General features: G+C 35.5%; 9 protein-coding genes across 12 annotated transcripts; 7 read left to right on the forward strand and 2 right to left on the reverse strand.

The window, feature by feature from the left end:
• The first annotated feature begins 3,811 nt into the window (after positions 1-3,811).
• LOC110710845 (calcium/calmodulin-regulated receptor-like kinase 1) lies at positions 3,812-8,481 on the forward strand. The gene is made up of 4 exons (XM_021889188.1): positions 3,812-4,274; positions 6,385-6,538; positions 6,711-6,837; positions 8,036-8,481. Exons 2-4 carry the CDS (start codon positions 6,461-6,463, stop codon positions 8,059-8,061), a joined length of 231 nt encoding a protein of 76 aa, XP_021744880.1. The 5' UTR covers positions 3,812-4,274; positions 6,385-6,460; the 3' UTR covers positions 8,062-8,481.
• Positions 8,482-17,439: 8,958 nt separating this feature from the next.
• Positions 17,440-33,724, reverse strand: LOC110710856 (endoplasmic reticulum metallopeptidase 1-like). 2 transcript variants are annotated; one of them, XM_021889197.1, is made up of 21 exons: positions 33,028-33,724; positions 32,853-32,938; positions 29,753-29,854; positions 29,562-29,668; positions 29,362-29,462; positions 28,939-29,026; positions 26,639-26,727; positions 26,198-26,337; positions 25,923-26,091; positions 25,657-25,792; positions 25,461-25,557; positions 23,782-23,911; positions 22,782-22,841; positions 22,558-22,670; positions 22,331-22,455; positions 21,274-21,498; positions 20,938-21,086; positions 19,729-19,892; positions 18,953-19,035; positions 18,778-18,863; positions 17,440-18,049 (listed from the first exon to the last, which is right to left on the reverse strand). In XM_021889197.1, the coding sequence occupies exons 1-21, from the start codon at positions 33,241-33,243 to the stop codon at positions 17,906-17,908; spliced, it is 2,610 nt and encodes an 869-aa protein (XP_021744889.1). In that variant the 5' UTR covers positions 33,244-33,724; the 3' UTR covers positions 17,440-17,905. The 2 variants fall into 2 exon arrangements, with proteins under 2 accessions (XP_021744889.1, XP_021744896.1); XM_021889204.1 differs by lacking the exons at positions 29,562-29,668; positions 32,853-32,938; positions 33,028-33,724 and having other exon boundaries at positions 29,753-29,849.
• Positions 33,725-35,760: 2,036 nt separating this feature from the next.
• Positions 35,761-39,994, forward strand: LOC110710871 (probable arabinosyltransferase ARAD1). Its single transcript, XM_021889216.1, has 4 exons — positions 35,761-36,937; positions 38,159-38,455; positions 38,551-38,646; positions 39,298-39,994. The coding sequence occupies exons 1-4, from the start codon at positions 36,380-36,382 to the stop codon at positions 39,721-39,723; spliced, it is 1,377 nt and encodes a 458-aa protein (XP_021744908.1). The 5' UTR covers positions 35,761-36,379; the 3' UTR covers positions 39,724-39,994.
• An 8,327-nt stretch (positions 39,995-48,321) lies between these two features.
• LOC110710877 (flavonoid 3',5'-methyltransferase-like) lies at positions 48,322-50,826 on the forward strand. The gene is made up of 5 exons (XM_021889229.1): positions 48,322-48,497; positions 48,631-48,716; positions 49,349-49,493; positions 49,766-49,897; positions 50,360-50,826. Exons 1-5 carry the CDS (start codon positions 48,441-48,443, stop codon positions 50,669-50,671), a joined length of 732 nt encoding a protein of 243 aa, XP_021744921.1. The 5' UTR covers positions 48,322-48,440; the 3' UTR covers positions 50,672-50,826.
• Positions 50,827-52,088: 1,262 nt separating this feature from the next.
• LOC110710887 (caffeoyl-CoA O-methyltransferase-like) lies at positions 52,089-55,515 on the forward strand. Its single transcript, XM_021889235.1, has 4 exons — positions 52,089-52,486; positions 52,577-52,662; positions 54,155-54,397; positions 54,630-55,515. The coding sequence occupies exons 3-4, from the start codon at positions 54,260-54,262 to the stop codon at positions 54,876-54,878; spliced, it is 387 nt and encodes a 128-aa protein (XP_021744927.1). The 5' UTR covers positions 52,089-52,486; positions 52,577-52,662; positions 54,155-54,259; the 3' UTR covers positions 54,879-55,515.
• Positions 55,516-58,034: 2,519 nt separating this feature from the next.
• On the forward strand, positions 58,035-62,662 carry LOC110710894 (ELMO domain-containing protein B-like). Its single transcript, XM_021889239.1, has 9 exons — positions 58,035-58,304; positions 59,851-59,957; positions 60,386-60,454; positions 60,623-60,738; positions 60,831-60,885; positions 61,247-61,367; positions 61,515-61,562; positions 61,911-62,005; positions 62,102-62,662. The coding sequence occupies exons 1-9, from the start codon at positions 58,256-58,258 to the stop codon at positions 62,198-62,200; spliced, it is 759 nt and encodes a 252-aa protein (XP_021744931.1). The 5' UTR covers positions 58,035-58,255; the 3' UTR covers positions 62,201-62,662.
• Positions 62,663-96,448: 33,786 nt separating this feature from the next.
• On the forward strand, positions 96,449-108,219 carry LOC110710902. 3 transcript variants are annotated; one of them, XM_021889256.1, is made up of 5 exons: positions 96,449-96,650; positions 97,125-97,190; positions 97,518-97,671; positions 106,019-106,254; positions 107,672-108,219. In XM_021889256.1, the coding sequence occupies exons 3-5, from the start codon at positions 97,521-97,523 to the stop codon at positions 108,041-108,043; spliced, it is 759 nt and encodes a 252-aa protein (XP_021744948.1). In that variant the 5' UTR covers positions 96,449-96,650; positions 97,125-97,190; positions 97,518-97,520; the 3' UTR covers positions 108,044-108,219. The 3 variants fall into 3 exon arrangements, with proteins under 3 accessions (XP_021744948.1, XP_021744940.1, XP_021744945.1); XM_021889248.1 differs by lacking the exon at positions 97,125-97,190; XM_021889253.1 differs by lacking the exon at positions 97,125-97,190 and having other exon boundaries at positions 96,449-96,645.
• Positions 108,220-111,830: 3,611 nt separating this feature from the next.
• LOC110710922 (65-kDa microtubule-associated protein 8-like) lies at positions 111,831-116,699 on the forward strand. The gene is made up of 11 exons (XM_021889261.1): positions 111,831-112,651; positions 112,759-112,962; positions 113,539-113,796; positions 114,053-114,265; positions 114,372-114,527; positions 114,629-114,788; positions 114,901-115,052; positions 115,151-115,238; positions 115,533-115,606; positions 115,763-115,837; positions 116,127-116,699. The coding sequence occupies exons 1-11, from the start codon at positions 112,568-112,570 to the stop codon at positions 116,475-116,477; spliced, it is 1,815 nt and encodes a 604-aa protein (XP_021744953.1). The 5' UTR covers positions 111,831-112,567; the 3' UTR covers positions 116,478-116,699.
• Positions 116,700-117,700: 1,001 nt separating this feature from the next.
• Positions 117,701-118,598, reverse strand: LOC110710932 (nuclear transcription factor Y subunit C-5-like). Its single transcript, XM_021889271.1, has one exon. The coding sequence runs from the start codon at positions 118,256-118,258 to the stop codon at positions 117,797-117,799; it is 462 nt and encodes a 153-aa protein (XP_021744963.1). The 5' UTR covers positions 118,259-118,598; the 3' UTR covers positions 117,701-117,796.
• Between the last annotated feature and the right edge of the window lie 25,581 nt (positions 118,599-144,179).

Below are 144,179 nucleotides of genomic sequence, written 5' to 3' on the forward strand. Positions count from 1 at the left end.
TTTAACCAAAGGGGGCAGCCCAATCATCAACTAAGCAAGTAGAGACCAAAGTCATTAAAGTCATCTTATTCCTTGACCAATCATGGGCAAGGAAGGATCTAGGGTCGGTACCCTAAAAGAACTCACTACTAGAAGACTATATTACTCCTTGTTTAATTTCAAGAGCATATGGGAAATTACAAGACATCCCATCAAGAGCAAAAAAATTCTCTATAGAGTTTTTCTCTCTAAATATCGTTTTATCCACACAAAAAGTGCCAACTTAAGCATTGTAGAGAATTTAGAGGTATAAAAAGCTCCAATAGTGTCCACCATTTGTGAGTGGTGATGAAACCTTGTGAACCCTAACAAACTTTAGACAAATTAAATATAAGGAAACTTTTATACTAATTAGATGGAGTCAATATAAAAAAGAAAACAAAGAACTATTGAAGAAATAGTGCTTTTCGTGAGAAAGTAAAAAACCAAATGTCAAATTTTGCTTCATTAGTAACACTAATTTTTTTATGATAAATGAAATAAATTGCATCAATATGATGTTTTACACTTAAAAACTTAATAGAAAATGGCAAATATGATACTTCTTAGTAACTAATTCAAACTCATAAAATATACAATCACATACACACTAGGGATGAGCAGAAAGCCCAGGTACCCGATTTTGGAATCGGAACCGATTTGGACCCAAAACCAGTTCCACGCGATCCGGTTCTGGTTCCAAAAATCAAGACCGGCTCTAACTGAGTAACCGGTTCCAACTGGGTACCTGGTTCACCTTTTTTTTTTCTACAACTCCTCTCCCATGTAATACTAGTAGGCCCAACGACCCATTTACATATAAACTCTCATACCTTTTCTAAACTAACCCTAAAAAGGGATTCATTCTCTCATCCTTCCTCATTCACCTCATGCCTCTTTCAATCTCAACTTTTGCTGTTTCATCTTTCCTTTATCTTCCATCTTCATCACTCTAAAATGCTCTCAAATTTTGTGTATTTTTTAATCTTTTAGATTGATTTGAATTTAAAGGGAAAGGAGTTTTAATTTGGAGTATCAATTTATAAAATAAAATGTTGTATTTTCTTTGTACTGGGAATTAGTAATTATTTTCTAAATTTTGATAGGTTGATGTAATTTAATTGATGTAGTATTTGAATTTGTTATATTCAGTTACTTTGTTCTTTTGTTACTAAAATGAAAAATTAGCCCAATTATATTAAGAAAAATCTTGTTTGTTTGTTTTTTTTTTTTTAAAGAAAATCGGATCCGGCTTTGGAACCTGTTCCAATTTTCAGGACCCGGTTACAATCGGGGTCGGTTCCGGTTCCTTTATTTTTGACTGGATACCTGGTTCCGCTCACCCCTAATACACACCATGATAAATGAATATTCATTTGAAATTCAAAACATATTTACAAACAAGAAATATTTTTGAGCTCCGTTGAAAAGATATATGTTAATCAACTATAAGTCTTGATAATTCTAACATGGCTGAATATGACAATAATTAAAATGCATGCGCAGCACAATATATACGGTAAGTGCGGAAACAGCCGTAGGTGGTGTCGAAACCTACGATGGGGCAGGGGTGGGGTCCGGTAGATATAATTATTTATGGTGGGATAATACAGTTTTGTCGTGTAACATTGACATACATTAGTGTTATTTCCATGATATTAAGTTTGAATGTGTTGATCTATAATTTACTTTTTCTTTATAAATTATAACCTAATAACAACATTAGAAAAACTAATTAAATGTTTGGTTAACAAAGTTTTAGCTAGATGAAAGTATTAAATATTTTTTTTTATCAACCCACACTTTCCGATAATGAGAGATGTTTTCATTTAACTAGCATTTTGACAAAAGCATTGAGAATAAGATTGCAGTTCCCTAGCATTTTGTTTTTTCAATGTAGTGTTCTCTTCACCTAATTTCACTTATTTTATTAATCCTTATCTTGTTCAAGCTTATTAGCTCGTAATTATCTTTATTTATTTGAAGGTATTGGTGGATTAGATGAAAAAATTTTAGGTGCTTAGATTGAAATAAAACTCAAAGCATCATCTGCTCTTTATTTTTATTTACTTTAGGCCTAACAAGCTTAAATAAAATAAGGGCTAATGAATTATGAAAAGTTAGTAACTTCACATAATTAAGATAAGTTTAAGGCTAATACGCCCCTATCCCTTAATTTTTGCCCCATTTGACTTTTCACGCTCTCCAAGACGCGTCTTCAAATGCATATATCTCAATTTTTATACGCGTAAAAATTATAAAAATTTGATATTAATAAACTATACAATGAGATGATTCTAATAAGATTCCACATGAATAAATTATCACTTATAGATCAACGAGAATTCATGGTCAAAGTTTTTAAAATTTGGCCCATATTTTTGCAATGGGGCAAAAATTAACGGACGGAGGAAGTAATATACAAATTATACTCCGTATAAGATACCTGAAATTTAGGTAAAAAGTATGTCACGGAGTATTTAATGTTTGGGTACTAAAGTGAACATATCCATTTTAACGTAGAGTAATTCGGCTCACACAAACCCAATGGGCGTAAAAGGCCTCATTAGGCCTAAATAAGCGCAATACACTACTAGAGCCCAATATTGCTTACGCATATATCACTCGCAAATTTTAATATGTACTTCGGCTCATCCATTATAGCTTAATGTGTGGTTGATGCACCCGGAAAGAACATTAGGCATATTTTCAAGAATATAGACGAAAAAAGAATATTATAGACATTTATAAAGAACGCGAGCATAATATGTTTTTTGAGTTTGATCATTATGTTCTTTATATTACATAATATGTTCTTTATATCACCCGAGTAACCATGAAAAAGAACATGTTATTTAATGTATTATCATATTCTTTTAGTAAAGACTTAATGTTCTTTGTCAAATACAAACATATTCTTTGTCAAACACAAACATGTTCTTTTGTCAAACATAAGGTTCTTTTTCAAATACATTCAACCACTTGAGTAACCATGAAAAAGAACATGTTCTTTAATATATTATCATGTTCTTTTTGTAAAGATTTTATGTTCTTTGTAATGTAATGTTCTTTGTCAAACACAAACATGTTCTTTTGTCAAACATAGGTGTGTTCTTTTTCAAACACTAGTATGTTCTTTTTGCCTTTTTTAGTTTTACCGGGCGCATGGTGCACCCGGGTGCACTATACTATTTTCATTCTAGGGAGGGGTGTTCATAACCGAGTACTCGGATTTTCGAGTATCCGAAAAGGCGGGTACCCGATTTGTCGGGTAGTGAATCAGTCGGCCCATGTCCCGACCCATAGGGTACCCGGTCTATGTATTTAAAAAAAAAAACTTAGTTTATTTTAAATATCTTACTAACAACATTAAACATTATTTGAACCTGCCTGTTAAGTTTTAACCATTTCTCTTGCTAATATTAAAATGTTATATGCTAAGTTGTTAATTTATAAGTTAAAACTAGGATTTTAAGTTTTTAAGCACAAATTAAAACAAAAACAATACAGTAGTTGTTATCCCACTTTTATTATTAAAAAAAAGGAAATAATTGAAAAATATATTAATATACATAAAAAAAAAAAAAAAAAAAACAGTAGTTGATATCCCTCCTCAAGCATTCATCTTTTTTTGCCCTCCAGTACCTAATTCTTTCTCTTCAAAATACTTAGCTCTGCTACATTGATGTGGGAAGATTAGCTAATTGGTTTTATCAATTGTTTTTGGCAGAATTTTTTAGTTGTAATTACACTAGTAGAAAAATTGAAAAAGGCACCCCCCTTTTGCCACCGGTTCTTAAAAACCGGTGGGAAAAGTTTTGTTTTATAAAAAAAAAAAAAAGGGAAAATAGATTTGCCACCGGTTCTAACCAAACCAATGGGAAAAGTATGTTTCTCGCACCGGTTCTAACAAAACCGATGGGAAAAGTGTTATGAAATAAAAAAAAACCGCTTATATTCTTCTTTCCTTCTCCTTCAATTCCTTGATCTTTCCTCCTCTCTCGTCTGCGCTACCTCTCTCTCCTCTCCCTCTCCTCCATTAAAATGAACCTCTCTGTACTCCTTCCTCCTCTGTACTCCTTCATATCTTTCTCGCCGTACTCCTTCCTCTCTCCCTCGTCCAGTTAAGCGTTTCTCGCTGTACTCTTTCCTCTCTCTCTCCTCCATTTAAGCGTACTCCTCCCTTTCACCGCTCTAATTTGTGGTCAATTTTTCCGCTCGCCACAGCCCTCTCTTTCACTCACTCACTACTAAAGGTAATGTTTGAAATTATCACCTTAATTGAGAATGAATTTTGATTTGGGTAGTGTTTTGGGTGTTTGTACTTTCCCTAATTTATGGGTAATTAAACGACATGCAAATTGGAGTTTTTTACTTTTTAAAATTTTCTTGCTTTAATTGATTAGTTCTTGCTTTAATTCATTAGTTCAGATGTAGTTTATAGGTATTCATTTTGGTCAATGCAATTGCATGTGCTATGTAGTTCTTTCGCCCATTTTTGTTTGAGAGTTGCTGTATTTTTCTGGGTTCTGGTTGAATATTGTGAAATTTGCAAGATCTGTGTGTACAGATTTGATGAATGTAGCATGTGATAAATTTCTGTTAATCGATGTTGGTGTTAATCAGGCATGACTTGAAAATGCATTTCACAATGTCAGAATCATTATCAATAAATTCATCATCATTATTTGATATGAAGTTGTGTTTTATTATTATTTATTTAGCTTTATTTGTGGTGATCTTAATCTTAGTGTTGTTACTATTGTTAGTTGTCTTGAATTTGAGCTAAATTTTGTAAAAATAATAATTTGATATTTAATTTTGTTGTGGTGTTGTATTCCATTTTTCGCACAAAACTGAATTGAAAGTTCATATAGCATAATAGCACTTGTTACCTCTGTTGTTGTGGTGCCTTGTTCAAGTAAGCTCTGGGTGTTTATCTTTACAAATTGAGGGATCCAGAGTACTTGTGAATATCTTATGAAGGTAGTGATTAATTAATTCTCAATGTCGTCTGAATTATGTTGCTACTTTTGGTCAACTCAAGCTAAGTTTCTATATACGAGTCTCTAGATACTAGATTAGGATTGCATATTTGGGAGGGTTGAAGGTGAAGGATGTTGTTAGTGGGGAGGTTAAGGATGTGCAGGTTTCTTATTTTTCGGTGTTTAGAGAGACATAAAGAGCAATGATATAAATCGAAATGATGACCGGATTACGGAATGCACATTGTGGATTTGTGGTACAATCGTATAAGTGTTGTGATATGTTTTGTTGATGATGTTATCAGGGAGATGATTTGTGTGTTAGCTACTACTACATTGACAGTGAGCTCAATGCTTATGCCATATCTTCTGCTCAGGTCAACTGCTTAGCTTGCTTATCTATTTTTATACAACTATTGTACGAATACACAAAGGAAGTACGGAATTATGTTGAGTACATTTGATAATTCGGTTCCATGGAAAGTCGAAAAACCTTTAAACTGTTGCCATGCTTCGGTGATTGTAAGTTGTAATTGCTCTGTGTAAATGGATCATTTGGTAAAAAAAAAAAAAAAGAAAAAAAGTTGTTTGGATGAACTATTTTAATGTTAATTTGTTTTATGGAATGAGCGTTACCCTTGGCCCTGAATCTCCAAGACGATACAGAAAAAGTGTCAGTGGGATATCTTTGTGGCTTGACGGCTTTAAGAGAAGTAATGTTGTTTCTGCATCTGGTATACTTGAGTTTGCTTACAGGTTTGCTTTCCGAAATTTACTTAAGTTTTTAGTGACAATGTTAAAATTATTCCGTTGAGACATTAAAAATAAGGAATTGGCAATCCTCTTTATGTGATCATAGGGACAAAACCGAATTGGGTAGTGAAGATGAGAAATCTTATCAGTCCGATTAGTGCCATTTTTATAGATTGATCAATGGATTTTGTAAATGTTGCTAACAAATCAATTATGTTTCATAACTTGATGCTTGAATCTTGGTGTTAGATTTTATTACATATATGCTGCTGTTTTGATTCTTTGTAATTTACGTGAGAATCGTAAAAGGAGGTATTAATTGCTTTCTTATGGTAATAAATAATTGTCGTAGCAGACCTCATTACAGCTTATGATGTCATATTACTGTGTTTGGCTGGTGTCATTGCTTTGCTAAGAATGTATAATTCAAGTATAATTTACATCTTAATATGATTTTTGGTCTCAGTATCTCAAGTGCTCTCTTTCTCCACCCTCTTTGTCAATCTATCCTTGTTGGAGAGTAATTTCTTGTAGATTCAAATCATGGTGAAACTACTGATATGAACATAACTCTGATTGCACTTTACTTGATGACTATAAGAGTATAAGCTGGCTACTTATTTTGCAGGGATTTGCATAAGGCGACTCAGAATTTCACAACATTGGTTGGCCAGGGTGCATATGGTCCTGTGTACAAAGCTCAGATGTCAACTGGTGAAATAGTTGCTGTGAAGGTGCTGGCAACTGATTCAAAGCAAGGGGAGCGAGAATTTGAAACAGAGGTAATGTCATATTTTAATCAGTGCAGCTTCTTAGCGGCAATATAATCTATACCAAGGTTCATCCTTAGATGTCCTGTGTGGTAGACAAGTTGTTGTCTCTTTTTATGCTGTAGTTATTGTGCTGATTGATTCTTGATCTCACCTTCTTTTATTGCATGCTCTTGTTTCTCAGGTTAAGCTGTTAGGAAGGTTGCATCACAGGAACCTCTTGAATTTGCTTGGATATTGTACAGAGAAGGGAAAAAACATGCTTATATATGCGTATATGAGCAATGGCAGCCTAGCTTCCCATTTATACAGTAAGTGAACAAATTATATCTTCAGCATTTATGCGAGCCTAGGTTAATGTAGAAATAAGAGTGTTCTAGCCCTTCTAGGTGTCATTGCAATGATATGAAATAATCAGATTTAACCAACTTTTTTTCCAGGAAAATTAATTACTGTGCATGTAAATGGATACATTGAGATATGTTGAAAAGTTACGATATTTGATTTTCATCTGTGGATTGACTGACGAACATCAATGATTAAGCTACCTTGCAAACCTAGTTTTGTGAACCTTTCTTACGTTGGAGCCTGCAAATTGACAGGTTTCCTCATTTTTCAGCTTAAGTGATCCCATTGCAAGGATAATTGCAATTGGGGCTTCCATGCATGCAACTATGCAAGCTTAATTAGGAAGAGGTTCTTCTGTGAAAAGTGGCTCTATAGGAAGTTCTTGTCGCTTGAACTTCTTGTTCAGCATCCCTAATTGGTATCCTCCTGTTCAGACCAGTGACACCAGTCTCATTAACAAAATCTATAGTTGTCTGAATAAGATTTTGTTTCCCTTATCATCTATTAATCAAACTTTGATTTTTCCTTTTCTTATGATCTTCTAGAGCGTAATTTTTATTGCTATTCGCAAGAAGTGATGGAGGGTAGTATCCGAATTGGGTTGAAATTTGTTGTGAAATAGAACTACAGGACTAGAATTACAATCTTGGGTTGATTATTCCAGTTTTAGGTGAGCTGTATCTTAGAATTTTACTACAATTAAATAGATTCTACGAATGCTCATTTGGACCCTTTTCTTTTGATTTTAGCATGGTGGCATTTTGAGGTATTTGGGGAACTAAATTCTCTGCTTTGCAACTTATATACTGTTATAGCTGGACAATAAACTGAATGAATTGTAGTAGCGTAATAATAAGTTTGGGGAATGCTTTGGGTCTGATATTCCTGTTTGTCTGTCATATGGTTGGTTCCTTTTGGCAATAGGACATTAATAAAAAACCTCTATTTTGGCATTAAATCATCAAAAATACATATAAGTAGGCATTCATGTTGATTTATAATAGGCTGATGAATAATATATGTTTCCAGGTTCTCCTTCAGGAATTTGAGTGCATTAAATTTTAACCTGCCTGACCTGACTCGTGCTTCTACTGTATATATATGTAGTATGAAATTTGGTTTTTTGCTGTTTTCAATCTGATTTCTTCCTTCTGCTTTCAGGCAGTTCCTCCTGTGATACATCGTGACATTAAATCTTCCAACATTTTGTTGGATCAGTCAATGAAAGCTAGGGTATGTGCATTGTTATCACTTAAATCTCCTGTGATACTCTAGAGTTAGCTTAAATCCTTCCCCTACAATGGACATCAATGCTGCCATCGGCAATGAGGACACCAGCTTGGGTAGGGAAATGGCATTTGATACTACAAAGACAAACACCATTGCCACCAATGTCACTGTGCTCTGCTCTGCATCAGTTTTGCATTCTTGCCACCTTGAAGTCCTGAGTTCTATTAGTTTTTGTATACTGTCAGACAACATATGTTAGTGTTTATATGTCCAAAAATATATATGTTAGTGTTTATATGTCCATTTTTTTTTAGTTTTTTAAAGTGTAATTTTACAAGTTATTGAGGCAAATATATGTGTTTTATGTATATTATGATTATATATAAGTATTTGGTACAATTTAAGTGAAAAAAATGCAAAAAAAAAAAAAAAAAAAAAAAAAAATTAATTTTTTGGGGCACTTTTGCCACCGGGTCAGTGTGAAAACCGGTGGGAAATGTTATAGTTTTGCCACCGGTTCACTTGAAAACCGGTGGGAAAAGTGCTCATCTAAAACATAAATCAGAAGTTTTTGCCACCGGTTCACTCCAAAACTGGTGGGAAAAGTTGTTTTTGCCACCGGTTTTAAACCGGTGGCATATCTTTGAGGATTTACCACCCCCCAAATCAAGAACGGTTCAAAATCGGTGGGGAATGTGTGGTTTGAACCGGTGGGGATTGGGGTTTTTCGTCTAGTGTTAGATGATTTAGCTAATTTGAGTTAGTTAACTAGTGGATTGCTGACGTGTAATCCCACTAACCACCTTTATAAGGTCATGTAATAATTGTGAGTTAGTTGCGCAATTAATAACAAACTCTTCCTCCTCTTAATTTCTCTGTTTCTCTCTCTCTCTCTCCCCTTTCTCTCTTTAAAGCCCAGTTTCCGCCATTAAAGGAGCTTCGAGCTTCCTCCTTTATCATTAGTATTAGAGCCTTCACTAACTGTTCGTCTTCAGTAAGAGATTCTGGCGCCTCCACCTGTGACCAAACGAGTAGTTGTAATGGAAACACAACTCAAGAATTTGGATAAGCGAATTGATCATCAGAATTCCAAATTTGATAAAAAATTTGATGAAATATTGAAGATGATGCAAGCGATTCAAGCTGAGAAGGTTACGACTGCTTCGTCCTCACCTTCTAAACCTTCTTCTCCTACTTCATCGTTCAACAGTTTGAATAGGTCCAATTCCACCAGGACCTTACTACCTTAATTAGGTATGAACCCTAATTGGAGTTTCCTAAATTTAGTGGTAGTAATCCAAGAATTTGGGTCAAAAAATGCTGCAAATACTTCAATTTATGCAAAATTGCTGATGATCAGAAAGTTGATTTAGCTTCTTTGAACATGACTGATAAAGCTGAAAGTTAGGTGATGAACTATTTGTCTGTTAGGAGGATTGTGATTGTTTATTGGAATGATTTTGTTTCTGATTTGTATGCTAGATTTAAAGATAATTCAGGAACTGATGTTGTTGAACAATTCAATCAGCAACATAGTTCAATTTAGGAGTATATTGATGACTTAGAGAACTTGAGATCTGTCATGTTAATGAATAATCTTGTCTTGCCTGATGCATACATATTAGAGAGCTTTATCGTGGGATTAAGACCAGCTATTAAGCCTTTTGTTAAATCTTTTAAACCTTTTACAATTGCTCAGGCAGTAAAATATGCTAGATTACAAGAAGAATCATTGAATTCTGCTAATCTGAGTTATAAACCTACCAAGTTTACTGCTAAATCTTTACCCTCTAGTACCTTACCTCCTTTGTTACCTACACCTCAAATTAAACCAGATTCTTCTTTAACACAGACCCCACAAAACTTTAAAAATTACAAACACATACCAGCTGATGTTAGGCAAGAAAAGATTGCCAAAGGCCTTTGCTATTATTGTGATCAACCCTACTCTAGGGAACATAAGTATCAATTCAAGAAACCCCAGCTTTTCACAGTTAAGATTCCTAGTGAGAGTGATACAGAAAAAGAAGAAGAATTGGAGTCAGAACTTGAAGTAGAGTCAAAACCCCAAATTTCTGTCAATGCCTTAGCTGAGAATCAATCATTCCAAACTATGAGAGTGAAAGGGGTGGTGAATGGAAAGGATTTTCACATCCTTATTGATTCTTCAAAACTCATAATTTTGTTGATGTCAATATGGCAAACAAACTAGAGTGTAAGTTGGATCAGATTCCTTTTCAAGCAGTTTTCAGTTGCTGATGGGAATCATATTCCTTGCCAATCTATGTGTAAAGGGTTCACTTGGGAAATGCAGGGTCATAAGTTTGATGTTGATGTTTTGTTGATTCCATTGGGAAGCTGTAACACGGTGTTGGGTATCCAGTGGCTAAGGGTGTTGGGTCCTATATACTGGGATCTTCAGCAATTGAGAATGGAGTTTTACTTGAAGAATGAGAAGTTAGTGCTGAAGGGGATTCCTTCTAAGAACCTGTCAGTTGTGGAGGGTAATCGTGCTGAATTTTTTTTTGATGCAGCAGTGCAGTTATGCCTTATGCAAGTGATGGAGGTTAGTTTTATTTTGGAACAGGACAAGTCTAATATGTCTCAGTTTTGAGAATTTTCTGACCTCAAACAGCAATTTAGCATGGTGTTTGAAGAACTTATTGAATTACCACCAGAGAGGGGAGTGTTTGATCACTCTATACCCTTAGTTCCTGGTAGCACTCCCGTGAATATTAGACCCTATAGATATCCATTGAAGCAAAGGGATATTATTGAGCAATTGGTGCAAGAGAAGTTGGATAGAGGAATTATACAAAACACTTCTAGCCCTTTTGCTTCACCTGTAGTTCTAGTAGGAAAGAAAGATGGCACTTGGAGGTTGTGTGTAGATTACAGGGAGTTGAATAATAGGACTGTCAAGAATAAATTTCCAATCCGAGTGATAGATGAGTTAATTGATGAATTGGCTAGAGCTAAGATCTTTAGCAAATTGGATTTGAGAGCTGGATATCATCCAGACGAGGGTAAATGCTAGTGATGTGTTCAAAACAGCATTCAAGACCCATACAAGCCACTATGAGTTCTTAGTCATGCCCTTTGGGTTGACTAAAGCCCCTGCATTATTTCAAGGCTGGATGAATCATGTGTTCAGGCCACTTTTGAGGAAGTGTGTGTTAGTTTTCTTTGATGACATCCTTGTTTACAACAAAAACTTGCAAGATCACCGGCAACATTTAGCTGAGGTGTTTGCTTTGATGAAAGACAACTGCATGTTTGTGAAGGAAAGAAAATGTATGACCCCAAGAAAGTTGCTGCAGTTAGTAGTAGGTCTATTAAGCTAATGTCAAAGAGCTAAGAAGCTTCCTAGGGTTAACAAATTACTATAGGAAGTTTATGAAGGGATATGCTGTGATAAGTAAGCCTATGATAGACCAGCTCAAGAAGAATGGTTATAATTGGAATGAGGAAACACAACAAGCTTTTGAGTATCTCAAGTCTGCTTTGGTTTCAGCATCAGTATTAGCAATACCAAATTTTAACAAGCAGTTTATCTTAGAAATTGATGCTTCTAAGACTGGTATAGGGGCAGTTTTAATGCAGGATAGGCACCCTTTGGCTTATATCAGCAGGGCATTGGGTCCTAAGTGGCAAAAGCTTTCTGTTTATGACAAGAAATTGCTAGCCATAGTTTTTGCTGTCCAGAAATGGGAACAAAATTTGGTAGGTGGTCATTTCATCAAGACAGATCAGAAAAGTCTTAAATGGTTGCTACGGTAGAAAATTTCAACTCCTTTTCAACAGTTCTGGTTATCAAAGTTGATGGGCTTTGATTATGAAATACTGTATAAATGTAGAAAGGAGAATGTGGTTGCAGATGCCTTATCTAGAATGCAAGGGCATGAGATTCTTTGTATGGAAGTGACAGTGCTGGATTCCAATCTAGGTTCTTTGATTGCTTCTAGTTACCAATTGGATGAAAATTATGCTGCTATCATACAGGCCTTGCAGACTGGAAATTTAGTCTCAGGTTTTCAGTAGGATGTCACTCTTTAATTTAAGAAGGAAAAGCAAGATAGTAGTGGGACCTGATGAACAACTAAGGCATAAAATTTTGTCTTGGCACCATGAATCTCCTGAGAGTGGTCATGGTGGGAGAGAACTGACTGTGAGAAGGGTCAAAAGATTGTTCTATTAGAGAGGTATTACCAGGGATGTAAGCTCATTTGTGAGGAAATGCACTGTGTGTCAAGCTGCTAAATATGACACTTCTGCATATCCTGGTCACTTATCGCCATTACCAATCCCTGAACAAGTTTGGCTTGATATCTCCATGGATTTCATCACAGGACTTCCCAAGTCAGCTGGGAAAGAGGTTATATTTGTGGTTGTTGACAGACTGAGCAAATATGCTCATTTCATGGCATTATCTCATCCGTATACAACATTACAAGTAGCTCAATGTTACTTGGACAATGTTTTCAAGTTACATAGGTGGCCTAGGTCTATAGTCAGTGACAGGGACTCTGTGCTCTTGAGTCAATTTTGGAATAGCCTGTTCTCTTTACATGGCACTGAGTTACTATTGTCTTTTGCCTATCACCCTCATACAGATGGTCAAATAGAGGTGGTCAACAGGTGTCTTGAAGCTTACTTAAGGTGCATGATAGGAGATTAACCACAAGAATGGCACAAATTGTTGTCTCTAGCTAAAAGGTGGTACAACACCCATTTTCATACTGCTATACAGTTAACTCCTTATGAAGTGGTGTACAATCAACCCCCACCTTTACACTTACCATATTTGGTTGGTGAAGTAAGAAATGATGAGCTTGACAGAAGCTTACAAAGAAGAGAAAGAATGATTACAGATTTGAAGTTTCATTTGGAGAGAGCTCAGAACAGGATGAAATCTCAGAGGTCTTTTCAAGTTGGTGATTGGGTCTGGTTGAAATTACAGTCATACATGCAACAATCAGTGCAAAGAAGGAGTAACCAGAAGTTGTCTTACCAGTTCTATGGACTATTTCAGGTAACTACTATGATTGGTAAGGTGGCATACAAGCTTATGTTGTCTGCAGAAGCCAAGATACATGATGTATTCCATGTTTCTCAGCTGAAAATTTTCCGAGGGAAATGCCTTTAGTTTCTCAATTTCCTCCTGTGTTTCAAGGATTTGAGATTGGCTCTGACAGAATTAAGCCAGCTGCTATTTTGGACAGAAAGATGGTGAAGTTTCATAATGGAGCTCAAGTACAATATTTGGTTCAATGGGAGGGCTTCCCAGCTTTTGAAGCTACTTGGGAGCCTGCTAAACAGTTCGAGAAGAATTTTCCAGATTTTGTTATCCCTTAGACTTGAGGACAAGTCTTTTAAAGGGGGAAAGCTATGATGTGGGAAGATTAGCTAATTGGTTTGATTAATTGTTTTTGGCGGAATTTTTTAGTTGTAATTAGCTGATTTAGCTAATTTGAGTTAGTTAACTAGTGGATTGCTGACGTGTAATCCCACTAACCACCTTTATAAGGTCATGTAATAATTGTGAGTTAGTTACGCAATCAATAACAAACTCTTCCTCCTCTTAATTTCCTTGTTTCTCTCTCTCTCTTCTTTCTCTCTCTAAAAGCCCAGTTTTCGCCATTAAAGGAGCTTCGAGCTTCCTCCCTTATCATACATTAATTATTTTAGATCCTTATAGTAGATCTATTGTAGTGCACAAGATTTTTAAAGAGTTGATCTTTGAATGATCAATTGTAATAGGTAAAGAAATTCGAAAAGCAAATTTGACTTGGGGAGAGAAGAAAGGAGAGAGACGAGTTTTGTGTGAGCAATTGAATAAGGGAGAGGAGAGAGAAAAACAAAGAACCCTGAATTGTGCGGCTACTGTATGTGGGAAAGAGAAAAAGTAACAACCCTAATTAATTGTTTATTGAAAATGAAAGCCCACATTATTTCACAAATATTTTTTTTTAAAAAAAAAAGGTTTCGGGTACTTGCGGGTACCTTATTGTGTCAGCATGCGGCCCATGACCTGATCATTTTAGCGGGTCGGGTACCCGGCCCAGAAAATTGTAAAAAATCACTAATTACACGTCGGGTATTTGCGGGTCGGCAGATCATCGGGTCGGGTCAAGCGGGTCGATTTTTTTTTTAACACCCCTAATTCTAGCTAGTTCATTTTTGCCTATTTATTCTTCTTCTTTTATTTCCAGCTTCTCCTTCCTTCATTTTTAGCTTCTGCAACTTTCATTTTAGGCATTTCAGCTTTTTTTTTATTTTTTGTTTTCTTTCTCCTCTTTTGTTAATTTTGCTTTGTATTTTTACTCTCCTATATTTTTCTATATTCTCTATTATTAATCCGCCAAATTTGTTGATCAATTCAATAGCTTATATTCTGAAATTAGCACTCATAAATCATCGATTAATTCTACTTCTTCCAGTGAAATCATTCGTATTTATTTTGGTGAAATCATCAATGAATGTTAATTTTATTTCATCAATAATTAATTTTAATATTTTTTGTTTTTGTTATTTTTTTAGAGGATCCAATTAAAATTATTAATCTCAGTGTACTCTTATCTAAAATTTAGGTGATGAATTTGATTTGTGAATTCAAATGTGCAAAAATTATTTTTTGCTTTTGAAATTCTCGTTTAGTACATTACAAAAAAAAAAATACAATTATTTATAATAACATATTTTTAATGATCTATTTTATATTCATTTTTAGGTTAATAATTAGAGAAATTTTTAATGGTAGTCCTCTACTATGGTTTTTTTTTTCTAATGGTAGTCATTTTTTTTTCCGATTATCATTGGTAGCCTTAAACTTTCACAATTTTACACCGTGACCCTATGATGATTTTATCGTTAAATTTCCTTTAATTCTAACTTACTACTCAACCAAAATTAATTATTTTAATTATTTAAAAAAAAAGAAAAATAAAATAGAAAAATACCCACGAATCCCCCTATTATCTCTCCTCTTCCTTCACGGCCTTTTTGGTTGAAGGGATTTGGATGGAAAAGAAAGGAAAGGGTTTAAATCATGTTTTCATATTTGGTTGAATTAATAATATAAGAATTCAAAGGAAAGGAAAGGAAAGGAAAGGAAGTGGGGAAAAAGTTCCATTACAAATTTTTAGCTTTCCTTTCCTCCCAAAATTGGAGGAATTCGATTGGAAAGAGAAAAATAAACGGATTTTTCATGAAATACCACTGAGTTTTTCCAAGATTCACCATATACCACACAAAATTTTTTAATTCACCATATAGCATTGAGTTTTTGGTAAATGTCACAACATACCATTATGACTAACGGACGTTAACACCGTTTAAGGCTAATAATGCCACGTGGCAGCTTGTGATTGGTTCCCTTCTAAATTATTTAATTTAAAAATAATTATTTAATTAATTATCAAATAAAAAAATAAAAATCAAAAAATAACAAAAAAAAATAAGTTAAAATATTTTTTTGTAAAATAAAAAACCCAACCCTTCTTCCACCCAGCCAGCCACCAGCCCCCCTGCCAGCGCCAAGCAACCCCACCCCCGGCCGGCAACGCCCAGCCTCTCTCCTCCCCTCATTCCTCCCAACACCAGCGCCTGACCCCTTTCTCTTCCTTTCCCTGAACGCCGGCCAACCTCCATTTTACTCTCCTCCACCTACCCCCTTTTTGTTCCCCCCTCCTACAACATCAGCCTTCGTCGGCCAAAACCAACCCAAGCCCGCAGACCCACACCGACACCCACCTCAAAACAACCGTACCCACCTCGAATCCCCACCCTAACCACCAAAATATCACCATACCCACCCCAAACCCGACCTTAATCTTCGAAATCCACACGAAAAATCCGCCCTAAAAACCCAACACTCACCCGTAAAAAGCCCTTACCCATAATTTCCTAAAAAAAAAATAGAGAGAGAGAGAGAGAGGGAGAGGAGGAGCAGAGGCGACAATGAGAGGGGAGAGAGAAAAAGGGATCGTCGGTGGGTGTTTAGGTTTCGTGGGATGGTGGGTTGGCCTGAAATAGTCGAAAAGGGATGGGGAAGGGGGTTTTGGGTGAAGTGGCTGGAATCGAAAAGGGGAGGGCAAGGGGGTTTTGGGTGGGTGGCCGGAATCGAAAAGGGGAGGGGAAGGGGGTTTTGGGTGGGGTGGCCAGAATCGAAAAGGGGAGGGAAGGGGTGGAAGGCCGCCGGCCTCCGGCGCGCCTGTCGTTTCTGGCCTCGGCGGCAAGGGGTTTGGCGGTGAGGTGGCCGGAATGGGCTGGTGGCAAGCTGGCAGCAGGTTTTTTTTTTTATAATAATTTTTGTTACTTTTTATTATTTTTTGTTATTTTTTGGTTTTTATTTGATAATTAATTAAATAATTTAGAAGGGGGCCAATCACAAGCTGCCAGCCTGCCACGTGGCATTATTAGCCTTAATGACTAACGGTGTTAATGTCCGTTAGTCATTAATGGTATATTGTGACATTTACCAAAAACTCAGTGGTATTTGGTGTATTAAAAATTTTTGTGTGGTATATGGTGACTTTTCGAAAAACTCAGTGGTATTTCATGAAAAATCCGAAAAATAAAAGTTATCTTTTATAAACTTTCTTTCTTTTCCCTTTATTTCCTTTCATTAACCAAATATTGAAAAATAACACCACCTTCCTTTCCCCTTTTTTTTCCCTTTCTTTCTTTTCTCTTCTTTTCCTTTACTAATATTGAACCAAACAAACCCTCAACCTCCAAACTCCATAGATTTATCTCTCCTCCTTCACCTCCATTCTTAGATAAATGTGTTATCGTCCTTCAACCTCCAAACTCCTAATGAATGTAATTGTGTTAAGTGCTCTTCATTTCCCCTCTTTCTTCTTCTTTTACAGTTTGTTTGGGTAATGTTAAGGGAAGGAAAAGAAAGGGAGGGAGGTGAAGGAGAGGGAAGGAAAAGGAAGGGGGAAAGAAGAAGGATGAGTTTTCCTTCTAAATCTCTCCATTTATTAGATGGATCATTTTCTTAAAATTTAGTCCCTCCATTTCTCTTCCCTCCAATTCCCTTCATCCCTAATTTTTTATCCAAATGAAAGAAACTCCCTCCCTCCATTTCCCTTCTCTTCCTTTGCCTCCATTTCCTTCAATCCAAACACATTGTAAATTCTAAGAAAATAATCCCTCCAACAATGGAGAGATTTAAAAGGAAAACTCTCCATTCTTCCTTCCCCTTCCTTTCCCTTCCCTCCCCTTTACCTCCCTCCCCTTCTTTTCCTTCCCTTAACTTTACCCAAACAAATAGAAAATGAAAATACCATTCGATAAGCTTCTACAAATGTTGGATGGTTTGAGACCTATTACGCTCAATAGGAACATGCCTTTATTATATCTTGATAAAAAGTACATGTATTGTACATTTGTATACACGGAGTATCAGATACCATACAGTGAAATTTATGAGGAAAAAGAGGTAGTATATAAAAGCATTGGCAACTTTGAAGATGTAGCATAAGTTTAGTTTTATTTTTGTGCCATCGATAAATTAAATTTAGTCACTACTAAAAGAAACGAAACTATTTCTACAATGTGGGGCAAAGCTGACTGGCCTTGACAAATAGAACACCATGAGATGCAGGATGCCGTTGCAACTGTTTCTTGGTGGAGACATTTTTAAGCCAACGCCGTCCCCTGCAGTCTTGACAAGAATTGCAAAATAAGTAAAACGTCTCTGAGAACAGCCAAAGCTTCGACATGGCTATTGTTACACATGACAGGCTGCAAAAAAATGTGAGCCTCCATTCATGTGCTGCCCCAAGTTATGATCTATATTGTATAACTGGACATAAAACTCGTATAAGCGACTATGTCTATCCATTCTGGGAAACGGTGTTTCATATCCTTGGCTGACTCCAACAAATGTTGGTCCAGGGCAGCAACTTCTACTCTTAGAGGTTCTGAACTATTAGCCTGCAACATAACACTTCAGTGATCAGGAAGAAGAACCCTTACTTTCACAGTATACAAGTTTCTAATGAAAATATGGGCATGTACAAAGATAATAGTGTGATTAGAGGCTGGTTCCACACATATATAATAGGAAACACGATGTCAATGTTCATACTGCCAAACACAGTAAGAGATGGGAAGTGAAAATAAAGATTTGGCATAATATATGGTAGCTTATACAGAGCTCCCCAATAGGTGGAAAAGTGAAAGCAACCAGCACGTAAACAAAAAAATTTCAATCAAAAATGGACTGAATGATTTCTAGCACAATATTGTAAAAACTAAATTACAGTTGCAAGTGAGAAATATCAAAATCAATAATGGCTTGTTCTAGTTCAGAAACAGGAAATAAATAACAACTAAAGATGGCATGATTCATTGCTGTATAATTGTGTAACGGACACAATCTCAAATATTTACCGTACATCAACACATCTACACGACTACACTCAATAAAAAATGAGAGATTATATACAGGATTTGGATTAAGATAGATGTAGAATTTCAAGTTAAAATCAGAGGCTTGGCACTGAAGAGCATCACATCTATATTACAAAGATTCTTTCTATTCAAACAGTATAGACAAGAACTTAGGAAAAGTGTTCTAGATTTCACCAGTCCTCACTATTGAATACGGTAGTCCAATGGAGAAAGTGATACTAACATATACGCAAGATCTAGGACTTTACCTCCAACCAGAAGGCCCACTTCTCATAGCTAGCACCACTAAGTCTGCATATGTATGAAGGAGGACCACCATCAATTGTTTCCGGAGCTGCAGATCAATAATAGTGGAACACACAAGTGTTACAACAAACTTCTTAAAAAGAATTACAAGAGACAAAATGCATCAGCAACAAGTACCTGGTAATGTCCTGTCAGCAAATGACCAACCAGATAATGGACCAGTAACATTGAGGACAGTAACCCATACCTCTTTCAGAGATCTGGAAAAGAGAGGAAGTCATTAGCTTTTACATCAGCACAGGAATGAGAAATATATCAGAACTCTTAGTATGTCAGAATCAATAACTCTAAACTTGCCCCACAAGCCACCCCTCAGCCCATTGAAAGAGCTAATATCACATTAAATTAAAGAATGAACTCAACGTCTTTGCTACCATACTATCTCGACGAACATGTTTCATACTTAAATGGCTAAATTTTCCATGCCATGCATTTAATAAGTGCGACCAAATTGCAGACTCTTTAATTTGGAGAAAAGGAATTTTAAAAAATCAATAATAAATGCTATCTTTTTTTATTTTTTATTTTATTTTTTATCAGTGAACATTAATGTATGATGCTACATCAGAAAATGATGACAGAGCCATGTATACCCAGCTTTGAAATGATGGATGACTTGTTGGTTGTTTTCGGTCAGCTTAAGTAAACCATTTTTATTACTACCTTTTGCAAAGACCGCTTATATGCTTCTCAATATACAAACAGTTGGGTACAAAGCAATTGTTTTAATATGCTTCAAGATAGTTGAAACCTCAGTATTGCACACCAATAATACAAAAAGGGTTTATATATTTTTGTTTTTATATGAAAAATTATGCAGGCATCAGCAAAACTTAATTCTAGTAGATGATTCAAAGTTGAGCAGCCTAGCATAGTAGCACTCAGTCACTCACCCTAAATATAGTTCAAGGTGAACTTTGCGAATACCAGCATCAGAAATCTCTTCCCTCTCAATAGTTGACAGATAAGGAAAAGAACTATACTTCTCCAAGATTTCTTCATGTCTGACTGGGAACTTCAAGCTTCTTGAGAGCAAATTTGATACTGGAAAAAGTGCCTGTGAATAAACAGCAAGATTCATGACATGAAGATAATAGGATGTATAGTATAGGAAGAGTAAGACATAAGGCCATTCATAAATGGTGTTCAAACTTAAAAAGCTCAACTAAGCTAACAGAGAGATTTCACCAGAGTACCATAGAATACTGAATGAAAGACACTTGAGTTTCACTCCTGAAATGAGAAGGCCCAGCAGGAAAGAGGACGAGGGGGGGGGGGATTGGTGGAGGTTGATGCTTTATTAATTAAATCTATAAATATTCCCAAAAGCTTGCACATTTAGTACCACATCAGCAAGAAATAAAAGTGCTTACTACATACTACTAAAGCAGAAACCACTAAGTCAGGTTTTCGTTCCTAAAATTCTCTCCTTAACACATTAAGCTAGACTAAATAAATGATTGCCTTGAAAATTGTAAGCACGGGTCTTATTGAACAATAATTAATCATCAAAAAAGTAATTTCTGATGGAAGCATTTATTGAATAATGTCTTGGAATTTACTTTAGTACTCCCTCCGTCCCTAAATAAAGTTCCCATTTGACTTATTTGGGTCAAACTTTGAGAACTTTGACCATAAAATCCCGTTAATTTATAAGAGATTATATGTTCATGTGGGATTTTGTTGGATTCGTCACATTGTATACTTTATTAATATCAAGTTTTTATAATTTTTACGCATAAGAAAGCAGTACGTTTTAAGACACGTCTTGGAGACCGTAAAAAGTCAAACAGGAACTATATTGGGGATTATTGAATAATGTCTTGGAATTTACATATAGTACATTATTATAACACGCATATAGTTAACCAATGTCTTTTTCATACATATAGTACATTATTATAATAAATTAAAAGCCTGAGTGGTTTGGGGATTACCTAGTTACTTGTGTATTGACAAATATGCAATTGGTATTATTGGTGAATACAGCAGCAAATACATCCAAAACAATGGAGACAAGCATCTGAGGAATTATCCAAACTAGGGCCCAAAACACGAATGCTCAAATAACAAAACAGTACAATATATCTATAAACACTTACAAGCCATCTATCTCTCATGGTTTGGAAAGAATATTCTGAACCAATTTGAGGATGTTCTGACGCCTCCTGAGCATACTTGAAAAGAAAAGACAGAGAATTTGAATCTACAACACTAAATACATAGCTCGAGTCCAAAACCTGCATTGAATCTGTTGGAAGCAAACAAACTTCAGAACTGAATTACCTAGCTTTAGCCAACCATCATTCTGTGATTCAATGGCTTTTTAAGTTTACAGTGCCTTTTTTTTTCCCCAACTGACACTTTCATAAAAAGGACAGAAACACTAAAATACAATAGAGCATATATTTTGTCACAATTCCAGTCTGTTAAAATACCTGCGGTTAAAATCGTATGCTGCATTACAACTCTTTTAGGCGCATCCACACTGTAAGGAAAGAACCCTGATGAAATAGCCAGGGCAAGCACAGTAAGCTGCAGCAAGGCCTTCATTATTGAGGATCGGCCTAACCAGTCACCGATAATAGGGAGCAATGGACCCACACACCAACCAATTACAACACCAATCATTGCTGCCACTAAAATGTCCGGCACATAGTATCCTGCCACCAAAGTAACAATAATTTGGATTTTTTAGGACATATATAAGGTTTAATTAAAAAAAAAACTACTGTACTTATTTTATAAATAATTAGCATATTTATCCCTCCTCCCCATTCCAAACATGGCAAGCCTAACCTTTCTGATAGAAGCAAATTCTGTCTGGCACTAAATTACAAAATTATGGAAACCTCTCTCTCTCTCTGATGTATGCATATTCTACTTTTAAGGCAATTGTAGATTCTACAACATACTTATAGAGTTACAGCTATTGGTCCTACATAGTAAGCAAATCATCATATCTACCTTTGGACATCATCCAACTGCTTCTACCCTGGCATCCTTCCCAAATTTCAGCAAGGAGATGCAGGAATCAATTCTCATGATTCACAATATTGGGGCTTCTCTCTTATCCCCCCTCTAAGCTACCAACTTAAGTCCTTACCTCTTAGAATAATTCAATATCTTCAGATTGCAGCTACCCACCCCAAGTCGAGGTAGGACTTAAAAGTTAGAATGCAATCTTGAGTATTCTACTGCTATTAACCAAAACCTTCCAGTACAGAGGTTGGGAATTTTCTAGGTGTTAATTTTGTAACTATCTCTCAAAGTCCAATCAGATACTAATATGAGACCACCAACCACTTGGATATAAAATCATACTTACCCCAAGTGTAATTAAAACTTAGATCCCACTCTTAAGTATTCTACTTCTATGAACCAAAACTTTCTAGTACAAAGGCTGGCTAGCTGTTAATTTCTGAATGTTCTCTCAAAATCCAATCAGACACCAATATGGGACCAACTGACCAATTAATATCAAATCATACTCACCATATGGTGGTGGAATAGAGCCCATCATTCCCATCTTCTCGATCAGAAATTGTGTAATAAACCCACCAAAGTAGACCGAATATGTTAAACATGGCAACAAAGGAAGCATATAGACCACCACTGACCTAAAACAAATTCATCAAAATATCACGGCAATTATCATGAAATGGTTGAAAAGGTGAAAGCTGTGTTTATATGTATTAAAACTTCAAAGAAAGCACATCAACCTCAATGAATGCTCACGATAGGAGAAAAATTGAGTAGATATCCAAGCTAACAACATGGACATTGACGTGAAAAAGGTTAAGGAGCCCCCACTAAGACCAGCAAGAGTATAAACCTGCAAGACTGTAAGGTGAGCAAATTCATAATTTTCAAGTAAAATAAAATCATTGGAATGGTATTTCCTTATTTAAATCAAGGATCAGAAATCGTGATTGCTGGAGCATACCATAGTTAACAGAGCATAAAAACCAAACGCTCCATAAAAACCTGCTTCCTTAGTTCGTGCCTGCAGCAATTAATGCTCAATTTAAGAGAACTGAACTCATATTTTGGTAGCATAACAATAAACACAGGTTGAGTCCATTCTCAAAATGTGCATAGCAAAATACAGCAAACTGCTTTAAAAATATTGTCTGCCAGGAAATTTCCTGGTTAAAAGTTACTGAATACCAGAAGAAATTGAGCAGATAGTCAACAATAAATGGGACATGACCTTACTAAAGTGTCTTGAAGCAGCACTTGCAATTTTATGACAATAAATAAATAAATAAAATAAAATAAAGATACACATGTTCCCCAATTTAAGATAGACAATTTGGAATTGTTTCAGAAACTTTTCTTTTAGTACATAATGTCTGGGGCCAGGTCATGTTCAGACTGCATCTCGTATACGGTGGGCAATTGGCATGATTTGTACTGCCATGCACAAATATTTTTGTAATAAAACTCCATCAGATTCAGGGACAATGCATCTTATCAATAATGCAAAGTGTGCTGTCCTTCACAACATCATAGTTCACACTTCAAATCATGCAACAGACATTCATTTATAAAACAAAGTAAACAAATACAGGAGCAAGATTAGGTATTCAACCTTGCACAACAACAAAAATCACAAAATATATTGGATTTGTGAAGGTGGTTCAACTTGGAAGAATGCTAGACTGGGAAAATTAGAAGGCAAGTGTTGAAAGACTAAAGTTGATTTTCAGGCTAAATCTAGGGACTAGATGAGATGATACATACACCAAAAGAAGGGAAAACACGAACAATTGGGTCAAAGCACCAGCACTACCTCGTCTATCCTCCCCCACCCCCACCGGAAAACACGAACAATTGGGTCAAAGCACCAGCACTACCTCGTCTATCCTCCCCACCCCCACCCCCCCACCCCCCACCCTCTCTTGAAATAAAGGAAATGAAAAAAATGGAAGTTATAGGAGCACCTCTCTTGACATTTTCTGAGCTGACATCTCTTCAGAAAGATAAAAGCATCTCCACACATATCTTGGTACAAACAGACCAACAACAGAACATGGGACGAACATCATGAAAGCCAGATACGGATTAGCAAACCTGTAAAGTACATAGTTAATAAACCATGAAACTGGGGAATAAAGAAAATTACAGATGATGAAACATGTTATCATGCAAGTCAAGATCAAGTACCAGTCTCATCGAATCAAAAAACTCAACCTGAATACTAGATTATGACGACTTAAAAGCCAACACATAGTCTCCAATTTCTCCATTTTCATACTATGCAGTAGTCATTAGGTCTTATAGGAGACAAAAAATAATTAAAATTAAATTAAAATAAAAAACTGAAACAAATACAGAGGGCCAAATGTTGCTCAGACTAGGATTGAGGTATCGTGTCCGACACAGTGTCGGATCCTCTTACACTCTAGATTTAATAAAATTTCATACAAGGCCACTACATATTCGGGTTTCGTGTTGTGTCAAAGTATCAGAGTCTAGGGGTAATAATCGAGTTGAGCAGCTCGTGAGCAACTCAGACTCGACTCGGTCAAAACTCGGCTCGAGTTGGCTCGACTCGAGATGTTAACAAGCACGAGTTGAGCAAGCTCTAACTTGACTCGATAAGCTCATGAGCAACTCGATAATATATTTTATTAATATAAAATTTACAAACAAAGTTATTGTCATGAATAATTTTGACACTTAGTAAGAGTTAATTTATATTATCAAAAAAGAAAGAGTAAATCTTTAATAATAAATAAAAGAAAACTATATAAAGTAAACAAAAACAATAAAGGCCTATAATTTTAGAAGGGCCAAAACTTTAACGAACAGATCGCAAGCTATTCGACTCTACTCGAAACTTTAACGAGCACGAGTCGAGCAGGTTTTATTGGCTCGAAACTTTAACGAGCACGAGTTGAGCACATGAAAAAAGTTTTTGAGTCGAGTCGAGCACCCCTTAGCTCGTGATCGACTCGCTCGATTAGCACCCCTATATCAGAGGATCTGACACGCGACATACAATGTACAACAGGATGTCAAAGTAACATATTAGAGGGCTTTTAAAGGCCCTTGTTAGATACACATCCAGCAATTCATAAGATCCTAAGTCCCCACTCAACTTGATAAACTTAGAAAGAAGAACAGAAAACAATAATTACACACCATACAAAATTTAGTCCAAAATGAAGTGTCTAAGTGTCATACCCATGTCCAAGTGTCAAGTACCCGACAAAGGTACTTGTAGAGAAATGAAGAGTCGGAGTAATATAGCAATTACCAGTCTACCAGTGGCTTCCCACCCTTTAATATTCCCTACAATCCAATCCAACACTGATCTAAATTATTTACTTGATTCTGAATAATCTATGGGATCTTCTCCACAATCATCATATGATAACAGCTTAATAGAGTAATATACTGGATTTTTAAATACAAACAGGCAAGAAAAACTTGTGTACTATCAAATGCAAGTCCCAAGAAGCAACTATTGTTGATTAGTTACAATTCCCCACATACACTAAAAGGAGAATCCACAAAGTTTATTTAGGGGGGGAGCTGGTCAATGCAAAAAATTAACATAGATCTCACATTCAATTAATTATTCTTTTGATAACATTAATAGGTCATGACCTCCTACCAGTTCATTGCATGATTAGAGAAAAGCAGTCTAAAAACTGCAAATACCATTGGAACCATAATTGCCATTAATATCGCAATGAAGTGTTGCAACATCCCTGCAAAATATAGGCAGAAACAATCAAATCAAAATCATCAAAAGTATGACTATAGCTAAGACAGATTTTGAACCTGGTAAAAAAGAAACAGTAAAATACCTTTCAAGAAGTCAAAGTAAGTTTTCAAACAAGAACGCAGTTCAAAATTTGCCAAATGCAAGATGATTGGTGCAACAAGAAAGACAAATACTGGAAGAGAGTGGAAAACTGCAGCAACACTTTTTGAATAATAGACCTGAAAAATAATTGGTAACAAAGCATGGAGTCATTTGTCAGAAAGAACCATTGGTCATGCATTCTCATGCTAGTGGTATATGCAGGTCTCAATGAAAAGAAAAGAAAAGAAAAATCTCTTAAATTCATACCATGAACCATGTCATGTAATCAAAGAAAATTGCCCGTTCACCATCATCAGTTCCTTGAGCAGCAGATTCAAAATACTGGCGTTCACTAGAATTCCTTAACATAAAGGAACTAGCAAAGGCCCTGACTACACTATAAAGATTGTCTCCACGCGCTTGGATGCTTCCAGGTCTAATTGCAGAAAGTTATAGAAGTAAGTGGCAACATCCAAGCTAATTTAAATTCAGTGTCACAACAAAAGGAAATATGTACCAAAGTAGCAAATTCTAATTCATACAATAGTCTTTCAAGTGTATCAGAGGAAGTGTGATAAAAGTAACCACCAAGGAGAAAGATTATGTCAAGTCCAGGAATATTCCCATAATCTTGGGCAAATATTCTGTAATCTGTGTCGCCAGGAATTATCCTAAATACATCCTGCAATATAAACATGTTTCAAGAGCCATTTCAAATTAACATGAACACAAGTACAGTTTTAAAATTTAACAATAAAAGGAGCAAGAGAGGTTTTAGTAATATAAGTGTTATACAGATCATGATTAATCGTGTAGGTTAACACTGAGGCTGCATAACCATTAACCAAATTATGTTTAGTGTCAATTTAGAAAAAACACAGATCAATCCAACCGACAGAAAAGCTATCCATAGCAAAGTCGCACCAAATAACGATAACATGCATCAAGTATTAAATTTAAGTTACATAAACAAGTCTTTGTACCTGGGCACTGCTCAAGGCCATAGGATATACAGCTGACTGAGCGTACACACGAGAAGCCCAAGATCCAGGTCCAGATTGGCAAACTACATCTGTACATGGAGAAGAACATTGTAATTCACAGGAAAGGAGAGAATATAAAGGAAAGAAGATTGTAACTCATACTGTTAATACATCAACAACACGATTTTCAGTGATTTATAATGTGGAAGAATCTTGGAAGACTGAGAACAACATATTATTAGAATCTCATCAGAATAATGCAAAGATATACTTCCTCCGTTCCCTAAATACTGCAACATGGGGATGGGACACGGATTTAAGAATAGAGAGGAATAAAGATAAGGACCCGTGTGATGAGGAGAGAAAAAACATGTGCAAATAAGGAAACGTTGCAATATTTGTGAAACTTCCTAAAGTGGTAATTGTTGCAATATTTGTGGAACGGAGGAAGTAGATGATAATGCATCACAATCACCATATGACATATTCACATCCACCACAAGTAAGAAATCCATGCCTGTCGTATGCATGTAGCCTGCGGGTGTGACCATATTTGCTGACTTCCCACAGGTTACCCATGCCTACCTTGAATGATCATCTCAGTGTACTTCACTCACAAACATACGTTTGGCATTGAGGAAGGAGGAGAGGGCATAGCAAACACACTAATAACTAAGTGAGTTCATCATAAAACTTACAACCTCAGTCCCATAGTAAAGTATACTTGGAAAACATGAAGTAGAACAGAGATATAGCAGAAGAAAATATATAGAGGGGGGATGATTGTGGAGCCCAACTTCAGAGAGAACATAGAGAGGAAAAGCTTAAAGTTAGATTGTATTAAGCGACATCCATTCTTGGTTGATGTATTGTTTAATTAGGGTTGACGGATATATATCCTAACAACCACAACTACACAAGTGTGGTTTCTTTTTTACTCATGTCTTATCTAGGGGTGATAATCGAGTTGAGTGGCTCGTGAGCAGCTCGGACTCAACTCGGTCAAAACTCGGCTCGAGTTGGCTTGACTCAAATTCGACTCGACTCGAGATGTTAACGAGCACGAGTTGAGCAAGCTCTAACTCGACTCGATAAGCTCGTGAGTAACTCGATAATATATTTTATTAATATAAAATTTACAAACAAAATTATTACCATGAATAAATTTGACACTTAAAAAGAGTTAATTTATATTATCAAAAAAGAAAGAGTAAATCTTTAATAATAAATAAAAGAAAACTATATAAAGTGAACAAAAACAATAAAGGCCTATAATTTTAGAAGGGCCAAAACTTTAACGAGCAAATCGTAAGCTATTCAACTCGACTCGAAACTTTAACGAGCACGAGTCGAGCAGGTTTTAATGGCTCGAAACTTTATCGAGCACGAGTTGAGCACATGAAAAAAGTTTTTGAGTCGAGTTGAGCACCCCTTAGCTCGTGATCGACTCACTCGATTAGCACCCCTAGTCCTATCTATTGTAGCATCAATAATGGGATGCCACTTGTTCCAATCGCGTGATGAAATCTGGCACACTAAAACAACTCAATCGAATCAGTATTTATCTTGGTTAGGGTTAAGCATACTCCAAAAAGAATCCCCATATTAGAGCAAAAAAATTTCTCTCTCTAAAAATCGCTTTGCCCACAGAAAAAGTGTCAACTTAAGCATTGTAAAGAAGAGTACCCCACCCAATGATACTATTGACGTGTAGACGTGTAGTCTCTCTAATTATACTTCCAAAAAAGCATCCATCCCACAACACTACCAATGATCCATTTTATCAAACTCATACTTGTTCTAAATGGAAAAGGCATAAAGAGAACATTAATATAGAATCAACGAAATAACCTTTAATCTTCCAAATTCCAATCCCAAGGCAGCTCATATGGCTCATCGTAGAATAAGTATATGATATTAGGTGATGGCTATAATGACCCAAATGTAACACAAAATCATCCATGATTCAGTTACATTGTTATTGTGGTTTTAAAAGATACTTCTTCTGTTCCAAATTCCAGTTTATACATACCTTATTTGGCTGTCTCAAAATGAAGTTTGCGTAGGTTTATGATGAGCTTTAATTTTTACTTTTCATAGAAGTTGGGCCTCAAACCCAACCAAGTGTCCACATGACCCACTCATTCATTATTTTTTTTCTTTTAACTGGAGAATTTTTGTACAACTAATAAACCAAACACCTACTAACACAATGAGAAAAGTAAATATATAAATAAAATAAACAAACACTTACACCTTAGCTTTTAACTCATATCAAAAAGTAGAGTTGACAATCATACCAGGACCACCATTTCCCGATGCTTCCATGTTTATAAAAGCTCCAATAGTGTCACGCCATTTGTGAGTGGTGATGAAACCATGTGAACCCTGACAAATTTTAGACAAATTAAATCGAATGAAACTTTCATATTTAGATGGGATAAATACCAAAAAAAAAAAAAAAAAAAAAAAAAAAGAGTTATTGAAATAGAAATTAGTGCTTTTCTTGAGAAAGTAAAAAAACAAAATGTCGAATTCTACTTCATAAGTAACCCTAAATTGTTTATGATAAATGAAATAAATTGCATTAATATGATGTTTACCACTTAAATACTTAATAGTTTATTACAAATATGACACTTCATATCAAACTTATAAGATAGACAACGACATATACACCCATGGATAAATGAAAAGCCATTTGGAGTTCAAAACATACTTACCAACATGAAAAGTTCTTCGGCTCCGTTGAAAAGAAATATGATTGGCCGAGGGGATATCCAATCTGAATCAACTATAAGTCTTGCTAATTCCAACATAGATGCTGCAGATTACAATAATTAAAGTTATGTTTGAAAGCTCAATAGGTCAATATTCATCCAGTTAAAATTTATTAATATACTTTTGCTCCTAATATACATACCAACACAAGAACCACAATCAGCAGCCCCAGGGGAGTTAAGAGCACTATCAAAATGACCATTTACTAAAACTGAAGCATCAACTTCCGTTGTATTCACTGATGATATTCTATTACCAGATAGAGGGAAGCATTACAAACTTGAACCACATGACCTAAACGATAAAATTGCAAACTAAGAGCACTGATTATACCTCATGAGAACATTGGTGTGGGCTCTATAAGCCAAAGATATGCTGTGACCTAAAAACATCATGTTAAAAGTCCCATTAACCACATTTTCCTCAACCTCAATCCTGCAATTAACATGTTCCTTTTGTCAGAAAAATCGAAAATCACAAAGAAAAAAAATTTACAAATATAAATTCTTAATTATTATAAATTTATAAGTGATTACTTTGAACTTAAAATACCAAAGAAAAACACAATGCTTCATTGGATTTAGACTCATTATGAGCAAAGGTGGAAAGAAATAGAGTGGGTTAATTGGCAAGGCTAAATTGACATCACTTCTCCTAAGACCCAACCAAAGGAAAAGTTGCAATGCCATTGGTTAGGAAAAGAAAGAGTCTAAGAACAACTCGGTAAGTGCTCCATTTTTCAATGAATCGTGAGCTGATGCAAGGTCATGACAATAATTTCATATAATTAATAAGACTATTGTTTCCTTTCATGATTAAGGTCAAAGTACATTTAAAAAATAAAAAATAAAACACACACACACACACACACATTTTAGATTATAGGGTACGGGATGGAGTAACAAAAGATCTCTAACTAAGAAGAAAGACTATAAAGGAAAGAGAAAGATAACTCTTAACTCCTTCACACATTAAAGCAACATTTTTGTTCATTCTCAAGGTTGTGATAAGTTCTACTTTACTTTTCATTATTCCTAATTTCAAAGATAGTAAGCTATTACCACTCTCTCTAGAGGCTGCCAGTTAATCTTCGTGATAAACAAATTTCGTTTATCACGGAGTAAAACCGCTACCTCAAGTAGCGGTTTTGAGCTTAGGTAGCAATTTTGGTATAAACTGCTACTTAGGGAAAACCACTACCTCAAGTAGGCAAAACCGCTACCTCAAGTAGCGATTTTACTCATTTTCACCACAAAAATTACACTTTTGTCCTCGTGATAAAAAAATTTGTTTATCACGGAGATAAACTTGTATTTCCTCCTCTCTCTGATCAAGAAAATTAGATGCTTCATCCAATTTTTTATATGCTAAAAGAGCATGCATGCTAATAGAATTATTAACAAATATTCCTTGTAACCCACAAAAAACTTCTCATTTCTCCTCAAATCCTTGTCCCATAAAAATCTCCTTATTTCTCCTCAAATCCTTGTAACACAAATGATGTTTTAATTTTCCTCCAAATTCTTTTTTGTTATTCCTCTCTCTACTCTCTTAATTGAAAAACAATAAACAACATTAGCTACCTATTCAACAAAACCCCACCACTAATACTCTACTAAAACTTTGTGCGTAAGAGAATTTAGAAGCTTTTTACATGGTGGAGGAGTATCACTCACTTTTTCTTTATGAGTTAACGCTAAAATTTTAAAATTATCCTTCCCTAACCCAACATTCTTTCTTCTCTACAATTATCTCTCTATTTTACTATGATCAATTTCTTTGATTATTTTATATTTAACATCTATTCTTATACTTCATGCTCAAAATCTAAGGTCATGTTTGGAAAATAGCTGAAATTTTGATCATGTTAGTTGATTTTGCCTAGCTGATTATATAAAAGTGTTTCGTAAATAACTAATTGCTTAAAGGCATTTGAATATGCAAAATGACCAACAAGGACATTGACATATTTTATTGTGAATGATTAGTTATTGTTAAAAAGATAGTTATTGTTAAAAAGATCGGTGTGTTGTAGGATTTTTATGGATTAAAAATGTATTAAAATGAAACTATTAAAAAGGTATTTATAGAGACTTAAAAATTGTAAACGAATTCTAAAGTTACAATTTTACATGATATGTGCCATACAATTAGGAGTATATGATTATGAATATGAAATTTGTATATTATACATGTGTATATAGATTATTATTATTATTATTATTATTATTATTATTATTATTATTATTATTATTATTATTATTATTATTATTATAGCTACTTATTATTTAATTGATGATGTTGTGCGATCATTTTTTATATGAACAATTGCTATAGTAGCATAATTCACTAAATATGAAATAAAACTAGTGAGCAAAGATAAATACTCAACATAAAGGAAATTGAAGAGAAATTACCTTCTAATTGAAGAAAAAGTTAAAAATTTGTTAAAATGAACTTTGTAGGTAGTTATAGTAGGGTTTTGTGTTAAATGAGGGCATAATTGTCATTTCACCTTAAATTACTTGAATCTTATGAAAAATCTGCCGAAGCAATTTATTGGAAATACACTTATTGAGTCGAATCAGCTTAAAACCAGTTGACTACCAAACACCCCAATTAGCTTATTGTATTTGTCAATCAACTAAAATTGGTTAAATTCTCCAATTTTGCCACCAATAAATTACAATATTTCTTCCGCCAAACACTCTCTAAGAATATTTTAAAACAAAAGGAGTTTCAATATTATGTACTACATAGTTTATAGGATATACTTAAAATTACAATATTTCTTCCAATTCTTTTCATTATTCAAGTGTATCATTTTGAGTTGTGTCTTTTTCAAGACCAACACTCTTCATAAGCTCCCTCTGTTTTTTATTTTTATTTTTTTTTTAATGCATCACTTTAGCTTGCAGATTACCTGAGGCACAACTTTGACCATCAATAATTTTAATTAAATATTAGTAAAAAAAATATATATATATATATATTTTATAAAAGTAGACATTGCAACTAATTCAACAACATATTATATGATAATATTTATTTGTCATTTATTAGTTAAAAAAATTAAGTCAAAGCTAATCTATAAATAGTGTAAAATCCCAAGTGATGCATTTAAAAAAAAAAAAAAAACTAAAGAAGTACCATCTTAGACTTAATTTATATTAGTAGTATAAAATAAGTGCAGAGTAAATGTTATTAGGTATAATGTATATGTTGACAATCTTTGACACAATGCTTATTTTCATAATATCAAGTTCTTATAACTTTGTCAGCAAACCAATTCAATGTATGTAGGCCATAGTCAACCAAACAAAAAAAGAATAATCAATACCCACAAAGAACAAGCAATAAATCCATCCACTTCTTTACACCAAAAATCATGATTAAAAACCCATCAACAAAAATGCAATCAAATAAAACCAACCTCAAATTCGAATTCGCTCGATTTTTCAACAAATTCAATTGCTCTTTAATATAATCAGCAGCTTGCTTTAAACCTGGGCGCCCTTCCTACCAATCACAAAATCACCAAAAAAAACAAAAAATTAAATCTAGAAAATTAAAAAAATTAAATATGAAATCAATCGCAAAACCCTAACCTGGCGGCCACCGATATCTTCAGACAATACACGAAGATGCTGAAGAGCTCTAGCTTCGGAGAACTGATTAAGAGGTGCGTTAATGGCGAGAGGTGTGATAAACTTCATATGAAGAACAGAGTATACTAATACAGACATTAATCCATACAAAATTGTTAATGAAATCAGTAATTTGAATGCGGAGATATCTCCAGATTTCAGTCTGAAAATCGCCATTGGTGGAATGATGAAGAATTGCAGACAATTTGTGAAGATTTAAGGAAGATAAAGTAAACCCTAGGAAATTTGGGATTGATAAATAGGTGGGAAATTTTGAAAATTTGGAGGTTTCTACCTAAGTGATGATGATTGTTGATTGATGACTGATGAGCAGTTACAGACTTACAGTTAGTGTGTTTTTCATTATTTGTGTTTTTTATGTTTTTTTGGTGGATTAGTCTTAAATTAAATCAAAAATCCTAATCAAACTGTCATATAGTCAAATAAGACCAAATAATACGGAGCATTGTCTTCATTCTCGGATGTTTGTATAATCCCTCTTTTCAGCCATACAAAATAAATATTTTTTGCATAATTCAACTAACCTATGTTAGTGATTCATACGGATAGTGTAAAGCATTAAATTGACGATTTAATCTACAAAATCGATATCGCCTGGGTCACACCCATCACAAGTGTCCACTTTACAAGTCTAAGAAGGTTCTACTTCAAAATGAGAGGAGTAGTCCCTTAGTCTTTGATACGATTTTCTCTTTTTTCAATGTGGGATACACATCCTAATATTCTTCTTCACTTTTATACCCTTTCAATGTAGGACAAAGTTTTCACTCACATGTAGGTTTTCTCATGAGCTCAACACATCCCCTCACATGTGAATTGTCCATAATATTGGCCTAGATCACAACACAGCCCAACTTGGACTCTGATGCCATGTAAAGTTTTGATAAGGGCTAAAAGCTTGCCCACCAATTCATTCTTGAGCATATAAATAACGTACAAGATCTCTAGGATATATACACAAATATAAGCAATATCAATCATATCCTATAATTAGGTAACTACCTAAAATATAAGATAAGCAAAGCAAATAATATCTTAACAAATCCCAACAATATCAGTTATTAAATTGTCGATAAAAAGATATGAAATTATCAATTAAAGTAATTAATTTGTATACATATTACCTCCGTTTCAAATTATTTTTCAAATTGTTACAAATAATTTGAAACGGAGCTAGTAAAAAATATACTCATAGTTACATGGGTACTTTATCTTTTTGATGAAAGTGGTATTCGAATACAGAGTATCAACTTTTTACAATATATAGTTATTGATAATTAAAGATACTATTGATTAAAATTCTAACAATTTTGGCATACGTGTCCAATTAAATTATGGCATTTATTTTGAAACAAATAGAGTAATAACCCTATTTCTTTTTGTTTATTTGTTTTTTTTTTGTTTTTTTTTTGAGCAATTCTTTTTGTTTGCTTGTGTTGCACACTTTTTTAATGCAATATTATAATTAATATATCCATTGCAAAATATTTCGCTCACTCATCATACCACCGGTGGTGCCTTTTGCAACTTAGAATAATAAGTTTTTTTAAATTACCTATTACAAACTCTCAACCAAAACCCCTTAATACCCACCATTTTCCAAATATTTCTCTAATAAAACTTAAATCATCTAATAATTTTTGAATTATCTACAAAAGAGGTCATTATATCAGAAATTGAGATGTCGATATAGCCATTAAATTGCTTATGTAATTCATTAAATTGACGATTTAATCTACAAATTTGTTGATCTAAGCAATTGAACTATCTATATCAGTTATTAAATTGTTGATAAAAAGATATGAAATTATCAATTTAAGTAATTAATTTGTATACAAAAGCTACTAAATTATTGCAATTAGCAACTAGAGTCACGGACTCACGGTGAGTCTGATCTCACATAAACTTTTCAAATACAAACCTTAGTCCCTTGAAATTTTGTAGTAAGACCTCAAATTTCCGATGCATTAGTCCATTTGACACTCCATCTTAAGTGAAAACATAGGGGAATTTCCTTAATCTATATGGATTTGAAACTTGTAAGAACTATAGATTTTAAGTCAAAAGATTTTAATAGACCTAAAACATGACATGTTGACTATTTTACTATCTTTGAATTTATGTAACCTTCCTCCATGAACCCACCACAATGTTGCATGAGAATGACATGACATGATTAATCATTTATAGTTATGGTATATTAGGTATGTTCTTAATGTGTTGTATGCTATAATAGATGTCACAAACACTCACAATAATAGTTACTCAGTATTTTGCTTGATCTAATTTACTTCGTACATTTTAACATGACTTTATAACCTTATGCTTTGGTGAAAGAATTTACATTGTTAAGTGAGAACACTGACATGTATCATGCTCAACACTTATATATTGTCACATTAAGACGCACCCTCGATATGATAAGAACACAACTACCTTGTACTACATATAATCAAGTGGAGTGCTTCTATATTCCATTGTTATTTGGATGAAATCTCGATGAACTCATGTACTTCGTATTGTTTTCAATGATTTGAAATCTCACTATCACTGGCTAAGCACTACTCGTAAAAGGCTACAAACTAAAAGTTTAAAATATATGGAGTACACACTAAGCACATGTCTTGTCTCATGATATCCTAGGAAATTTACAAATAGACTAGTTATAGGATTAAGGTCATATGCCTCAAGTTCTCATGGGTCTCATTTTATAGCCAAAACCATCCCTAGTCCCTCTAGTCCAAGACTCCAAGCAACTCTTTCCATCTCAAGATCACAAAAGCCTTTACAGCCCATACAATTGTTCAAGTCCAAGTATCAAACCCACAAGCTATTGCCTATTAGGAGTAAACTTCAAGAAACATCTGATGAATTTAAGCATCTAATCTAATCCAATCAAACCCAACCTAAAACCAGCTTTACAAAAACTTCACTCAACCACTTTACCATTTTTTGATTAAAAAAACCAGATTCAGCAGCATCTGCACTACGGAGTACTAAATTACTAATTCCAGTAGTTTACAACTGATAAATCTTTTATCTTTATATTTTTCCTTCTCCTCAAACATCGTTCACATTCCATCTGACAAAATTCACCCTTTTTTTTCATTTTCTGAATTTCTTTCCATTTTCATAGTTTTAAATTATTAAAAGTTTAAAACTCATCCACGTCTAAAATTCACCAATCCCACAACTTTTTTTTCCACCCAATCTGAAAAACCCATCAAAATTTTCCCAAAATTATGATCACCCACTTCACAAAACCACACAATTAAACAAACCCAGAAAAATTATGAGCAATTGTGAAAAACAAATGTACAAAAAAGCAGGATTAACACTTGCATTTTTCATAATTCTTACAATTACATACCTTTTTTTGATCGGAACCCTTGATCTAAGAGGGTCTTACTTCACCCCATTTCTCCAATCTTTGCCGACTGAAGCACCTAACTATGTCCCACCTTGCCGGAGTTTATCTCCGTTGAGAGTTTACATGTATGATCTTCCGCAAAGATTCAATGTTGGGATGCTCCGGCGCCGGAGCTCCGATGAAACTCCGGTGACGGTGGAGACGCTGCCGCCGTGGCCGGCGGTTTCTGGGTTGAGAAGACAGCATAGTGTAGAGTATTGGATGATGGCTTCTTTGCTTGTTAAAGGGGAGGAGAGAGAAAATGAGGGTGAAGGTGGAAATGGGGTTTGGGTTGGGGAGGAGAGAGAAAGTGAAGTTGTGAGAGTATTGGATCCAGAAATGGCGGATGTGTTCTTTGTGCCGTTTTTCTCATCTTTGAGTTTTAATGTTTATGGGCATAATATGACTGATCCTAGTACTGAACGTGATAAGCAGCTGCAGGTAAAATTATACTCTTGCTCACTTGTTAATATTGGGTTTTTGAATCTTATGTTTAATGTGTAATTGGTGTATTTGAAGTCGCAAAGGGTAATGATGTAGACGAGATTCGATCCCGGGTTTTGTATAGTTTAATCTTGAGTGTTTGTGTATGTTTAAGAGTATAATTTAGTATAATTGGGTACTGTATAAGTATTGTCTTGGTTATAGTGGTTGATATTGGTGACAGGAGTTGATGTTGATGTTTAAGAGTAAAATTTAGTATAATTGGGGTTGTGTATACGAATTATCTTAGTTGATATTGGCGATAGTAGTTGATGCTGTATGTTTCAGATTAAACTTAGTATAATTGGGTAGTGTAGAAGTATTGTCTAGGTTAATATTGGTGATAGTAGTTGAAGTTTAGTTTAGAGTGAAATTTATGATTTATCGGATTTGGAATTGACTGTGGCAGTGGTTGTTCTCTAAATTTGATTGTGGAATGAATTGGATCCTTTTTCACCTATCTTCAATGATAATATTGTTTGTAAAAGTTTGCCTGGGAGTTGGGATGATTTGAATGTTTTTTGCAGTTTCTAAGAAGATATATTGTGGACTTGAACTGCTGTAAACCTATATTGGTGATTTGATTTGTTTAGCTTCAAAATTTGAACCCTCCCTCCCCCCCCCCCCCCCTCCCCCCCCCCCCTATTGAAGTGAGGGGCCATAACGAAGGAGTGTGGCTTAGTTATTTAGTGATTGGGAGGTTTCTTGATAGTTCTACCTAGAATATTAGACAATTGATAATCTCTGTCAGTACTCTTTATGGTGGGTTTTCCAGTCGACTTGGTTTGTTTTGGTAAGGGGAAATAATTTTATGACTTCAAAGCTTGAACTATTATTTTGACCTGTAGAACTACTTGAATCCGTTTGTCCATTTGGGTGCCTGGTGGTGACATACTGTTTGGATAGTGTTAATCAATTGTCTTAATTCTTCTCCTGTCACACGAGTTAATGCTTAAATCTTCCAATCTCTTTTTGACCGCACAGAAGCCTCTTCCAGTACATTGTTAACTACTTAACCACTTGCACCTTTGAAGTGTTAAAATTGTGGATTAAGCTGTTCCTAATTCCACGAGAATACTAGTGAACAGCAGGAATTCTCCTGTTATCTGACTATTTATCTTTTATCTAGATCCTAATGTTTTCTATAAAGTGTTTATTAAGTTGCACTCTTGGTTTTAGGTTGATATATTGAAATATTTGAGGGAGTCTAAGTACTGGCAAAGGTCAGAAGGCCGTGATCATGTCATTCCTATGCATCACCCAAATGCATTTAGGTTTCTTCGGGAGCAAGTGAATGCATCGATTCTCATTGTGGCAGATTTTGGCCGTTACTCGAAGAGCATGTCAAATTTAAAGAAAGATGTTGTTGCCCCATACGTCCATGTTGTGGATTCATATACTGATGATGACACCCCCAATCCCTTCAAATCTCGCACCACCCTGTTGTATTTTCGTGGCAGGACTGTGAGGAAAGATGTAAGTTCAACCTTCAGGGCAGTGTTTCATCATTCTTGTAAAAATCTTTTGTTGGTTGAATGTATTTGCTAATAGGTAGCTTTTGCTATGTTCAGGAAGGTGTGGTTCGTGCTAAATTGCAAAAGCTTCTGGAAGGTTATGATGATGTCCACTTTGAAAGGAGCTTTGCCTCAGAAGAAAGCATAAGACTGGTATGTCATTTCAGTTACTTTCACTCTGAATATCTGAATGTAAACAATTGTAAGGTGAAAACAATGGTTGTGAATTGTGATGGATGTTGATTTGCTGAAGTACTCCTTAAAAAGTAAAATTATGTGAATTTAGGAATCCTTAATTTTTGAATGATACTCAACTGTGGTTCCTCATAGTTGTTCCCTTGATACCCGTCACTGATCCTCATTCTCCATGTGCCACCAGAAGTGAAACAACAGTGACTCAGTGAGAACCAGGAAGTGTAGACGTGTATACTTTAATCCCTGACCAATCTAAACCAGAAGTTAGACTGTTTCTGAAAGTTATTATGAAAAAGAAGCCCACTTTCATAACTAAAAGGTAGGAAATAGCCATTGAAAAATGGTTAGACAAACAAGTCTAGATGCACAGTTAGGGGCTTAGGGCAACAGCGTAGATGGGCAGTTCACAGCAAAATGAGCAACTATCATATCAAGGATAGATGCAATTCCTTTTTCTTTGCCCCGGCTTTACCCTAAACAGATTCTCTTTTCCTTTATGTTTTTAGGGGAGGGGTGTGAAATGGAGTGAACAGTGAAATTGCCGCTGGTTAAATTATTATCTACTTGGACTAGTAGCTTTATTGTAACTAATGCATCTCGTTCTGACAGTCCACGCAGGGGATGCGAAAATCAAAGTTCTGTCTACACCCGGCAGGAGATACCCCTTCCTCATGCCGACTATTTGATGCTATTGTCAGCCACTGCGTACCAGTCATTGTTAGCGACCAGATTGAGCTTCCCTATGAAGATGAACTTGATTATTCTGAGTTTTCTCTCTTCTTTTCAACCACCGAGGCAATAGAACCTGGTTATATGATTGAGAAGCTTCGCCAGTTCCCAGAGGAAAAGTGGCTAAAAATGTGGAACAAACTAAAGAACATTTCCCACCACTACGAGTTTCAATACCCCCCAAAGAATGGCGATGCAGTCAATATGCTATGGAGGCAGGTTAGGCATAAGCTCCCTTTCGCTAAGCTTACTGCTCATAGAACTCGAAGGTTAAAAATTCCTGATTGGTGGGGAAGGAGAAGGTAGCCGGTGTGTACTTTGTACCTAACTGTACTTATTTTTGTGTGTACAGTTTCATATTTACAGTTTGAACTTTCCCAAAGAAGGGGAATTATAGGTTATTCACTTATTCATACATGTTTTTTGATCCTGTGACATCCAATCTGATCCATTTGTTTCATTGTTTGCATTCTCTTTGTTGCATTATTTTAAGCTGCATTATGTTGGCACATCCTTTATTAAATCACCTGAGGTATAATCCAGGCTGTGATGTATGACTTTTGGTGCATTATTTGAACCGACAGTACCATATATCCAGGATCACCTTTTCATATTTTCATTGGATCGAGCGATCGGCGTGTTGTTAATCATGTATATGCTGTGGCATGTCTGTTCTTGTCTAATCTACTACTGAAAGTATACCTGCAAGGTTGCAATGTGACAGTAAAACAAAGATATGCAAAGTATCTAACAGCTTGGCTTTCTTCATTTAAAATTAAACATTTGAGATACTGAGTAATAATCATCATTCATGTATTTTGTGAGATTGGAGGTGAAGGATGTACCAAAAAGCGTAAATCAAGTAGGCGTCAATGTTAGAGCTCCCACCTCTCAACCTCGTTTCCCTGTGAGTCTTAGGCCAATCGGCTTGTGTTTCGTTCTGGATAAAATACCCAGTTACTAGTCACTAGCTTCCTTCCCCGGGCTGTGTTTTTCGGATAAAAGTGCATTTGTATTAATTCAATTTTTTATGGTTTATTACTTTATTACAGTACGATCGATTTTGTTCATTAGACAATCAAGGCTCAATGTAGTTATAGTATGTCTACCTGAAACCTGACTACACTTGGACAGGGCAAGCTGAGTGTTAGGCCAAGACCCCCCAATCATTTACGGCGGCTAGTTCAAGTTCCATCACTTCAATGCCCCCGCTTGGGTTACAAGCCCACGCTACTAGGCTCAGCTAACAAGTTTAGAATTATGAAAATATATTAGTCGTGCATCTTACGTACTAAACTTAATGTGGGATACTAGGATGCCAGATGAAAGTCATTTTGCTCTTTTACAATTCTCTTAAAAGTGATCGATGCCAATCAAGTGAAATTGAGGGGCTATAAACAAATTATGCGAGTTACAAATTAAAATTCGTGCAGAAAGGAATGTACTTCTTAATATGCATTAGGCTCCCACAAGGCCATAACTTCGCTATCAACCATAACCAAAACAATATAAAAGCCAAAACCATCAATTAAAAAATAGTCGTAGATGTAATAATTTACTCTGTAAGTCATTTTTTTCTCTCTAAACTATTGCAACTAGTCCAATATTCTCTTCGTCTAGTTCATAACAGTTTGCTGCTAAGCCAAAAGGCCAGCTAAATACATTTGTATTTTCTAATTGATCAATAATGTTATACAAATATTAATAAGTTATCCATACTCATCACCTAATTTAGCTATAGAAACATTTTCTACTCTTTACCAGCTCTATGACTCTATGTGATGAAAATATTCGCGGTTTATAAGTCAAAGTCAACACAACGTTACACATAAAAACACTAAATTTTTATGTACCTGTCTCGAAGAGAATCAAATAAACTACAGTACTTAAAGACAACTAGTAGACTAGTATCATAACTTAGCAAATTAGTGACATTACACAAAATTAACCCAGCAGCAATGGATTTGGAGAAAATCAAGGAGAAGACTATTCTCTGCAGTAAAGCCCTTGAAGAGGTTAGTTATTCTTAACCAATGTCGTCATGTAATGAGTACTACCCTCTTCCGAATCCAGTTATTACAGTACTAGTTGATATCAACGTGACAATTAATTTGGATAAGGCACGGCGCAGAATTGTTTGACTTTTAAATACTTATCATCTTTGTAGTTAAATTGAGAAAATACATGATATGATTTGTTATGAATTTTGGTGACAGTACATTTTGGATACCAGTGCTTACCCCAATGAGCATGAGCAGCTGAAGGAGCTTAGAGATGCCACTGTACAGAAATACAAACATTTGTAATCTCCTCTTTTTTTCTCTATAATTTAGAGTACATAATTTATAGGCTTATAGCTTTATACTTCTTTATGTAGATATATTATCTTCTTGAAATTTCCCCATGGTGTGGAGTACTATAGTCACACATCGGAAGAGTGGTAGAAAGATGACAAGGATATTAAACTATTGTCTACATCCTAACAAATTTTTCGTTAAAATATAATTTTAAGATGGAACTTCATTTAACTTATATCTTTATTTTTTATGTTGTATCGTGCAACTCAATGCAAATAGTGTCATATTACAGGGCCATCTACACTCCGACACATATAGTGCACATAAAGCCCGGGTCATAGCGTCATATTTCTTAGTTTCAAGCTTAAATGACATGATTTCAAAATTAGAAATAACTTAGCAATGCTCTTTTTCTCTGCTTTCCAGGAGCATATTGAATACAAAAGCTGATGAAGCACAATTCCTTTCAATGCTATTAAAACTAATGAATGCCAAAAACACCATAGAAATTGGAACTTTCACTGGCTATTTACTTCTTACTGCTGCCTTAACTTTGCCCGTTGATGGCAAGGTAAACTTTTCCATACAATTTCTCTATTAATTCAACCCTTTAGTCTCTAATTACTTAATTAGGTTATAAAGTCTAATTATTTTTGTTGAACTGAAATTATTTTTACTGAACTGAAATTATTTTTGCTGAACTTAAATTATTTTTATTGAACTGAAATTAATTTTACTAAACTGAAATTATTTTTACTAAACTGAAAAGTTATTTTTGCTGATTTTCTATTATATCCTTCTTTTAAGTTTACAGATTTTTATTGAAGTGAAATTATTTTTACTATTTTTTTTTTTCTATTTTTTTTAAGATGGAGTGAACAGGGTATAATAATAATAATAATAATAATAATAATAATAATAATAATAATAATAATAATAATAATAATAATAATAATAATGATGTAATATATGATTGTAGATTCTAGCCATCGACTTCCATAGAGAAGCATATGAGGTTGGACACCATTAACAAAAAAAGCAGGAGTTGAGCATAAAATCGACTATATTCATGGAATTGCTTTGCCTGTATTACATGACCCAATAAGCAAGGTAACTTTACTAGTGATTGTTGTTTATAAGATCAATTTGTTTAATTTTTCTCAAAAACAAATTATTCTTGTATAATGGTACGTATCACTCGGATTTTAATAGAATCATTACTGTAATTATGAGGAGTTTAGCTAATAATATATATGACTTTTAATTCCGGACAAAGGAAGTACTATGTTTAACCCGAGATATAACAAATGTGAATAGCATAAAGAAGGGAGATTTGATTTTGCCTATGTTGATGCGGACAAGGAAAACTACATCAACTACCATGAACTATTGTTGAAACTTGTTAAGGTTGGAGGAGTGATCGCCTACGATAACACTCTTTGGTTTGGCTCAGTTTGCCTTCCAGACGATGATGAGATATTCAACAACGACCTTGTTATGAATATTTTAATCAGCATGGTCGTGATGCATTACAGAAGTTGAATAGCTTCCTTGCCTTGGACACTCGAGTCGAGTCCACTCTTCTTTCAATCGGCGATGGCCTTACTCTTTGCCGGCGTAAGTGAAGAAAGCACAGTCGAAAAAGGTTTGAGTCTGTCAGAACACCGTGTTACATAGCGAACGATCCTCAACGGCACACCAAGATCAATGGTGGTAGGCCATTACTCACGCTCTGGTACACGGTCATAGTTCATCCACCAAGCTTTGATTTCTGTGTAATTTGTACTCAAGGATACAGAGGTACGAGCCTATAGAACATATCCTGTCTAGTAAGGTCGTGCCTCAAACTTTGAATAATGAGGACGTTTTCCCAAACTAAGCTTTGTTTGCTTAGTATTTTGCAAACTAGACTCGTGGAAAAACTATTTTGCAAACTAGACTCGAACAGCGTTTTATATCTTGATTTTTTAAAAAAAAAAAAATTCAATGTGTAAAATGCTGTCTGGACCTGTTTACTTTTTTTTTTTTTAAAAAAGAAAATTCGTAATTTATAGTTTTCAAAAACAATTTTTTTTTAAAAAAAACAAAGACCCTAAAACGCTGTCTCAGACACTGTTTAATGTTCTTAATGAAACGCTGCCTGAGGCAGCTTTTAATGTTCAACATGAAACACTGCCTGAGACAGCGTTTAATGTTGTTAATGAAACGCTGCCTCAGGCAGCGTTTCTTGGGAGCTTTTTTTTTTTTTTTTTTTTTTTTAACAGCGAGTCTCTTTCTAATTTATACAACGAGCTTTTTTTTTGAAACCAATAACAGCTTCTCCCTGCATTCCCACACTTCCATTCCCTCACTTAATCTCTCTCTCTCCAAGACCCTTCTACTTCTCCGTTCAAGTCGCCACCTCCACCGCCGTCTCACTCTGACGACGGGCCGCCGAAAGCCCCGAAAACCTAGCCTCACTTCAACCCGAATTTGGTATTTACTCAATCTCTCTTTGAAGTTTAAAATTCTAGGGTTTATGTTTTTGTTTTTTAATTTTTTGAAATTGTGGTTAAAATCTTGATAATGTTGAATTGTTAGTGTTGGTAATGTTGAATTGTTAGTGTTTGTAATTGTTGAATTGTTAGTGTTGGTAATTGTTGAATTGTTAGTGTTGATAATAGTTTGAATAATGTTGAATTGTTAGTGTTGATAATGGTTGATAATTGTTAGTTTTTGAGTGATTTTGATAACCTACATTATTGTTTATTAATGGTGATTTAGTGATACTAAGTTGTTGTAAATTGAAAAGTATGTCTACATTGTTGTTTAATTATGGGGATTTAGGGATGATTTAGTGTCTGTAAGTGTAATGTGTTTTGGTTGTTATGTCGAATATGGCTGCACAAAATTTAGTTTTGATATGCCGGTGGGGAGGTGAAATTTTGTTCGATGGACCCCGTGTCGAGTATAGTGGAGGAAATATGGAACCACTAACACTTGAACCGAACATGACTTTCAATGATTTGATGAACGAGGTTCGTAGTAGTATAGGTTCAAACCCAAGGAATGTTGAACTAAACATTAAAATGAGGTTTGAGACTGACAATGGGGTTCAAGTGTTACCTGTTTCTACGAATAAACATTTGAAAGCTTTGAGCTGAGGAGCGTTGTTGCAATGAAGGATGTTCCCACTGCGATATATGTAGAAATGGTGCCTATATGTACCCAACAAAGTACTCGGCCAGAACAACAATCTACATATTATTCCGGTTACAACACAGAGCCCTTCCAAGTGCCCTCACACAACATTCCATCAACTGAATATGGGATGGGATCTTTCAGTCGAATGCTGCACGACAATCAATTTCACATGTCGTTTAGTTCTCATATAGCTTCACATGTACATGGGGGGGGGGGCATATGTGGCAATGATCGATCAACCTGGGCCTTCGACATCAAACACCGTCACACCTTCACCGATGCAATTGCATAGTTATTCGCCTATGCAAGTGGTGGTGGTCGATGGTGGGGAGGTTGTCAGGGTTCGTGAATGTCGGCGGGGATGGTGGTTGAGGTTGGGGTTGGTGGTGGGGATGGTGTTGGAGGGTGGTGGTGGTTGGATAAGTGGTGGAGGGTGGTGGCTGAATGAGTGTTGGAGGCTGAAGTTGATGTGAGGAGTCTAGCCAGCAGAAAAAACGCTATCCCAGGCAGCGTTTTATGTTAAAGAAATAAACGCTGCCTCAGCCAGCGTTTTATTATTTTTGATTTTTATTTTTTAAAAATCAGAATTTACGAAATTAAAAAAAAAAGGTCAACTGGTAAAAACGCTGTGAAAATCAACATTTTTGGATTTAGTAGAAAACCTGCAAAAATATGATTACCTTGGCTTGTCGAGCTTATAAAGACGGTTAAAAACACAAAAAAATAGCGCCTCAGCAAAGGAACTCTTACTTTAAATGGAGTTGAAAATTCAATGAGTAATGCCAAGAGCCTAAAGTCAAAGAATGAGATTCAAGATACACTTTCACAATGGAGGTCACTTGACCTTTTAACATGATATCCTCAATGTATTTAACTACTCATACTTGAATACAGAATTGCCAAACGTGTTGTGTTCTATCATTCTCATGTTCGAAGTTAAATGTGTTGGAAGATCGACCTCAACACTTAACCGACCCATTTTGTAAACGTGTCGTATCTTGTTGACCCATTTAATTAATCGTGTCACAAACTCTTAACATTAACCCATTTTTATTCGTATCTAATTCCTGTCGTGTTACAAATAAAAATGTTAAAAAATAAAAAGAAACGTGTTTACAAATAAAAAGAAAAAAAAGTGATGGTCCAATTCGGATCTAAGCCAATTGGATACTAATGGATCCGAGAGGCACCGGCCTGTTATCCGTCCACTGACAAGAGCGGGAAGTTTTCGTTGCTCTGTGAAACCAGCCTCACGCGGTCCCCTCCGCTTTAGGATCCATGAAGCTCTGACTTTCGCCGAAGCCCCATGGATCAACTCGCAACTTGGACTGGGCAGGCCAGCAAATTGCCAGCCCAAGACCCGACCCAATTAGCTTGGCTTATATTCCATCACTTTGTTACCCCCACTTGGGTTACAAGCCCACGTGACTGAGCTCGGTGATCAGTATAATGTCTTTGTAAATATATAAAGAACGCAAAAATATTATATTACTTCGATGTGGGATTATGTAATCTCACGTTTTATGCGAGGTTGAACATTTTGGCTCATTTTGTGCATGATTCTTTCTTGATTTTCTTCCATTTCTATTGAATTGTTGTCAATATATTACCTACGTACAGGCGTTTCATGACTATACTATATCCTAAATGTTGAGGACTTGAGGATGTCGATTTTTTAATTAAATATTTCTCTTATCTAGTGTTGTTTAAGTATAATTGCTAAACTATTGGAGATATATATATCTCTAGCTTATAGATCGGGTATTACCTAGTTCTTCACAATCGAATGTACGTAATACTTCCATATTCCCTCAAAGTTATCAAGCATACATATGCAAGGACATAATTTAGGATAAATAAGCAACCTAACAAAACTACATTTACCTAACTAACACTTGGTGAAAATGTAAAATACATCTCTTAAATGCATTTCACGTAGTACAAAGATTTACAATTTACTATGAGTAATATCTTATCCCGAACATTTACACGTCTCCATTTTTTTCTTACTTACTTTATCTCCATTTCTCTTAATATTTTCATCATTTTTTTTTATCTACGTATCTAAGTGATGAATAAACAGGAAAAAAAAAAGCTGTAAATGTATAGAATATATATATATATATATATATATATATATATAATATATATATATATATATATATATATATATATATATATAATATATATATATATATATATATATATATATATATATATATATATATATATATATATATATTATATATATATATATATATAGTCATACTTGTATAATGTTCTAAGACTTTTAACCAAATCTGTCAATTACTTTTACTTCTATTTCTTTCATATAGTTTATTGTCAGTTACTTATAACATAGCCCAAATCCACACCATTTGGAATTACTAGTCAAATTGCATTATTAAGTTTCATTTAAAGTTGTTTGGTGTTGTTCAAATGTCTAGTTTAAGTTCATGCTTTTAGTCAAGTCTCTAAGAGTCAAACAATTACAACTACTTCAAAAGCTGTCAAGAAAGAAATTTCAAGCATGAATATAGTACTCGCTAGTTTAAGTCCAGATACCTAGCGTCGTCTTTTTGGACTTTCCAAGTTTTTATTGTTAAAACTCTTTTTCATTTTATTTTTCATCCACAACTATTGAAAATAAATTACATGCATAAATAATAGTCAACAATAAAGTAGATGTAAATTACCAAAGACTTTGTATATTTCTAGTCTAGAAATTGAAATACTAGAATAGTTTTAGAATAATATATCTTTGATGTCGGGCTTTGCATGGGCGGATCTGATAAGAGGCATGAGCGCTATGTGCCCCACTCCACCAAATTATTGTATCTTTGGAATAAAAAAACTGAAGATATAATGAGACATGTAATATATGAAGTATTTCATTCAATTCCTAATATAATTTTATAATGAGTTTAAATTGGGATTTGAATCGTGATGGAGCTAATATTATTAAGCGCTTTCAAATGTTGTTGATTGTGGTTGTTTTCCTCGTTGTTATAAATTTTAAACTACTACCAAGTATAAAGCGGGTAAGTAAAATTGCTCGTGTCATGTTCAATAATTTATCAATGGACTTATAATGTCCACCATGATTTTCAAACTACTTTATCGTATTATTTAAAATTGCCATTTCAACAATTTTGACTGTGTATAGACAGTACATAATAATAACATAGCACAAATTTGAAATTCGTTTGTTATTATAAAGATATATAAAAGTCCAATTTCAAAAAAACATGAATGTATGGCATATTATATGGTTGGTGTTTAGAATTGTCAAACTTTTACTACTACTCATTTAATTAAGTAATGGTCTTTGATGGTGGCTTGTATTATATTCGAAAACATTATTATCATAAATCATTGTCAAAATTTCCTGGAATATAAATATCTTTTGGGCTGTTTATATAAATATAACTTCATGCGCCTCAAAGAAAATCAAACCACTGTTAATACATATATATCCTTTGCTTCCGTTTAATCCTTAATTAATTAAGAAATATACACATAATTAAACCAACCAGAGAAGCAATGGATTTGAAGAAAATCAAGGAGTTCACCATTCTCAACAGCCCAGCTCTTGAAAAGGTTAGTTACTACAAGTAAATTATTATCGTTAATTATTTGCATTTTACAGCTTGAAAAACAAAAAAAAAATTAAAAATATGATATTATTGCATTGATGTATTATAATTTGGGGTTTAATTTGTTTTTTTGACAGTACATATTAGAAACAAGTGCGTACCCTAATGAACATGAACAATTGAAGGAAATTAGGGATGCCACTTTGGAGAAATACAAACACATGTACTCTTTCTCTCTATCGATCTCCAAATTAACTTTACATTTTTTTACGCATTCATGAAGCACCCATTTTTTTTTTTATTTCATCGCTTTTACTTGTCTCTTATTACACACACCCAAACAAGTAAATTTTTTTATAATACGAGGAAGAAAAAAAAATTGTAACTCAATTATATTGACCTTGTAGCTCATTTGGATCAAAATTTTTTATTGTAGCTCAATGCATGGCATAGGGTGATAGGCATTGTGCACCTTTAAAACAGTGATAAGAAAAAATATTGTTGGACCAACATTTTGTTTTCAAAAGTATTGTGTAACAACATTTTGTTTTTACACAAAGATAAGTAAAAACATTAGAAAGGAGACCCTCCTCGTAATGGAAACTTCTAATGCATCAGAAATAATAATTCGAAAAAAGCAAAGAATTTATGCTAAGGATCTTCTAATGTACAGCATCACTAGTATTATGCATGGGTATATTAAAATCAATGTTTCGTTCACTTATACTAGTATTTAATAACACAATTTGCATTTTCCAAGCTTTCACACTAGTAAGATGTGATATTTATAAAACAGATAAAAATAAATTGAAGGACTAGCTAATAGTTGTTACATTGGGTATGGTCCGTTTTCAGGAGCATTATGAATGCATCTGCAGATGAAGCACAATTCCTATCAATGTTATTGAAGCTAATGAATGCCAAAAATACCCTAGAAATTGGTGTTTTTACTGGCTATTCACTTCTTACTACTGCACTCGCTCTTCCTGAAGATGGCAAAGTAAGTTTTTTAATCATCGAATATTAATGTTAACATATAGGACTAATTTTATTTGTAAAAGTAATTTATTTAAATGAACTTGTTGAAAGTTTAAATAAAAGCATCTTAACTAACAGTTTGTTGTAACACGAAGCATTATAAATTTGTAATATCATATTATTAAGAAGAAAGTACTATTTCCTTATATAAATAACACCTACTCCATAATTGAATACAAAACTTGATTTTATTATTTTGGTCCAAAATAATTGATTTTGTAATTTTGATTTCAGGTTATAGCAGTTGACCCGGACATGGAAGCATACAAGGTTGGATTACCGGCCATTAAAAAGGCAGGAGTTGAGCATAAAATTGAGTTTGTTGAAGGAAATGCCATGCCATTTTTAAATGATTTAATAAGCAAGGTACGCTATAATATTATTTTACTCTATTTATATAACACACTTTGACCATTATATTGTGAGTAATTTATAATTTTATACTTAAATTAAAACAAGACACTATTACATGAGACTTGGTCAAATTCGTTATCATTTATTATAATTTCACAATATTAACTTGTACAGTTTTACGCATTGATGATTAAAAAACATTAATTAATAATAATCAAAGTATTGAATTGACAATATACCTACATGGAGGGACTAACTGCCTAATGTGTTAATTTGTAACCTAAAATCTAGTAAAAGGATCATAAGAAAGAATGATAAGGCCCAATTGACTTTTCTAAAAACACAAATGCCAAACGGCCCAAATTAACTTTTAACAAACATTTTGTGACACAGACCCAATCTAAATTGATTTTGCATGTGACAAATAATACTAGTGTTTATAGATTATAACAATGTTGAGTGTGAAAAATGCAGGGCAAGGAAGGGACCTTTGATTTTGCATTTGTTGATGCTGATAAGGAAAACTACATCAACTACCATGAGCCATTGCTAAAGCTTGTTAAGGTCGGAGGAGTGATCGCCTTCGATAACACTCTTTGGTTTGGCTCGGTCGCCTTAGCCGATGATGATGAAAAATTCAAGAATGACCCTATTATGGGATACATTAAAAAACATGGACATGAAGCCATCAAAAAATTGAATAGCTTTCTTGCAAGTGACCCTCGAATTGAGTCGAGCCTTCTTTCGATTGGTGATGGTGTTACGCTTTGCAGGCGCAAGTACTAAAATGAAACATACTTTACTTTCTATTGCAATGTTGTGTTCATTGATCAAAGTTATTGTACTAATAAAAGACTCAATATCATGTGTTTTCAAAAAAATAAAATAATTGTTACTATGTACGCTACAAATGTACAACCAATAAAATTGGGTTTTTTTGAGTATTAGCCCCCCCCCCCCCCCCCCCCCCCCCCCCCCCCCCCCCCCCCCCCCCCCCCTTTTGTTTCGAATTGAGTCGAATGATTTTGGGTAGAATTTGGATCAAATTTTTTTATTTATGTAATCAAATATGGTCATATGGATTAATTTTATCTAGTCTAATAACATGTCAATGTAGTATTGTAAAATTTGGGCCTCTCTTTTTGGCAAACAACTCATTATTTTGGGCTTTTCATGAGTCACCACACTCATCCGTCTCACCACCCATAGGGCCATCCCAATATGCCACCTGTAACTAATTAAAAATTTGCAAGTCAACAACCATGCCAAATTGCAAGTCCATCTAGGCGCTATACATTTTTTCTTTGCAGATAGGAGGGTAAAACATTTGATATTTATAATGGTACTTATTATGATTATAGTGGTATTTTTTTGTACTATTATGCATATATATAAGGGGTGAGTATGGGATGGGTACCTGTACCGTTAGTAGTAATGGTTCGGGTAATCGATAACCAATATCACTAAAAGTGATATCCATAAACCGAACCGATAAAATTGGGTACCCAGATTTTGGGTGCCCGGATTTTCGGATCGGTTATCGGGCATCCAATAAGATATCCAATAATGATAATTAAACTTAATAATGTAGTTATAATGATATCATTTAACACTGATTAACAACAATACCAAATGATCTTGTCAAATTATTAATAATATTACTAATCATTGATATTATAAAGTGATTATGAAGTAAAGTAAGAGTTTAGATTTGGAAAAATAGATTTAAGTAGGGAAAAAAAAATTGTTTATCGGATCGGTTCGGGTAACTGTTAATTTTAAAATGATACCCAATAACCATACCCGATAACAAATTATCGGAACATGTACTCAAATCGTTATGGTTATCGGATTGGTACCCTAATTTTTGGAACGGTTACGAATCGGGTTTTCGGATTTTTGGTTTTTCGGGTAGTTTTGCTCAGCCCTATATATATTATACTATTAGATTATAGGTTGTCTTAGTAGTACTATTATATCTCACGGTGTTATAATATTTGATGTACATTTACATACTTATTTGTACCATTAGAAAAATATTTATACCACTATAATATTTAGTGGCACTATTTACCTATTTGATGGTATTTTATACTCAATGTTAATATTTTATACTCATGTTAATATTTACCTATTTGAAATAAATAGGCGCTATGCGCCAAGAGTTATACCCAAATTGCCAAATTCTATCTCACCCAATTTTTCTTAGACTTCTCATACTCTCAATCCAAAAGCTAAGAATTATATAATTTGCTTATGTTTATTGCTTATCTTATCCTTAATTTGCTCTAAATTAGTGTTATCTGTTATGATAAATTACTATGGAGTACTTTTAATCCATATATAGCACGAAATCAACTCGGGTTTTATATACTAGAAAACCTCAAGTCCTAGTCATTTCTAAGCTTCGTTAACACGAAAACAATTGGTTTTTCATCTCATAAGTTTCCGTGTTAGCTAATTAACCCAATCTCAAAATTAATTACCAATAAACCAGCAATAATTAAGTTGCAAGAGCACTAGAGCAGCAAGGTTTTCATGGATTCAAATCACTCAATCGATAAGCCTAAAAACATCCTTAATAGCCCAGAACTTCTTCAGGTTTGCAAATCCATATTTATTTTTTCTCTTTAATTAATTGATGGGAATATTATAAGTAGTTTTTTAAGAAAATGTGAATTTTTTTTGCAGTGTAAATTGGAAACCAGAGCATATCCAAACAAGCATGAACAACTCAAGGAAATTCGACTTGCTACTGTTGAAAAATATCCTCATTTGTATGTGCTGCATTTTCTTTTGCCTCTCCTCAAAACTCGATATGATATACTCTCTCCGTTCTTTTTTGTTGTTCGTGTTAGGAATCTTTTTGTTCGACAACAGGAACAATAGAACAGGAAGGAGGGAGTACTAATGCTTATATAATTTCAAGTAGTTGTGGATGAATCTGAAATTTAATTTTGCTTCAAGTAATTTTTATTTTTTTTTAGTTGTAATTTTGGTTTTTGATACATTCCCTTGGCTAATTATTGATGAATTCAATTCAATTTGCCAAGGTTTTAATTTTGCTGCCTCGTCTAGTCTGATCATATTTCATATGTTATGTTATGCTCCTTTGTGTAAAGGGCCTTCATTGGTGTATACGTCGTTGACTTTCACAAATCACGATTAGTGAAATCATTGTCGAATATGATTGGTTTGGGAGTGCGCTGAAGTTTTTTTGGGTGTGAAAACACACGCTTTTCCGGAAGTTCATATGTGCCTGAGGGTTTAGTCTAATATTTGAAATCATTGGTTTAATGTTTCCTTAATTATCCTAACAGATATACATGGTTCCTAAGTTTCATGATGAGTTTCAAAGAGTTTAAATAGGGAAAGAATTGAAAATACTCGCGTAGTTGTAATGAAGCAAATAGGTTCATGTAAGACGTAACCCTTGTGTAATTATCAACAATGGTTAGAATTCTTAGAAATTCCCTATGAGTTGTCACATTATGTAAGTTCGCAACAATAATATGGATTAGATCAAATGGCTTATGTATGTGAGAAGTACTTAAAGGAAAAAAGGGATTGGAATTGGGTATAATTAGAGCAAATTAAATTCGTAATCTGGTGCATGCAACCGTGCAAGGCATTTTTGAGAAGATTAAGATAATTTCTTACTTGATTTAACTTCTATTCTCAATATCAACATGAGCAACTTTACCTTCCCCTAATTCACTTCATTTTTGTAAAGTTTAATTTGTCAATGTGTTTCATGTTTCATCGGTTTATGGTGCAAACATGAGCAACTCTGCCTACCCCCTAATTCGCTTCCTTTTTCTTCTCCAAAATTTGTTTTCTTCTCCGAAATTTGTTTTCTTTCCTCTGAGTAATACATTTGATTTTGAAATCCATATAGGACAGCCTAGAATATCCCAGCACTTATCTTTTGAATGCCACGCACTTATTGCTAACATTTTCCATCATTTTGAGTCTTGTTGGTTGATGCTTACTTGCTTAGTATATCAATTTGAGTCTTATTATGTTCTAGAAGTTCTCTTTGTGATTCTTCTTGTTGTAACATGGAGTGTGGTTCCTCAGTTGTAGGCAATGGTTACATCAATAACATATGCTAACTTCAAGCTATTCGAGATGCATGCTTCTCTTAGCTGACTCGCTCTTTCACCTAGCTTTTATCATCCTTAATTTAACATGTATAAGCACAACTTCTATCAATCATGTTAAAATTTATGTTAAAATTTAAGGGTGCATAATTTCTCTGTTTTCTAGGTACACAATGAACGTTGCTGCTGATGAAGCACAACTTCTATCAATCATGTTAAAATTTATGTTAAAATTTAAGGGTGCATAATTTCTCTGTTTTCTAGGTACACAATGAACGTTGCTGCTGATGAAGCACAACTTCTATCAATCATGTTAAAGCTTATGAATGCCAAAAGGACATTGGAGATCAGTGTTTTTACTGGCTACTCGCTTCTTTCCACTGCCCTTGCTCTCCCTGATGATGGCAAGGTATAGCATTTTGGTTATATGATTTCCTTCCAGATATTTTTTATCTTTGTTTCTCCTTTCCATCTAAGCACTAATTGATGTAAATCATGGTATGCCCTTGCTCTCCCTGATGATGGCAAGGTATAGCATTTTGGTTATATGATTTCCTTCCAGATAATTTTTATCTTTGTTTCTCCTTTCCATCTAAGCACTAATTGATGTAAATCATGGTAAATAAGCATCATTGTTGCAGGTTATAGCCATCGATGTAAACAGAGAAGCCTATGAGGTTGGATTACCTTTTATTAAGAAGGCAGGAGTTGAGCATAAGATTGATTTTGTCGAAGGAATTGCTGTGCAAATCTTGAATGATCTTCTAAACAATGAACGATCCCAGGCCATTTTTAGAATCGGAAACCATTTCATCTTATTTCATGTAATTAAAAATGTGAACAAATTTAAAGATGTATCTAAATATGCAGGGTGGAGAAGGGACATTTGATTTTGCATTTATGGATGCTGATAAGAAAAACTACAAGAACTACCATGAAGTGTTGTTGAAACTCGTCAAAGTTGGAGGAGCCATTGCCTATGACAACACCCTTTGGTTTGGTTCCGTTGCATATTCTGAAGATGTTTGAGTTTTTCGAAGATGGTGATCAGGAAAACAAGTCTTTTAATCAAAGTGTTCGCAGGGATACGAAGGAATTGAATAGCTTCCTTGCAAGTGATCCTCGAGTTGAATCTGCCCTCATATCAATTGGAGACGGTGTTACTCTCTGCAGGAGAAAGAATTAGCTAGGAGTGATTTGGTAAACACTTTCTTTCTGTGTTGATTATATAAATCGGATTTTCGGATATCTGAGTGTCATAGTGATGAGTTTATTTTCTGCAAGTCTGTAAAAGTACATTGAGTCAGTATGTACTTATGTGTTAGGATGGACACAAAATGTGATTCTAATGGAAATATGGAATAAAAGTTCCCTGCTAACATTAGAAAAGCATTGAAGGTTCAGTTCTAAAAGTCTGAAACCAACAGTCAATTGTTTTGCACAAAGATTTCGAGTGCTGTTTCAGAGCCATCAACTGACTTCTATGCCTTGTGATGTTTAACTAATACTATTATTTTTATCCGATAATTTGCTCAACATGTATATAGAGTTACGCGGTTTGCAGGTAGGTGAAGGGGGGCAATATATGACCTGATCCGCTAGGTCTGATGCTCAAGTACAAGTTAAAGAATACCCTCTGATGCCTAAATGCGTGTCTAGAAGAACAGATATCAGATGTAATAAACTTTGTATACGCGGGTAACTAATCTATGGCATGAGGCTAGACCAGCCTCACAACTATGCCTCCTTCACTACAAGAACTATCATGAAGTGATGCTGCAACTCGTCAAAGTTGGAGGAGCACTTGATATTCTAATAATATAGAGAGATAAGGAAAATTTGATTTTAATAATCAAACCTTTCGCTAGTCTTAGTTTATTAATATCACTTTTCGATTATAGCAGATTAATCTCACCTTTAGGGGGCATCTTATTCTATTAGGCCAACTTGACCGGTGACCTGTTCTTCAGGTAATTTTTTTTTTCCTGATTTTTTTTAACAAAACAAAAAGGTTTTTTTTTTTTTTTTTTTTTCCTTTCCAGCAACGTAACCACCCATGACCCACCTTCCCCTAAGTCACAACCGAGTCCCCCATGGATTCCGGCAGCCTCAATTACCCTTTTCCGGCCAAGTAGTCCCCCTTCCCTCTCTTTCCGGCCAACACTCGAAAATCCTCGCAACTCCAACCAATGCAGCCACCACACAAAACACCGCACCTCCTCTCTCAGCCCGCGCACCTCCACCCTGCGCAACCAATCAGCCACCAACCTGCAACAAACAACCACCAATCAGCCACACCTTCTCACGCAAAACCTCAAGACAGCAGCAGCCCCATTACCGCCACTTCCAAACCCCTGCTGCTGCTCTCTCTCTCCACCTCGCCATCAGCCAGCAACAGCAATTAATCCACCCACATCGAAACCCTAGAAACCCGAAACACTTAGCAAAGAGATGAAGGAAAAAAGCTCAGATGATATCGAGTTTAAAATCCCCAAATCAAACCCCAAACCCCCAATTAAAATCCCGAAAACCAGAAATTTCGAAATATGAAGAAAATTTACCGTCCCTCCCTCTGATCTTCTCTACCGTCCGATAGTTTGTTTGCCGTCATTTTCACTGTTTTTACGGCGATGTGTATGTCGACAAGTACGGCCGTCTCGGTTTCGTGGGTGAAGGTGAAAAATGAGGGTGGGTGGTCGTGGTTGGTGAATGGGGTGGCTAGGGAAGTTGGGAAGGGCAACAGGGTGGTTGGGGAAGGGCGGTAAAGGTGGCTGGGGTGGCTGGGAGTGTGTCGGAATTCATGGAGGTGGGGCCGTGAGGGGGAGGAAAGAGGGTAAGGGCAGGGGAAAAGGAAAGAGGAAATAAAAAGATTTTTATAAAAAAGTTAACAAAAATAATTTTTAGCCAATCATAGCGTGACATGTGGACATGTAACCTGTTGTAAAAGGTGAAATAACCAGTTGGGCCGGATAAACTAGAAAGGGGTGTAAAGGTGGGATTAATCGGCTATAATCAAAAGGTGGGATTAATAGATTAAGACCGGCGAAAGGTTGGATTATTAAAAACAAATTTTCCTTAAGATAAATCTAATAGCTTATTAATATTTTATTTTATATAATAGCAAAATAAAAAAAAATAAAAAAAAAAAGGGTCAAAGTTATGAAAAAAAACTAAGTGTTAATTACTATGACACTGATGGGGTATTTAGTACTCCGTAAATTACTTTTTATATGGAATCAACTGTAACTTACTCTATTATGACATCTACTCTGAGTTACTCTACTACGAGTACTATGACATTTACGACTAATTAACTAAAACGATAAATTTTAAAATATACAATTACAAATTACTAATATGGGGCTTAATAAGAATCCAATGGTTGAGATGTCACCCTGTGTTGTTAGACTTTGTGTCTGGTTTGGAGGGACACTGATGCCTGCTAAAATATTGTCTATTTGTCTTGCACATTGTTGTCTTTTAGTTGATTTCAAATCTTGAATGGGCGGGTGGTTGTTGTTTTGGATCAACTTGCTTAAACAATACAAGTATTTAGTGTATTTATAGTACTAACTACTCGTATTAACTAATAGGCCCAAATCATATAAATGGATAGTGGAGGAAAGTGTTTTGTTTTGTGCTAAAAGTGTGGATATTTATGTTTGTAGTTTATTTCGCTTATTTAAAAATATGATTATAATATATATCACTTTTTACTCTATATATTATATAAGTATTAGATATACTTTCTATAAAATAGTATATGATTGAGAATTTATGACAGAATCACTTGTCGATCAAAGTTAACAATGCTTACTAATTTCTAATCTTTCTTATGCAGCTGTGAAGACTTCATTATCATTTTCTTTCAAAAAATGGTATATTAAAAACTATCGCATAATCATGTACATCATTAATCCAAATATTTCAAATGATTTAAGTCATTTAACTAAAACGAATACTAATAGCTTCTTACAACACAATTTTTTGATTATGATTTTTTACAAATCTATATTACTCGTAGTGATAGTACATTAGGTGAGTTCCTCTTCCGAGATCTTCTAACTAAAATCCCACACAACTAAACAAGTCAACCCGACTTACATTAAATGAATCGCTTTAGTCTCAGTACTCGTATTAATGAAACAAAACCACCAAGAAGTTAGACCGCTTCATAAAACGAAGACCAAATTATTGAACCAATTTATTCATTGAACACTCAAGAGAGTGACGACTGAAGAGTTTCAGTTATTTGGAATTACCATCAATGGGCGCTCACAGAAACAATCATGGAAATCCCTGCAATCTTAATTCTCGTACTATTCTCTCTTTCTCGAAATTTCATTGTTTTCTTTCTTGCTCTTCTATGTTTGATTCTATGATGTAAATGCATTTAAATAATGACTCTTTGTTCTGGGGTATTGCTTGGAAACTTCTCATCTTTCAATTTTAATCATCTTGTAATTGATGGGATTTTTCGTTGGGTGTGAAATGAGGCAGTTTTATTGAATTTGAGGATCAATGGTTGATATGATGGTGTTTGTATTCCGTTATTATCATTTTATTTTAATGGATTTTGGTATTAAATTGTAAAGACAATAATCTTGATTAAAGGATGAAACTTGAGGAATATGATGCAGTTAAGTTGAATTTTGCAAGAAATGCTAGTTTTTTAATGTTTGGTTGGCATTGGCATTGTGTAATATGGAGTACAGTGAATTTGTATTTTTACAAGAATTCATCCAATATTCCAATATCATATTGTGAGATTAATCAATCTAGTTCATGTAGGAATTACTCATTTATATTGCATTTTAATCCTGATTTAGCATAACTGCTATTGAAATCGTACCGCATTAGTTGTTATTAAACAAATGAGATGTGTACATTCAATTCAATTGGTAGTCATCCTTGGAATTCATAACTTGGTTGAATTCGAGTGGGTAGTAGCTTTGGGAGATTAAGTCCACCCTTATCAAAATTGGTGTTTGAAGTTGTAGGAGCTGATTAAGATTTTGAAACATGTTTTGAGTACTCATGATTACTGATTAGTACCTAAATCATTTGTGAATTTTGAGTTAAATAAGTTGGACTTGGTGATGACGGCGTGACTTTGGCGTGGCTTGCTGATTTGCTGATTTCCCGATTTCCCCTCCACTATAACTAAAGAATGGCTTAGGAACTCTAGTTATGAACTATGTAGTTTTTCTGACAACGCGTCACTATGTATGCATTTATCTTTGTGGTTCTGCTCATTTTTACCCCAAACTATAGGAATCATGATTTGAAAGAAGGATTTCACAATTTTCTCTTTTGTATCAACCGTGAATGTAGAGATCATTTGTCATATAAATCAGAAGTATGCTGTTATTTGGATGGACTACGGAATCACATGAGTTTTATTTGTTTCTCCCTGTGATAAAGCTAAAGTTGCATGAAAAAACAATGGTTCAATAGAGATGACATTTTTATTGGTTTGGTAGCTTCACAATAGCAATATATGTGATGATGAACATCCGACTTTTTTGTGGTTAGCACTGCATTTTTATTTGCTTGTAAGGTTTCTCTATGTTATTTCAATCCTAGGATTTGAGGCATAATAAAACATTAAAACATAATATCTGTGTATATTTTGTGTGATATTCTGAAATTCACCAAACGCAACTTCAAGTGCGTATAGTTATGTGCTGCTTTTCCTTTCATGTTGGTTTAAGAAACTATTTGGTCAAAAATTTAAGTTTGACCCTTTAAATTACTTTTTGAAATTTAAAAGCTCGTTAAATTATTAGCTCTGCATATAATTAGAGGCGTTTATTCTGCTGTAAACAATTCAAGATGTAAAGTTGTACTTCTCTTGGGCAGATGATGTAACTTGCGTAACAACATGGATAGGTAAAGGCCTTACCTGTTACTGCTTCAAGAGGAAGGGGTTCTATGAACGTATTTGCATTACCTTGACACCCTTGCAGGTAAAATCTGTACTGCATAGAGGAATAGGGCAGATTGGGCAGGATTTTTTTTAATTAAAATAAAAATTGGGCTGAGGCAGGGAAGAGACTTCATACATTACTAGGTTGATTTCAGCTCCTTTCATCCATTCTGTTAATCCTGTTATATGTTTGACTATATGACATGCATATCTTGCATATTATTCAGGCTTGTACACGGCAGATTTTCCAAGATTTTTCTGAAAAGTTTGTTGTTTCTAAGTATGAAGCTTCTTTCTATTGTCCTTTATTTATTGTATTTTGGTCTGAGGGAGGTTGGTAGTACCTTGCATACTGTGATAGTCTTCGTTATTTTTGCAAGATGCTAGACATGGATATGCCAACTGTTCATTAAGGCTCTGCTTTAAATTGGTGTTGACTGTTGTGAGTTATGCTCTTTCTTGAAACAGGAACAAAGACTTAATAGGTTAAAGCATCGCATGAAGATTTACTTTGATCCCTCAAGATCAGACCACCAGGTACACACTCATTGATAGAGTATACTTTGTGGTAAGAATTCTTGTTGTTTTTTTTTTTTTTTTTCTTAACATTTTATGACCCTAGGGGGTTGTTAAATGTGAGACTTGCTGCTAATAATGCGTACTTATTAGTCTTTCTATGCTGTATAAATGATATTGTATTGACAGGAAGCTCTTAGGGCTTTGTGGTATGCTACGTATCCTGATCAACAGCTCCATGGTTTAATATCGGAGCAATGGAAAGAAATGGGATGGCAAGGAAGGGATCCCTCAACAGATTTCAGGTTTCTCACTTGCCAGCCTTCCTCTGCCGCTGTCATATGTATCCCTTTCGTCTTTTTTGTGATTTGATCTTGTCTATCTTACTATTGAGCAGAGGAGCTGGCTTTATCTCTTTGGAAAACTTGCTGTTCTTTGCCAAGACATTTTCTGTAAGATCCTTGTTTGATATTTATTGAGTGTTCAGAATACATCATTTCACATTTAGATGATTTAGAAAAATGAGAGCAATTTTTTAATGGTCCATCTAGGTTAAATCTATTGAACAATTCAGGGAGTTCTGTGTATACCAAAGTGGAAAATGACGATTACTGAAAACTGATAAGAGTTAGTTATGAGAAAAGTGTGGCATCTTTTGTTCCGTTAACTTTGGATCACAGAATTTTGGATTTTTAATAATGTTATAGAAATGTTGATAGAGGATTTATATGCTTTGTTTTGCCATTTTTCCAGACTGCTCATCTCCTTATTTCGATTCTATTTAAATTCACATCATCTATATTGTTGTTGCAGACATCTTTCCAGCATTTAGTGAAGAAACAAGATGGAAAACGTGCAACATGGGAATATCCCTTTGCTGTTGCTGGAGTAAATATAACATTTATGCTCATACAAATGCTTGATCTAGATGCTTGTAAGTAGAAATTAATGTTAGCTCGTATTTAGGTTTGATGTTTGCTGTAACCAAGCTGGTGTGCTTTACTTGCTCAGTTTAATAAAATCTTCTTTTTTTTTTTTGCATCATAAGTTTTTGGCGACTTATATCATTCTATTAATACAGTGAAAGGGAGATCTTTTGTTAGAGCTGTTTTCTTGCAGATGTTATCAGGTAACTGATTTTTTTCACCTAGGACAACTCTATTAATTCTCTTTCTTTAGTTATTCCGTGACTCTTGTGTTGATCGTTGATCTGGTTAGGCAGCAGGTCATCCCAACAACTTGGTTCATAACGGATAGCACATCTCAATTTAGCTATTTTATATTCTAATGAATCTGTTCCACCTAAAGTGGATCAGCGAGGCTGCTTTGTTGATCAGTCACAGTTGAACACCCACTAGCTGATCACTGGCCAACTCTATGCATAGCATTTCCATTTAGAGTCGTGTCTCATTGAGTTCTTGAATTGATTACAATGGCATGGCTTATCCTAATTAGAAATTTCTGCTGTAAATTTCAGAAAATGAATGGGCCTTTGATTTGCTTTATAGTGTAGCCTTTGTGGTTATGGATAAGCAATGGCTAGAGAAGAATGCCACGTACATGGAGTTCAACGTAAGGAGGCATCCTATCTTTTACAGTAATTTTTTTCCTTTGCTACCCCTCTCAATCTCTCACACTACATAACGATTTTCATATGATGTGTTGCAGGATGTCCTTAAGTTAACGAGAGCACAGTTAGAGAAGGAACTTCTGATGGATGAAGTATTAGGCATCGAAGACATGCCTTCATTTAACCTTCTTTGTTAACCCTTGGAAAATATTAGCAATGGCTCGACGTTTGATGATTTGCCGATTTCTTATTCCCTTGGAAGACCAAGTTAGTTGCTAGAATGATGTTTCTAGCTTCACCTTATCTCCTGGAATTTTTGGTTGGAAGATAAAGCTCTGATACAGATAAATATACTTGTGCTTGTGCTGTTTTTCGGTTGATGGATATGACCTTTTGCAGTTTTGTTGACACCAAAAAACATTTTAGTGAAAATTTTGTCTAGAGTAGAAGTTTGACACGAATTGTTTTTAAAACAAATCTTGTGTTATTGTCTCAATACAGAAGCCAAGGGGAGTTCTAGGGTGATCAAATAGTTATTTATCACCTTAAGGTAAAGGTGGGCCCATTGTGGTGGCACCTTCATGACCACAAAAAAAAATTGTCCCCTCTATTTTTTATTTTGCTAAAAATCAGTTAAATGTTTTATAAATGTTAGAAAATCTTTTTAAAAATAGATTTTATTATTTTTGAAAATCAGGAAAAAAATTATAGAAAATTAAAATAAAAAACAACCACCCCTTTCCACCGGTAGTGTCGGCGACCAGCGACGCACCACCAGCGATGCAACAACTGCCGGCAACTTAACCCAAAATAATGCCGGCAACCCAGCCCCCTTCCCTGCAGGCTGATCGAAAACCTCCGATCCCCTCAGGCGGTCCCTTTCCACCTTCTCCCTTTCACCAGTGACCCCAAACCATCCCTAAAACCAAAACCCGGCCCACCCTCTCCCCTTCCCCTCCCCCAAAACGACCTTCCTGACATCAGATCGACGACATCCCTAGGGAAAGGGAGATAGGCGACCCCCCTACCTCTTCCTCCCCTCGCCGGCGCAATCCCCTAGCCCCTCGCCAGCGTTGAGAGATGTCGCCGGTGGGAAGGGGAGGGCCAACAATCAGGGGGAGGGGAGAGGTGGCTGTGTGGTGGTGGCGGTGGCGGTTTTTTTTTATTAATTATTAATTAATTAATTAATTTAATTGTATCTTTTTTTTTGAGGAAATTTAATTGTATCTAATCATGGTTAAAGATTTAATTTATCTTTTTTGTTTTTTTTAACAAAAATAATTAATATCTTTGATATATACCAATATTGTAGTATCTTAAAAAAAAAAAAAAGTTGTTTTCAAATTACAATATATATATTATAAGGGTTTATTATTATTATTATTATTATTATTATTATTATTATGGACAATATTGAAGTTGTTTACAAATTACATTATTAATTATCAAGTACTCCCTTTGTCCCAATATAAAGTTTCTATTTGTGTTTTTTCACAATATTCAAGAAATGGGAGGCAAAAATGGATGAAGTACATAAAAAAAGGTGAAAAGTACAATTATAGACAAAAGTTAGAGAGCAGAAAGTGAATAAAGTACAAAAAAAAAGGTGAAAAATACAATTATAAACAAAAGTTAGAGAAAGAAAGTGGAAAAAAGTACAAGGCAAGTGGAAAATTCAAGGGTAATTTAGGAAGTATAATGAATAAAGTTAAAAAAAATGAGGGTATAATGATCTTTACATACTATCCAAAAATAGAAACAGAAATAACATTTTGGATCTCCAAAATAAGAAAACAAGAACTATATCATGGAACGGAGGGAGTATAATATTGGTAATACTAATATACAAGAAATAGTTATTATAATAATTATTATTGTTCTTGTTATTGCTAATGTTATTGTTATTATAATAATAATTATTATTGTTCTTGTTATTGCTAATGTTATTGTTATTATAATAATAATTATTATTGTTCTTGTTATTGCTAATTTTTTTGTTATTATTGCTATTATTATAATAGACCCCACTGATGAAATACTTTGTACAAGGTATGCAATATTGATTATGATTAAACTAGTGGAATAATGTAATGAGAAGATGAGATAGAAAATTCTAGTGAAATAATGTAATAAGAAGATGAGATAGAAAAATGGTGGATATTAACATCTAAAAGTGGTTAACAAAGCTTTTGGGATAACTATATATCAATTGATTTAAATAATTTTATATGTTTTATTGTATAGGTAATTATTATTTAATAAGCATTACTGATATGTTAATTCTTTATTCAAGAAAAATGTTAATCAACTAATGACTAACATTACTAATACTTAAGAAAATTTTTAAAGCAACTAATATTATTACTAAGGGTGTTAATTGAGTTGATCATCTTGAGATCGACAAATTGGCTCGATCAACGTTCGGTCAAACTAGACTCGAGTTGTTTTGACTCGTCGTAACCTTAACAAGAACTGGTCGAGCAAGTTATAAATCGACTCGATAAGCTCGTGAGCACCTCCATAACTATTTTGATTAATTGTGAAAAAAAAACATAGTTAAAAAATAATGTGGTACGTCTATAGAGAGAAGCTATTACTTATGTCCACAACTAACACATTTTAAATTTAAGTGAAATTAATTAAATGACGATGAAATATTTTGGTATAAGGTAAACAATGATTAAGATTGAACAAATGAAACAATGTAATGGGAAAAAGGAGGAAGAAAGAACTATTAATATAGAGTAATTTTGTTGAGCAAAAAGATTTGCAATAGTCCCACATTGAAAGAAAATAGAGAGTATTAAGATGGAGAGATTATAAAAAGAGAAACTTAGCCTCTCCTTTAATAGTATGAATAAATTGGCTCCTATTGAAGGCTTGGGTTATTCAAACATTACTCTATTTAATAAGCTTGGGCCCAAGTTAGTTTGGGCTTGAACTTATGAATTTATCTAGCTTTTTTATTTTATTTTTTTTATTTTTTTTAGCTATAAATAAAGTTGTGAAAAAACCGAGATCTTGCTAATTACCAAGAATGTGGTTTGACAATATGTCTTAGCTACACCCTGGTGCAGCTCCGATAGCTGCACCACGCTCTATAAAATGAACATTTACTAAAAAGTTATGAACACGTAAAAAAAATGACCATTCAGTAAATTAAAAAAATGAACATGTAAAAAAATGAATATTTAGTACTAAAAGTGAACATGTTTTAAATAATCTTATTAATTAGTATATTAAAAATGAATATGATTAGCATACAATCATATTATTACTGAACCACAGCCTTACATGAACATTTAGTTAAAAAACATAAATAAAAAAAAAAACTATGAACATAAGTCCTTCCGGCGCATTTTGTCCTCACTCATGCACGCTTAACTATGGAGTATCTTAGCATATGAGCTCCCTAAAAGGAGATGCACCTTGTTGGTATGAGTAGTATATTAAATTCTTTTTAAAGCAATCATGAGGGGTATTACATACACCCCCACTTGAGAGCGACAACGCTCTCGTTGCGCCTGGAAAGCTAGGGACTCAAGTATTACGCCTAATGACAACTGGGTAGCTAAAGTGTTAGATCCAGTCTGGATATGGTCATATAGCCCCAGATTCTCCCCTGCTAAGTGACTAACATAGGATTAATTATCCACGATCAGCACGCGGTCGCAGGGTTACTCTGATACCATTTGTAACACCTCTACCCCAAACAAATTAGAGAGGGTTCTATTGTCACGAAATGTGCATCAAGGGCCAACAACTCTCCCCACAGACCAGAACAAGTCCTTCCAGCGCATTTTGTCCTCACTCATGCACACCCCGAGAAAACTTCCCAAGAGGTCACCCATCCCAAGACTACTCCCAGCCAAGCACGTTTAATTGTGGAGTATCTTAGCATATGAGCTCCCTAAAAGGAATATGCACCTTGTTGGTATGAGTAGTATATTAAATCATTTTTAAATCAATTATGAGGGGTATTACGGAACACGGAAAAAAAAATGAACATTTAGTGATTAAAAAGTGAACATTTAAAAAAAATTAACATTTAGTAATAAAAAGTGAACACGTAAAAAAGAAATATGAACACTTATTTATCAAAAATGAACATTTATCATGCAATCATAGACTAGCTGGATCATACCTAATAAATGAACATTTCATAAAAATATATGAGCTCATTAAATAAAATGAACACGTACAAAAACGAACACGTTAAAAAAAATAATGAACATTTTAGTATATTAAAAATGAACATGATTTTCATATATTAATATAAGTTCAAATTCATTGTACAAAATTATAAATGAAAAATAAATATAAAATAAATCATTTAAATATGTTCATTTTTTATGTACTGAATGTTCATTTTAAATGTACAAAATGTTCATTTTTAAAGTACTGCGTGTTCATTTCTTTTTACCGAAACTATACACAAATTCGATTGCAATTGCTTTAACACTAAAAATTTGAAAATCCACTTAAATCTAATATTGGTTCATCATAGAGAAAGTAATTATCAATTTGTAACATGATAGATTAGGAATTAAAAGAATCTATAAATAGAAAATAAATAAAAACAGAGAGAGAGAGAGGAGACAGAAAATTATTACAATTAATTGATATTCATTACATACTCCAAATTGACAAAATACACAAAAATTATATATGAAATATCAATAAAAAAATCTAGAAATATAACATAATTAAACTAAATTATAAATCAATAACATACAATAATCTGAATTAACACTCTCTTCAAGAATACCAATTAAATCCATCATGAAATCAACGAAATTACAGAAAATAGAGGAGAGAGATAAAGTTTAAAGAAGATGACAATGTCAAAACCAGAGGAGAGATAAAATTTCAAATAAAATTAAGAATTAAGGAAAAAAATTAGAAAAAGAGGGAATGAAACATATACATGAGAAATAAGGAGGAAGAAGATTGAACAAGGAAGGATTCAAGGAGAAAAAGTAGTATATGGTACAAGGTATGTGTGTTTTTATATAGAAATAGTAATTGTGGTGAAACTAGCTTAGATGCACTTAGTGGCGTACTGGGCCTTGTGCCTAGTGGGTCAAATGACTCACCAGGGCCCAAAAAAAAACTCTAATTTTTTTTTTTTTTTTTTGGTCTAAACCCGACTCCAATTGCCTATACTCGAGCTAAGCATGCTATAACTCGACTCGATAAGCTCGTGAGTAGTTCAATAATATTTTTATTTAATTGCGAAAAATAAAATATCATTGTTAAAAATTAATTTGGTACCTATTTAGAGATAAGCTAGTACTTATGTCCATGACTCATCACGTTTTAAATTTGAAGGGAAATAATTAGTGGATTGCTAAACATCGCCCGCAAATCTCCACATAAAGCCCACAAATCTATATTGAATTTACCTTATTGCCCTAAACCTAAAATAAAAAAATCTAACCCATACCCACACTCTAATCACCCGAAAATACGGCAATGTTGAGGCGGCAAGGCAAGGACTTGGCGGCCACAGCAACGGAGGGAAGGACGGCTCACGGGGCAGGGTTTTTTTTTAAAAAAAAAATTTAAAAAAAAACCAGAAGAGGTGGGGCGCCTGGCCAGGACGCCCAGCCCCTGGTGGTGGCGTCTGCTCCGGCCGCCGGAACCAGGGGCTGGCGTCTGACCTGGACGCCTAGCCACGGTTGTGGCGTTTTCCAGAGGCGCCACCGCCGTGGCTGGGCGTCCAGGTCAGACGCCAGCCCCCTGGTCCCGGCGGCCGGAGCAGACACCACCACCAGGGGCTGGGCGTCCTGGCCAGGCGCCCTACCACTTTTTTTTTTTTTTTTTTTTTTTTGGAAAATCAGAATTCTTTTGTTAATGTTTAATATTTTTGTTTTATGTGTTAATGTTTTTATTTCTAATGTATATATTTTTTTTAAATCAGAATTTTTTGTGTTAATGTTTAATTAAAAAAACAAAAACTTTAAATAAAATTTAAAAAAAATTACAAAAAGTTTAAATAAAATTACAAAAAAAAAAGAAAAAATAAATAAATAAAAAAATAACAAATTACAAAAAAAAAAAAAAAAAAAAATTACAAAAAGTAGGGGCGGCGTCTGGCCAGGACGCCACAACCATGGTGGCGGCGTCCTGACCAGACGCCACCCCTACTTTTCGTAATTTTTCCCCCGGATTATCTCGCTTTCCGGCGACGATGACGGCTCTTCGGTGTCCCTCGGCGATCCACTCCAGCTCCACATTCTTCGTGAGAGTGAATTACGGTTTCGGTAAAAATTAGAAAAAGGGCAAAAGAGTCAAAGTAAAAATATTTGTGGGCTTTATGTGGAGATTTGCGGGCGACGTTTAACAAATCCCAATAAAGATGAAATACTATTGTCTGAAGTAGGCTATATTGATTAAGATTGAACAAATGAAATAATGTAATGGAAAGAGGATAAAGAAAGATGTGGCTGAAAAAGCTAACCATATATTAATTTTGTTAAGCAAAAAGAATGCTGAAATCCCACATAAAAATAAATAACAAAGACGAGTATTAATTAAAAGTGGTTATAAAAAGTAAAAATCATGTCAAACTTTTACTTAAGTCCCACATTGAAAATTAAATGAATATTATGAACATGGAGAAGTTATAATAAAAGACACTTAATTCTCTCTGGTAAGTTATTATCATTATTATTATTATTATTATTATTATTATTATTATTATTATTATTAGGGTTTTTATTGAGCAAATCAATATTTATAAAATAGTATGCCATAAATTTTGTAAGCAACCAATTTATATATAAATATAAATATATATATATATATATATATATATATATATATTATATATATATATATACTAATCAAATTCATCAAATCGAGGTCGACTCGGTAATAACTTGACTCAAGTGATTTCGTCTCAAACTCATAACCTTAATAAACGCGAGTTGAGCAAGCTAACTTAGCTCACCTTGATAAATTTTTTTTATTAATTATTAAAAATGGGTTATAATTAATAATTTTGGGCTCATGTTTGCTTTGGTCTTAAACTCAACTTTAGCATGACTTTTTGAAATTTCGAATAAACCCAGGGGTTTTAACGGTGATTACCAACATTATTGATGGACACTACTAAATGGCCCCTAATAATAGTAATAAAAATTTAATTAAATTATGAACGCCTGAAATTTTAGAATGTCCCGGGGTAGATTCTAAAATTCTAAGTGTTCCTCCGATTGCATTTTAAACGTTCATGGGGAACGCCTGGAACTTTAGAATCCATCCAGGGACATTTTAAAATTTCAGGCGTAACACCCTTGAAACGCCTGAAATTTTAGAATGTTCCGTGGGGGTTTCTAAACTTTTAGGCGTTCCACTCAGCGTTTTGTGCTTGCGGAGAATTAAACGCTAGATTGATTGTGCATCGTAGACTTCTAAGAAAGAGTTTATGTATCATTAAGACGGTGCTTCAACCAAGACATTACTAATAAAAAATATTTATTTTGTAAATTTGGGGCTACAGGTAGTGTCCAACCACAATCATGGTAGTAACCATAAAAAAAAATGAAGCATTTTCGTACTTTGACATCAAGTTAAAATAAAAAAAGACTAGATAAGTGAAGTTCTAGCCCAAACAAAGTTGGGTCCAAAATTATCAATTAGAGCCAATATTTAGATAACCTAAGCCTTAAAAAGGCCCAAGCTATTTATAGCTTTGCAAGAGAGGCTTATATGTCTCTTTTTATAATCTCGTCATGTTGATACTCCTCATTTTTTTTCAATGCGGGACATTGGCAAAATAATAATTTTGTTATAAAATATAGAGAATTCATAAGAGATAGGGAGAGAATAGTGATGTCCATCATTCCATATAATAGGAGATATATATACATATACAATAGTTAGGGTTATCTTGGAGAACAGTAAACCCTAGACCTAGAATATTTCGGAGAGTATAAGGGTATAATGGGCATCCACTAATATTTCATAACACTCCCCCTTGGATGTCCATTATCGAAGATTATGCCTCGTTAAAACCTTATTAGTATGGGATAAAAACCTAATGAAGGAAAAAGAGTACATCATTCTTCGTAATACGCTTAAGATGTCGCCTCATTAAAAACCTTACTAGGAAAACCCAATGTGGGACAAAACCATGGTCAAGGGAAAAAGAGTACAGCGCATATTTTCTCCCCCTGATGAATACATAACTTGAGATCTTCTAATGCAATGAATCCTATATAGTTAAGTATCTTGTCAAATGTAGCAGAATGTCATTCCTTAGCGCAGCTTGACAATGTATCCTTCCAAAATGGACTTGAATCTTCAAATCTTCAGTTGAACAAGTGCGGTGTCTTCATTTAACAATAATCATGATAATAATACACGTGTGTATATTTCTATCTCATTCGAAATCTCTGTTTAAAGTTGCCTTAAACATCGAATTTATGCCTTCTTCTGGAGGTCATGTATAATATAATTTGATGATGAGACCAAACATTCATTAGTAATAATTTGATGGCAACACGTGATATAATCAAATGTTGTTGTCCAATCTTGTATTAATTAGTTATATAACACATCTAATTTCATACTTCGAGATTTCTTGCTTGATACGACAATTATCTTGCAAATGCAAAAAATAAATCCCACTAACTCTTTTTTGCTCAAACTTTAGGTTGAGATGTCAATTATCTAGTCAAAAATACTCTTCAAGAGTTTGATAAAATCATCAATATTGTGATGTATAAAATATTAAATTTGAAGGGCAAAATATTTGAATAATCGTTTATAAGTTCTTCAGGAACTTTTCAATTAAACATGATTCATAACATGCTATTAGATCACTAAATATATAATTTCATCCTAATTATGAGCCCAATGGAGTATAAATTTCTTCTTGTAAATCTTCATTAGAGTTGTAAACTCGTCTTACTATACTTTGGATCAATCACATATATTTCACAATTATTGTATAGAAGTATAGAGCTACTGCATGCAATATGAGATGTAGAATTAATAAGATTTCGAACAAAAACATATATATAATGAGTGATGCATCTAAATACTATCTATACATGAAATGGATAATGCATTTACTTACAACTTACATATGCACACAAAATTAAAACTCAAAATTATGTAATACGTTGTACAATGTGGATTTAGGAACTGAAATTCATTTCTTTGTTGGACTTCTTGTCCACGATAAAAATTTTTGATCACCTCATTATTCATATTTCGTTGGAACTTTGGTCCATGATAATATTGTGATCATTTTATCAACAAATCCACTCTTTCTACATATGCGTATAATTTATCGGTTCCATCATAAACCGGTATTATTATATGATTTCTCAAGATACAATTTTAATTTGCATGCTATTTTGACAATGATATCTGAATACATTTCTCATTGATACCATCATAATTTTTCTTACTTCATAGGCCATCTATTGTAATGATTCAGATATTTATACCACTTTTGGGGTATTTCATACATTATGGTATTTATATACCATTACACTATTAAAAGTGTTAACTGCACTATCTTGTCATATATCATATCTTTATTTTGGAACCGATAATACAACCTACACTTCAGGTGTAGTGATTCAAGTATAATTGGCAAGATTTTATCTCAATGTATACACATAATATGACCAAAATGTATCTTCAACGCTATGCAACATGAGTCATAACTAAATATAAATCAAATCACAAATGTGCAACATATCTTGATAATATATAGACAAAAGTTTGCATATAACTTTTCAAACTACCATTATTGGGATCATCAATTTTTTTTTATTCGATTTTTCCAACTTTTGATAATTCTTCTCCTCTTAAGTAGGTAAAATATCTCATTTTCAAGGGCGTCTAATTTTATACCAACTTAGTATAAAAATTTGTATTAAAATTCATTTCATTGGGAGGATCACAATCAAAATTTATCTCTCAGAAGATTTGTATTAAACAAGTTTTATCTCTTTTGGAGAACAATTTCAATGAAGAGTCATTTTTTCATTAACTTTACATTGCATGTGTATTTATTATTACATTTTCCATAACATATTCTCTTCTGGAGATCAATGTCAATGGGGAGAATGTGTTGTGCAGTTGTACATTTTTACTTCTTTTCCTATTTCTTATGTGCTGACATATAATAGCCCCAATCATTCCATATAATAAGAGATATATATACATATACAATAGTTAGGGTTATCTTAGAGAACAGTAAACCCTAGGCCTAAAATATTCCAGAGAGTATAAGGGTATAATGGGCATCCACTAATATTTCATAACAAATTTAAGTTTTTCTTTTTATAAACTCTCTTAATTATTACAATATATTTATTTTTCAATGTAGAACTTGAGCAAATCCTTTTTTTCAACAAAACTACTTTATGCTAGCTCTCTCACACATCTTTCTTCATCCTCTTCTTATTACATTATTTCATTCGTTTAATCTTAATTAATCTTGTCTACTTTTTATTATAGCTTTTTTTATCTTTTAATTAATTCACCTTTAAACTTAAAATGGGGTGAGTGATGGACATAAGTTCTAACTTTTCTGTAAAGAGATACCAAATTATTATTTTAACTATGACAATATATTTTCATAATTAATATAAATATTATGAAGGTGGTCAAAAGCTTATCGATCCAAGTTATAGCATGCTCAACTCGTGATTTTTAAGGTTACGCATTCGAGTCGAGACAACTTGAGTCGTGTTTTGACCAAGAGTTGACCAAGTCGATCTCGAGTTGCTCCATTACAAAAATTCACTATACTTTTCTTATTCATTTTTCTTAAAAAAGTAAGTCTTATAAAATATGTTATTTTTCTTTATTTTCATTTGTTTCATTTGTTCAATCTTAATCAATATTGCCTACTTCGTACAATAGTATTTCATCTCATCTAATTAATTTTCCTTCAAATATAATATGTGATGAGTCATGTACATATGTACTAGCTTCTCTCTAAAAAGGTAACAAATTAATTTTTAACAATGATATTTTATTTTTCGTTATTAAATAAAAATATTATTGAACTACTCACGAGCTTATCGAGCCAAGTTATAGCATGCTTAGCTCGAGTATAGGCAATTGGAGTCGGGTTTAGACCAAGAACATTGGGTTTAGGTAATGTCCAACCACAATCTTGGTAATTACCAAGAAAACTAGGTTCAGGTAATGTCCATCCACAATCTTGGTAATTACCAAGAAAATTGGGTTTTTTTTTCCTAACTTGATATATAGCTAAAATAAAAAAGCTAGATAATGTCATAAAGTTCAAGCCTAAACAAACTTGGGCCCAAATTTATCAAATATAGCCAATGTTTGAATAATCCAAGCCTTAAATAATAAGCTAAGTTATTCATACTATTGAAAGAAAGGCTAAGTTCACTTTTTATGACCTCTCCATGTCAATACTCTCTATTTACTTTCAATGTAGGACTTTTGCAAATCTTTTTGCTCAACAAAATTACTCTATATTAATAGTTTTTCTTCCTCTTTTTTCCCATTACATTGTTTTATTTGTTCAATCTTAATCATTCTTGTCTACCTTATACAAAAACATTTCATCATCATATAATTAATTTCACTCAAAATTTAAAATTTGTTAGTTGTGGACATAAGTAATAGCTTCTCTTTATAGAGGTACCACATTGTTTTTTAACTATGCCTTTTTTGTCACAATTAATCAAAATAGTTATGGAGGTGCTCAAGAGCTTATCAAGTCGAGTTATAACTTGCTCGGCCAGTTCTTGTTAAGGTTACGACGAGTCGAAACAACTCGAGTCGAGTTTTGACCGAATGTTGACCAAGCCGATTTGTCGATCAAAAGATGCTCAACTCAATTATCACCTTTAGTAATAATATTAGTTGCTTTTAATTTTTTCTAAAGTAATAGTAATGTTAGTCATTAGTTAATTAACATTTTTCCTGAATAAAATATTAACATTACAATAATGCTTATTAAATAATTATTATCTAAATAATAAAATGTATATAATTATTTAAATTAAGTTGATAGTTATCCCAAACGCTTTGCTAATCAATTTTAGATGTTAATATCCATCATTTTTCTGTCTCATCTTCTTATTACATTATTTCACTAGATTTTTCTATCTCATCTTCCCATTACATTATTTCACTAGTTTAATCTTAATCAATATTGCCTACTTTGTACAAAGTATTTCATCACTATTTAATTAATTTCTCTTTAAACTTAAAATGGGGTGAGTCATGTACATAAGTACTAATTAATAACTTCTCTCTAAAGAAATTTCAAAATATTATTATATACCTTTTTTACTTTCATAATAAATAATAAATTTTCCGAGCTATTCACGAACTTATTGAGTCGAGTTATAACTTGCTCAATTCATGCTCGTTAAGGTTAACAATTTGAGTCAAGAAAACTCAAGTCGAGTTTTGACCAAGCGTTGTCTGAGCTGATCTCGAGTTGCTCAACTCGATTAAACCCCTAATGATGATATTAGTTGCTTTAAAAAAAATTATAAAGTATCATTAATGTTAGTCACTAATTACAATTCTTATTACTAAACCATTATCTGAACAATAAAATGTATAAAATTTTGATAATAATTTAAATTTAATTTGATTAGTTATCCCAAAGCTTTGCTAATCAATTTTGAACTTAATATCCATATTAATTAAGCTCATGTATAAAATAAAAAAAACACTAATTTTAATAATAACAATATCAACTTTCTTAAAAAAAAATACAAATAAATAACAATAAAAAAACTAATTAATAAATCTCATAATATCAACTTTCTTCTAAGGAAATAAATAAATAACAATAATAACATCAATAATAATAACAAATCTAATAATAATTATTTAAGCTTATGTAAAAAAAACACTATAATAATGATAATAACTTCTGTTTCGAGGTTTTCTATGTCCCTCGGGAGAGTTACGTCACTAAGTCTGGATTCTGAGCGCATGTACCTGCAAAAACAACATAGACTCCGGGTGGTAGGAGCTCCGCCTCCGACGATCAAGTTAGAATCGGTCGAAGAGTGTAAAAAGGTGCGGAAAAGGTGAAGTGAGATCTTCTCGGATTCCGAGATCAGGTGTTTTCTCTGATGTGAGAGAATTTAGTGTTTGCAATAAATGAACGTGTCCCTGAAATAGGGGAAATCTCCCTATTTATAGGGTCATTCGAAAATGTGCCCTCTCTTAGGTCATCTTGACCTAGATTTGGTGGGCTGCGCCGTTTTACGGCTTTCTCGGGAATTGGGTCCTGAAGGCTGCCTTTTTCCTTTGCTAATTGGGGGTGCCACGTGTCAGCTCGTGAGTAGCCCTTATTGGACTTGTCTTGGGGTGACACGTGTCCCCTTTTGAATGGGCCACATAGCATGGGTATTTTTACCCAAATCATTTGCCCCTCATAGGGGTGACGTGGCGTGCCAAGTGGTGCCTGTGATGCGTGTCACTCTAGAAGTGGTGAACAGTTTTTAACTATGCACCTTCTGAGGAAATTACGGGTAGGGGTGTACAAAAATTGGCCCGGACCTGAAACCGGACCTGAACCGACCTGAACCGGACCGGACCTGACCCGGACCTGTTGATTCAGGTCCGGTCCCGGTTCTTAAAAATCCAGGTTCCCGGTCCCGGTCCGGACCTGGTCCAAACCCGGGGTTTTCAGGTCCGGACCTGAAACCCGGGAAAATCGTAATTAAAAAAAAAAAAAAAGAAGAAAACCAAACTCTGAAAAATTGAAACTGAGTTTTCGTGGACTTATTTGTATTTTCGGTGGACTCATTTGTATTTTTGGTGTTTGAGAATCGGGACTTTATAGACTTTATGTAGTTTTGTAATTGATAATTTTGGTTTGTATGTAATTATTAAATTATGCAACAGGTCTAAAAATCACAAAAGAGGTCCATATGCAGGTCCAACAGGTTTTGTATTAAAAAAAAAAAAAAAAAACGAAAAAGACACAAAACAGGTCCAAACCCGGACCGGACCTGATTTTTCAGGTCTGGCCCGGAACCGGACCTGTTAATTCAGGTCCGGTCCCGGTCCTCATAATTACCCAATTCAGGTCCCCGGTCCAAACAGGTCCGGTCCGGTTTTGGACCGGTGTACACCCCTAATTACGGGGATGCCCCCATTTTTACCCCTCCTCCTTCCCTCATCTTTGACATTTGAAATAGTCTAGAGAGAGAAAGAGAGAGAATTCTAGAGAGAGAGACTTTGGCTGCCGCCTGCTGTAACTTCCACAAAAACTTCCGTATGCTGTTTTCGTTGACACAGCCGGTCAACGCTTGAGACTCGTTTCAGCAAGCTACATTAAGGTAATCGTTTCTCCCCTTCTCAGCTCTTTCAAGCTTTTACCGTTTGTATATATATATAACTTTCAATATATATATAGCTTTCAATAAATGGATTCACCATCAGCACACACGGCACAACTTAGGTCAATAACCAGCCGGTCTTCTAGTACAGCTAAGTCTAGGACTGGGGGTGTCGTCTCTGGGTGTTTGGATCTGCCTTGCTCATCCCCGAATCTGACCGTCTTTGTGTCTGTGCAGGACACAATGGCGAGGGTCAAACAGACAGCTACAAGGCCAAGACATAGAAGGCACACTTTGGAAGTGCCGACTGATAAGGTTACGACGTCTGAGGAATATGATAGGCCGGATGAGCAAGAGGCAAATTCTCCTCCGGGTGCCCCCACCACTCCCATTGATGGAATTTTAAATGAGACAGACGGTGAGGGATCCATCTCCGCCCCTGGTGCACAAAACAAATCCGAACAAGAAGATGGCGAAGAGGTCGTCCAACGATCTGATTCTGAGGCATCAAGCTCCCTACAAGCGGATGCCAACTTCCAAGAGGGTGAGTCATCAAAGGGGCCGTCTATGACCAACCTGACTGAGACACGAATGTCCGCCAGGGATAGAATTACCCTGGAAGCTAGCTTCGAAGCTTTTAGGGACAAGTGCCCAATGGGGAAAGGTTGGGAAATAATTGTGCCGCCTGTAGAGGCGACTGTCGTATGGGAGGACAATATTGACCATGCCAACAACTATTTTGGCTGTTATGAGGCGGCTTTCAAAGCCGGCCTTCGCTTCCCCCTCCATAAAGGAATTAGGGCCATCTTGAGGGGTTATGAGTTAGGCGTATGGCAAATCACACCATGGGTGAACATTCTGAGCTATATCGCCGCTTGCAAGATGCAAAATCTTACGCCCAGCTTTGAAGCGTTCGCTCATATGCATTACATGAGCCAGGTCCCAGGCGGCTGGGGGGCGTGGTATACTCTGACCACACTCCCGAAATACATGATGACTCTGGACAAACCGTCCAAGTGGACCAACTGGAAGAGTAAGTTTTATTTAGTCTCTTCCCCGTCTTTGCGACACAACCGCTTCCTCCGCCGGTACAACAAGGAGCCGGCTCTCTTAGGGAAGAAATGTGTCCTTCCACATGTTCCTGAAAAGGCCTGGGCTGAAATAATGGAGCCGGAGTTTTTCAAAACCACAACTGCACCCCTAGATGATGGCTCGGAAATAATAGTGCCCAAAAATTGGGTACCCCATCCGGACTGGCTCAAGGATGAGGCGTTCCTCTCCGCCTGTGGTCTTAGTACCATGTTTAAGAGACGTACGTTAACCATTTAGCCGGCGTTATGTTGCCATTTCTATTATTATGATTTCTGTTTTGTCTAATCAATCGGTTTCTTTTTGCAAAAAAAGGTCTAGAAATGGTGGATGCTGAAAAGACGTTTGCCAAGTCTGCGGCCTAGATCCGAAAAGATCATCTTAAGAAGAAGAGGGCCAACTGGCAGCCAAGAATGCTGGGGTAAGTTCCGCTTGCATCCCTTGTGTGAACTTTTATAGGCATCAGACGGTTGTTACCCCGATTGTAACCCATTTGTTCCAATTTCAGGAGGGGAGCAAACACGTTCCACAATCCATCTCAAAAATGCTCAAGAGGAATGCTGATGAGCTTTGAAAAATCCCTTCCAAAGTGAGGAAGGTAAATCCAACTGAGATGGCTTCATCCCTGCCGCCTGTACAAAACAGACCAACAACCGGAGGCAAAGGTTCGGAAGGTCTGAAAGCTCTCAGCTTAGCGCTGAGCTGGCTGGCAACGAGCCGGACGTTCCCAGGACGTCAAAGAGTGGCAAGCCACTCGGTGCTGCAACCGGTTCTGCAGCGGTTGTGGGTTGAGAGACCCCTCAGTCTGAAAGGGTATGGACGACTGTGTCGAACTCCCATGGTCGCTTGAGCATATGTGAGTTAAATCTCAAGCTACCCAATCGGGAGATTCGTCTGGCAGCCGGCACAATATAGGTGTCGCTTATGCTGCTTTCTCACCACATCCTTCTTCTGGTGCAAATCTCTCTCAAAGGTGGCCAAACCTCCAACAGTACTCCAAACAAATGTTGAGGACCCTCACCCGGTCAAAAAAAGACCAGGTTTTCGGGCTGCAGCAGGTCAATTTTGACCGCATCCTCACCTTGCTGGCTAAGGTAACTTAGCTTTCTTTCAAATTCCTGATTTTAACAGTTTATTATCTATGTTCTGTAGGCGATGCTGAGGGTGGACGGGCTCAAAGTCCTGTTTGGAAAGAAGCAAGAGGAGGTAAAAGACGCCTGTTCCAGGGCGACCCATACCATAAACTTAGCTCAATATAGAAGCAATTTGAATGATATAAAGTTTAAAGCCCGAGAGATGAAACATGAGGAACTGATTAAGGGTCTCACGACTGTTGTTGATTCATCTAATAACAAGGCGTATGATCTTGAGCTTAAGAATGCCAAGTTAGACCTCAAGGCATTGGAGAAGGCTGACCAAGAGAATACCAAGCTTAGGGAAGACGTCAGCCGGCTCCAAGTTGAGATGGTGCGAATGCAGACAAACCACAAGGCTGAGCTTGAAAAGGATCAAGACCGACTGGTTGCGGAGAATGAGAGACTGTGAGGAGCGCATGAAAATGGCATGGCAGCTCATTCATCCGAACACCGACCGGGAGTTCTTCAACTTGAGATATCAGTATGCCACTGAGATATACGATGCCCAGACCCTAGGTCTAGCGGCCCCGGCTCCGTTCAAGGAGTGGGTTGGCATCGTCTCTGATGAAGAGGAAGAGGAGCTCGAGGAGCACCAGGATGAACAGGCCCCGGTTGACTCTAACCAAGTTCAACCAGGTCAAACTGAAGGCGGGCTCCCCTTCGACCAAGACCAGCTGATGCCCTCGCAGCAGCAGACTTAGAAGAATTAAATTTCTCTCTCGGCCAAGAGCCATCTGTATTTTTGGCCAGTGAGTCAAGTATTTGAATGTAATTTTAACAATCTTTATTTCCTAGATCTGGATCCGGTTTGACAATCACACTCCCGGCCTTTTGGTCGGGCTTTATTTTATGAAATTGTCGACTGAGTCGGTTTTGTTAAATTTGCTTCAATTTTTGCGATTTTTGATTTTCTTTGATTTGTTATATATGTATGCTTGAATTTTTCCTAACTTGCTAATTGCATGTGGTAACTAACAAACTGGCTGGCTCTTTTGCCCTAAGGCGGCTGTGTGGTTGGTTTCAAAAACTTGATTGATTGACTTGGGGACTTTTAAGAGTATGATGAGTTCCTAAGTCAATCAATCACAACCGTGATTACCCCAAACCAAGTACACAACCATCCAAGATTCAAACGGCTTGAGCCTGGAACCCAAGCGGTCTTTGGAGATTGCTTAGTCTATTGGACTAAGGAGATTGTTTTAACCGTCTGGGGTATTTGCAATCTATTCATATACTTAAGCGTCCTTTTGCCCCATTGGGAGGAATTCTTAAAGTATATAATTCTTAATGAAATCTAAGTTGGAATAACGGTAGGTTACCGGTTGGTGTCTACGGAATCACGGGTTTAGTACACCGTCTATTCCTTTAGATTGCTTGTGTGAAACGACTATGAGTGCGCCTCATTGGGCTAATCAATCTTTGTCGTTTGTGATAAGTTTATAGAGCAATGTACCACCTGGCTGCATGGGAGATGCTCTCTGCGACGAATTCACCCGCATGGGCGTCGCCGGATGTCATACTTATGTTGGAGCAAACGATTGGGTTTAATAAGGCCGTCTACACATTGCACAAACGATATTCCCATTGGGAGATGTACATAATTAAAGCAACAGAATTGAATAAAAGTTAATTCATTGATAGGCCCCGAAAAAATGCCTAAATTTTCGGCAAAATTAAAAAAAATTCGGACACCCCAAAATAAATAAAAAATGTCGAATGACCTTTTTTATATATAAAAAACGAATTTTTACAATAAAAAAAATTCAGACCTTTTTAAAAAAATAATAAATAAATTTTCCAATTTCCAAAAATTAAAAATAAGTGAAAATAACCCTTTTTAAAATAATTTAATTAAATAAGCACTTGGTCAAGTTTGAAACAAAACACGTTTTTGGCTTTAGTGGTAATAAAAATCTCAACCAAAGCTCCCAGATACCACTTTGTAACACCCTAGAAATTCCTTTCCCTTAAAACACCTGTTTTCCCATTTTAAAATATGCAATAGGAAAATCTAAGACATTACCGCAACCATGAAAACGGCTAAGGCAAATATCAAAGACACACAGCGAAAGACTGTTTTTAAAACCATTCAAAACAAGTCAACTTAAAAAGTCAAACCAAACAAAAGTAAAGTCAAACAAAATCAAACAAAGTAAAAAAAAGTCAACCTACAACTTGGAACCATTGTAGGTCCTTAAAACCAAACAATACTAAAAACCTTTACGTTAGTCTCGTGAGCATAATAAAATAAATAATATTCAAAGCAAATAATACACATCGTATTCCTATGGAAACTAAGCATGATTCGCTCTTCACTCATGCCCATCATGAAAATGCTTCATCACCTGAAAAACTTCTCTCTACTTGTCCCCACTACTCGCCATTAAAAATGGGTCGTCATAGGGCCAAGATAAAGACAAGGCCAAACAAACATACAACACACAATCAGCAATGTTGAGTACATAATCGTAATAAAACACACTAACATGCTTTCATCCTATCATCACACAACTTACCTTGTTGCACCTGCAAACAAGCATACAAGACATTCAACACTTAACTAGACAAATACAAATGTCCATTTAATTTGATTACGCATCGAACGAATTTCCAACCAAATCCCTGCCCCAAATAAATTGAGGTAAACTACACCGGGAGCTAACCGGGTAGGCAAATGTCACATGAAGTGACTAGACGTCCTGCGCCTAAAGTAAATAAAAAGGAAAATACAGTGTCATGTACTCCCAATAGAAGTTATGATCAAATATAAAGTTGCATAACTCCCCTCATATGTTCATACTCAAGGTATATACGTTCCAAGAGTTTTGGTGCGTAACCTCTTTCACTTTACGTTATTTTACATATTATTATACTTGGTGACGACTCTCAAACCATAACACAATCAAATATTACACTTAATTCAAGCAATCAAACATACCAATTTAATTCTTAAATAATTAGTGACCACATAAATTTAATTGTTGAACCCTTTTTAATCTACCTCGGTGTCAAAGACACCTTAAACGCATAATGCGCCGCAAATCCTATCCCTCGGTGTTAGAAACACCTTAAGTGCACATAGGCACCGCAATATAATTTATTCCTGTGTACTAAGACACTTAAATAGCTCCTTCCTCATGCTTATAGCATCAATAAAAATTATATGAACCATAATAAAATTTCCTTTTCATATTCCAAACCAAATTAAACATTTAGTTTAATTAAACATGCTCTCTATCATGCCAATAATAAAAGTGTGGTTCATAATCAACATGCCAACATAATTAATTCCAATCACCAATTCATCATAAACAATTCATACATCACAAATCATTTACCAACACCAATCCAATCAACAAATTCCAACCAACACCTATCATGATACTACTTGGAATTAATTTAACAAAGCCTAGCATGCTTCTACATATTCAAATATTTACCAAGTACGCGAACGTACCTTGAATACGATCTCAAAATTGCCACGACTAAATAAAATCACTCACTTGGAAACCTCCTACAAACCAAAATTACAAAGAGGTATTAATATCTATTCCACACAAATTTCCAGCAATATATACACTCTTTAAATCACTCATAAACCCTCTAAAACAAGCTAAAATTTAATTTAAAACCCTTACTTTTATTCCCAATGAATGGGTAATTAAAAATCCTTTCAAGAAACATAATTATAGCTTATATATAAAAATTCCAACTTTATTAAATCATTTAAAATTGCTGTAATTGTCTTTTAAAACACCTATTTCAATAATTTAAATCACCCATAACAATTTCCATTAATATACATAAACTTAGAAACCTAGGGTTTATAATTTGGGGCTTTTTAATTCAAAACCAAATATGAAAATTTATATACAAAATACTTATTCTCAAACATCATAAAAATAATCACAAAACCCAAAAACAATAATTAGATCAAGGCTAGATTAAGCTTAAAAACAAAAGATATATTTTTTTTTTCAAACACACACATGCGCAAGGGGGAAAAAAGGGAGGGTGGTTGGCGCCACCTCCCACGGTTTCTGCTGTTGGCGGCGGCGGCCGGCTATGGTGGTGGTGGCAGCCGCCAACCGTGAGGTGTATGTGGTGGTGGTGAAAAAAAATAAAATTAAAATAAAGGGGAAGGGGAAAAATTAAAGGGGAGGAAAATAAAAGGAGAGAGATAGAGAGTTTACCTTTGGGTACTCTCCACCTTGGGCATATGATGAGTATTTATACCCTCTCTCAATAACCCTCCTACTTAAAATTCCTTTACTACCCTTAATGATCCCTTTTGCTATTCAAACTAGTATTTTGACTTTCCTTAAAAACTCATTGACTTTAAAATTTCCTTTTATAAAATAATATACCCCAAAGTTTTCAAATCATGAAATAAAATATTTTCAAGATTGTTAAATAATTAAATATAAACTTTAAATTAAAATAATTCTTCTTAAATTAATGAAACACCATAAATAATTCATTTTAAATTATTTAAATACTTTAAGAAATACTTATTTAAATTAGAATACGTATAAAAATACGGGGTATTACACCTTCCCAATTGGGAGTCAACTTTCCTTGCTCATTGGCCATACCGGTTGCCTCCATTTTCCGTAACACAAAGTCCCGTACTTTCAAGGGCCGCTTGTGTACTCTTTTGTTGTAGGCTCTTGTCATTCTCAGACGGTAAATCTCATGACGCAAGGCAGCATTTCCCCTGCGCCCCGGGAGTGAGTCCAATGCTAGCCGCATGGCCTCCCAGTTTTCATCTTCATCATACAACATGATTCGAAGAGTTGGCTCATAAAGCTCAATGGGTTAGACGACTTCAGCACCGTATACCATAAGGAATGGGGTTTCGCCGATTGCCCCTTTTGCTGTTGTTCTGATGGCCCATAAGACATAAGTTAACTATTCTGCCCATAGACCGCCAGTCCTTTCAATTTTCTTTTATATGCCGTCTCAGATAAGCTTGTTGAAGGATTCAACCTGGCCGTTTGCTTAGGGACGGCCGACTGATGCAAAACTGTGAGAGATCCCTTGGTCTCCCAACCAATTCTTAAGGGTAGGCGTCTCAAACTGAGGGTCATTATCAAAGACCATAGACATAGGTACCCCAAACCGGGTGATGATATTCTTCCAGATGAAGGAGATGACATCCTTTGTCTTAATGCCTTTGACTGCCTCTGCTTCTACCCATTTGATGAAGTAGTCAACGACAACTAGAATATATTATCGTTCGCCTGGCGCAGGCGTATACGGGCCCAGAATGTCCATGCCCCATTTTGCGAATGGTACTGGGCTATGAATGGTCGTCAGATCAGTGGTCGGACGGTGTATGAGTCTGCCGAATCTTTGACACTTATCACACTTCTTCACCATTTCCATGACTTTTGCCTCAAGAGTGGGCCAGAAGTAACCTTGCCGCCTGGCCCTTTCTGCTAGAGACCTGCCGCCTATGTGTGAACTGAGGCACAAAAGCCCGAATGTAAGTCCTCCAGAATCTCTTGCCCTTTTTCAGGGGTGATACACTTCAATAGAGGCATCAAGAAGCCCTTCTTGAAGAGTACTCCGTCTTTGATCTCAAAGTTAGCCGCCCATTTTTTCATTCCGACCATTTCTGGATATGTATCTGGCAGAGTGCCGTCTACCAGATAGGCCTGGATGCCGTCCATTCAGGTTGAGCTTCGGTCTAGTACTCCAATGAGATCTTCAATACTTCTCTTTTCCATTACTTCCCAAAAGACTGATCGAGGCGTATCACATGAGGCGGATGAAGCCAATTTAGACAGAACATCCGTCTGGTTGTTCTCAGATTTGGGCACCTGACTTAAGTGAAATTCATCAAGTATCCCACCTTCAACTTTGACCGCCTGCAAATATTTTATCATGGCCGGATGGGTGGCCTCATAGTCACCATGGTAATGGCTAACGACTAATTGTGAATTAGAGCAGGCGTCAATTTTTCTTGCCACTACCGCCTTGCACATGCGAATACCGGCTATCCCGCCTTGTTATTTGAGGCTTGAAACTTGAACCGTAGTGCATATTCATACTTGTCCTCTTCAAGGGACTGACATATAACCCCTGCACTACAGCCGTTCATAGTAGAGCTCCCGTCTACATACACTTTTCAAACCTGGTCAAGATTCTCCGGCTCAGCCAGCCTTGTCATTTCGACAATGAAGTCGGCAAACGCCTGACCCTTCACTGCCTTCCTTGGTTCGAAAGAGATTTCAAGACCTTACATTTCAATATCCCATTTGAGCATCCTACCGGATGACTCCAAGGTTGTCATTAGCCGCTTGAGGGGTTGGTTTGTGTAGACCACAATCGGTTGTGCCAAGAAGTAAGGCTTCAACTTCTTGACTGCCATGAAAAGAGCCAGGCCAAAATTTTCAACCATTGGGTGTCGTAGTTCAGCATTTCGAAGAACATGGCTGATGAAATAGACCGGGAGCTGGATGCCGTCTCTTTCAGCAAGGAGAACAACACCGAGAGCATGGTCTGAGACGGCTAAGTACATGTCAAACGTCTCCTTTGGCATAGGGCTAACAAGCCTCGACAAAGAGTGTAAATGTTCCTTAAAACATCATCCCCCCATTCAAACATAGTCTTCTTTTTGATAGCTTGGAAAAAATAGAGGCACTTGTCACCTGACCGGTCGAGGAATCTCCCCAATGCCGCCATACAACCTGTTAACTTCTGAACTTCTTTGACAGTGCGGGGTAACTTCATGTCAATGACCGCCTATATCTTCTCTTGGTTGGCCTCTATTCCCCTTTGATCAATCAAAAATCCGAGAAACTTCCCAGACTTAACACCAAAGACACACTTCTTGGGATTGAGCATGACCTTGTACCGCCTGAGTGTGGTGAAGGTTTCTCGGAGATCAGCAAGATGATCCATCTGTAGCCTGGATTTGACTATCATGTCATCAATGTACGCCTCTACATTCCTCCCAATTTGATTAATGAAGACTGTATTAATCATTCGTTGGAAAGTAGCAAGCGCATTTTTCAAGACAAATGGCATCATAGTATAGCTGAATAACCCCTGATCAATGACGAATGTCGTCTTCTCTTGATCTTCTTTCCAGAAGGGTATCTGATGAAAGCCTGAATAGGCGTCCATAAAGCTCATCAAAGCATGTCCGGCTGTAGAGTCTACCAGACTGTCAATCTTTGGAAGTGGATAACTATCCTTCGAACATGCCTTGTTCAAGTCAGTGTAATCAACACACATGCGCCAGGTACCATTCGGCTTCTTTACAAGCACCACATTTGCAAACCAATCAAGGAAGTTACATGGCCAAATGAACCCAGCGTCTAACAGCTTTTTTACTTCGGCGGCTGCCGCCTGACTTCTTTCCTTGCCATGATTTCTTTTGTTTTACCTTATTGGCTTTTTCTTTAGATCCACGGCGAGTTTGTGGACAACGAGATCAGGGTTGATGCTTGAAATCTCTTCCACTTCAAAGGCAAAGATGTCTTTGAATTCTTTCGGCAAGTTGTGCAAGTCTGCACCCAACTTCGCAAAAGAAACCGTCCCCACCTTAATAGTACGCTCCAGATATGTGTCGTCCAGAGCAATATCAATGTGTTCACCAGCCGGATGAGGACGGAGTTCATCCGACCGTTCCCCGGTCAGTGATTGCTATTGTTTTTCCTTTTTCACGGCCACCAGCTGGTCGTCCTTTCTCTTTTTGCCGACTGCTAGTGGAGTAAGCTTAGCTTCCTTGACATCGTCAAAGTCTATTGGCTCCTCACCCTGGCCGGTTGCGACCACTGTGGGCTTGGTGTCTGAGAGGTAGCACTCTCTAGCCATCTTTTGATCCCCGATTAGGGAGCCAACAGAACCATCATCCCTTTCATATTTTCAGCAGCATGAGGGATGGGATAATGACTGTCTTGGATTCGTTTCAGGGTCGGACGACCCCAGAATAAGATTATAGGCGGTCAACTCCTCAACGACCAAGAACTTGACGACCATGTGGTGTCCTTTTCCTTTCTCTCCTAGCCGGATGGGTAGGTCAATCCTATCGACTGGGTGCACAACTCTACCCCCAAAACCGACTAAGGGGTGCGTAACCTTGTGCATGCTGTCGGGCTTGTACTTCAGCTTAGTCAGGCACTTGTAGTTGATGATGTTAAATGAGTTACCCGTATCAATAAGGATCCGGCCAACCAACTGGTTGGCGACCTTACATTCAATAACCACTGGGTCATCATGCGGCTGGCGAACTTTGCCCCGATCCTTTTTAGTGATGATGACCTCAGGGAAGGTGTTGGTAGACGTCTGTCCCTCATCGACAAAATTTACATCCATCTTTCTCAGATGGTCCTTGGTGCCCCGGATGGTCGGGCCCCCTCCAGCGAAACCACCTGCTATGGTGTAGATCGGCTTCTTGTCAGTGTCGTCCGAACTACTAGTAAGCTGGGCAGTTTTTGTGGACGGTTGCCCGGGATCCTTCCTGAGAGTCACCTTGGACTTCAGGATGTAGGATTTCAGCACTCCCTTATCAGCCAGACGTTCCAACAACCGCTTGAGGCTACAGCAGTCATTGGTGTCGTGACCAATATCCTCATGGAAGTGGCAGTACTTATTTTTGTTCCGATTTTGAACGAAACTTTTGATTGCGGCGGGCTTCTCTATGGTCACCCGGTCTTTTATCTCCATGAGGATAGAGTAGCAGTCTTTGTTAAACTCGTACTTTAGGACATATGGTTTAAACTCTTTTTTCTTCTTCTGGGACGGCTGAGCAGAATCATCAACCGCCCAGATTTCTTTTCTCTTCTTGCTTTCTTCTAATTTCTGAGCCGACTGAGCTGACCGACTCTCTTTTTGTTTATCAAGCTTCTTGAAGTCTGATTTTTTGTTAGAGGAACAAAGCTCGGCCGCCTGTGTATAGGCTTCCGCCTCCATTAGTGCCTCCTGGAGCATGAAGACTCTCTTTCTGACGAGGTCGAACTTAAAAGTTGACCTGTCCTTCAATCCTTTAAAAAATTCTGTGTAAGCTACATCATCGGACAGTCCTTAAATCTGGATTCTCACCAGATTGAACTGTCTAACGTAAGAGCGCAAGCCTTCTCTATCTCCCTGCTGCACCGCGGACAAGTCTAGACTTGTCTTCTTGGCAGGGATATTCATAGAAAAGTTGGAAACAAACAAGAACGTAAGCGTCTTGAAGCTATTGATGCAGTCGGTTAGCAAGTTTCCAAACCATTGTTGGGAAATGCCCTTCAAAGTTGCAGGGAAGCATCGGCACCAGGCGACATCATCCAACCCCTGCAGATACATGAGGTGGGTGTATGCCAGAAGGTGATCTTCATGATTGGTGGTACCATCATAGGTGCCCACCAAAACATATTTAACCTTGGTCGGTTGTGCCGCCTCGGTTATTTCCCTAGAGCACGCGGAAGGTTGGTCCCCAAGTTTTAGCAGCCAGAGCTGTCAATCCAAAGGCTGGACATTGTATGCCGCCTGACCCCCAAAAAGGGCAGGTTGCATATAAGGTTGGGCAGGCGGCATGTACGGCGGTTGGGTCGCGTACTGAGCCTGACCAATAACATAAGGACCAGTATGGACAGATGGCCCGCCTGACTGGCTCCCCTGAACAGAATGAATACCTCATTGAAGCTGTCTGGGTAACTTGACGTTGACGCTGATTCAGACAGCTGTTGAATTCTCTTTTACTCAATAAAGAGGCGAGCATCAGAGAAGGTCTTCTTGCTACCATCCGGCTAAACAAGCCGAATGACCTTCCTTGCTCCCGTCTCGGGGAAACGGAACTTAGAAAGATCAATCAAAGGCTGAGGCTACTCCTTTGTTTTTGGATGCGGAGTGGCCTTCTGGTCTTTGACTGACTTAGCCTTCCCGTGGCAAGAAGACTTTCTTGTCGACTGGCCTTTGCTGGGACCAACCGTGTTTTTGGTGATCAGGTCCTTGATTTCACCCTTGAAACTTGCCATGAATTTCATGAGCTCGTCTCGGGTGACTGGATCAGTCCCTTCTGCCGCTTGGGGCTGGTCGGATGATTTGCTTGGGCCTGATTTGTCATCGCCCCGTTCCTTTAGATCTTTGGGACGAACGCGCCTTGTTCTGAGTGACCCATCAGGGGACACATATGTCTCAACGTCAAAGTCATTATTAGAATCATGGTCCTTTTGGACCTCTGGTTCAGTCGTTGGCTGTTTCTGAATGGCAGTCGGTACAGGTTCTTATGAAACCATCTTAAAGGTACTCTCTCCACAGACGGCGCCAAATGTTTCGAGGTTTTCTGTGTCCCTTGGGAAAGTTACTTGGCGCCTGTACCTGCAAAAACAACGGAGACTCCGGGTGGTAGGAGCTCCGCCTCTGACGATCAAGTAAGAACCGGTCGAAGAATGAAAAAAGGTGCGAAAAAGGTAAAGTGAGATCTTCTCGGATTTCGAGATCAGGTGTTTTCTCTTATGTTAGAGAATTTAGTGTTTGCAATAAACGAACGTGTCCCTAAAATGGGGGAAATCTCCATATTTATAGGGTCATTCGAAAATGTGACCTCTCTTAGGTCATCTTGACCTAGATTTGGTGGGCTGCGCCGTTTTACGGCTTTCTCGGGAATTGGATTGAATGTTAAATACGATCATATAATCCCTTTTAATAATGCAGGATATTTAGACGTACGGAATTGAAATTATATTTATTTTATTGAGTTGATTATTTTTACTAAATTGAAAGTATTTTTTACCAAAACTAAAATTATTTTTCCTGATTAAAACTTATTTTCACTTATTCTTTATAGTATTTGTAAATAAAATAAATATATTATAAATGGATCTTATTTTAAAGAACTTTGTAAAACGAATTTTATAATGGAAATAGTACCGAGTTATAAGATATTTATTAAAAGTAATGATTAATTTTGTATATATGAAATATTAGAAGTATATAGATAATAAAATTCTATGCAACATTTTTATCTTTAAAAATCTATCCAAACTTCGCTTACTTAGCATCATACGTGTCACAATAAAACCTATTTGTTGTCTACGTGGCTTGACACTTGGCGAAAAACTGGAATGCCAAGTGTTGATGTCTCATGGCCTGGCTGCGAGACCGGCTTTATTTATTAGTGATGTAAATCGATTCCCCTTTCTTATAACTATTTTTATTGCTTTATTTAGGTATCCTCTTGGTTTTACCTTACTCTTAAAGTAGGTGAGTTTTTAATAATGTTTTTATTATTTTCTTCGTAGTAGTTATGGGGCCTTGGGATTCCAAAGTTGTGTTAATTAATTAGTGGCCTCTCTTAGTTCATTAATTAATTATTAGGGCTTTTTATTTAGTTTGCTTGAAGGGCAAGTAGGATAGTTTGTTTTTCCTATATATACTAGTTGTATGTCAATTATTTGAGGAGGACGTTTATGAAATAAAAATCAGATTGTTGAGTTTTAACTCAAAGAGAGCTTTGTTAAGGTTCGAACTAGTTGTTAAGTAGGGTTTTAGGATCGTTGCTCCTAAGATCAAAACTTAGAATTCGTTTCCTTCTAAGATTATCATTTAAATTTCCACCATTAAAATACTCAAATCCTTCCACTAAATATAAACTGTCAAAATACGCATCAAATTGGTATCAAAGCAAGGTTCCGATTGAACATCAAAGAAACTTATTCGTGTTTCACGTAATCAAGGTAGGTGAACTTGGTCTTCTTTCTTCATAATTAATTCTTAGCGATTATTTAAAACTACTCAAAGACAGTGCCTTTTGTCTTGATCTTGTTTCCATGAAATCAACTCTCATTGATTTGGTTGCTTTGTTCACTGCCCATCAAAAAAATAGTGTAGATTTTTTTTGTCTTCTTTGACAATATACATCAACGTAGTATAATTGCGATTTTGGTTGCCGATTTGCGTGTTGCTTTTTGGTTTGATTAGTTGGAGAAATTTTTTGGTGATTATTATTTACGATTATTTATTGCACATAACTTGTGACGATGGCGACACCTTTGACAAAAGAAGATCTTGATACTATGCTTGCTAATATGATGAAAAAATTTAATACGCGTCTTGAACGAATGAATGAAAAAATTGAGAAGAGTACGCAAGAAATTGCTCAAACCAATCAAAGGGTCGAAACTTTATCAACTCAAATGGTTGGGGAAGGAAGAATAAGCAACAACGAACAACCTAGGGGAATTATGAGAAATTTTCCAATTGACAATGATCGAGATTTGAAGTTGTTGGAACATCCGGAATTTACAGGTGATGGGGATGTTGAAAACTTTTTAGATTGGGTTTGTCAGATGGAAAAGGTCTTTGACTACAAAGGTTTTGATGAGCAAAAAGCCTACAAGGTTGCAAACCTAAAATTGACGAGATATGCTTCTTTATAGATGGTTTGAGAATATGCGTGCCCAGAGACTGAGAGAAGATGAGCCGCGAATTAATACTTGGAGTGAGTTGAAGAGACAATTAAGGAAGCGGTTCCTACCACGGGAATTTATCCAACATCAATTATTGAAGTTGAATCATCTTGAACAAAAGAGTCTTAGTGTTGCCTAATACACTAAAGAGTTTGAGAAATTGTGCATGCTTTGTGATTTGCAGGAAAAAGAGGAGATGAAGATTGGACGATACATAAAAGGGTTGACACCTTCGATTTCTTACAAGGGGGAAACATCCAATTATGTGTTCTTAGATGATCTCTTAAGGTTGGCAGAGAGATTTGAGAAACAGGAGAAAGAAAAGAAAACTTCTTATTTCAAGGAGAGGAAGTCATTCTTTAATGGTGAGGGTTCGAATATCAACTCTAACAATTCAAACAATGAAGGGAAGATGATTGTTGTTACTACCGAACAAGCTGCATTGGCGAAAAGAGTTTGTTTCAAGTGCCAAGGCATGGGACACATTGCTAGAGATTGTGGTAACAAAGTGACGATATCCAAGAAGGAACATAGAATGTTGTTGGCTTATCTTGACCAAGAAGAGAAAGAGAAGGAAAGTACATATTTGCTCAATACAGAGGAAGAGTTGATTTTGAAGAGTTTGACGGTCAAGAAAAGATTACTCCTGAACCTGAACATCACCATATCGGTATCTTAAGGAGAGTTTTGCATGCTGATTTTGTTCCTCCTACTACACATGAGCAAAAGGAAAATTTGTTCCATACTATATGCAAAGTAGGTGATAGGAGTTGCTCATTGATCATAGATACGGGATCATGTACCAATGTTGCATCTACTAAGTTGGTTGACACTATGAATCTTTCTACTAGGGACCATCCTACTCCTTACAAGCTTAATTGGTTACATGATGGAGATGGACTACAAGTTAAAAGGAAAGCTTTGTTAAACTTTTCCATGGGTACATATTCTAATAGTGTGTGCTGTGATATTTTACCTATGACTGCTTGTTCTATACTCTTGGGTCGTCCATGGGTTATTTAATGGTGTGACGAATGTTTATTCAGTGAAGGTTGGGTACAAGAGAGTTCAATTACATCCTTTACCCCCTAAGGCGCCACCTATTCAAGCTCCTGCTAGAGAGTTGTTGATTATGCCTAAACTTGACAAAAAGGAAAAAAGGGCTAATATGTTGTTATTGAGAAACCAACATCCTTTTGAGATTGGTGACTATGTTTTCTTATCTTTAAATGCTCAAAAAATATTTAATAATTCTAGAGGTAAGAATGAACCATTAGAGGAAGGACCTTTCAAGATTGTGCATAGGGAGAATTATGATACTTTTCAAGTACTTCTTGGAGCGGGAATTTGTGTTACTATGAGGGCTAGTGACTTGGTACCTTGTCTTCCGAACGAAACTTGAGGGCAAGTTTTTTTTAAGAGGGAGGGAATGATGTGAATCGATTCCCCTTTCTTATAACTATTTTTATTGCTTTATTCAGGTACTCTCTTGGTTTTACCTTACTCTTAAAGTAGGGGTTTTACAGGTGAGTTTTTAATAATATTTTTATTATTTTCTTCGTAGTAGTTATGGGGCCTTGGGCTTCCAAAGTTGTGTTAATTAATTAGTGGGCTCTCTTGGTTCATTAATTTTTATTAGGGCTTTTTATTTAGTTTGCTTGCAGGGCAAGTAGGATATAGATTTGTTTTTCCTATATATAGTAGTTGTATGTCAATTATTTGAGGAGGATGTTTATGAAATAAAAATCAGATTGTTGAGTTTTAACTCAAAGAGAACTTTGTTAAGGTTCGAACTAGTTGTTAACTAGGGTTTTAGGATCGTTGCTCCTAAGATCAAAACTTAGAAGTCGTTGCCTTCTAAGATTATCATTCAAATTTCCACCATTAAAATCACTCAAATCTTTCCACTAAATATAAACTGTCAAAATACGCATCAATTAGTAACTAGTTTTGTGCCCGGGCGATGCCCAAATGGTTGATAAAAGTTTAGGATAAACTTTTTGGATTTCTAAAATGGATGTAGCTTAACTAAAGCCCCCCCCCCCGGGTTAGGGGGGACCAGAAAAGGCCCTTCGTTTTCCCCCCTTCGTCGGCCCTTGCCGCCTTCCTTAACAAGCCCTCGAGCCTCCTTTTCGCTGCGTTCCTCATAGAAGCCGCTAGGTTGACCCCGAAGGCCGAATTCTATGGTAGAGAATGCTGTAATAATAATTGGGCCATGAGAGACCGAATGTTAAATACGATCATATAATCCCTTTTGATAATGCAGTATATTTAGACATACTGAATTGAAATATATTTTATTGAACTGAAATTATTTTTACCGAACTAAAAGTATTTTTACCAAAATAAAAATTAAATAACTTAAATATACTATAAATGGATCTTATTTTAAAGAAATTTTAAAAATTAATTTTATGATGGAAATAGTACCGAATTATAAGATATTTATTAAAAGTTATGATTAATTTTGTTTATATGAAATATTAGAAGTATATCGATAGTAAAACTCTATACAACTTTTTTATCTTTAAAAATCTATCCAAACTCACTTACTTACCATCATATGTGTCACAATAATACCTATTTGTCGCCTACATGGCGCGACACTTGGCGAAAATTTGGAATGTCAAGTGTCGATGTCTCGTGGTTTGGTTGCGAGACCAACTTTATTTGTTAGTGACTAGTTTCGTGCCCCGTGCAATGCCCGGATTGTTTATTAAATTTTAAGAGATTTTTTTTTATCTATATGATAAATTTTAAAACATATCATTAATATAAACTTTTTATCTATCCAAATAAATCATATGTGTCAATAATGGTTATTTGTTACCTACGTGCACCACACTTACGAAAAGTTGGAATGCCATATCTCGTCCCCTGCTTGCTAATCGAACCGCTTAAGTTTTGTTACATCGCGTGACTTTGATTAATAGTACAACTTAATAAATTTATTAATGACTAACTTATTTTTTATGTCAATTAACAAAATATATCATAAATAGATTTATTTTGAAGTATTCTTTTTTTTTAAAAGGAAATTTTGAAGTATTCTTTATCACAAATATTATGATAAAAAAAATAATTTTTTAGGATAATCATAGAGAGTTATAATCTATTTATTAATTTGAATAGAATTATAATTTAATTTATAATATTGATATTTTATCGAAAATAAAACCTTAAACCAATAATTTTATCCTAATTCTATCCAAATTTTATTGAAATTAAAACTGTAAACTAACTTTTTTATCGTACAAAATCTATCCATTTTTTTTATTAAAAAATATATTCAAATAAGTCGTATGTGTCAAAATAATTATCCTTATATGGCGCCTATGTGGCTCGACACTTGCCGAAAAGTTGAAATGTCAAGTGTTGTCTCGTGGCAAGGCTAAAATTTCCGCTTTATATATTAGTTATAGCTTTGTGCCCGGGTGATGACTAAATTGTTGATAAAATTTTATGATAAACCTTTTTGCTTGAATGTTAATTATGATCATATAATCACTTTGGATGATGCAGAATATTTAGACATACTATATCATATCGCTTATTTATATAATAGTGTACTTGTAGTTTTGTTTGTAAATAGATATTTATGTTATTATTAACTTGAAATTATTTTTATTTATTGAAATTAAATTATTTTTACTAAACTAAAAGTATTACTACCTAACTAAAATTATTTTTACTAATAATAAAACTAAACATATTATAAATGGATCTTATTTAAAAGAAATTTTTAAAACGAACTTTAAGATGGAAATATAATCGAGTTATGGGGTATTTATTAGAAGTTATAATTAATTTTGTATATATGAAATATTAGAAGTATATCGACAATAAAACTCTATACAACAACTTTATCTTAAAAAATCTATCCATACTTAGCATCATATGTGTCACAATAATACATAATTTTCGCCTACGTGGTGCGACACTTGGCGAATAATTGGGATGCCAAGTGTCGCTGTCTCGTGACCTGGCTGCGAGACCGGCTTTATATATTAGTGATTAGTCTGTGCCCCGGGCGATGCCCAGGTTGTTTAATTTATTGAATTTTAGGATAAACCTTTTGGCTTGAATGTTATAATTAGTTTTGATGATGCAGGATATTTAGACATGCGATATCATACTTAAATTATTTTTATTAAACTGAAAGTATTTTTACCGATTAAAACTTATTTTTACTAATACTCTATTATTTTAAATATATTATAAATGGATCTTATTTTAAAGAACTTTTTAAAACAAATTTTATGATGGAAATAGAACTGAGTTATTGGGTTTTTATTAAAAGTTATGATTAATTTTGTATATATGAAATATTATAAGTATATCGATAATAAAACTCTATACAACAATTTTTTCTTAAAAAGTCTATCAAAAATTCGCTTACTTAGCATCATATGTGTCACAATAATACCTAATTTTCGCCTACGTGGCTCGACACTTGGCGAATAATTGGAATGTCAAGTGTCGTTGTCTCGTGGCCTGGCTGCGAGACCGGCTTAATTTATTAGTGACTAGTGTTGTGCCCGAGCGATTCCCAAATGGTTGATAAAATTTTAAGATAACATTTTCACTTAAATGTTAAATACGGTCAAATAATTCGTTCCAATAATGTAGGATATTTAAACATACGATATTATATGGAGTGTACTTTGTATAGTTTTGTTTGTAAATAGATATTTATGTTATTATTGACTTGAAATTATTTGTATTGAACTTAAATTATTTTCACTGAACTAAAAGCATTTTTACCAAACTAAAATTATTTTACTGATTAAAACTTATTTTACATATTCTCTAATATTTTTTAAAATAAATTAAATAACAATACATTTTGTATGCGGCTAACTACACCATTTGGCCGGATAAAGTAACCCCTATAAAACTGATCGAGTAACCCCTGTAATATTAACCGAGTAACCTCTAACACTGACTAAGTAATAGTTGGTGACAGGGTTTGACCAGCTACGTATAAAAGTATGTGATTAAATATATCATAAATGGATCTTATTTTAGGGAACTTTTTAAAACAAATTTGATGATGAAAATAGAATTGAGTTATAGGATATTTATTAAAAGTTATGATTAATTTTTTATATATGAAATATTAGAATTTTATCGATAATAAAACTCTATGCAACAATTTTATCTTAAAAAATTTATCCAGAAATCGCTTACTTAGCATCATATGTGTCACAATAATACCTATTTATCTCCTACGTGGCGCGACACTTGGCGAAAAAGTAAAATGCCAAGTGTTGTTGTCTCGTGGTCTGGCTGCGAGACCGACTTTGTTTATTAGTGATATAATATAATACGATATGATATGATTACATATTAAAATACAATCAAACTTATAAAAATTAAAAATTACTTGGCTTAAAATTATTATAAAATTATTAAAATTCTTTTTAATTAACCGCTTTACAATAAAATTAATGAAATTCGTCGCACAAGACTTATTGATAAAAATAAAACAACTGTATTAAAAATTAAGAATTACGAGAACGAGAAATTACCAGATTATCGAACTAACTTGAGAAAATCAATTGGGTCTCATAAAACTTTTTGTAATGGGAGATAATCGTAATCGCAAGCTGCAGTAATTTCAGAGCTAACAACTCAGAGGGTGGACGACGAATTCAGCAACAGCAACACAAATTATAGCGCCATTTTTTCTGTTGGGTATCTTCTCTTTCTTGCAAAATTTCATTTTTCTTTCCCAAAAGTTTCTGAATTTTGTTAATATCTTGGTTTGTATAGTGAGTTTGAGCTCTGAAATTATTGAGGAATTAAGGGTCGGGTGAATAAGGTTGTTGATTATTAGATTAATTTGTTCAATTTTTGAGTTGGGTTTTGTCATTTTTGAACTTTGAATCTGTTTGATGAATTTTATTTGGTTTGATATTTTGCAGTAATCAGTAACCTAAAATTGCTAGTGGGTTGTGATTTTTGGGTGAATTTTAAGCGAATTAGATGAATTGATGACTTGGTTAGCTCAGGAGTGAAATGGTTGTTGATTAAATTGGTTGATGGTGCTGATTTTAAAAATGTTGATGTGCCAGTGTGAATTTGTGAACATCGTGGGGTTTATTATTGCAATTGTGTATAAGTGTGAAATTGGAGTTAGTTAAGAACTTATGAATGTTGGTATGGCAGGTTGTGTGCTAGATTTACATCGTCGATTTATAAAGAGTGTATTCTTGTGCTTCTGTGCTCGAAGAGGTGTTTTTCTTTTCATGATCACTTTATGAATGTTATTAAACTTACGAATAAATGTTCTAGGAAATGATGAATGATACACCTAAACTAAAGAAACCAAAGCCAAGGACAAACAACCCAATCTTTGTAAATATGTAATTATAGGTTGAAGAAGATTTAGTATTAAAACACTTCCGTCTTTACACATGTTTAAGCTATATAATTTAAGATATTGGACAATATTTTGTGTTACTCCGTATCATTATAAATTTCCAACATATTTTCAATTTCAAAATTCTTGTATCTCTCGCTCCTTGATGTTCATTGCAAATGCATAACTTGTCTCCTCAGAGGATGCATCAAAATTCAATGGTAAACAATTATTCTGGGAGACCTGATTCATTTCCACCTGAGGATGAGCATCAATATACTTCAAAGAAAGCAGAAGGTCAATGGCGATGGGAAAGAGATGCCCAGCAAATGTCGCCTCAACTCTACAGTGATGGTGAGTTCTCTTTTCGTCTAATTTATTGCAAGTTTCAGTTTTTATGAGTACGGTTAACACTTTGTTTGGATAGAAGGAAATGGAAGGAAAAGAAGAGAAGAAAAAGGGAGTAGAACAATTTCTTTTGTTTGGGTAAAGGATTTGGGGAAGGAAGGGGAGGGAGAGGAAATGATCCATTTTCTCTCCTTAATAAGCATAATCCCTCCAAAATTGTATAGATTTGGAGGGAAAATGGTGCTCACCTGTACCCTCCCTTTCTCTTCCTTCCCTTGCTTGCATATGTTTTCATAGCAACTTAGAAGATAAAGGAAGGGGATGGAAAAAGGAGAAAAGGGAGGGAGGAGATGGAGCTCCGTATCCCTCCAAATCTCTCCATTTTTGGAGAGATAATGTTAGTTTGAGAGGGAGGGAAAGTGGAATAGTGGATCCCTCCCTCCCCCTACCCTTCCTTCCTACAACTCTTTATCCAAACAAAGGGATTTGCTCCCCTTCTTTTTCCTTCCCTCCCTTTCTCTCCATTTTTTTATATCCACATAATATGTAAATCTTTCTATTTTCCAGTACCAAATTCTGATTTGTGTTATGAGTTTTCTTTTCAATTAGACATCTGTAAATGTAACAACCTTCAGCTGTTTTTTTTTTTTTTCTCTTTTTTTTTTAAATTTTTTTTTTTTTAAAATATTTGGCTTGCATAAGACTTCTTACTTACAATCATTTTGGATCTTAAAAATGTTAAGCATGGACCTCCTATTCTGTCTCTAAAAAGCTAGGAATACATAATTTTGAGATAAGATGATTATACAGTATGTATTTTCATTGATGATGAGATATTGGTAATATCACCCTTTCAATAATCTTGGATTTGCAAGATTGACAATTCATCATTGGGTGAATTGTCACCTTGTGTGACTTCATCCAGAAAATTTAAATGCGGACTCCCATGTGACACCAGTATGAATCGCTATTCATTAGGCCAATTTTGAACACTTCACACATATGAGACTAGTATGGAGTTTGCTCATGGGTAAAGGAGATAAATGAATATTTGACCAGCCAATAATACTTGGACTAACTACAAAGTCTTTAATTTGTGCTCAAGATAGTGATTTTGGAGAGTGGTGGAAAGTGGAAAGTTGTCAGGAAGCTGTTTGGTTGGTTGAGTGAAGCTGTAGTTCATGCCATTGACATCCTTCGACTGCTAGAATCTCTACATAAATGAGTTGAAATTATTGTTGGCTGGCATAATTTTCAGCGGGATTCAGGATTGATTGCCCTAGATAAGGCTAGTTGTGTTGAGAGGACTAGCTTCAAACCCTTGGAAAACATTGTGTGATAATTTTCTAGACTTCCTAGCAACTTCGCACTGTGATTCCTTTGACATAGATGATTAGTATCAGACTCGTATAGTCATATCACCCCATGAGTCTGCAGGAATTGGCTTCGATCTAGACTTGTCATATTGTTATACGGAAATGACAACAATGAGCAGAAGTCTCGCTCACTAGCATAAATTTAGCTCATATCAAAGTTATATAATTAACGTTCTTGAGACTTCATTTGGGGAGCAATGAAAGATTACAGCGAAAATTGGATGAAGTATTGTTTGCTCAAGTAACCTCAGGATTGTAATTAACGCCTAATATAAATTGATTCTGGTAATATGGTATAAGTCATGCATAGGAGATCCTCTTGACACTAGTGTAAAGTTCAAATAGTAATCTAATGGAAGTATCCTTGACCCAATAGGAGATCGGTAGGTTTCAAATCCGGTACATACCGGCCGAATCATGACGTAGCGGCCGCATTTTTATACTATGCTTCCCATGGTTTTTTGGGTCCATTTTGTTCATTTTGGCAATTTAGACAGTGGATCCAAATTAAAAAAAATTCCCTGTTTTGAAGTCTATTTGGTAAGAGCTCTCCAAAGGTGTCTCAAAAATTTTGCCCATAATTATTATTCCCTCTTTACTTTGTGATTATCTGGGGTCACCACATTCTATTATGTTCATGTTGTGTATGATTAATTTCTTATGTCATTATGTTCATGTTGTGTATGATTAATTTCTTGTGTCGTTACCTATATTCTTAGCTTTCTTACTATCTAATATCTATACCCCTCATACCAAATTGTGTACCTGCTGAACATGGGCCCTGCTCCAAACAAAAATTGTCTTGGGTTCAATACTCTTTAAACGTGATCATGTTGTATTTTGCAAATGCATAAAGCTTAGTGCACAATGCTATTTTGTTCCCATCTACAAGACAATTGAAACAACATTGGACTTGCCATTAGGCATTCCAAACATGATATCCACTTGCTCACAGGATGTACTAATTGTTGGCAGATAATTAAGAAACATAAAGAAAAAAAATAAATGGTTATTAAATAACCATGCATTACCATTGAAAATTAAAGGTGTTTCCAAATATAGGGAAAAATAACTAATGGTAATAAATATTGCAGGCTAAATTTTAAATGGCTTAGGTTGTTTTAGGAAAACTATAAATTGAGCATTTCCTTCATTTGTATGTAATAATTTCAAGAGAAAATCTGAGAGAAGAAAAATAACTCAGAGAAAAGAGGGGTTGTGTTTTTTGCACTTTGGTATAAATAGACATTTTGTTTATGTAATTTATTTCTCCCTCAAATTTGATTAAATAGAAAATTTGCATTATTTTCTTAACAATTGGTATCAAGAGCTTGGTTGACAATTAGTCCACATTACGATAAAAATAAAAACGATCCTAAAAGAAAAAGTCAAATTTGAGTGGGAGAAATGGCTGCAGACAAAGGAGAAGTTAAACTTGAAAAATTCGATGGTAAAGATTTCGGATTTTGGAAAATGCAGATTGAAGATTATTTATACCAGAAAAAACTCTATCAACCTCTGGAAGAGAAAAAGCGCCAGATGGCATGCAAGAAGCAGAATGGAAGCTTTTAGATAGACAAGCACTCGGAGTTATTCGATTGACGTTATCACGCAATGTGGCGTTTAACATTGCGAAGGAAACCACAACGGCAGGTCTCATGAAAGCTCTCTCTAATATGTATGAGAAGCCATCAGCCTCCAATAAAGTTCATTTGATGAGGCGGTTGTTTAGTTTGAGGATGTCGGAAGGTGGATCGGTAGCTCAACACCTTAATGAACTCAATTCTGTCACAACCCAATTGAGTTCTGTTGAAATCAAATTTGATGATGAAGTATTAGCGTTAATACTTTTATCTTCCCTGCCAGATAGTTGGAATGCTACAGTCACAGCTGTGAGTAGCTCATCGGGAAATAACAAGTTGAAGTTTGATGACGTTCGTGATCTGGTTCTTAGTGAGGAGATTCGACGAAGAGAATCAGGTGAATCTTCATCCTCTTCAGTATTGCATACAGAGTCAAGAGGAAGAAATTTAATCAGAAGGAATGAACGCGGAAGATCAAACTATCGAGGACAATCCAGAGATAGGAGGTCAAAATCCAGGAATCCAAATAATTTCCAAAACTCAAAGACTGTGGAGTGTTGGAATTGTGGAAAGATTGGGCACTATAAAAATCAGTGCAAGGGAACACCAAAAGGCAAAGAAGTGAAGGCAGAGGCAAATGTCACTTCTACCGGAGAAGGTGATGATGCGTTGATATGCTCATTGGAGAGCAAAGAAGAGTCTTGGGTATTAGACTCTGGAGCATCGTTCCATGCTACTTCTAATAAAAACTTTTTTGAGAAGTATGTCCATAGAAACCTTGGATAGGTATACCTTGGTGATGACCAACCTTGTGATATTGTTGGTCAAGGTAATGTCAAAATTAAGTTAAATGGGTCAGCTTGGGAGCTGAAGGATGTCAAACATGTTCCCGACCTAAGAAAGAACTTGATCTCAATTGGGCAGTTGGCTCGTGAAGGTTACACTATAATCTTTCAAGGTGATAATTGGAAGATTTCAAAGGGAGCAATGATAGTTGCTCATGGTAAAAAGAATGGTACTCTCTATTTGACAGCTGGAGCGTGTTATTCGATTGCAGTTGCAACAGAGAATGAAAATTCCAAGTTATGGCACCAAAGACTTGGTCACATGAGTGAGAAAGGAATGAAAATCATGCATTCAATTGGAAAACTCCCTAGTCTAAAATCTGTGAATTTAGACATGTGTGAAGAATGCATACTTGGAAAGCAGAAGAGGGTAAGCTTTCAGACATATGGAAGAACTCCAATGAAAGAAAAATTGGAGCTTGTTCATTCTGATGTGTGGGGACCAACAACCACCCAGTCTATAGGTGGAAAACAGTACTTTGTGACTTTTATTGATGATCACTCTAGGAAAGTATGGGTTTACTTTCTAAAATACAAGTCCGAAGTGTTTGAAGTTTTCAGGATATGGAAAGCTAGGGTTGAAAATGAAACAGGTCTGAAGATCAAAAGATTCAGGTCCGACAATGGCGGAGAATATGAGGACACCAAATTCAAGAAGTTTTGCTACGAGCATGGTATTAAGATGGAAAGAACTGTGCCAGGTACGCCTCAGCTGAGCGGATGAACCGAACATTGACAGAAAGAGCCAGAAGCATTCGTATACAGTCAGGTCTACCAAAACAATTCTGGGCAGAAGCAGTCAATACAACAGCTTACTTACTTGATCAATCGAGGACCATCAACCCCATTGGAGTACAAATTACCAGAGGAGGTATGGAGCGGCAAAGAGATCAAATTGTCGCACTTAAAGGTATTTGGTTGTGTAGCTTATGTGCACATTAGTGATCAAGGCAGAAATAAGCTTGATCCTAAATCAAAGTTTGCACTTTTATCGGTTATGGCGAAGATGAGTTCGGATACCGCATTTGGGATGATGAAAGCAAAAAGATCATTCGTTTAAGAGATGTAATTTTCAATGAGAGAGTCATGTACAAAGATAGGCATAAAATTGAGAGTTATGAAACAAATCAAAAAGAATCTACATTCATTGATGAAGATTATGTCCCAGACAGTACGATGCAAGAGTAAACTATCATAAGTACTCCGCAACAAGAAGAACAGACTGTACAGGGCAGTACATCGCAATCAAATGACATACAACAACCTTCTTGTCCAACTCCTACACTAAGAAGGAGTACTCGACCACATGTGCCTAATAGAAAATATATAAATTATTTGTTATTAACTGATGATGGGGAACCAGAAGATTATTATGAAGCATCCCAGACCAGAGATGCTAGCAAGTGGGGGCTTGCAATGAAAGATGAAATGCAATCCCTAATTTCAAACCAGACATGGGAACTAACTGAGTTACCCATAGGTAAGAAGGCCCTTCATAACAAATGGATATATCGAGCAAAAAAGGAGCACGATGATTCCAAGAGGTATAAGGCTCGACTAGTTGTCAAAGGTTTTCAACAGAAAGAAGGAGTTGATTATAATGAGATATTCGCTCCTGTTGTGAAACTCAATACCATTAGAACAGTGTTGAGTATTGTTGCAATTGAAGATCTTTATCTCGAGCAGTTAGATGTGAAGACTGCATTTCTTCATGGAGATCTTGATGAAGAAATATACATGCACCAGAAGGTTTTATAAAAAGTGGGAAAGAGCAGATGGTATGCAAACTTAAGAAAAGTTTATACGGGCTAAAACAAGCCCCAAGACAATGGTACAGAAAGTTTGATAACTTCATGCACAAGGAAGATTTCCAGAAGTGCAACGCTGACCACTGTTGCTACTTCAAGAGATATCAATCCAGTTATATCATCCTATTACTTTATGTTGATGATATGTTAATAGCAGGTTCTGATATGAATGATATTATAAAGTTGAAGCATCAATTGTCAAAGGAATTTGACATGAAGGACTTGGGTCCAGCAAAGAAGATTTTAGGAATGCAAATCACAAGAGATAAGCAGAGAGGCACTTTGCAGTTATCACAATCAGAGTACATCAAACGTGTTCTTCAGAGATTTAATATGGGTGATGCTAAGCCTGTTAGTACACCGTTGGCGAGTCATTTTCGTCTATCAAAGGATCAGTCCCCTCAGACAGATGAAGATAAAGAATATATGGCCAAGGTTCCTTATGCCTCGGCTATTGGAAGTTTGATGTATGCAATGGTTTGTACAAGACCAGATATTGGACATGCAGTGGGAGTTGTAAGCAGGTTTATGTCCAATCCAGGAAAAGTCCATTGGGAAGCTGTTAAATGGATTTAGAGGTATTTACGAGGTACAATTAATAAGTGTTTGTACTTTGGTAAAGGTGAATTGAAAATACAAGGTTACGTTGATGCAGACTTTGGCGGTGAAGTCGATAATAGAAAGAGCACAACGGGTTATGTATTTACAATTGAAAATACAGCCGTAGTTGGATGTCCCAACTACAAAAGATTGTTGCTTTATCCACTACAGAAGCTGAGTATGTGGCAGTGACCGAAGCTAGTAAAGAGATGATATGGCTTCAAGGAGATGAGCTGGGGTTCAAACAAGTGAATAATATTTTGTATAGCGATAGTCAGAGTGCTATACATTTAGCAAAGAATTCGGCATTTCACTCAAGAACAAAGCACATCGGTATTCGTTATCACTTTATCATGTCTCTTCTAGAAGATGAAGTGTTAACTCTTAAAAAGATTCTTGGCCATGTTAACGAAAACAGTGACGATTGACAAGTTGAAATTGTGCTCAACATCAATTGGTCTTAAAATGACAGAAGACTAGTTGAGGTTCTACTCCTTGGTGTGAAGACAGATTGAAATCAGTCTTCAAGTGGGAGATTGTTGGCAGATAATTAAGAAACATAAAGAAAAAAAATAAATGGTTATTAAATAACCATGCATTACCATTGAAAATTAAAGGTGTTTCCAAATATAGGGAAAAATAACTAATGGTAATAAATAATATTGCAGGCTAAATTTTAAATGGCTTAGGTTGTTTTAGGAAAACTATAAATTGAGCATTTCCTTCATTTGTATGTAATAATTTCAAGAGAAAATCTGAGAGAAGAAAAATAACTCAGAGAAAAGAGGGGTTGTGTTTTTTGCACTTTGGTATAAATAGACATTTTGTTTATGTAATTTATTTCTCCTCAAATTTGATTAAATAGAAAATTTGCATTATTTTCTTAACACTAATATCATATCAACCACCTTACCACCATACTTAATTACTTACATAGTTACATATATACTCCCCAGCCTTGTAATCTGTTTAGGAAACTTGTCAGAAACTCAGAATTAATCCACTGAGCTCATGCTAGACAGCTAGAGTGATGGGTGTCTGGAATTATTGTTGAAGATAGTTATAAGTATTAGAAAACAAGTTGTACTTCAAGTAGCCTTTCTAGCTGCCACTGCTTCCTTGCGATTGTATCAGCCATTTTTGAGGAATTGAAAGACTGCACAAAGCTGTGAATTCCTGTATCTGATACAATTTCCAGTTGTTTGGTAATTGTACATTGAGGTTGTTTGTAGGCTCTTTCTTGACTAATCTTGTTGCATGACTAAGTTACTGACAGTCCTCAATAACATGAATTTAGTTAAAAGGTAGGTTAAGACGTCAAGTACTCAATTGAATATGGTATTTGCCAGGTGCTTAGGAAAGGAAAACATATAAATGGAAGCTTGTTAATTTTTTTATGTAGTGTTTTCTGTGTAACGAAGTTGCAAAAATCAAGTATCCTACTATTTTACTTTCTTGCTAAGTAAGTTTGGGAGGTTGATACTGAGAATGGAGAGAATTATTGCCTAAGTAAAAACCTCTTAACATACACAGCTTCATTAAATTTTCTGGCCTGCTTGATTTGCCTTCACATATTGAGTACCGAGTTAGGCATTAAACCCGTGTTTTATAATAGGTGATTGATAGAAGTTAATACTCGATATCAAATGCTTGGTTGGCCAAGTAGATTCCACTTTACTGCCTTTCATATTTCTGTTCCCCAATTATTCCCTCCCCTTTCTCTTCTAATATCTCTTAATTGACCTCGCTAGTTGTATCTCTAGGTAAGTTTGGGAGGTTGATACTGAGAATGGAGAGAATTATTGCCTAAGTAAAAATCTCTTAACATACACAGCTTCATTAAATTTTCAGGCCTGCTTGATTTGCCTTCACATATTGAGTACCGAATTAGGCATTAAACCCGTGTTCTATAATAGGTGATTGATAGAAGTTAATACTAATGCTTGGCTGGCCAAGTAGATTCCCTTTACTGCCTTTCATATTTCTGTTCCCCAATTATTCCCTCCCCTTTCTCTTCTAATATCTCTTAATTGACCTTGCTAGTTGTATCTCTAATGTTCATCCTTATTATGATCAGTTGCCTTTGTGGTTCAAGTTCAAGTTGTTTAAATCTGATACTTTATTATACTTATCATTTCCAGGACAAGGGGGGAATGCAGGCAGATCATTCTATCCTAATCAGATGCAAGACACAAAAATGGGCTCAAATCAAGAGCAAAGAGTCCACCCCCAGGAGCAAGATATGGAAGTTGGGTATGAAGACAATCCAGTTCCACAGACTTTGGAAAGGCTTGACCAAAAGTTCCATAGCGATATTATGAAATTTACAAAAGAACAGGGTGACGCAGAGGATGCAGAAACAGCTAGACACAGAGAGGTGAGGTTTACTGTTGCTATTTTGAATCTTTCTGTACACTAGCAGGTAAATCAATATGGAATATGAATAATACACAGGAATCCTATTGTTGGTATCCTTTTAATACTTGGTTGAAGATGTCTTGGAAAATTTCCAAATAATTATTGGACGTGCTCAGAAAATATGGAGCTCTGCTTCTATGCTAAATGCTGAGAAAATATGTCAATTTATTTAACTGCTTGCTGTCATTGTCTGTTGGATGTTGTCTGCGTCACTGTGTGTTGTCAATCTTTTTTGGTTATCATGGAGACCACCACAAACTTACAACTGTGTTTTTTTTAAAAAAAAAATAAAAAAATTTATGTCCAAATAGATGTTTTTTTAACTTCTGTCTATCTTCCTTTCTCCAAAAATGAAACTGAGTATTTTATTTCTCTTTTATCAGAAGTTCAGAACGCCTAAGAGAATATTGGGCATACACTTATCATAACATGAATTCTTCACATGCTAACATATTTTCTGGAAGCTCATCTTTGGTCTTCATTCTGCTTATCTCTCCTACTAAGTGCAAAATTCTCTGCCCTGAAAATTCATTTGCTCAACTTTGGACAATTATTGTTTTGTTTTACTTGTGATCTGCTTTATTAACATACCAATCATGGTTGGACCTACTTCCTCCTATATTATTCTAATAAAAGTTATACCAATAGTTGTATTCTCGAGTAAGCATGTGGCTTAGCTTAGACGAGAGTAAACCCGGACAAGTTTTGTCCAATTCCCGTTGGAGGGATTGGATATAGTCCGGTTGTATGACCCCTTTATAAAAATCATGCCGCATAATGACCAAGAATTTTTTTAAATTAGTTAGCCTGGAGATAGTAAGCTGGTCATCAATATCATCAGGGATCACTAAGCTCTTCGTTAAATTCTGATAGTCCTTGTGCAATTCGTGTTAGCATTCTCTGGAGTTCATTTGATGTCTCTATGAAGTAGCATACTTCTGCATTGGTATATTGGTGTATTAATGACTTCTTCAGTAGCTGACAAAGGAATTTGGCGGGGATTAAGAATCCTCTAGCGTACCCCAAGTACACCTTTTTTAGTTTCCATTCCTTTGCGGCTTTGCGCCATACTATAGTACTTTGGAAACATCATCATCAGAGTTTTCAAACCTCTACTTAAATATTATCCATGCCAGTGAATTCACTTTGATGATGTCTGCTGTCCTTTACTCTTCTTATTTTGCAAATGAGAATTACTGTTCTTGTTCAAACAGAGCATGCTGTAAGTCGCTAAGTCTGTTAATTGAACTATTGGAATTAAAAAAAAAAAAAAAAAGACTCAAAAAGTTCATATAATATCTGGCAAATTTTGCTTGTTTGTTCTACTATTATTGCTATCTTTATGTCATGGACTGCTGAATTTGTGGATGTTTCAGAAAATCATTGAGATCAATAATCAATATCAAGAAAAGTTATCTTCACTTCGAGCTAAGTATGCCACTCTGAGAGAAGAACTTCTCCAAAGAGAGTCCCAGGCACGCTTACAGACATACCAGCTTGCTGGCATGACCCCTTACCAGAACAACAGTGGGCCCGTTGACATGAATCAGGGTCATCATGGTCCTCATGGATATGGAGCACCAGATATGGCCCCTGGTGAACCTCATCGGCAGTTTGGTGGCAGGGTAGAGTTTGATTCATACAGAGAGCGTCATGAATCATTTGGACGTGGGAGAATCCAAGGAGCTGATACTAGAGTTCCGACCCCTGGGGGTCGAGTTTACAATACAGGTCCACGTTATTATTAATAGCTTCTTGACCCTCCTTTGTGAAATAGATTAGACTATTAGGTGGAGTTTAGGCTTTTCTGCTGCTTGGGTGGCTCTTTGTATCTCAGGAAATCGACTTCTTCTACAGACAATGTATCAAGTACTAGGATATTATCGATGATTTTAAGCTTATAATGATGGTGCAATTTTCGTGTTGTTTACTTGTTTTTTGGCACGACCATCTCACATAGTAGGCCATACCTTGTCTTACAAAACACAACAGCACAACCCTTCCAAGGGAATCCAGTGAAACATGTACTGGTGAACTGATCATTTCTAAATACAGTAGCAGATCAAATTTGAAAATATTTGCAGTTAGCACATTTTTGCAAAACAGTAGAAAACAACTTAGTACCCTACAATCTTGCATACATCACAGCTTCTATGGAATTTGAAATGCAGTTCATAAAACAAGCGGTGTCTTACACTTTTGTTCTTTTTATAAAGGATACTGAATAATTACTTCATTCGTTCCATTAAGTTTAATGAAAGCGAGCATGAATAGTTTTCTTAAAAGTAAAACGCATACACTACTAGTATTCATAATTTTTCTTTGTTTCATTGTTGCAAGAATTTAGGAGTATGAATTTAAGAATACTTGATGAATGTCATATGAACCTTAATTTTTGGATAATGTGTTCTAAAAGTGTGTGCAATGAGTTCGTTTGCCTGTAAAAATGGATCTTGACTCCTTTTAACAAGTTTTTTTAATAATCAAGATAATCTTCATAGTTTCAATTTTCAAATTTAACTGAAACTCATAAGTACACCCTCAAACCAAGAATAATAAAGCATTGTTCCTTGAGAAAATGAGTGGTGCACTTACTAGTTTACTTTGCTTCACTTGCTTGGCTTTGGATCCTTGTAGGATAAATATAAATGCTATTACATTGTATTTAGGATATTGAGGTTGTAAAACGTAGAGACGTGATCAAGGTCCTTTTGTTTAAAATTAATTTTCATGTTAAGATTGTACTTTAATTTGATAATACTACTCGTATTATCAAATTAAAATTAAACTAAATGTGATGGATGCAGTGTATAAGTATATTACATTAAACAATAAAGATATCGTTCTCTTCAACTTAAATATGAGTTTTACTTCACATAATAATACACTTTCAATCATTAATAATTAACTCTATAGTAAAGAACAAATGCAACAGTAAATTAAAAATAAAAAAAATAAAAACAAATTTTAATAGATATTGTCATTGTTACATACTCGTATTATTTAGATTCATCGAATTTTATTTATCTAAACGTAATATAATTATAAATTGAACATGAGTTGAAAAAAAAAAAAATATTTATATTTCCATCTTACTCGTCCAACTTATTAACCCTTATTCGAACTAATCTAGAAAACTTTTTGCACCAACAACAGAACAACTCATTAATGCTTTAGTTTAGGATTCCATAGAAAACAGCAAAATGTAACGGCTACATTATTCCTTCCTCTACTCAAGCAAGGTAGACACTTCCAAAATATATGATTCACTCTTTGCAATTAGCATAAATTAATCATTGTACCAAACACTGCCTTCAATTATATGCTACTTAAAGTACAATAACCTTCTTTTTAAAATACATTAATCATAACTGAAAGCTGACTAATATGACATTATTATTTATTATTATTGATTTATTTCTATAATAAGGTAGAATGGGCTTATCATGTATTAATCATCATAGCACTAGTTTTGCATTAAAGTAATTTGGTGGGAGCCGTGGGGTTCCAGAAAAAGAAAGATTATCATAACCCACTTTCATTAGCTAATCAAATCAAATTACACAATAATATAGTTTTTGTTCATCAAGTGGAGTAGATGGGTTGAGATTATTGTTACAAATTACCTACTAATTACTCTATTTTTAAGTGGTATCATATCGACTTTCTACCATGTTTAAATGTTCAATTAATTATGTAGAATTCTCTTACGTTCGTCTCATTACATATTTATATAATATCAGATATTTATACTTAATTACTTATAAATGATTAAAGATGTTAACAGTGTGATAAACATTTTAACTCAATATCAATAAATCATACAAGTGACACAACTTTGTTAAGAACAATTCAACTTTTCAAGTCAATAGCAAGTTTCAAGTCAAGTCAATAGCAAGTTTCAAGCAGTTTATTAACTTTTTAAAATTTGTTTAACATTTTTATTTATCCATAGCCTAAAACAAATATGAAGTATGTCGTGTTCTCGTAGCGATTAAATACCCAAGGTATTGAAGTGATTTTCCATCAAATATAAAGTAGGGGTTTTGGCCTAAAGTAGAGAACAATTTATTTATTTTAGCCTAGATGACCTCCCTAAATAAAAATCGTTTATCTAGTGACATTTTTGTAAATAAATCAACAAAATATTTCAGTTAATATGACATTTTCGTAATAAATAAATCAACATTTGTAGGACCCGCAATTGATAAAAGTTGTTGACTTATTTATAGAGATGCCACTAGAAAAACACTATTTTGTTTATCATGAAGATAAACTTGTATTTTCTCATACTTTACTCCATATTAATTGTTAATTCAATCAGCAATTATGGTAACGTAGATGATAAATCGCAGCTCAAGTAGCAATTTACTCGTGGTGAGAATTGCGTATTAATCTTACATGTCTGGGTAATTCCGAGATTATGTTTTATTTTACACATAAAGAAGAAAAGGTTAATTTAAATGCAAAAGTTATTAAAAATCGTTATTTGCAAAGACATTCATATATCTTCTCATTATATTTGCACCCTATCTCGACAGCATGACGATGTAGCCTTGTAACTTTGTAAGGTCTTCCATGGTTGACGATCTTCTTGTTAAAAAAATGCCAATAAAATCTTTGTCAAGTACGAGCTGTTAAGATATAGTCGACATTGTTTGATACAATGATGTCAAATTTTCAATTTAAAATTTTCAATTTAAAATTTTCATATTAGTTCTAAGAATTTGAACAGTACTTTGAAAGTTAATCATATTAACTATTACGAAGTAATATTAAATTATTAATCTAGTCAATTATGGCAAAATGATCAATTTAAACTTAAAGTCTAAACCACAATTTCATTTCATTGATTATTGCCTTTTGCAATTCATTTCTAACATCTTTTTAAAAGACCCAAAAAAAAAAAAAAAAAAAAGTCAAAAATAAATAATAATAACAAAATAAACAAAAGAAATAAAATTAGAGCGAGAATTTCTTTGTATTTTCATGTTTTGGTACGAAGAATACCCACTTTGAGAGCGGAGAACAAGAATAATTCTCTCGAAGTGGGTTTAATGAGAATCAAACTCAAGCCTCCCACCTAAAATTCAAAGAATTGACCAACTTATTCAACCCCCTTCTCTATTTAAATGTGAACTAACAAGTGGTAACCAGCCCACAATAATGGCAATTGGCAAACAGGTACAAATGTACAATACTCCGTATAATATTTCCTTCCTCATTGTAACTGTGTTTCTTTTGAAGAAAAATAATGAAATGACAAAAAATATATAGTTATAAATATCCCTCAACAATAAAACACAATAATTATTTATGACCCACCAATTAAGAAAATTCAAATCATATGCTTTTATCCCAAAATATTAATTATATATATGGATCCCACCCACCACGCAGGATCCTTATCCACACTAATCTTATATTAGCCCTTAAATAATGCAATACGAATTTAGACCTTCCCTTTAATATCATAATCAACCAAATACCAATCATTATTTACCAAATTCTTCTGGTATAACCTGCTGCCATAATTCAATATTCTTCATCTCTGGATTGTACAACTACATCGAAGCCTTAATCACAATAATAGGGTCGACTATATAAACCAAAATTTCATACCGCATATTCATATTATTAAGTATAACATCCTCACGAGGAGACTACCTAATAATGAGGCCGACGTAAGAATCATAGTAAGGGCAGTTTGATGACAGAACTGATGACTTGTCAGGCTTGTACCTCAAGCAGATCCCTCTTTTTTATGTGTTGTTGCTCATTGCTTAGTTAAGTACTCCAACCTGCAGAAAAGCATAGCAACCAGCATAATAACATACATATAATAATAATTATAATATCATGTAATATGAAAAAGAAGGAAGCTGTTGAAGGAAAGAGACACAAAACTTTATAATATATACCAAATTTCAATGTACAAAAAATTTAATTATAAACTGAAAGAGACAACCTGGAAGATCACCCAACACCTCCTCCCTAGAAGGTAAAAAAGGGAAGATTAAAAAAAAATATAGGAGAGAGAAAGGGAAAGAAGAAGAGGAAGAAAAGAACATAAAACTATGAACTAACCTTAAGCACAAAGCTATAGTTACACCTACTTCTGTTCAATCTTTTCTTTTAAGCAAAAATCTCAAACACTACAATCAGAGAATCACACAATCTTTTCAAAGAAGCATAATTTCTACCTTTTTTCTGTATCTATTTTGAGTGCCTAAAGAAAAGGTAAACTCCCTGGTGTTAGCTGTGTAACTCTGATGGGGTCGATTCAGACTCCGATTCCAGTTCGTAGTTCGGGTTTACTCGAAAATTCATGCGGATATCTACTTCAAGAATTGCAGGCAAGTTTCTTTTGCTGTTAAGTCGGCTTGAGTTACACTTTTACTTACTCTGACTAGTAACTGTATGTTATGTTATGTTATGTAATGTTATCTATTTATTGGAGCAGATGATATGGGATGAAGTTGGAGAAGATGAATTCGAAAGGGAGAAGGTCTTACTTGACATTGAGCAGGAGTGTCTGGGGGTTTACAGAAAGAAGGTTGATTATGCTAACATGGCGAGATCACGACTGCATCAGGAACTGGCTGAATCTGAGTCTGAGTTTACGCAGCTTCTTCTGTCACTTGGCGAACGCTCTCTCCCTGAAAGGGTATATTCATTTCTTCCTTACCCGTCTTTGTGACTGTTATTAGCTCCATATAAACTGAAATGAAAGAATCAGATCAACTAATTACAATTTACGCAATGATAAGAAAGCTGTCATCTGGGCAGGATATTAAACAGTCAAATAAATAGTAAGTTATTGTGAATGTTAAATGGCAAATTAAAGGTTCTTTGTTCACTGGAAATAGCTGAATTCTTACAATTGCTTACTAAATGATATTCTTGTAAGTTGTAAACTTGTAACAGACTGGCTCACAAGTGAAGTGAATATTAGTAAAAAAAAAGCAACAGAAGAACATAATAGTATACCAAAATTGATGGTGTTTTTAATTTTACTATAAATGAGATTATAGAAGTGATTAGACGACACATCCGGCCAAAATACAAATCTTCTGGTGAGCTTAGCTAGCAGGATTATAGGAAAAATGTTTTCCTGCGTTCTCTAATCGTGTAGATTGTAGAAAGAGAATTATAATCTTGGATGAAATGGCCAACCTCAACTTTGGGATTAAGGGTTCAATTGTTAATTTTTTATGACATGGCTGACTGTATTTCACAACAGCCGGAGAAGAAGGCAGGAACTCTAAGACAACAGATAGATTCAATCACCCCAGCTTTAAGTGAGATGCGGCAAAGAAAAAGAGAGAGGATGAACCAGTTCCAAGCAGTTCAAGGGCAGATACAAAAAATTAAAGCAGAGATATCAGGTCTTTCAGAATATGATGACTCTGCATCAATTATGAAGGTCAATGAGAATGATCTTTCATTGAAGAGACTTGAGGAATATCAAGCCGAGCTTAAAAAACTCCAAAACGAGAAGGTATTACAAATATGATATTATAAAATAAAACCCCTCTACCTCTAAATAATAGGCCACATCTGATTTGAGATCATAAAAGGTAAGTATTTCGAAAATTTCTTCTAAAATGAAAAAAATTTAGAGCTTAACTTAATTTTTGGGATGCTTAAATCAGAAATGTGGCCTATCATATAGGCTCAGAGGAGATAGCATGCAATAGATAAACCCAGAATGTACTAACAACTCAGTTCTAATTTCTTCATCATTCAATTTAAAGAGTACCAGACTCCAAAAGGTGGAAAGATATACAAACCAAATCCATGATCTGGCTGCATTATTGGGAACGGATTCCTCGATGACTATTACAAAGATTCATCCAAGCTTAAACGAGTTGTGTGGCATAGCCAAAAATATAAGTGACAACATTTTGGCTAAACTCGAGGATACTGTGAAGTCTCTAGAAGAAGAAAAGCAGAAACGCATTGAGGAGGTTGGTTTTCCTCCTGCAAAAAAACCATGCTAATTTATCTTGATTTATTCAGATAATACCACCAAATTCTCTGGTGATAACCAAATGCAGCATCTTTGTCATGCAGCTTCATCATTTAGGTGAAGCGTTGTTAGACATGTGGAAGCTTATTGATACACCAGAAAAAGAGCGCCAACCTTTTTTCCATGTTGTTAACTTATTGGTAGTCCCATTTGAAAAAATAACAAAACCTGGAACCCTCACCACCAGCATCATCCAACAGGTTAGTCGATGATTAAATTGCTTATTCTTCAAGAAAAAAATAAGTAAAATTTCTCCTATAGCTCACAAGGTTGTTTTACGTCTCTCTCTTACTGTATCAAGGCTGAGACTGAAGTAAAGAGACTAGATGAACTAAAAGCAAGCAAGATGAAAGAGCTATTCCACAGAAAACAGTTTGAGCTTCAAGAAATATGCAGTAGATCACACATGGAAATTCCTTCGCCGTCTGAAATGGAAAACATTACACACCTTGTAGACTCAGGTAAGAGATGACACACAAATTTCCATCCTAATAAGGCACAAACTTGATACTACCCAAATTTTCTAATGTTTACTGAATTACTGAACACAAATTTGATGATTGTGGATAAAAGGGACAATTGACCTTGTCCATCTCCTCAAAAGCATGGATGAACAGATTGCTAAAGCTCAAGAAGAGGCTTCAAGCAGGAAAGCTATAATGGAACGGGTAGATAAGTGGATATTGGCACGTGATGAAGAACGGTGGTTGGAAGAATATAACAGGGTAACTATTGCTAATATAATTCAACAAATCCAATGGATTTATGAAATATGAACACCTAAGCCTAGATTTAACTGTTTGTTATGATGCTTTGCCTATAGGATGAAAACCGATATTCTGTCAGCAGAGGTGCTCACAAGAATCTAAAACGTGCTGAACGAGCCAGAGTTACAGTCATCAAGATCCCAGGTAACATTAAGTAGCAAGTTGCATGATCTCTTTAACAGGATAATGCCCTAAAGTTTATAACAATGACTATTATGATGGTTAATGGAGTTTACTGCACCAAAACTGCAGCAAAAGATTCAATTTAATGCAATTAACAAATCTGATTCACTATTTACTTATTATTACTATGGTAGTTCTTTAATAGGTTTTGGTCGTGAACCAGAATCAACTTATGTTAGTTTAAAACATTTTCTTATGCTTTGAAACATTGTCTGTCAGATCACAAGCTTCTCACACAAAAAAACTTATTTGCAGCTTTGATAGATATGTTGATCTCATTGACTAGAGAATGGGAAGCAGAAAGAAATAAAGTGTTTTTATATGATGAGGTAAGAGCTTCACTTATGATTAATTTTCGTTCACCTTACTATTTGGAGGTACTTCAAATTAGTATCCAGAGACTAGAAACTAATACAATATAATAAAGTAAGCTTTATTCAGTTATTTACTTCAAGCATGCTGTGGCTTTTGTGTTGTGGTTTCAGGCACCTCTTCTAGCTATGTTGGAAGAATATATTGCATTGCGACAGGAAAAGGAAGAAGAGAAGCAAAGATTAAGGGTAAGTTTAAATCAACACAAAATGCAAAATCATAAATATAGAGCTATAAGGCTATAGATTATGATTAAAATACAAGGCACTAACTATTTCAACAATATATCCACTCCCCAAATAACCACATATATGCACACATACACACAAAGAGAGAAGAGGGAGGAATAGAGCACATGAATCATGATGCAATCAGTTGACTAAACTGTACAGGAAGTAGTATGATATAGAAGAGATATAATAGCAACATTTGATGCTCACCTGGATATTAACATGGAGACTTCTTTGAAATTTTCAGTTAGAAAAGAAAAAGGTAGAAAATGTACACAATAATCTCTCATTGAGCCCCAGACCAGGCACCAGTGCTCGCCGTATCCCAAACAAAAATTTGAATGGTAGTTTCAGCAATGGATCCCCTACAAAAAGGAACTTGAACGGCAGTCCTTTAAACAGGAGACTATCATTGGGTGCACAACAAGCAGGATCAAACAGCTTCAACCCACGGAGTCTGGGCACATCATTCATGCAGGAAGGAATCAAACCACCAAGACAGCAAATGTATGCCCAATCTGAATATGTGTCTCACCTAAGAGATGAAACAGCTTCAGTTGTGTCCACCTTTTCCGGACCCTTATCTCCTGAAATCTGAGACCACTTACAGGAAATACATAAGTGTGTAATATAGCATAGATCTGAGAGTTTTGTGAAAAAATAACGTCGGAAATTCTGACTGCATCCCCACCACCCCACCCCCTCTTGCTTGCCCATATATACTTTGTAAAGTGCCCTGCATTCAGTCAAGAGGTAATGTATGTAGTGTTTCACTAGACCAGTGTGTGTAATATAGAGCTTTCTCTTAATCTCTTATCAACCAACCAAACAATACAAATATATAATCTCACTACAAATATGCTGCCGACACAACATGCTATCATGCTATGTCACTAAGGTTCTACAGAATCTACACTGTACTGAAGTACTTAATTCCATGGATAGTTGGATACAGTGTGACAGTTGGACAAGCCACATAATACCAAAAATATACTTATGTCTCTGAAACTTAACAAAATCTTACCCTACAAACATGTCACTATTGTATCAAACAATGAAATTCCCAAAAATTAACATGCATCTATGAAATTTAACAAAATCTTACCCTACAAACATGTCACTATATGTATGAAACAATGAAATTTCCAAAAATTAAATTAAATCTCTGAAAATTAACAAGATCTTACCCTACAAACATGTCACTATATGAATCAAACAATGAAATTCCACCCAAAAATTCTGAGTAGCATAGACACAATGTTTGCAAATATAAGCGCTTTGCTCCACTAATTTCTCTTTTCCCTCTTTAGACTTAAACAGGAAATTTAACGCGCAGCTTAATCATATGCAAGAGGTTATATACCTTTATAAACAGAGGCACTGTGATTTAACTCACAAAAAATTACGACAATATAACACCAATATGCATTTTATAAATATTTCACATCATTTTTCAGTTCTCGTCCTAAACAAATTCAGTCACCACACCAGCAAAAAGGCCATATTAATAATTCTTATATAAATGTCGAGTACATAACAGGAGACAGATTTAGCATTACTCATTTCTTCAAGTTACTGTAAAAACCAACACTATTGTTATACCAAATATCAAATTAGCCTATCATACCACAGAACATCAATTCATATCACAATATACCTCTATAATCTCTTATGATCAATCACTCCACCTTTCCAAAATTGCGATCATACAAGTAACAATTACCCAATTCGATTCCGATGAAGTTATTCCAGTAAAACCCTTGATCAAATTCCAGACTATGAAGATCAATAAGAAGATAAAAACTTTGGCAATTCACTCAATAAAACACAATAAAAACGATATCATAATTCAATTGAAAGTCTCAACCATCTACAAACACACAATCACCAACATTTCATCAATCTAACACCAAAACCCTAGGTCTCCTCATCATCATCATCAACATCAACAGGACCTTCACCTTCATTTCTCAAATCATCATTCTGAGGAGGCTTGAGGAAGAAGCTATCAATACGACGAGTATTAGGCGGAAGAACAGACTTCCCCTTAACCGTCCGATCAGCAGGAGGATCATCCAACGGCTGAGAAGACGGCAACGGAAGTGAGTCAAGCAGAAAATCGCGAGTCGGATGGTGTCGCTTGACGGCGAGTCTGAGGTAGTCGAGCTTGATGTTTTTACGCTTCTTTTCGACGGCGATTTCCGCGGATTTCTCGGCGAGGAAATGGAGGAATAGCTCGGTTGCGCCGGAGACGAGGAAGAGAGCTTCGGAGGTGATTCTGGTGATGTCTTTGTCGAATTTCACGATTTTCTTCACTCTTCCTGTTGGAAATGAGGGTTTTAGGGTTTCTGGTGAGGGGTTTTCTTCTTCTTCCGCCATTTTTGTTATGTGAGAAGGAGGGAGAGAGAAGGGTTTGGGATTTTAGGAGGGATGAGGGTTAGGAATTGGCGGGAGTTTTGAGTTTGTGGGGAATTAGGATTGGTGACTAAAATGGGAATTTCTAATCCTTCCGTTTTGTAATGATCGCAACATTTTTCATTTACCTCCGTTTCATAATAGTTGCAACACTTTTCATTTGGGTAAAGATCCAGTATTATTTTATTAATTCTCTTTTCCACTAACCCCACTTGCATAAATATTTTATTATTTACAAATTCTCCAAAAAAAGCGAGTGTACGTTAATTTACTGTAAAACGGGTTAAATTTATCTTCAAAGTATTCAAAGTTAACCATTATACTACAAAAGTTATTACTTTTCTAATACAGAGTAATAAATTTTAACTTACAAAAAAAACTTATAATGTACTCCCTCCGACCCATAATATATGAGACGTTGGACTTTTTTCATTATTCATGCATTAGCTTTGACCATAAATTTTTACTATCAAAATAAAAACAAATTTTATCATAAAATATGTTATTAGATAGGTATTAATATATAGTTTCATAATATAATTTTTAAAATAGTTTTCATTGATATTTAATTATACAAAAATAAAGTCAAACTAGTGCATTAGCATTAGGGCTATTCACAGTTTGGTCTAAACCGTAATCAAACCGGACCAAACTGGATTTTAGCGATTTGGTTTGGTTTGGTTTTTCAAAAATTATAAACCTAACCAAACCGTAAACCATTAAACTGTATTTTAATATTTATATAATTTTTAAATAAAAAAATTAGTAATTATATATTATAAAAAAAAATGGAAAAAAAAATTTAAAAAAAAAAACATGAAAAACCAAAATATGACTATACGGTCAGTACTCAATAGGTCATAATTTGCTCTCAGCCTCCCACCTCTCATCCCAAAAAAACCCCTTCGCCTCTTTCTGCTACGCTACTACTGCTCGGCTGCTCTAGTGTTGCTCATAACTACTAGCCTCCTGGCACTCCCACCCATACTGTCGGCTCGCTGCTCACGATTCTCATAATGTAGTATGATTTTATTTTTTATTTTTTATTTTGACAAATGTGTTATAAATTTATGATTGTTATGTCTTATTTTTATATGTGTTAGCACTTGATTAGTTGATTGTTATTTTTATTGCAACTTTGTAGTACAATTTAATCCTTTTGGCCTAATTGTTTAAACTTTTTTATAATTAATGAAGTATTATTTGACAATTTTTAATGGAAAATGTCGTCTCATCATAAACCGCACCAAACCGTATTATTACGGTTTGGTTTGGTTTGGTTTGGTTCGGTTTCAATACTAATATGGTTTGGTTTGAAAAATTGACCAAATCGCACCAAACCAGACCATGTTCACCCCTAATTGGCATGTGTGCAATGTTGACTGTGTCATGTATCATGGGACAAAGAGAGTATTAGAATAATCACATTAGCCTTTATAGTATGTAATCATAAATCTATAAGAAATTTCACATTAAAATAAAATTTAAATCAACGACAAATTAAAAGTTACCCTTTAATGGGTTAAAGTTACCATCACTACTAGAAATAGGCTGATTTCCACAGATATGTTCCGATGGACACGAAAATCCGTCGGAAAAAACGTGATTCCGATGGATTTAAATTCCGTCGTAAGTTTCCGACGGATTTTGATTTTCCGTCGGAAAATACGTAGCTCCGTCAAAAAATAATTAGTTTCCCATGGACTTAAATTCCGTCGCAAATTTCCGATGGAATTTAATGCCTTTTCCGACGGATTTATGGCTTTTTTTAAAAAAAAATCATACCCTTAAAAAACCGGAACCCTACCCTACCCCTCCCCTTTCATTTCTCTTTTCTCTCCCCTCTCCTCCGCCTCTCTTCTCTTTCTCTCTCCTCTCCTCTTCTTTGACCTCCTCTCCTCCTTCTTTGATCCAGTAATTTTTTATTGCAACAGTTTCCAACGGAATTTTCCGGCGGATTTGTATTTCGTCGGAAAAATTGTTCCGACGGAAATTTCGTCGGAAAAGGTCGTTTTTCCTACAAACGGTTTTCCGACGGAAATTTCGTCGGAAACGGGTTTCCCGACGGAATTCAGGTGATTCCGACGGAATTTTTCTGTCGGAAATGGCCTGTTTTCTAGTAAAGCATAAAAATAGTTAAAGTTACCCTCTAACTGACTGTTTAACAATAAAATTAACGTACACCCGCCTTACACAAGAATTATTGTTTATTATTTCTCTCTCCTACAAATCTCACCTGTACTACTTTTTATTTATTATTTTTCTCTCTTATAAACAATTAAATATATCTCCACTAACTATACTTTATATTATAAAATTCACTATATTATCCCTACCCTATAAAATTCCTAAAACTTTGTGCAAGACCTACTGTTGCGATAAATATGAAACGGATGGAGTACTTTTGATTATTCTGTGGTTTCGGGTGGGTGTTTTTTTTTTTTTTTTTAAGGCTCAAATGATTGGTGACCTTATAAATAAGTTAATTTAAAAAAAAAAATTTATATCCTTCCTTTCCCTAACCTTTTCTTTATCCTCCATTTCCACACCACCTTCCTCCTCCCCCTCGTCGGTGACTTTCTGTCAACCTTCCTCCTTATCTCATTCCCCTTTCCTGTCAACTCATCTCCCTCCCTTCCCTTCCCTTTCCCACCTTTGGCGGATTTCTCTCTTTTTTTCTTTCTCAACCACTAATGGTGATTGGCTAGGGTTAGATTTTCAAGGGTGTGGGAAGTGTCTTAGGTGGTTTTGGGGTGGGGGAAAAGGATGATCGAATAGGGTGATTTCACGATGGGGGAAGAGAGGGGTGATTTCGAGGGTGGGGGTTTGGATTCGGACTTTCAGGGGCGGAGGCGCGAGGGAGGGGTGATTTGGGGGAGGGGGTTTGATTTATTGTATCCTATATATCCTAACATTGATTTCTCTATAGTCTACTTTAGGTTTGAGGGGATATGATGAAAACTTGATTTAATCTTAGTTATTGAGTAGTATCCTTCATAACTTTAACCAATAGGCTAGTTGATCATCCACCGACTAGTGCTATGAGCTTATGGTCCAATGTAAACTATTCTTATTGTACCCAGTTAGACTTTAACAATAATATAAAGAAAGTATTGGAAATAAGTAGGTGATAAATTGGGTTTACCTAATATATAATCATTTATGCACAACTTAAAATATAATACACTATGAGCTGTGACACACTAGTTTATCCTTGGTAATCAAAGGTGATTGATAACTCCAACTAGAATTACTTTTCATTGATTGGTTGAACAATTACATTTAGTCAATGATAAGAGAAAAGCAATATTAGAAAGTGATTAAGTACAAACTAAAAGTCACAAGTAAACTGATAAAACAAGCGTGATAACTGGCATAAGTGAATAAGTTTATGGTAAATAATCACTGCTAACTAGTTTTTGAGTACGTTCTACACAGGGGCTGTGCATAAATTATTATATATTTATACTCAAAACTTTACAAATTACTTGAATAACTTAATTTCATAGTCTTTTCACATCTTATAGCATTTTACAAATTATTTAGGTTTTAATGTTTTTTTTTTTATTTTTATTATTGTTATTAATACTTGGTATGATTATTTAAAAAAAAAATACTTGGTATGATTTCTAACCTTTTTTTTCCAGAACATTTGATAAAACTTATTAAAAAAATAAATAAATAAATTGTATTCTATTGGTTTTTATTTTGAAAAATAGGAATACTAATGGATTAATTTGGATGAATATGCATAGTATGATTTATAGAAAAAGAATGTCGAAAGAGGCGACATTTGCGTTCACTTGTTGACTAATTGTCGGTGATCCCTTATAATTGTTGTATTTGTGCAAGCTTCAAAAGCCTAGCTAAAAAAATAGCAAAATCTACTCTTTCTACAAATAATCAACAAAGTAATAATTGTAAAAAAAATAAAATAAAAATGGCTTAATCGTAAAATCAAACTATCTAATTGCATTATAGTTAATCAATAATTCTTATTATTAAAAAAACTAAATACCAAACCCTTGTTGTAATTTTACGTCAAATATGAAATTATAAAATTCCTATAAATACCAAATCTACATCTCTTAGAGTGCACTTAATATCTTGAAAATAATGTCCCTATGATATGCAAGCAATGTCATATTTACTACAGAATATAATTTTCATAATTTTATTAAACGAAACTCTTCATTTTTCTTGTCAAAATCAAGTCTTCCGTCTTTGCAACTTCATTTACATTAAAAGTTTGATTTTCTAATATTTTTTTGGAACTTTATTGAAAACTTGTATTTATATTTGGAGATAGATTGGGGGGAAGATAAGGAGTCAAAAAATTGAGTGACAAATGTGATTAAATTCAATTGAAAGATGGAGGGAGAAGAGGAACAAGTTAAGAAATTCAATTTTTTGTGGAATTAAAATAGAAGTTACATAATATGAAGAGTTGTTAATAAATAAAGGGAGAAGCTAAAGGAAAAATAAAAACATTAATTGAACTCATGAAAAAAGAATGAAGAAAGGTAAAAAGGAAGGAAGACATGTGACACTTTGGCTTGTGTTGGTTTGTTTTTTTAAGTACTAAGTATAGATAGATATAAATAGTGTGTGAAATGACAATTTACGCGCCATATTAGCAATCTATAAATTTCAAAAAAGATATGTGTTCCTAAAAAAAACTTCATATTAAAGTGCTTTGTCGATGCAACATCTTGAGAAAGTTTTGCGTGAGATAGGACTCATCATGAGTCCAATATGTCTGACAATAATAATCTAATACATGATAATAATAATCTAATACCAAACAATAATAATCTAATGAAAGGAATGGTGTCCTTCCAACAAGTGTATTCTTCCGATAGAGGGTTCAGAATTATTACAGAGCTAATTCTTCAATAAGGTCAAGTGATCGGAATGCCTAGGTGGAGGCCGCTTCCGATCAGTAATATCAAGGTACAATTGATATTACAGCTTAATCTTAACTGAACCCTTCGGGTCGAACCCAATCGAATCACCGATCCGAGACGACGAATTAATCTGAAAGGATTTAATGAGTTGACAGAGTTTTACGAATACAGACGTCGGAAATCGAGCTTAGGGCGTCGAGATCGAGCGTCGCAAAATCACAAGCAACAAGTATGAGCGTAGCCGTAGCTAGTCTAGGCTAGCTCATCGCAAGCCTAGGTGCACCATGTGTGTGCTAGGCGCACCATGGTGTGCTAGGAACCATCGCAGCCTAGGCGCGCCCTGGAAGCCCATCGCAAGCTAGCATGGGTGTCTGGGTGCGCAAGGCAGCTATCGCAAGCCTCACAAGCACCAGGCAGCCCATCGCAGCTAGCAGCGTGCTAGGCTGGGTACCTGGGTGCTCATGGGTGCTATCGTTGGCCTGTCGCACCAAGCACGACCATCGCAGTGCTAGGCACTGGCGTATGGGCCTGTGCGTACATGCCTCGCACCATCGCAGCCCTATCGCACCAAGCACTGCACCCTCGTGTGCGTGTGTGTGCATAGGCGCTCTCGCAACACCCTAGCATCACGCACAACACCATCGCAGTGCTAGGCACATGCGTGTGTGCGTGTGCACCGTCGCCCAGCAGCCTCGCAATGAGGCACCTAGCTGTGTGCTTGCGTGCGTGCCTTCGCATGGCAGCACCAAGCACAACATGCTAGCAAGGAGCACCGAGCCCAGCATGCGTGGCTCGCTAGCAGCACGCATGCTAGGCCTTGCGTGCGTAGTGCGCTGGCTGGGTATGCGCATGCTGGCCTAGCTGGCTGGCAGTGCGAGAGGCCCTATGCGAGGGGGCCTGTGCGAGAGTGTGTGCGAGGGAGTACTAGGCAGCAGCAGCACTAGGCTAGCAGCACTAGCGCCCAGCAGCTCGCAGCGTGCTAGGGCTGATGCGTGCTAGGCCAGTGCATGCTAGCACTGCTTGCTAGCACACCAAGCTGGCTGGCTGCCCAGCCTTGGTGCTAGGCGCCAGCTGGCAGCCTTGGCAGCCAAGGCAGGCTGCCAGCCTAGCTGTCCATAGGGTGACGGTTTTGGTGAGGGGTGAGGACCAAGCTTGGGCAAGGCCTTGAGGAACAAGGCAATGGTCCCCCAACCCATTCATGGTCCTCACCTAACCTTCTCTCTCTATTTGACACTTGTTGCATTGTGATTAGTTTTGTTTATTAATTTATTTTAGAAATAAATTAATTAGCAAAATATACATTCTCCCACATTGGTTGGGGAATGAGAATCAAGGGATCATTTCCCTATAAATACCAAGCTTGGTGTTAGGATTTGAAACAACCTTGAGTGGAATTAAAAAGGCAACTCTAGAAAAGAGTAAACCTTTGATTCGTAAAACTCATAGTTAATTTTGTCCGGGTCTTGACTAACCTTCAAGACTTGGGACGCTCGGGTCGGGTCGAGGGTACGATCCGTCGGAGATCTCGTCTTTTCGGGATTTTGAAGTAAGAGCTCTTTAGGAGCGAAGCACGCGTCAAAGGTATAATTCTTGTTCTTAATCTTGTTTGATTAAGTTTATTATGCTTGTTTAATTGCTTTAATTAAGGGGCGGGTCTTGGTGGGTTTCCTTCCGCGTAGTGTCGGGTCACTACGAAACCCTACAACGGTATCGGAGCCACGCTCCTTTTAATTTTTGCAATTATTGTTTAATTAAGGTGTTTTAAAGAATTTAACTTTCTGGTTCATGTTCATCTAATTAGATTAGATGCTCGTTTTAATTATCTTTTAAAACTCGATTTTATTTTCGATTTGGCTGTCGAACCCAGATTTTGGCTCAAAAATAGTGATTTTTGGGTGGAATCGACATTCTGGAACTGTTTCAACCCTTTTAGGATTATCCAGAAGCCAAATTCGAACCAAAAACCCATTTTTCTGGGGTTTTTCGTTTTTCAACGAAAATTTTAATTCTTTTTAAGCCTTGATTAATGCAAGCATTATAAGGTTAGATGAAATGCACATTTGCATCACTAATCTACTGATTTTAAAATATCCTTGAGCATAATAATGGAGTGTTTATTAGTGCTTAAGTTGATATACCAATTTATCACATAAACTTGTTTTTCACAAATTTTGCAAATAAATTGCAATAAGGTGTGAAAACTTGTTGTGATTTTGTATTTTAAGTTCCCAAATAATGTTAAAGTTCTAATCTTTAAATGTTTAAATGATTGGAACCCTAACCCTAAATTCCATGTTGAACAAAGTTTGGATTTTTTCATGTTTTGGTTGACTAAATCCATTAAGTTCAATTACTTGTGAGTAAAATTTGATTAATCTTCATATTGGAAGATGTAATCTTGGTATTTTACACAAGTATGCAAGTTGGAAATTTTTTATCATTGGATGGTTAATTTATTTTTTAACTCCCTTTTGTCAAATCCATTATTAATTTTCATATTGGCAAGATTGATTTTGGACATAGCTCATTTTATTTTAAGCATAAAGTTTGACCTAATTTTGTTCAAAATGGACTTTTTGGATAAATTTAGGCTTGTGCACCAATAAAATAAATTTGTTTAAGTTAGACTTAATTTCGTTTTATTTTATTTTCCCTCAAATTGATTCTAAAATTTGATTTAGAATTGATTATTGTCACACACAAATCGGAATTAAAATTCCGAGTAAAATGCACGCAAAACGATGCAAAGCCACAAAGCGTCACCAAGGCTAGCCGGGCTGCCTAGCAGCCCATATGTAGGCTGCCTGTGGTGCGCATATGGCTGTGCATCGCAAGGTGCGTGGCTGTGTGGCGAGGAGGGGTCTGCTGTGTGGTGCGTGAGCTGGCGCATAGGGGCCTTAGGCTGCTGGTACGCTTGTGCTGCTGCTGGGCAGCGAGGCAGTAAGCCCTAGCCAGCCAACCCTCTGATGCTTGTGCCAGCAAGCTGCTAGCATGCGTAGCATGCTGCTGGTGCTAGCTAGCTAGGCAGGTTGTGCTAGGCACACTTGCTAGCTGCCAGCACCACGCACCATGGCGCAGGGGCCATGGGCTGCCTAGCAGCCATGGTGCGTCATGCATCATAGGATGATGCCATTTTTTGCTTAGTACTTGAGCTATGATTTTGCGATTTTTCCGTGTTAATAATTTTGATTAATTATTTTAACAAGGATAAAAACCTCGATTTTCAATTTTGCAAAATTTTGACAAATTATGGGTTATGCCGACTTAATTAATCGGATTAATTAAGTACGGATGCAGAATTTAGTGGGAGCTTAATTAAATGCGTTAGCATTTTGCGTTTAGAAATAATGGATTAAACCACTTTGACTAGTTTTAATTAGGAGCGTTAATTGGATTAACGACCTAAATTAGTTACTAGTTGTGCGTGTTTAATTATGTATTTCGTAAAATTGCATGGGCCGTTCACAAATTGTGAACGGGTGAATGAAAGATTGCTTTCAAAACAGGTTTTTTGAAAATGGCAACTAGTGGGGCCCGACTAGGATAGAAAATACGGACTGCGCTCCGTTATGTATTTTTGTAAATCTAAATACGGTCTACGAACCGTTAAGTATTTTTGTACTAATTAGATTAATCTTAGTCGTTCTAGCTAGCTTCTTTTATTTCATTTTGGCCAAGATGTCTCAAGACGGCGTTTCGATGAAGACGAGCCAAGATGAAGACCCATGGAAATTGAAGATTTCAAGGGGTCATGCTAGTTGCCAAATGTATCTATTTTATGCCTTATATATTGTTATTATATATGATTGCTAGATGCATGTCTAGGATTTCTATAATGTTGCGATGATTAGTTAAGTTCACTTAAATCAACCAACATAGAAACCCTAGGTCCCTTAATAATATTGAGCTAAAATTTTCCGTTCCAAGAACAACACTTACCGAACTAATGCGCGTACGTGATGGATTACGCCAAAGCGAGGCATCACTACTTCCCTAGGAACGTAAGGTGTACTAGGTATACAAGTTGTCTTGGTTAAGCTCAACGATATCAGTAAGGAGTCCTTAGATGTCGTGGAAAAAGAGATAAAATGTCAGGAATGCATTAGATGCGACATTTTATCAAAACGAGAGTAGCTTGGAGCTATTAGCAATTGGATTGCTTACCTTAAGATATTTAATGGTTAAGACAAGCCAAAGCATGCTTAACAATTTCTTGATCTTTGGGATCTCGGAATCATTTTATTCTCGCCCATAAGGGACATTTTAAGATGCGTGGATAAAATGTTCAATAAGTGTGAATACGTGCATGAACGCTTTAAATTTCAACTTATTGATGTATGAATGGTTTTTCACTTCAAATTCTTTCAATTGTAGAAATCATGTCTGCAAGTAACTCAAACAACAACCAAATATGCCCGGAACTCCCCGAAAAGTTGGCCTTTCCCTTAAACTTGGTCAACTTTAAGGAATGGGAGGAGGAACTCAGGAGAACTCTCCGGAATTGTTCCTTGGAGTATACTCTAGATACTCCCATTCCAAGCTTCTTTGCCAAAGGGATCATGACCGACGAGGCTCATGAAGAATGTTCTTCCAATTGCAAAAGGGTCTCACGACTCATGGCAAATTCCATCCCGGAAGATTGGAAGGAAACTCTTTCCTCCTACCTTCCGGACATGTTCCTCAAAGCACTTGAGGACGTTGTCAATATAAGAGTCACCAAGAGTGACAATGGCAACTTTGATGGACTCGTGTTTGACTTGACTAGGTCACTTTCAAACATGAGGATTAAGCCACCAAATGTGGGATGTCTTGCTAAAGAAAGGCGACGGCTTTGGACCAAGGTCTACAATGCTAAATTGAGACCCGGCATGCCCCTTCGACCTCATGTGCTTGGAATGACTAGGCTCTTCAAACACATGCAGCTTTTTGGAATTCCATTGGAAGATGAGATGGCGGGGCATATCTTGCTTTCTTCACTCCACTCGGGCTATGATGCACTTAGAGTGCATATCGCTGCGGGAAAGGAGACATGCTCCCTCAAGGAGGTGGTGCAACTACTTAGCCAAGCCACTGCCTATGGAATGACCAAAAGGCCCTTGAGAGCTAAGAAGAAGGAGTTCAAGAAGGTCAAGGCAAAGATGAGATGCTTCCATTGTGGCATGCAAGGCCATTACAAGAGGGAATGCATGCTCACCAAGGAAGAGGGGATCACTCCGACCGCCTCAGGTATCTTCCTTAACACTTGTGGATTAAGCTTATCATAAGGTATTGGATACCAAGTATGACTCACTTAATGTTGCCTTTTCAGGGACCAAGTGAGAAGCTTATCAAGTGTTGGTGCAAGAGCAAGAAGACGACGAAGATGGTTTTTTCGGTCGTGCTTGCATGCACTATTTTGTCTATGATATGTAATCAAACTATTTCTAGTTTTCATCATGCTTTGAACATACTATGATCCATGGTGCTGGACACCTAGAAATTTCAAATGTAAGACTTTTGACAATAGTTGTTTCAAGTTTGTCTTACAAATTTATGTTCAATTAAATTGCATGTTTTACATAAGACTAGACAAAAGTTGATACCACTAGCTAAGACCATCGAGTCGAATCAAACCTACTTGTGGCATTGTCGTCTTGGCCATATTAACATCAAACGCATCAAGAAACTTCTTCAAGAAAGTGCTCTTGACTCATTTGACTTAGAGTCGTTTGAAAATTGCGAAGGATGCTTATTAGGCAAGATGATAAAACAACCATTCTCCAAGTTGGGAGAAAGGGCAAGTGACTTATTAAGTCTAATACACACGGATGTATGTGGACCTATGAGCACACCCGCAAGACAAGGTTACCGATATTTCATTACTTTCACCGACGATTATAGTAGATATGGCTATATCTACTTAATGTCAAATAAATATGAATTCTTTGAAAAGTTCAAAGAATTTCAGAAAGAAGTTGAAAATCAACTTGGCAAGAAAATTAAAGCACTTCGATCGGATCGAGGTGGCGAATATTTGAGCCATGAATTCGACGATCACTTGAAAGAATGTGTCATTCTTTCAGAGTTGACACCTCCCGGAACTCCTCAATGGAACGGAGTGTCCGAACGGAGGAATCGGACCTTGTTAGACATGGTTCGGTCAATGATGGGTCTTAGCGAACTCCCTATCTCGTTCTGGGGACATGCGCTACAAACAGCAGTACTAACACTGAATAGAGCTCCGTCAAAAGCTGTTGAAAAGACTCCATATGAATTATGGACTAAGAAACCTCCTAGGTTGTCTTTTCTCAAGATTTGGGGATGCGAAGCATATGTCAAGCGATTAATTTCGGACAAACTTCACCCCAAATCGGATAAGTGTTTCTTTGTGGGATATCCAAAAAGAAACCAAAGGGTATTACTTCTACAATAAATCCGAGAACAAAGTGTTTGTTGCTCGTGATGGTGTCTTTTTAGAGAAGGATCACCTTTCCAAAATGACAAGTGGGAGGAAAATCGAACTTGACGAAGTTCGAGAGGACGAGCAACAATGTCAACCTGACAAAACTGACAATCTAGATACTTTGGAAGTATCTAAGAAGACTGGTCAGAGTCAAACAGACAATGTAAATGCTCAACCAATTACCCTACGTAGGTCGCAACGACAAAGATCTCAACCAGAGAGATACCTCGGTATCGTCTTAACTGATGATCAGGACATCCTAGTTATGGATGGTGATGAGCCGGCGACATACAAGCAAGCTATGACGAGCCCCGACTCTGTAAAATGGCAAGAGGCCATGAAATCCGAGATGGACTCCATGTCTGAAAATCAAGTCTGGGACTTGGTGAATTTGCCTGAAGGTTATACACCCATTGGTTGCAAATGGATCTTCAAAGTGAAGACAGACAAGGATGGAAATGTATCGATATACAAAGCTAGACTGGTGGAAAAAGGTTATAGACAAGTCCACGGGATTGACTATGACGAAACTTTTTCACCAGTTGCAATGCTAAAATCCGTCCGGATCATCCTAGCGATTGCTGCATATTACGATTACGAAATATGGCAAATGGATGTCAAAACCGCCTTTCTTAATGGGATTTTGGAAGAAACTGTGTATATGACACAGCCAGAAGGTTTTGTCGATCCAGGAAACGTTGGAAAGGTTTGCAAGCTCAAGAAGTCCATTTATGGACTAAAGCAATCCAGCAGAAGTTGGAATCTGCGATTTGATGAAGCCATTAGAAAGTTTGGTTTTATCAAGAATCCAGATGAGTCTTGTGTATACAAGAAGGTCAGTGGGAGTGATATTGCATTCCTAGTCCTGTATGTCGATGACATACTGCTTATTGGAAACAACACAAAATTATTGGAGTCCGTAAAGGGCTGGTTGGAAAAGTGCTTTTCAATGAAGGACTTAGGAGAGGCATAGTACATATTGGGCATCAAGATCTACAGGGATAGATCTAAGAGGATGATTGGATTAAGCCAGAGTACTTACATTGATAAGGTACTGGATCGATTCAACATGGAAAATGCCAAGAGAGGGCATCTACCCATGTCCCATGGCATAACTCTCAGCAAGAAATAGTGTCCACAAACACCTGTTGAGCGAGAAAGAATGAATCAGATCCCATATGCTTCGCTAATCGGATCGATCATGTATGCCATGATATGTACAAGGCCAGATGTATCGTATGCCCTGAGTGCAACGAGTCGATACCAATTGAACCCAGGAGAGGCGCATTGGACTGCGGCCAAGAACATCCTTAAGTACCTGAAAAGGAACAAGGATAGATTCCTGGTGTATGGAGGCCACAAAGAACTGGTTGTTGAAGGTTACACCGACGCTAGCTTCCAGACTGACAGAGACGACTTCAAGTCACAGTCGGGGTATATATTCTGTCTGAATGGAGGAGCGTTTAGCTGGAAGAGTGCCAAGCAGAGCACCACTGCAGACTCTACAACTGAAGCCGAGTACTTGGCCGCTTCGGAAGCTGCCAAGGAAGCTGTTTGGATTCGCAAGTTCATCAATGAACTTGGTGTTGTGCCCTCAATCAAGAGACCGATAGACCTTTATTGTGATAATAATGGAGCTATCGCTCAGGCCAGGGAGCCAAGAGAACACCAGAAGGTCAAACATGTGCAAAGGCGATTTCACATGATAAGGGAATGAAAATCCGAAGGTGAAATCAGAATTTGTAAGATCGGCACGGATGATAATGTAGCCGATCCTTTGACTAAACCTTTGCCTCAAGTGAAACACAACAAACACGTTGAGGCAATGGGAATCAAGCATGTTGGAGACTGGCTTTGAAATTCCCTGTACATGTGTTTTAATTAAACGGGTTGATTTAATGTAAGACACTGTACTAAAACCATTCATTAATGGAGTAATTAATTTTTGTGCAAAATTATCATTCACTCCATTACTATTTAATTGTGGTTTAGAATTAAATAATGAGTCCATTCGATTTATGAAAATATTCAAAACAGGGTATCAAGACCATGTCTTGGATAAAGAAACACCTGTTAAGTGAACATTGAATATTAAATCGAAAAGTATCCCTAATCGAGGTCATCTAACAGATGGACGATTGATGACCGCCATAGATTAGTGTGTAGTATGATTTACAACACCGTTTCTTGTGCTGCGAGGACGTGACAGTCATAAATCATTTGCACAGGTACAGTTTAGAACTGTATTGGATAAGACCTATGAGAGTACTTTAAGAAAGATTAAAATTTTGTCATAAGTACATTTCTCATTATGATTATCGGAACTTATTTCCTCCGACCATGAGTACTGTGACGTTTTCTTGTTTGAGTACTGGACTCTTTGATGTTTCCAAACGTCTGCCGTAACTGGGGATCATAACGGGAACACTCGGGAGTCTATGTTCTCTTAGTAAGAAGAACTTACAATACAAGACTGAGATTGTCCCCCTACTAACAATAGGGAAAATGTTTTGTTGTTTAAAAGGCCGCTCGAAGAGTGAGACTGTGAAAATGCATGGCCATGCTCAGATGGATTTTAGAAATCATCTGCTTATTGACAGTCGAACTCGGAGATCGAGAAACACTTCTGAACGTAATAAGGATGACAAAGAATCTTACCTTATAGTTCACGAAGAAACATTAAGAGACAAAGGAAATGAGCTATACAAGTGGGAGATTGAAAGGAATGGTGTCCTTCCAACAAGTGTATTCTTCCGATAGAGGGTTCAGAATTATTACAGAGCTAATTTTTTAGTAAGGTCAAGTGATCGGAATGCCTAGGTGGAGGCTGCTTCCGATCAGTAATATTAAGGTACAATTGATATTACAGCTTAATCTTAACTGAACCCTTCGGGTCGAACCCAATCGAATCGCCGATCCGAGACGACGAATTAATCTGAAAGGATTTAATGAGTCGACAGAGTTTTACGAATACAGACGTCGGAAATTGAGCCTAGGGCGTCGAGATCGAGCGTCGCAAAATCACAAGCAACAAGTATGAGCGTAGCCGTAGCTAGGCTAGGCTAGCTCATCGCAAGCCTAGGTGCACCATGTGTGTGCTAGGCGCACCATGGTGTGCTAGGCACCATCGCAGCCTAGGCGCGCCCTGGCAGCCCATCGCAAGCTAGCATGGGTGCCTGGGTGCGCAGGGCAGCTATCGCAAGCCTCACAAGCACCAGGCAGCCCATCGCAGCTAGAAGCGTGCTAGGCTGGGTGCCTGGGTGCTCATGGGCGCTATCGCTGGCCTGTCGCACCAAGCACGGCCATCGCAGTGCTAGGCAATGGCGTATGGGCCTGTGCGTACATGCCTCGCACCATCGCAGCCCTGTCGCACCAAGCACTGCACCCTCGTGTGCGTGTGTGTGCATAGGCGCTCTCGCAACACCCTAGCATCAAGCACAGCACCATCGCAGTGCTAGGCACATGCGTGTGTGCGTGTGCGTGTGCACCGTCGCCCAGCAGCCTCGCAATGAGGCACCTAGCTGTGTGCTTGCGTGCGTGCCTTCGCATGGCAGCACCAAGCACAACATGCTAGCAAGGAGCACCAAGCCCAGCATGCGTGGCTCGCTAGCAGCACGCATGCTAGGCCTTGCGTGCGTAGTGCGCTGGCTGGGTATGCGCATGCTGGCCTAGCTGGATGGCAGTGCGAGAGGCCCTATGCGAGGGGGCCTGTGCGAGAGTGTGTACGAGGGAGTACTAGGCAACAACAGCACTAGGCTAGCAGCACTAGCGCCTAGCCGCTCGCAGCGTGCTAGGGCTGATGTGTGCTAGGCCAGTGCATGCTAGCACACCAAGCTGGCTGGCTGCCCAGCCTTGGTGCTAGGCGCCAGCTGGCAGCCTTGGCAGCCAAGGCAGGCTGCCAGCCCAGCTATCCATAGGGTGACGGTTTTGGTGAGGGGTGGGGACCAAGCTTGGGCAAGGCCTTGAGGAACAAGGCAATGGTCCCCCCACCCATTCATGGTCCTCACCTAACCTTTTCTCTCTATTTGACACTTGTTGCATTGTAATTAGTTTTGTTTATTAATTTATTTTAGAAATAAATTAATTAGCAAAATATACATTCTCCCAAATTGGTTGGGGAATGAGAATCAAGGGATCATTTCCCTATAAATACCAAGCTTGGTGTTAGGATTTGAAACAACCTTAAGTGAAATTAAAAAGGCAACTCTAGAAAAGAGTAAACCTTTGATTCGTAAAACTCATAGTTAATTTTGTCCGGGTCTTGACTAACCTTCAAGACTTGGGACGCTCGGGTCGGGTCGAGGGTACGATCCGTCGGAGATCTCGTCTTTTTGGGATTTTGAAGTAAGAGCTCTTTAGGAGCGAAGCACGCGTCAAAGGTATAATTCTTGTTCTTAATCTTGTTTGATTAAGTTTATTATGCTTGTTTAATTGCTTTAATTAAGGAGCGGGTCTTGGTGGGTTTCCTTCCGCGTAGTGTCGGGTCACTACGAAACCCTACATCTAATACCTGACAATAATAATTTAATACCAATCAATTATAGTCTAATACCAAACAATAATAATCTAATACCAAACAATAATAATCTAATACCTGACCTGACATTATTTTCTCCTTCACTACTGACCCTCTTTCTTCTTCCATACCTACAGTATTTTCTCTTTAGCTCTTCATTACATCGAACAAAGCATCTTTTACACTCCAACTGTAGTGTTGCCGCCAAAACCACCACCATTATCTCTCTCCGCCGTACTCGCCGCAGCAAATCAAAACCCCAAAACCCAACTCCATGTCTTCTCCGCCGAAAAATTCCATCGAAAACGCAGACAAAGAAACCCAAAACAAAGAAGATGGTGGAAGTGGTGGTGGAGGAAGATGATGGAAGTGGGTAACGAGGTGATGATGCTTGGATTTTGATTTTAGCGAGAGTTGATGAATGGATGGTGTTGTGTGTGTTGGTGGCGGACTCACGGCGAGTCCGTCTTACCCAAAACTTTACCTGACATTTTTACAATCTTACATCGAATTAAGGAAATTTAATGTATATATGATATGATGAATATTGACTAACTTTATACTACATTCGTTAATCATTAAATACATTTTAAAAAATTTTATAGGAAAATTGGCTTAAAATAATACCAACTATCAACGGTGTGTGCAAAAGAATACGAACTCAACTATTTGCTATTAGTGGTACCACCTTTTGTACTATATGTGCAAAATAGGACGCCGGTCACCGAAAAATAATCGCGAGAAATATTCCATCTATATTTATTATTATTTTGTTTGTTATTAATTTTATGTTTTCTTTTCAAAATACATATTATGTTAACAATTTTCAGTACAGTACAACCCAAATTAATAATGTCCCACCCCTTTATTAGGATTTTTATTTTTATTTTTGAATTGTCCATATGTATTTAAATATTTTTTTTTTCAAAATACTTGTAGTAATTGATATGTTCATTTTATATAGTGTTTTACCCCTCCCTTGGTCATAATTAGGAGTATTTTTGACTCTTTAGAGCCACTTTTATTACTAATAGACGTTTTCTAGTGTTTTCGTAGATTTGGTATTGTTTTATAGGAAATTGCAGATTTGGAGCAATTACCCGGACTTATGGGAGCCACTACGAGCATTAGAGATTTATGACCATTTTACGTAGCCCAAGACCAGTTAGAGTTATCAAATTGGTGATTAAGGGCTCGGCAAAGAAGAGATCGAGGCATTAGACCGATCTATAAAGGCTCCAAAGAGGAAATCCGGATTGGGCCAAGAAAATGGCCCAATCAAAGATGATCCCTTGCCCGAGAGCTCACCCGACCAGGTAGTGGCCTCGCCCTAAGGCGCGCCCGGCCAAGCGAGGAAGAAAGAAGAAGAACGCTTCGCCCTGGTTCGCGCCCGACCGATCGCGAGCGGGACTCCTCTCAAGCAAAAAGGCGGGCCTGGCTGGGCGAATCTTTGCCCGATTGGGCGCGTGATTCTGAAGAGGATTTCGAAGATTTTTTTACTTTGTTTTTAATTAGGATTTGTTTTTGAGCTTAAGTATAAATACGTTTTGTTAAGTTAGATACGGGTACCTCTTCTCATTAGTTAATTTCTCAGATTTAGCTTTAGGCTTTGGATTATTACTATTGTTCTCTCTATACACTTTTGGTTTATGCAATTCATTATTTCCGTTTACTTTGGTAACAATTTCTTCCCCTTTTATTTTCAGTAATTTAATTGCTTTGCTTAATCATTTCTTGTTTATTTGCTTTGCTTAATTTTAATATGTGTGAGTAAATTTATTTCTAGGGTTGTGGGGATCCATAAATAATATATGAAGGGGTGAATTATTATTGTTGATTTTCAATGCTTTGATTGATTTAATGCTATGCAATTAAATTAGGCCTGGTTTAATTGTATGTGTTTTACAATATTGATTCGAGATTCGAGAAATGAGGATTAATGTTTAGGCTTAATTTCAATAGGCAGGCTAATTTATAAATGGTTAAGTCAAGATTTGAGAGATGCGTTTTAATACCGGTAGATTAATTCTGTGATTGTAATACGTAGCGAAAGCCCTTTATGATCTGATTAATTGATGATTGATTACTATGTTTTCTGCAATATTATTTATTGGCGAACCTATACCCTAGACTTTGTTTTATTGTTATTCTAATAATTCTTAATCGTGTTAATTTAATTAGTTCCTTTAGTTTAATTCCCCTAAAAAATAAATTGGTTACTTAATAGTTTAGATTATATTAATGAATTAGGAATAGAAAGACTTGTTTCCCTGTGGATTCAACCCTACTTCCCTATTTGTTTTAGTTAGAGGACTTAGGTAATTCTTTTGATTAGGAGATACGACTTTATCTTGTCAGTAATTTCTATTACCGCACTATAGTAAATATGGTAAATAAATGTATTATTTTTTTTTTGATATAATTAGTTTCAAAAATGTTTAAAAAATCCAAAATTTCCCCCACATTATTTTGGTTGGTGAATGTGGGGAAATTTTGGAATTTTGAAACTAACAATATCAACATAATAATGCATTTAAGTACCTTATTTACTATTGCTTGATAGTAGAAATTACTACAGGTATTTTAATTTTTTTTTTATTTAAATACATATTGTCAATTAAAAAAAAAAAAGCCTAACAAAGGGGTGGGGTATTATTAATTTGGATTATAAAGGAAATTGTTACATAATATGTATTTTAAAAAGAAAACAAAAAATTAATAAAAAAATATAATAATAAATATAGATGGAATACACCTCGAAATACTTTTTCGGTGACCGGCATATTATTTTACATATGTACTCCCCCCGTTTCGCATTAATTGCAACACTTTTCATTTTCGACCGTTTCATATTAGTTGCAACACTACTATATTTGGAAAGGATTCACTATTATTTTATAATTTATCTCTTCCACTAACTCTACTTTTACAAACATTTAATTATTTCTCTTTCCTATCAACCCAACCCATAATAGTTTATATTATAAGCCTATAAGTCTAGTTTATAATTTTCTTAATCTATGAGCCAAGTCTACTGTTATAACTGGTGCGAAACGGAGTGAGTAGGTGGTAGCACTAATAAATAGAGGTACGATTTGACCTGATTTGTTTTTCACCATTTTGTCGTTATTACGCGCGCCAAAACATCCTAAACTTTCAGAACCAAAGCCAACGCAAAAGCAAAAAAAAAAAAAAAAAAAAGAAAAAAAAAAATGAATTAGGGATTGTCGTCGTTTTTTCCCCTTATTCTCGTCTCTATAGCTTCAATGAATGTTTTCAAATCTCAATTCAGTAGTTTAACAATGGAAAAATATACTGTTCGCGCAATTTTTCTGGCGATTTTTTGATTCAAGAAGGTACATCAATGGAGTAATTTCGCGAAATTCTTCAAATATTAACGTAAGTTTTGTGTTCTTCCGATTAATTTGATGTTTATCTTTTGGAATTTTTGTTAATTGCTTTCATTTACGTACTAGAGTTAATAGAATTGTGTTGAATTTTCATACCTATTAATTTTGTGGAATTATGAATTGTGGCTCGAAAAGTAATGTTTTGTTCGATTACAGATCAATTTCATGCTCATTTTGTCAGGCTTTTGCATTCATTTTTTTTTTTTTTTTTTTTTTGTACCTATTCAAAATTTATGGGAAGTATTAAAGTTAATATGAAATGTGGCTTGAAAGCTTGTAAGTAGGATTTTGTTTCATTGATGAACAAGATAACCTAGTGAGATAACACAATAAAGAAGGTTAAATTGTATGCATTTGATTTATTTACCTTGTATGAGATTTGGAATTGTCATTTTTGTGCAATTGGTTTGCATTAGATACGACCTACACTTAGCACTTCTTATACCGGTGTCGAGGAAAGAAATACCTTCAATTACTGAACTCATTATATAATTTGCAAGGATGTCTTTGGTTCTGAAGTGATTTATCTATATTTGTATCAGATGAAATTGGTTTATCAGGAAATTGAAAAGTCATGTACTAATTCTTATAACATATCAACCATACATTAGCGGGTTAAATTGGGTGGTAAACATCATTAAGGATAGGGATCAACTGAGGCAATTGTCATATCTAGAGTGACCCGAAAGGCTGAAATATCGTAGGGAAGTGCAATCCGGATGTTTGGTATATGAGTTGGGGAGGGAATTAGGTAATCATAGTCATATCTATGTAGGATCATTTGCCCCTTTATCCCTTGCCACACGAGGGTTTATGTATGCTATTAAGACCTCTTATGGCTGGTGACTGGTGTTGCTCAAGCGTTTATGTATACTATTTTCTCTATGTTTGTATTGAGGGTCGTTTCAGAAATTTCGGTGGCCGAGGCAAAGACATAAATTTGGGCCCTAATTCACATATAATATTTTAGAATAAAATAAAAATTGGGTAGGCAAAAAAAAATACATATTTTATTATGCATAATAATCTTTAAAAACATCAAATTCCATATCGATAAAACATTGAAATCAAAGCTTAAGCGTTCATATGAAAATATTTCTACGAGCCTTTCTAGATGCAAAGTCACTAATAATAGTTTCTACATTAATATGTTCTAACATATTTTTCTCAATACATAAAGTAGCTAGACCATTCAACCTTTCTCGTGACATTGAAGATCTCAAGTAGGTCTTTAGTAATTTTAACTTTGAAAAACTTCTTTCAGCATATGCAATTGTCACCGGCATAGTTAATATGATTTGATAGGCAATAGAAACATTTGGATAACAATCTGCAACTTTGACAAACTCAAGAATTTCAAATGCTAACATCAAATCATTTGGCAAAGTCATTTGTAACACTTTCAATTCAGAAAAAGATCATCTGCATCAACATTCGAAAAATTATTATGAGTAAAGGTAGTCATATAAACTTGTGCAAGATTTTCTTAAATCGTCGTTATCCAATTATTTCAACCTTTTTGCATCGAATAAAAAACCAAAAATGTTATCAAATACCTCCAATTGCTCAAATCTATTTTTCAAAGAAGCTATTGCAATATCAACAACCACCAAAAAATAATTAACTCTAAAAGATTCCTCGGGTGATTGTATTTCCTCATCATTATCGTCATTCTCATTCTCATCAAATTGTCTTTTTCTAGTGATGCGACGCTTTAGGAAATGTTGGCTCTATATACATATTAAGTGCAATGATTTTGGCAGTATTCAAACTAGAATCAAACCCTTCAATTCTATATTTCTCAAAATATGTGATCATACCTTGCACTTCGTTCATTACAACTCCAATACTCATGAATTTAGATTGCAACTTTTTACTCACAATGTTAATAGCAAATAAAATGTCATACCAAATTACCATGCCAAGTAAAAATTCAAAACTTGCAAGAGAATTAGCCAAACTTTCGGCTTCACTTTTTGTTTTAGCAATATTAGCGTCATCACCACTAGAATTATACAATTACAACAAAGCTAATCTAATTTGAGGAGATTGAAACCTTATAGCTTTAACACTCTTAATTCGACTCTCCCATCTAGTATTACACAAAGATTTAACAGTTAAACTCGGGACATTGTCAACTAAAATCTTCCACCTTTTAGTGGTTTGTGCAAATAATGTGTATATACGTTGTACAATTCCAAAAAAAGAAATAGCTTTAACACAAGAATGTGCCATATTAGAAAGAGTGAGATTAAGACTATGACAAGTACATGGCATATAAAAAGCCGTTGAATTAATTTCAAGCAATCTCCTTTGAACCCCTTGGTGTTTCCCTTTCATATTAGAGCCATTGTCATAACCTTGCCCCCTTACATCATCAATATCCAAATCAAGGGACTTACATACATCTAACAATACATTAAAAAGTCCCAAACCAGTAGTCATCTACTTTTAAGAATTCTAAAAAAAACTCTTCTATTTTGATTTTATCACTTGATACATTCACTCATCTTACTATCAAAGTCATTTGTTCTTGATGGCTCACATCAGGGGTACAATCAAGGATTACAGAAAAATATTTTGACTCTTTTATTATTTTTATCATTGAAGTCCGAACACCATGAGATAAAAGATAAATAAGCTCATTTTGAATTTGAGGACCAAGGTAGTGTTTGTGAATTTCTTGGCTTTGAATACGTCTAACATGATCTTGCATTACCAAATCAAATTCAGCTATCATTTCAATTAAGCCCAAAAAATTACCATTACTATCATCATAAAGTTTTCCATTAGATCCACGAAAAGCTAAATTATTTTTAGCTAGACATTTCACAACAGAAACAATTCGAATCAAGACTTGCCTCCAACGCTCTTTTTCCTTTGAAATTGACTCTTGCAAGTCTTTATCAATGCCTTTATTCGATTCTAATCTCACTCTTGTTTCATACCAAGTGTTCATATTAGTCATATGCTCACCACTATTCTCATGTAATTTGAGTTTCTCACCAAGATGTTTCCAATCATTCACACCATCACTTGCTAAAAAAGTTTTGTTATTTTGAGATGTGAACAATTTACAACAAAAACAATATACTTTATCAGCTAATTTTGAGTAAACCAACCATTTACTATCAAAAGTCTCACCATTACTCAACTTCTCAGTATAATAGGCATATGAAAAATGCCTTAATTTGTTATCAATTGGAAACACAAGGTTCAAATCTCTAATAGTCCTTTTTGTATCAAAATATCCCTTCCTTTAATGTCAACATTACCCCAATTTTTAAGGATCACGAATATCTAAAGGAGGGACTACTTGATCAATGCCAACATCATTAACATCGGATGTATTTGGTACATTCGCTGGTTCATTCATATTAGTCGCATCCTCATTAGGCTTATTTGCCTCATTATCACGATTTTCATTATTTATATTCTCATTAAATTGTTCATGATTTTCATCTTCACCCAATTCATTAGAAGACTCTTCTACTTGTACTACTTTAGTAAAAAATTTGTCAATGACACCCTTTTGAGATTCTATTAACTCTTCTGCCCGTTTTCTTTTTTTCCTCTTATCATTACCAGATAAATATTTTCTAGGCAACATTCTATCAAACAAAGCCAATAATAAATTAATAAGTATAGAAAAGAACAAAAACACCTAAGCAATTGAACAAAAGACTTAGTACGCTCAATTTGCACTCCAAACAAATGTCATCTCAAGTAATCAAATCTGAAAAATAGAAAACAATTGAATTTTTTTTTAGTAAAATTAACCAAATAAAAATAAAATTACATAATTACATTATGATTTATTTAGGAATGAAAAAGTATAAAATTAAAAAGTTAAATAAGAATTAACCTTAGCATACTAGCATTTTGATGAAGTGATGATACCGTAGGCCGTAGCTCTCGTCGTCGTCGACGGTCGAAGCAATTAGAACAATCAAAGTTATCAAACAAACCAATTCAACCAATCAATGAATTAGATATTTTTTTCCCCCAATTTTATAATTCTTGATAGAAAGAAATTGTAAAGATTATGAAAACTTCATAGAAAGAAAAGATTTTGATGAATAAAGTAGAATATACAAAGAGGATTATATATGATTAGATAAATTCCCGTTGATAATTGAAGGATAAAATTACCGTTTATCATAATCACGAAGGAGAAGGAATTAATCTGACCTGAAAATTGAATTGAGATACATTTTGAAGAATAAAATCACCGACAAAAGGGGATAGAATTGAATTAATGACAGTTTTTTTTTTGGGTTAATCAAAATTCACTTAGGAAAGTGAATATTTTGGGAGAAAAATTAGGGAGGAATTGAGGAAGGAGGTTGAACAACAAAAGGCGTTTGAAATTCTGTAAGACTAAAACTCAATGTTTTGCTATAATACGCTTCTTCCTTTTTTTCTTTTAATTTTTGTAATTTTTTTTTATAAATAATTATTTTGGGGCCTTATTAAACTGAAGATGGGCTTTTGATTTGGGGGCCCAGGGCGGTCGCCCCACCTGCCCTGGCCTTGCTACGGCCCTATAATTGTATTGGAAACTTTGGAGGGAAAGAGAGAAGTATTTTTACTTGGATATGACATCAAATCAGAGGGGGAAAGTGGTTGGTTTCCTTCCCTCTTCGATGAAATATATCACTATACATTGGAAATATTTGTAAGAAAAATTTAAGCAAATTTTTTTTTACACCTCCCTTTCTAACAGGAAGCTTAATTTTTTACTCCCTTCCTATATACAAATGCCAATCAAACACACTGTCAGTCTGATTTGGAGTGTCTGAGTTCTATCTGTATCAAAGTCTATTTTAGGTGCGAAAGGGCGCTCCAGTTGTGAAATGAAGAGTCTAAGACACATTGCTTGTTCCAACTGAATTGAGTGGAACAGTCTACTCCTTGTCTATTTCATCACATGTTTATGATAAGATATAAGAAGTATTCCTCATTTTTCTAGGTTGTGCTGTCTGACTGTCTCAATGTGGCTAATATTTTGCTGATACTATGAATTTCTTTATAGCATCTTAAGCTTGCATTTTATGTTTTCTCATGGAAATGTTATATTGATACTCTTTGATTTCTAACTATATAACCTGTCCTTGATTGCCCACATGCCACAGCTATTTGCGTGCAACTCCTTGGAATGATTAATCTTGCATTAATTGTCCATGCATACTATTATCATTCTTCTCCGTTTTAGCTTGTTTTGTGTCAAGCCTTGTCTAAGTACATCAACTGATCTGTGGACTATGCCAGGATAGAAAGTGGGCTTAATCATATTGCTATCCGCTAGCTACTTATGAGGCAAATTAGTGGTGGTTTAGAATTCTATTTTTCATAGAAATAAACCTATTTGCCGAGTTTCTACTTGTTTGTGAATGTAATGTGACTTTGATATCTAAACACTGTTAGTGATCTTGCATCTGAGAGAAGGCATGATATAAATCAGAGTAGCATCATTAGCATGTAATATTTGTGAAGGAAGACTTCTAAATGTAAGGATTTATCCAATGACAGAACTACAGAAGGTGTTTACTAGAACATAAGTTTAAGGCTGAGTGTTTATTGTTCAGTTGCTTCACTAGTTAGAATAATCTGTATTGGCTGAAGGCAGCATCTTGGATCAATGTGTGTAGCTACAAGGTTCAGTCCTGTCCACTGGTTTACAGTGGCTTTAATGGTGGCTTGTTTTTTGCTACTGCGTTCTTTTAGTCGATTAATTATTCATAGAAGAACATAAACTGCCTGACCTTTGTATGGCTTATTAAACACTCGAGAGGTAGGGGCAGACTTAGAAGTAGAACATGAGCTAGCAATGGGAAAAATATTCTAATCTTGGCCTTTGGTTTATATATTTCATATTAGTGCAAGGCATATACTTTATATTTCATTGATTATTGTTCATAAACAACATCTGTTAAAGTTTAGCTTCACATCTAGGCAGAAGTTTGTTGCAGCAGTGAACTTCACTTAGGTAAAAGCCCGATTGAAATGATCTTGTCCTTTGATACAGTTAAATGACTGTTCAAAAGAATTTTTCTACCTTTCATTACAATAAGGAAAATGTTACTGTTTTGCATGGTGAGAATATGCATAGTCTGTTATGTGTGATGGTTATGCAATTATTCACAATAAGTTGATCAATAGATTGAACCAGCTCCATGTCATATGAATTTGTGAACTTTTGGAATTAGAGGATGGAAGGACTGCTCTGTCTTATATGTTAGCTTAATTAATGCTGAGCTACAAGCTTGCAATTTTGGGTGGTAACTGGTAAGGATATCCAAGTGTAAGTCTTTTACACCAAACTGTGAATATGTATGGAAGTAATGGTGTATTGGAGCTTAGTAGATTGCTCTTCTTACTTTGTGATTTTTATCTAGAGGAGGAATGTACTATTAGATTTTATTATTATGATCTACAACAACAATCAAAGCCTTAATCCTAAAATGGGGTCGGCTAGTGGCTACTTGAACTAAGAATTTATCCTTAATACTCACAACCATGATTTTTTTCTTCTATTCCTTTCTATCCAATGTGATATGCTCCTGCAATCCAACTTGTTCTTGTCCTTCTTAGCTTCTTCCATCCAAGT

The sequence above is a fragment of the Chenopodium quinoa genome, unplaced genomic scaffold (genome assembly GCF_001683475.1).
Source record: "Chenopodium quinoa cultivar QQ74 unplaced genomic scaffold, ASM168347v1, whole genome shotgun sequence".
Lineage (NCBI taxonomy): Eukaryota > Viridiplantae > Streptophyta > Magnoliopsida > Caryophyllales > Amaranthaceae > Chenopodium > Chenopodium quinoa.

Coding starts and splice junctions, on each gene's coding strand:
- LOC110710856 (XM_021889197.1), bottom strand. CDS start 33,243: ATGGCGATTTTCAGACTGAAATCTGGAGATATCTCCGCATTCAAATTA. Junction 29,027..29,361: donor CCGAAGAACTTTTCATGTTG/GTAAGTATGTTT, acceptor AAAATTTGTCAG/GGTTCACATGGTTTCATCAC. Junction 25,558..25,656: donor TTACTTTGACTTCTTGAAAG/GTATTTTACTGT, acceptor TATATTTTGCAG/GGATGTTGCAACACTTCATT.
- LOC110710932 (XM_021889271.1), bottom strand. CDS start 118,258: ATGGCGGAAGAAGAAGAAAACCCCTCACCAGAAACCCTAAAACCCTCA.
- LOC110710871 (XM_021889216.1), top strand. CDS start 36,380: ATGAGCAATTGTGAAAAACAAATGTACAAAAAAGCAGGATTAACACTT. Junction 36,938..38,158: donor AACGTGATAAGCAGCTGCAG/GTAAAATTATAC, acceptor TCTTGGTTTTAG/GTTGATATATTGAAATATTT. Junction 38,456..38,550: donor GCAGGACTGTGAGGAAAGAT/GTAAGTTCAACC, acceptor TGCTATGTTCAG/GAAGGTGTGGTTCGTGCTAA.
- LOC110710922 (XM_021889261.1), top strand. CDS start 112,568: ATGGGGTCGATTCAGACTCCGATTCCAGTTCGTAGTTCGGGTTTACTC. Junction 115,239..115,532: donor TACAGTCATCAAGATCCCAG/GTAACATTAAGT, acceptor ACTTATTTGCAG/CTTTGATAGATATGTTGATC. Junction 115,838..116,126: donor AAGAGAAGCAAAGATTAAGG/GTAAGTTTAAAT, acceptor TGAAATTTTCAG/TTAGAAAAGAAAAAGGTAGA.
- LOC110710845 (XM_021889188.1), top strand. CDS start 6,461: ATGTCAACTGGTGAAATAGTTGCTGTGAAGGTGCTGGCAACTGATTCA. Junction 6,539..6,710: donor AGCGAGAATTTGAAACAGAG/GTAATGTCATAT, acceptor CTTGTTTCTCAG/GTTAAGCTGTTAGGAAGGTT. Junction 6,838..8,035: donor CCTAGCTTCCCATTTATACA/GTAAGTGAACAA, acceptor TTCTGCTTTCAG/GCAGTTCCTCCTGTGATACA.
- LOC110710877 (XM_021889229.1), top strand. CDS start 48,441: ATGGATTTGAAGAAAATCAAGGAGTTCACCATTCTCAACAGCCCAGCT. Junction 48,498..48,630: donor ACAGCCCAGCTCTTGAAAAG/GTTAGTTACTAC, acceptor TTTTTTTGACAG/TACATATTAGAAACAAGTGC. Junction 48,717..49,348: donor TTGGAGAAATACAAACACAT/GTACTCTTTCTC, acceptor GTCCGTTTTCAG/GAGCATTATGAATGCATCTG.
- LOC110710887 (XM_021889235.1), top strand. CDS start 54,260: ATGAACGTTGCTGCTGATGAAGCACAACTTCTATCAATCATGTTAAAG. Junction 54,398..54,629: donor CTCTCCCTGATGATGGCAAG/GTATAGCATTTT, acceptor TCATTGTTGCAG/GTTATAGCCATCGATGTAAA.
- LOC110710894 (XM_021889239.1), top strand. CDS start 58,256: ATGGGCGCTCACAGAAACAATCATGGAAATCCCTGCAATCTTAATTCT. Junction 60,739..60,830: donor GATCCCTCAACAGATTTCAG/GTTTCTCACTTG, acceptor ACTATTGAGCAG/AGGAGCTGGCTTTATCTCTT. Junction 61,368..61,514: donor AATGCTTGATCTAGATGCTT/GTAAGTAGAAAT, acceptor CTATTAATACAG/TGAAAGGGAGATCTTTTGTT.
- LOC110710902 (XM_021889256.1), top strand. CDS start 97,521: ATGCATCAAAATTCAATGGTAAACAATTATTCTGGGAGACCTGATTCA. Junction 97,672..106,018: donor GCCTCAACTCTACAGTGATG/GTGAGTTCTCTT, acceptor TATCATTTCCAG/GACAAGGGGGGAATGCAGGC. Junction 106,255..107,671: donor AAACAGCTAGACACAGAGAG/GTGAGGTTTACT, acceptor TGGATGTTTCAG/AAAATCATTGAGATCAATAA.